The sequence below is a fragment of the Arvicola amphibius genome, chromosome 10, assembly GCF_903992535.2.
Source record: "Arvicola amphibius chromosome 10, mArvAmp1.2, whole genome shotgun sequence".
NCBI classification, from domain to species: domain Eukaryota; kingdom Metazoa; phylum Chordata; class Mammalia; order Rodentia; family Cricetidae; genus Arvicola; species Arvicola amphibius.
In genome coordinates, this window is record NC_052056.1 from 78,317,750 (window position 1) to 78,459,161 (window position 141,412).

The 141,412-nt window shown below is 47.4% G+C and overlaps 4 protein-coding genes across 17 annotated transcripts in view; 2 read left to right on the top strand and 2 right to left on the bottom strand.

Annotated features, from left to right (window-relative positions):
• The first annotated feature begins 18,724 nt into the window (after positions 1-18,724).
• Positions 18,725-104,274, top strand: Fbrsl1 (fibrosin like 1). 10 transcript variants are annotated; one of them, XM_038346069.1, is made up of 19 exons: positions 18,725-19,012; positions 31,266-31,466; positions 53,736-53,840; positions 55,666-55,701; positions 71,877-71,906; positions 85,369-85,414; positions 87,353-87,671; positions 87,769-88,007; positions 88,379-88,447; positions 88,618-88,835; positions 89,456-89,506; positions 90,335-90,403; positions 90,521-90,550; positions 90,725-90,796; positions 92,285-92,414; positions 94,188-94,319; positions 94,531-94,614; positions 94,781-94,979; positions 102,352-104,274. In XM_038346069.1, the coding sequence occupies exons 1-19, from the start codon at positions 18,725-18,727 to the stop codon at positions 103,196-103,198; spliced, it is 3,165 nt and encodes a 1,054-aa protein (XP_038201997.1). In that variant the 3' UTR covers positions 103,199-104,274. The 10 variants fall into 10 exon arrangements, with proteins under 10 accessions (XP_038201997.1, XP_038201998.1, XP_038202002.1 ...); XM_038346070.1 differs by having other exon boundaries at positions 94,242-94,319; XM_038346074.1 differs by lacking the exon at positions 94,188-94,319.
• Positions 104,275-115,159: 10,885 nt separating this feature from the next.
• Positions 115,160-117,107, bottom strand: Lrcol1 (leucine rich colipase like 1). The gene is made up of 4 exons (XM_038344446.2): positions 117,009-117,107; positions 115,770-115,895; positions 115,447-115,572; positions 115,160-115,354 (listed from the first exon to the last, which is right to left on the bottom strand). The coding sequence occupies exons 1-4, from the start codon at positions 117,105-117,107 to the stop codon at positions 115,160-115,162; spliced, it is 546 nt and encodes a 181-aa protein (XP_038200374.2).
• Positions 117,108-127,771: 10,664 nt separating this feature from the next.
• P2rx2 (purinergic receptor P2X 2) lies at positions 127,772-130,536 on the top strand. 5 transcript variants are annotated; one of them, XM_038346064.1, is made up of 12 exons: positions 127,772-127,947; positions 128,098-128,233; positions 128,329-128,400; positions 128,480-128,555; positions 128,648-128,744; positions 128,888-128,968; positions 129,081-129,219; positions 129,508-129,638; positions 129,790-129,880; positions 130,017-130,082; positions 130,162-130,239; positions 130,432-130,536. In XM_038346064.1, exons 1-12 carry the CDS (start codon positions 127,772-127,774, stop codon positions 130,534-130,536), a joined length of 1,248 nt encoding a protein of 415 aa, XP_038201992.1. The 5 variants fall into 5 exon arrangements, with proteins under 5 accessions (XP_038201992.1, XP_038201994.1, XP_038201989.1 ...); XM_038346066.1 differs by having other exon boundaries at positions 130,495-130,536; XM_038346063.1 differs by adding an exon at position 128,056 and having other exon boundaries at positions 127,811-127,947; positions 128,117-128,233; positions 130,162-130,536.
• A 2,497-nt stretch (positions 130,537-133,033) lies between these two features.
• Positions 133,034-141,412, bottom strand: part of Pole (DNA polymerase epsilon, catalytic subunit) — a 52,715-nt gene continuing 44,336 nt past the window's right edge. Inside the window, exons 41-49 of the mRNA XM_038346178.1 lie at positions 140,452-140,577; positions 139,173-139,305; positions 137,616-137,802; positions 136,284-136,415; positions 135,974-136,167; positions 134,563-134,763; positions 134,105-134,230; positions 133,438-133,527; positions 133,034-133,351 (exon numbers count right to left, since the gene is read on the bottom strand). Coding sequence (XP_038202106.1) covers positions 133,250-133,351; positions 133,438-133,527; positions 134,105-134,230; positions 134,563-134,763; positions 135,974-136,167; positions 136,284-136,415; positions 137,616-137,802; positions 139,173-139,305; positions 140,452-140,577 — 1,291 coding nt within the window. The 3' untranslated portion in view covers positions 133,034-133,249. The remainder of the gene's footprint in view (positions 133,352-133,437; positions 133,528-134,104; positions 134,231-134,562; positions 134,764-135,973; positions 136,168-136,283; positions 136,416-137,615; positions 137,803-139,172; positions 139,306-140,451; positions 140,578-141,412) is intronic.

Sequence of the window (141,412 nt, forward strand, 5' to 3'; positions counted from 1 at the left end):
GTAATGGCGGGCCATGCGGCCGGAAGACAGAGACATGGATAGACACGACTTGCAGAAAGGTTGAAGATTTATTCAGGGGGTTATGAAGGGAAGGGGGGAAGGCGGGGGAGGAAGGGAGGGAGGGAGGGAGGGGGGGGGGGGGGGGGGGGGGGGGGGAGAGAGAGAGAGAGAGAGAGAGAGAGAGAGAGAGAGGGAGAGAGAGAGGAAGAGGGAGGAGGGATCAGAGAAGTGGGGAGAGAGGCAGAAGCGAAGCTGCCTCTCTGAGAGGAAGATGGAAAAGAGAGCGAGAGCTCAGTCCGGAAGCTGAAGATCAGCCTGCCTCAGCAGATGGGGGAGGAGTGGGCATGGCTTGTGTCTTAAAGGGACCAGGGACCAAAACCATAACATGATTACTATAGTCCTTTCATGAGTCAGTAAAACTGAAAGTAGTTAGAACCATCCCTTCCTGGCATCAAGTCCTTTCCTGTCTCACGGGCCTGCAGGTGTCATCTGCTGTGCAGTCTACAGTGACCCCATGATCTGGAAAGACAAAGGTTCTTCTATAAATACAGTGACTGCTGGGATGGTTCCATATACCTGGTGCTCTGTGTGTGCATGCCTGTACACAGGCATGGTAAACATTGGGCTGCATGTACACATGTGTATTCCTGTGTGTCCATGTGTGTGGGGGGTGTGAAAGCAAATGTCCATGCATGTTCATCTGTAAGAACATGAGGGAAGTCTGTGTACATATGTGAATAGTGTGCATGTTCACATATGTATGCAGGGTATGTACATGTGTTGGCATGTGGGTGCATGTGTAAGCCTCATACTATGTGATCACAGCTCAAATACATCTCAAGAGACTATGCATGGCTGGATGTGGTGTTAGGGTTTCTAGCGGCTCAACTTCCCTTCTCACAGCTACGGGAGAGAGTGGGAGTGAGAAGCACTGAGCTGGCTTTGGCCAAGGCAGACAGAGGAGGACACTGCTGCCAGCTGCCCAAGCCCTGCTAGCCCAAGGCACAGGAAATGCAGGCCCCATGGTAGTCAGTGCAGTACTTTCTATAGGACTGGGGGAGGGGCACAGACAGGAGTCACAGAGATTAGTTAGCTGGCAGCCTTAACCTTGGGCCTTTTGGCTGGGCAAAGCACAGACTTCTTCATTTCATGAATATGTAAATATGCAATCAGCACTGGGAGGAGAAAGTTCCTGCACTCAGGAAGCCTGTGTGGTATGTAGTAAAGAGAAAGAGATCCAGAACTTGGAGATGAGCTCATCAAGGGAAGAGCCTCATAGATGACCTTCAGCAATCTTTTGCAGCCAGAATGAAAGGTTCCCTCCCCATATGGCACCTCTGTCTGTTCTCCAAGGCACATTGACAGGCTCCATTGCTTTCCCCACACTCCCCCTCCCTATGCAAACAAACCTTCATTAAACTCTTAAAATTATCAACACTGAAATGACCATCTGCTTCCTGCAAGGCTAGTGACTAACTCAGTATCTGTGTAGATGTTGCCAGACAGGAGCTGCATGACCTCCTGGGTGATCCAGGATGTTATAACCTCAGCTAAAGTCTCCTGTGTGTCTCTGGGGAAGGGAATGCTATATGGAGAGGGCTTTGTAGTGCCAAGGGGAGCATGTTTGGATTAAGGCTTCACCCCAGTCCCTGGCATCGCTATACCCAAAGTGTAATGGTAAAAGTAAACTGCTGCAGCAGGCAGCGGGCATGGTGGGCCATGAGACCATGCAGCAGGTCCCCAAGCAGGGGCAGGCAGAGGGCCCCAGAGCAGCCAGTCCCAGGCAGAGACAGCACAGTTCCCACGCCACAAGTCTCCGAAGGTGGGTAGATGGATAGGAATGCCATGCAGAATGAGGTTGGATATTTATTTAGTGGGTTATGGAGGGGGAAGGGAGAAGGGGAGAAGAGCAGAGAGGGAGAGAGAGAGAGAGAGAGAGAGAGAGAGAGAGAGAGAGAGAGGAGAAGGAGGAGGAAGGGGAGAAGTGGGGAGAGGCAGAAGCTGTCTCTTTGAGAGGGAGACAGAAAAGGAAGGGACTCAGGCTGGAAGCTGAAGATCAGCCTGCCTCAGCAGACTAGGGAGGGAGTGGGCGAGGCTTGTCTCTTAAAGAGACAGGACAGACCATTACACAAAGAGTCTGTAATATTTGGGTAGAAAGTTCCATCCTGAGCCCCCTCACCTGGGAGTTACCTCAGTCCAGACTCCACCTCTGAAAAAGCCCACCAAACAGTGACCCCATCCTCAGAGATGTTCAAGACCACTCCCACAAGGTATTTAAACTGCCCCCCCTCCAGAGAACGAATATGTGGTTTTCCTGTCTTCCTTCCCCATTTCCATCCCTGGGGGACTGGAAGGCCACCCGTGAGTGTTAGTATCCATTAAACCTGGGCTTTTTCTAATTCGGTTTGATTTGGATTATTGCATTGGCAGAGAGGTTTATTGGGCCGCAGAAACTTTTTAATAATGACTCCAGGTGTTCTGTTACCCCAGTATCAGAACTCCCTGCAGTCATTAGTCACAATGAAAGCCTGGGGCTTAGGGACAAAACATGGCTGGCCTTTCTCCTTACTCACATCTTGAGTTCCTCCCTGCCCTTGCTTGCAGGAACAGTTCCCTGAGCTGTCTGTCCACTACCCACCCCTTCATTCCATAAACCCATCACTCCCACACCCTTTACATGGTCCAGGCCTTGGCCTCATCCCCTGCTAAGCTGACCCAGGCTGGCACCCCAGTCCCCAGGAAGTAGCCTATAGGTACTTATATAGAATAAATTATGTTCTTAAACATGTTGGAGGGCTGGGGGCACAGTTCAATTGGGAGAGTGTTTGCCTAGCATGGTTTCTGCCTCCAGCAGCACATAAACTAGGTATGGTGGAACCTGCCTGTAATCTCACTTCTTGACAGGCAGAGGCCAGAAGATCAAAAGTTCGAGGTCATTTTCAGTTATATAGTATTGACTTCATCTGGGCTGTAAGATACCCTGCCTTAAAAAACAAACAAATTTTTTAAAATGTGTTGGAGTCTTCAGCCTTTGTTCTTTGAAATATGATCTTTCCTTTCAAATGTAGTTAAGATACGAACACTAGACAAAGATTGGCCCCACATCTAGGGGAGGTGTCCTTATAGGAGAGGAGACACATTAGGAAATTCAAATGAGCACAAGACAGGCTAGGTGAAAAGCTACGAGATAGGGTTCCTAGCAGGAAGATCACAAGTTGGAGCAACTTGTACTGCTTGGGTCAGGCCTCTGGCCCTAAGGGCAAGGACAAACAGGTCCCTGTGGTTTTAATCTTCTCCTTCAGGGCCCAGCCCAGGACACTCATGCAGTTTTTTTTTTTTTTTTCTAGGATTCAGGGCAGGCACTGGGCCACAACAGGCAGAGGACACATGCTGTGCTCTGAAGTTGCTTCGGGCAAGCCTGTGTAGTGCTGGCCGTGAGTCTGTAGCAAAGGCAGCAGGAGCAGAGAGGAAGAAGATTAAGCAAGGATTACTAAAGGAAGAAGATTAAATACTTGCAGCAACTCCAGAACAAGCAGGATCTGGAAGACTCTCCGTGTAGGGTAAAAGGGACAACTGGAGCAGGAAACCAACTAATCACCGAGCACCCTGAGTCTGAACCCAGAGCCAGTGAAAGAAACACACCCTGGATCTGAGACCCGAGCCAGGGAAAGAAACATCTTTATCCCCGAACCCAGGACCAAAGAAACATTCCCAGACTCTGAAACTAGTGTCAAAGAAACACACTTTGTCCCTAGAATCAGAACCAGTGAAAGAAATATGCCCTGGTCCTAAGATTAGAGTCAAAAGTCTAAAAAGGACCAGTGAAAGAAACACAGTTTGACCATGAAATCAGAGTCATCTGGGCTCCGCCAACTAAACTAACCAATCCCTCTTCTCTCTGGGAAAACTCCGCCCCTAAGAAGCCCTATATAAGCCTCTCTGCCTGTTCAGTTAGAGGACCCATTTATCCCTCCCTGGTAGAGGCAGCCACTCTCCTGGACTTCTTCTCAAACAAATCTTTCTCAAAAGAGTCTTGGGTAAGGATCTTCATTCCCTGGTGCAGAAAGGAAGAACCTGGCTAGGGTATCCCTCAGGGGGGCTGAGCAAGGCAGAGCAGAACAGAAGAAGCTCCCTAAAGGGGACTGAGCAAGGCTGAGCAGAAAAAGTAAGAAGAGGAGATTGCTACATTCTGCAGCAGAGTGTAAGGCCAGAGAAGATAGCTCTGCTTGGCCGTTCCCTCAAGGAAGCAGAACAGAGCTCAGCGGCAGCGACTCTCCAGGAAAAGAGCTATATCCTATGGGGAAATCATCCCCCACCGCACCCCAGCTTCAGGTAGCCTGGCTTCCCCAAAAGTCTCTGCAACTCCACAGCTGTAACACATTCCCCTACACTCTGGGATCATGGGTACCCAGGAATGGGTCCAGGATGGCAAACTGTGCGTGCCAACAGACACCCATCACATCCCTTCTGATTTTGTTTCTGCTTTCATTCAAGACCCACTGTGCACTCAGCACTGCTTCCAGGAAGACAGGAGAGCTCACAAGGCTGGCTATGATCCCAGAGAGTCAGAAAGTGCACAAAATTCATAGCTACATTGAATGGGTCCACTTTGTTTGCTGGTAAGAAGTGCTCAAGAGGGAGTTGAGGTTGGAGAAAGTGCCATGTAATCCAGGCACTATGGATGGGGTAACAAATGAAGAGGGGATACCATTGTCTTTAAACCCCAAGTTGTGAGAAGCAAAGGATGGATCCTCTTCTTGTAGGAAGCCAGAGCTATTGTGGGTTTAAATGGAGGCCCATCACAGGGAGCAGAATCAGTCCTTGTGGATCTCACCAGTGCTATTACTGCCCTGCTCAAGGGTAGCTCTGGACATAGGCATGGACCTGAGGAGCAAGATGCAAAGCTATGACCCTGGCTCAGCCCTCACAGCCTCTGTCCCAAGGAGCTACACTAAGGGAAGACCCTAGCAGGTCACTTTGACTGCCCCAGTTATCACCTGGTTGTGTGTACGCCCTGGGCCTCTTGGTTCCTCCCTAGGAACCCAGGAACCTTCCTGTTCAAGGTGTCCTAGGTGTCCACTCTGGGTCACTCTTGAGGAACAGGGCCATGGTTGCCAAGGGAACTAGACCTAGGTTTCCTACAGCTTATCTTGACCAAGGAACATCCAGAGACAGAACCCCAGGGCATCAGGAAAAATGGGGGCAAACATTTGAACTCTGGCTAGAGAGTAGCTAGCAGCCTTCATCCAGGACTGTATATCTCTTTAAAGGACAAGCAGGTCATCTGGAGGGATAATAAGGCTATTGCAGCAACACCCCCCCACCACTGTGTCTCAACCTTCCCAGAATAGGCTTACAAGCTCTGCCTGCTACCAGGCGGGGCCACTAGGTAGATGATAACGTAAGCTCCTACTGCACTAGGGTAGAACCCAGAGCAGGTGCTGGGAGGAGGCCCTTTCCACATGGTGCCAATCTCAGGATGTTCCGTTTTCATTGGAAATGAGAGCAAGCACTAACATCTGGGATTGAGTACTCTGCTGATCATCTTGGCTAGTGTATGGGACCGTGAGAGACCTAGTAATGATGATGGTTCTCTAGAGGAACAAAACCAATAGGCTGAATGTTATTATAAAGGAGGTTTACTGAATTGATTTACTCAGTTGGAGGCACAGGAGGCTCTGTATGAAACTTGGCAGTGAACCAATGGCTGGGAGGTCTCTTAAGGACCATCAGCAGGTCCCTCTAGGCTACAGTGGGAGGGCTTGCTGCTATCTTCAGATACTAGTCACTACTGCTGTCCTTAGGTGGGAGAGACATGATCAATTTTTGTTTTCTAGTTTTTGGAGCCTGTCATGGAACTAACTCTTGTAGACCAGGCTGGCCTTGAACTCACAGAGATCAGCCTGCCTCTGCCTCCTGAGTGCTGGGATTAAAAAACGTGTACCTCCACCACCCGGCACAAAGAAGTCTTATCCTAGGGAAATTGGGCAGGATGTCTACATATATTCCACTGAGATCTTCCTGGAGAGAGAAGGGCCTTTCTCTGGTTTTCCCCTTAACCTTTAAAAAAAGACTTACCTTTATTTATGTATATGTATGTGTATATGCCACATGAATACCTGCAGAGTTTAGAAGAGAGATTTGTCAGATCCCCTTGAACTGAGTTAGTCAGTTGTGACTTAGGTGCTAGACATTGAATTTAGGCCCTCTGGACAAGCAAAAACTCACTGTATCTCTAGCTCCTTTCCCCTTAACAGGATGGCGGCAGAAGCTCTGACCCAGGACCATCCCTGAGGGATATGGAGGCAGCCCATGCAGACACATTACACCAATCAGGAAAGCTCTGCTGTTTTCTGTAACAAGCAGCCCCTGTCTAGCCATTTGCATCAAAAGGTCACTCCTCACATTCCATGTCTTTTATGGTCACCAGGGCTCTGAGCCGTATCATCTTTGTACCTGGAACTAAGCCATTGCCTGTCTTGTCTCTTCTTGTCAGGGAATCAAGAATGCTCTGTGAACAATTCTCAGCCCTGGGACCTGATTGGTGGTTTCTATACCCTCAGTTCTTCTCTCAGCCATATCTGTTGCCCCAGGGAGGGACAATCAATGTTCGAGAACAGTGGCATGGTCTCCCACACAGAAGCAAAGAGATCAGTGCAGCTTGTTGGCCACAGTTTGCATCATAGCTATGCATAGAGAGAACTAGAATCCTATTGTTTTAGGCATTCAAAGCCAGAAGAGACTCAATGATCTCAGTGGAGACTTACTGCTCTGGGTTTTAGTCCCCAGCACTTGGTCGCTATTGTTATCCCCAGCTTCCAGGAGCAGTGAATATGAATAGTCAATGCTGCTAGAATTTCATCTCCTGAATAAGCCTGGAAATTGGGACCTTCAGTTTCTACATCCAGGAGCTAATTATACAACACTTGGGCCTAGAGGTTGGGCATTCTTGGCCTTTAAGGTTTGGCAGCTCCTTGGAACTCTTGTAAACATCTCTAGTTTCTCACAACTGTAAGTCCGAGTTTCTTATCTCCAATACTGCACAGGTTTTTTTTTTTTCTGTCTCCAATACCTCTGCTCCTGTCATTTCTGTTAGAACTCAGAGATCAGACTGCCCCTGCTCACAGGTGCTAGGATTGAAGGCATGGTGGTGCACATCTTTAATACCAGCATGGGAAGCAGAGGCAGGAGTATCTTTGTGAGTTGAGGCCAGCTCAGTTTATATAGTAGCAATTTCCAGGACAGCCAGGAGTATGTAGAGAGACCATGTCTCAAGAAAACAAAACAAACAGAACGTATGTGCCACCATACCTGGTCCACCACACTCAACTTTATACAGCGCTAGGGAGCAGCAAGTCCAGAGGCTTGTGCATGCCAGCTAAACACTCTGTTAACTGACCTAGATCCCTAGCCTCCAGTTTTCTTATTGTTTCTAACATAAAATGTGTTAAATTGTGTTTGAATGTTTTTGTTTCTTTCTTTTTTGTTTGTTTGTTTGTTTGAATACATTTTCTTCTGGCTCCTGGCCACTTTTACTTTGTGTCATACGGTACTATGGTGTCTCTATTCTGTCTGACTGTCTTACAAAGCTACCTTCTTTGGAGTTCAAGCCGAGCCTAGGCTATATGATAATCTGTCAAAAAAAAAAAAAAAAACCCAAGCAGCCTGGTGGTGGCATTGCCTTTAGTCCTAGCACTCAGGAGGCAGAGACAGGCAGATCTCTGTGAATTTGAAGACAACCTGGTCTACAGAGTGAGTTCCAGGGCAGCCAGGGCTACACAAAGAAACCCTGTCTCAAGAAACCAAAAACAACAATAATAACCAACACACACACACCAAACACCTGAGACAGGTTTTTCTGTGTAGTCCTTGTGTGTTCTTTTAAAAATGCTACGGAGTCCCAGGTGGCAGCTGTAGGCAAGCAGCAAATGCTATAAAGTCCGAAATGGTGGTAGCAGGCCATGTGGCGGCAGACAGCAGGCCCTGCGAGCAGCCAGTCCCAGGCAGAGAAGGCTGCCGGTCCCTGAGCAGTGGCTGGTCCCAGGCAGGGAGACACATGGCAGGCTGGCAGAAGGCAGAGACATGGTGAGGTTGAATATTTATTCAGGGGAGTTATGAAGGGGGAGGGAGAGAGAGAGACAGAGAGAGAGACAGAGAAGGGGAAGCAGAGAAGTGGGGAGAGAGGCAGAAGCGAAGCTGCCTCTCCGAGAGGAAGATGGAAAAGAGAGTGAGCTCAGGCCGGAAGCTGAAGATCAGCCTGCCTCAGCGGATGGGGAGGGAATGGGCGTGGCTTGTCTCTTAAAGGGACAGGGACCAAAACCATAACAGTCCTGGCTGTTCTGAAATTCACTCTAGACCATGCTGGAGATTTGCCAACCTCTGCCTCCTGAGTGCTGGAATAAAGGTGTGCACCCCCACGACCAGTCAGTTTTCTATCATTTTTAGTCATTCAGACCATTTCCCCAGGCTGTCCTCATTTTTACAAGCTATGTGCACAGGCCATACTAGGAGTTCAGGCTCAGGAAGCTGCAAGCGATGCCCGCAGTTTTGTTTTGTTTGTCATTCATGCAAAGCTCTGACATCTCCCACCCCTGCATCCAGAACTGGGCTCTTTCACAGAGCCAAGGGTTTTTCACAAGTTTATGAAGGTTTGCCCTCTGCTCTTAGTGAGCATAATGTTTGGTGATAAGCATCACTTCAGCTCCCTAACACCCCTTTATGCAAAAAGTCGGATTATTTGGCTGGGGCTTCACCCCAGCTCCTGGCATAAACCCCCCCCCCACCCCCCGGTAGTTGCCTCAGTCCAAACACCACCTCCAAGAAAGCCCACCAAATGGTGACCCCTCCCCAGGGAAGGTCAAGACCACTCCCACAGGCTATTTAAACTCCCCCCCCCCACCAGAGAATGAACGCATGGTCTCCGGGTTTCACACGTTCTCCCCTTCTCTCTCTTTTCCCTTCTCCATGTTTCCCCAGGACCACCCAGGAGCACTCCATTAAACATGGTCATCTTTAATTTGGTCTGATTGGTCTGATTGGAATTATTTGTGTCAGCAGAGAGGTTTGTTGGCCAAGAAAGAAAATACTTAATACTTGGGTCTGGTGACAAGAGGAAGCAGTGCTGCTGGGAGAAGGGCTATGTGGATGGTCTGGGAAGTGTAGTGATAGTTTGGTTGTGTTTTAACAAATAAAGCTTGCCTGAAGATCAGAGTGCAGAGTTAAGTCACTAGAGGCCAGGCGCTGGTGGCTCGCACCTTTAATCCTAGTATTTGGGAGTACCACACCTTTAATCCCAGCACTAGTGAGGTGGAGACAGGAAGGGATATAGCTGGGTGGAGAGAGTAATAAAGGTGGAAGGAGACAAGAGCTCAGATACAGCTTGAGAATGCAATCTAAGGACTCAATCTGAAGACAGGATCGCCCTTTTGGTCTGAGGATTTGGTAGAAGTAAAAGGTCTATTTGGTGGCTGGCTGCACTGCTTTCTGATCCTTCAGCTTTCATCCCCTAATATCTGACTCTGGGTTTTTCTTTTTAATACCTATTAGAATTCGTACTACAGGGAAATGACATCTGTTAGCCCCCTAGAGGACTTAGGCAGGAACCATTTGAGCTTCAGGATGGATAGGTACTGGGCTGTCCCTGCAAGAGGCTGCCTATACTGGTATCCATAGGCAATAGCTAGTGCTCAAGACAACATAGTGTGCATCTGTTCCTACTTCTACCTATGACAAAAGGAGGTCTACATGCTCATGGCCCAGAAGTCAGAATTAGAAATTGATTGTGATCAGATATCCCCATGAGCCTCTCTGGGCTATAAAATGAACTATTCCATTCCTCTTTCAGCTTTGCTGAGTGCACACAAATTGTTCAGGTGCCTGACACTGACCTATAGACACCAGGAACATCTTTCCTGTTCAACCAGGCCAATAGTCAACCTCTAAGCAACAGTGGTACTCTTGTGGAACTATACAAAGAGGGAGGCCTTCATGCCAAGGAGCCACAGACCTGAAACTGGAAGGTCATGCCTGGAAACTGGAAGGTGGAAAAGCTGAACAGGAGCCAGCAAGAGGGACCACTAAGGATGGCTGGACTGAGTTCCAGAGACAGGACAAATAACTAGCAGTCTGACCTCCTGAACTGACACACTGCAATCACGTCCAGTGCTGTACTTCCTCTTTCTACACTGCAGCTTTGCAGGACCAAGCTTGTCATTAGAGCACAAGGCCTTCAGGAGAGACCACATGAAAATCTAAAAGCATTGGCTCAACCAGGCTAAGCCCTCCCCTCCATATGTGTTCTGAAAAAAAATTACTCTCTGTTCACCAGTTAAAGTTCAGCCCCTCCAGGCAGCCTCCAGCCCAGTGAGCAAGGAAACAACAGCTGAAAGCCGGGTGTGGTAGCACATGCCTGTAATTCCAGCACTTAAGAAGCTGAGGCAGGAAGATTGCCAAGAGTTTTAAGTCAGCCTAGGTTACACTGTGAGACCCTGTCTCAAAAACAAACAACAGCTGAGCTGGGTGTGGTGGCTCACTCCCATATTCCCAGCACTAGGGAGTATAGACTGGACTATACTATATATAGTGAGTTCTAGGCCACCCTATCCCAAACAATGTAAAGTAGCAACCAACTGCTGGAGTATCAACCCTAAGCCTCCGGGCTGTGCTAGGGAGAGTGGGACCTCTGAGTTGGCCATATTGTTGACTGTCCATAGAAGCAAGCTACATGGAGTTGAAAAGGAGGTGATCTGATGCTTGAGGGCTGAGCTCACACTTGTCCATTTTGATTGGCTTTCAGAGTTTAGCACAAGAAGAGTGGGGCTCGATGACTGATGAGATCAGCCGATGAAGAGCCTGGAAGCAACCAGTACCCACACTGCCTATACAGGAACCAATCAGAGCTCCAGGGGGAGGACACTGCCACAGGCAGTGGTGGCTAGGAACAGCCTGGGCTGGACAATGGTCAAGTGCAGTCCTGGACTGATGGTGGAATAGGCAAGGGTCTGCGCTATTGTGAGAGAAGCAGGGTAGAAAGGCAAAGATAATTAAGGATTATGGGAACTTGGGTAGAAAAATAAGCTTCTTACTTCAAGGTCTGTTCAAAGCCTCTTGCCAGCTGCCAGCTGAGAATCAAGATAGATAGATAGATAGATAGATAGATAGATAGATAGATAGATAGATAGATGATAGATAGATAGATGATAGATAGATAGGTAGATAGATAGATAGATAGATAGATAGATAGATAGATAGATAGATAGATAGATGAATTCTAGCACCTTTAGGGACTTTAACCATGAGAGTTGTTGACATAATCAAGCAATCAAACAGGCTTAAGGCCTGGGTGTATATGACTTTGAAGCATGATTTTACTTCTTTTTCAGATATCTTATGGAAATCTCACAAACAACACTAAATCTTTGTTTAGAGTAAAAGTATCTAACTTACTCTGCATCCTTGTGATTTAGGCTTTTTCTTAGTAGCTGTGATTCCCAACCAGTAGACATCAGGAAGTGGCTTATGATCTCATTTAAGTGCATTAGTAATCATTTGAGACAGGATCTTTCTATGTAGAACAGGCTGGCTGTAGGGCCCTGTAATGATAAGCTTAAGAGAGGCCTGAGTCTCAGTAGTTTAACCTAAGGTAATATTTGGTTCCAAGAAAGACCACAAACTGAGAACACCTAGGCACTACCCAGGAACAGACCATCCAAAAGAAATTCCTAATGTTCCAACCATTGTAGATAGGATCACCTGCCAGTAAACACCCATCACTTTTCACTAGAACACCCCCACCCCAACCTCTGCTCTTATGAAAATCCCCACCCGACCTGTGCTTGGGATTCTCTGATCATGCCAATAAGTTAGAAACAGGGAGAGTCTGAATTTAAACTTGAATAAGAATAAAGGCTCTTTGTTTTTACTTGCAGGACTTGGTCTCCTAGTTGGTTTCCGAAAGACTCCATGATCTGGGCATAACTTGGCATCAAACTCAAAGACCTGCCCTGCCTTTGGAGTGATGGGATATTAAAGGCAGGCACTACTACATCTGGCCTTTTGCAATCTTTTGGAAAGTAATTTCATTTTTTATATCTAATTTTTTATTAATATTTATTGATCTCTACATTTTTCTCTGCTCCCCTCCCTGCCTCTCTCCTCCCCACTTCAATCCTTCTCCAAGGTCCCCATGCTCCCAATTTACTCAGGAGATCTTGTCTTTTTATACTTTCTACTTCCCATGTAGATTAGATCTATGTAAGTCTCTCTTAGTGTCCGCATTGTTGTCTAAATTCCCTGGGATTGTGGTTTGTAGGTTGGCTTTGTTTGCTTTATGTTTAAAAACCACCTATGAGTGAGTACATGTGATAATTGTCTTTCTGTGTCTGGGTTACCTCACTCAAAATAATGTTTTCTAGCTCCATCCATTTTCCTGCAAAATTCAAGTGGTTGTTATTTTTTTCTGCTGTGTAGAACTCCATTGTGTAAATATACCACATTTTTCTTAACCATTCTTTGATCGAGGGATATTTAAGTTATTTCTAGATTCTGGTTTTGACAAACAAAGCTGCTATGAACATAGTTGAGCACATGTCTCTGTGGCACAATTGAGCATCCTTTGGATATATACCCAAAAGTGGTATTACTGGATCTTGAGGAAGGTTGTTTCCTAATTTTCTGAGAAATGGCCACACTGACATCCAAAGGGGTTGTACCAGCTTGCATTCCCACCACCAATGCAGAAATGTTCCCTTTCCCCCACAACCTCTCCAGCATAAGTTGTCATCAGTGTTTTTGATCTTGGCCATTCTTCCAGGTGTAAGATGGAATCTCAGAGTTGTTTTGATTTGCATTTCTCTGCTAACTAAGGATGTTGAACATTTCCTCAAGTGTCTTTCAGCCATTTTAGATTTCTCTGTTGAAAGTTCTCTGTTTAGATCTGTACTCCATTTTTTTTTTATTGGATTATGTGATCTTTTGGTGACCAATTTCTTGAGTTCTTTGTATATTTTGGAGATCAGACCTCTGTCTGATGTGGGGTTAGTGAAGATCTTTTCCTCTTCTGTAGGCTGTCGTTTTTGTCTTGTTGACCATGTCCTTTGCTTTACAGAAGCTTTTCAGTTTCAGGAGGTCCCATTTATTAATTGTTTCTCTCAGTGTCTGTGCTGCTGGGTTCTATTTAGGAAGTGGTTCCCTGTGCCAATGTGTTCAAGCGTACTTCCCACTTTCTCTTCTATAAGGGTCAGTGTGGCTGTCTTTATGTTGAGGTCTTTGATCCATTTGGACTTGAGTTTTGTGCATTCTCCTTTCAAATTCTAAGAACGGCAATTGTGATATTTTACATTTCTATTTTTCCCTTTTTATTAAAAATAAGGTTTTTTTCTTCTCACAATATATGGTGATTACAGTTTCCCCTCCCTCTAGTCCTCCCAATTCCTCCCCACCTCCCCTCCCATCCAGATCCACTCCCTTTCTGTCTGTCATTAGAAAACAAGCAGGTGTCCTGGTGTGGTGGTGCGTACTTTTAATCCCAGGCAGAGGCTGGTGGACCTCTGTGAGTTCAAGGTCAGCCTGGTCCTCAGAGTTCCAGTACCACCAGGGCTGCACAGAGAAAAACAACAAAAAGAAAAGAAAAGAAAAGAAAGAAGGAAGGAAGGAAGGAAGGAAGGAAGGAAAGAAGGAAGAAAGAAAGGAAGAAAGAAGGAAGGAAGGAAGGAAGGAAGGAAGGAAGGAAGAAAGAAAGAAAGAAGAAAGAAAGAAAGAAAAGAAAACAAGCAGGCTTCTAAACCATAAAAATACTAAACTGTGCAGACCCGTGCAGGCCCTATGAATGCTGGCTCAGTCTCTGAATTCATATGACTTTGGTCATGTTATTTTAGAGGGCCTTGCTTTCTTGGTGTCCTCCATCCCCTTGGGTTCTCACACTGTTTTCACCTCCTCTTCCTTTGAATTCCTTGAGCACTGAAGGGAGGAATTTGATAGAAACATCCCATTTAGGACTAAGTGTTCCAAGGTCTCTAACTCTCTGCATAAAATCTGCCTGTGGGTCTGATTTGTTCTCAACTGCTGCAGGAGGAAGCAGCCACTCAAGCAGTGTCAAATATAGGTTCTATTTTGTGGAGGGGACCTTAAGTCAAATCAGGTATTGCAATAATATACCGGGAGACACAGCTTAGCACAGCTTAGCACAGCCATCAGCAGTTTGGGGCTTGGGCAGTTCTCTAAACTCATTAGAGACCTCCACTGATGTAAACCCCTAGCCTGCATGGGTCTGCACAGTTTAGTATTTTTATGGTTTAGAAACCTGTTTGTTTTCTTTTCTTTTCTATCTTTCTTCCTTTCTTTTCTTTCTTCAGGGATGGGAGCAGAGAAAAATGTAGAGATCAACAAATATCAATAAAATAAAATAAAATAAAAAGAATTTGAAAGGAGAGAGAACTGCCCTTCCAATTGCACCCGTCTTCAGATTTAAAACCATATGAAAGGGAGACAGGTGGAGGTAGCAGGGCTTTGTTGAAAGCCCTAGGGAAGCTGCTCCTGTCCAAACAGTGCGATTTTACAGATTTTATTCTCTTCAGTCTACAGTTACATTTCTTCTTCTGTTTTTGGTTTCACTATTTCTCTGTAGCTTTGGAGCCTGTCCTCGATTTGCTCTGTAGACCAGGCTGGCCTTGAACTCAGAGATCCGCCTGTGTCTGCCTCCTGAGTGCTGGAATGAAAGGCGTGCTCCCAGCTTCTTTTTCCTTCTTTCCTTCCTTCCTTCCTTCCTTGTTTTTTTTTTTTTATCATTTTATTTTGAGACAGGGTTTCTCTATGTAGTTCTAGCTATCCTGGAGTTCACTATGCAGACCAGGCTAGTCTTGAACTCACAGAAATCCGCTTGCCTCTGGCTCCTGAGTGCCTGTTAAATGATTTTTGTTCAAAAGAATAAAATCTGAGTTGTATCTTTTACTTTGGGTGAAAATGCACCATCCTAAACTGTCCAAAAGATTGTAAGATCACAATATTATATTATTGTGACCTCTCTTTATAGTTAATTCACAGTGAACACCAATAATCCTAGCACTCCTGGAGGTGGAGATGGGGGGGTGTCAGAAGTTCAAGATTATCCTAAGCTATAGTGAAGGTTATCTGGGGCTTGTGTGCTTCTGTCTCAAAATCAAATCCTTTTTTAATCATTTATTTTTATTTTTTTATGTGCATTGGTGTTTTGTATGTTTGTAGGAGGGTGTTGGATCCCCTAAAACTGAAGTCACAGACAGCTGTGACCTGCCAAGTGGGTGGTGGGAGTTGAACACCAGTCCTCTGGAAAAAGCAGTCAGTGCTCTTAACCACTGAGTCATTGCTCAGCTCCTCAGAATCAAATCTTTTAAGAGTTTATCAAAATGGGCCTGACAAGACCTTTACTGAAGGTAAAGAAGACCACTCCCTTAAGATACCAGAAGTCTCTTCCTGGATCTAGCTGGTTATAGATTCTCACTACTAAGCTTGCCCTCTTTTTGAAGTTCTCAACCTACAAAACCTAATGTTTTCTTTTTCCCTTTTTCATCTCTCTCTCTTCTTTTTTCAGGTAGTGGTCAAAAATCTAAGCCCATTTGTCTTGCTAGCCTAGGTATAGATTCTCACTCCAAAAGAAGACCCCCACCCAGTGTAGCTGCTTGTGTACTTACATTACTGAGCCACTGTCTTACTCGATTTTCTTATTCAGCTTCCTCTTTCTGGCTGCTTCTGAGATGTACAGCTCGCCTATTCTATTGCTTTGTTTTTTTTTTCTCTCAAATCCTAGTGAAAGCTTTCTCCTGAGCCTTTGTACATGCCTCCATCTACAAGACTAGGAACTCACAAAGTGACCTGTGTTCCCTTTTAACAGGGGGAACTTCTGATAGCCTCAACCTTGGGAGAATAGGTCAGGATCACAGCTTGGGGAAATGGACAAGGGCCTTGGATAGGCTTGGAAAACAGCTGTGTTTTGAACAGTCCTTGTGCTGTTGGTTTCCACCAGCAGAAGGATAAAATCATTACTTCCATGGGATGTGAAAAAAAAGGGGGAAGGCATGGTGGGACAGGACCTGAGGTGAGAGGCTGGAGAAGTCTCTCGGTTAACATAGGAATACTAGCTGGTGCTCATTGTTTAAACCCAGAGCTCCAGGCTAGGATATAACTCTGTGGTACAGTGTTTACCTAGCATATGCAAGCTCCTAAGCCCAGCAACCAACCAGTCCTGGTGGCATGGGGGAAGGTGGTTCCCAAAGTGTGGTCCCTAGATCAATGGCCCACAAATAATTCTCAAGTTTCATTCTCAAGCCTAAGGCTCAGGCACTCTGGATCAGGAGAGTGGTGAGTGTGAACGAGTGTGTGTGTGTGTGTGTGTGTGTGTGTGTGTGTTAACTCCCTCCCTACTGTGATACTAATGTGCTCAAGTTTGGACAAGCTGAGTCTGAACACATCACCAGAGCACAGAGGGAAATCCATTCCAGACTCCACAGAAGTCTGAGAGAAAAATGAGTGTGCACAAAGGCTAGTCAAAACCAGAGTGCAGCAGCTTGAACTGCACCAAGAAACTAGCTCTAGCTGGAGGCAAATGGGGCCCGTTCTAGTCCATCTTATCCCTGCCTCCCTCCTAGTTGTGTCCTGTGGGAGAAAATCAGTGCAGATGTCTCTCCACAGCCAGCCTTCCCTGAGGAACAACTGAGCTAGAACTCCATTCCCCTAGGGAGACTGTGCCTAGTCCCTAAATTGGAAACAAATTAAAGGAGATAAAGAAACTGGGAAGAAACCCAGGATGAAAGATCCCTAATCTGGTCTCTGGAGTCCCTGCCTTTCACTGAATCAATACATTTGAGAAAGTAGGAGACCTGAGAAGCAAGGAAACCTTTTATTCCTATTGAAAACTTCAAAAAGTGGGTCTCAGCAGTTGTTCTAGGAAAGGGTTGATATAGGGGAGAGAAACTCTATACAATGTGGAGGTGGGATGGCCTCAGGAGAGGTGTTAAAAGGAGAAAGAAGGGGGCAGGAGTGAGAGCTGCTTTGGTTCTACTGTCTTTCCAACTAGATTCTTAGCTGATTAGAAGCTAGCTGTTGAGAATTTTCATAATAAATCCTGGAATGACAGGAGGGAGACCCACCCACACCCCTGCCCTGGGATAGGCTGGCAGATGTGGTCCCAGGTTGGAAGTGAAAGAAGCGCTCTTGTGGATGGTAGGCTGTCTTCTCAGATGCCTCAAGGGACAGCGTTGCAGAGAGCCTGTGGCCTTCTCAGGAACCAGATGACAGGGCTTTCTCCATGTGTCTTCTTCCTGTCAGGGCCTCCAATGCTCAGGTGCAGACATGGCTCTATGTCACTTCTCACTCAATGCCTAAGCCAAGTTGTGACACCACCTGTTTCTTCATATCAACAGTTCCCACTTCTGAAAGAGTTATCAAGATACCTTAGAACAAGGTTTTTGGGTAATTGCTATATGAATCAGTGGCCTGCTCCATGTGCAACAGGACACTACTTGGGGAAGTTGTTTTCTGCTGAAGGAGGAAAACCACCATTTTGTCTAACTTTGAACTTCCTAGCGCCCATTCTACATGTCTCCCAAGAGCTGCAGTCTCCTGGTCCTTGACTAACGGGGAGAGGCAGGTCCCCAAGGGAAGCATGCTTGAGGCCAGAGTGCTTTGGTTTTCAGCAGAGAGCCACATAATTTAGCTTGGAGAGCAGGGTGGGACCTCTGGATTTGAGGGCTTGCAGGTGGAGAATGGCAAACACATTCCAGCACTGTGGGCCCCCAAACTGTCGGGCCCACAAGCTCACGTGCTTCCACTCAGTTTGCTGGAACCTGTTGTGGGTACAGAAACCCATCACCTCACACGTAAAGGGCGAGGGCGGAAGAGGCGGCGCTGACCGCCACAAACTCGCCGCAGGTGGCCAGATCTAGCAAGTGTGAGCTGGTCGCCGAATAGGCGTGGTCAACAAGGCGGGGCATGAAGGGGCGGGATCTGACCGGGACCTGGCTCACCACCCTGCCACAGGTGGAGCGGGACTGGAATGCAAGGGCGGGGCTTACGGGATGGAGAGAGCTTAGACTAGAGAGGTGGAGCCGGGAGGAAAGGGGCGTGATTCTGAAGAGACGTGCACAGACAGGTGTGACCTATTGCAGGGGTGGGGCAAAGGGAAAATTCTTCTCAGGGGCGGGGCTTAATGTGAAAGGGCGACCGGCAGCTTAGCGCAGAGCCGCCGAGTCCGGAAGGGCGGAGTCAGGGCGGGGCCAGGGTGGGGCGGAGTCGGCGGGTCAGCCTCCCCCCCTCCCAACCCCCGTCTTCTCCCCCCCCCCCCCCAACCCCACCTCCCCGCGCCCGCTTCCTCCGGCACTCCGGCCTGGCGGAAGTGCGTCAGTTGTTATCCGCTCCGGCCGCTGCCACTACTGTTTCTGCCTCACGATCTCGGTGCTCAGGACCTCCGCCACCCGCCGTCCTCGGCCGCCCGCCGCCGTTGCCCGCCGGTCGCCATGGGTTGCGTCCCTGGGGGCCCGGTGTAGGGCCGCTGAGCCCCGGCCGCCCTCCGATGCGCCGGGCCCAGACCCGGAGTACCAGCCCGCGCGGCGCCCGGCGCTGAGCGTCCGTGCCCGGCATGCCCGCCCCGGCCCCTAGCCCGCCCCGGCCCCGAGCCCGCGCGGCGCTTTCCCAGCCCGGCGGCGCGGCGTAGCAGGCGGGCGCGGGGCGCCAAGGTCATAGCCGCGGCGCCGCCATGGAGGCCAAGGTCCGGCCGAGCCGGCGTTCGCGCGCGCAGAGAGACCGCGGCCGGCGTCGGGAAGCCACCCGAGACGCCCGCGCGCAGAGCCCGTCGTCGGGTGACGAGCCGGAGCCCAGTCCTGGCAAGGAGAACGCGGGAGTCCGCGGCGCGCCGTCTCAGCGCCCTACGCCACTGCGCGCAGCGCGCCCCCCGCGGCGCCGGCGCCGCGAGTCCAGTTCACAGGAGGAGGAGGTTATTGACGGCTTTGCTATAGCCAGCTTCAGCACTCTGGAGGCCCTGGAGGTAGGTGGGCGCGAAGGTCGGACCGGGGACCAAGGAAACCTACCCGAACGCCACCTGCCAATGAGAGGACCCGGAGTGAGGGGTGTGTGGGAGGACTTAAATCACGCCGCCCAAGCCGATTTTGCAGCAGTTGTTACTTGTTGCCAAGTTACCGCTGTGTCCTGGACCAACTGGGGAGTTGGGCAGTTTTGGGCCTCGGGAGGCGGCGACGATAAGATGGACACTTGGATTCTTTCTGTTTGGTGTTTGCTTAAGGGTTGTTTGGAGGGAACAGGGAGTAAACTGGCAAACCCTTGGTGATGACTGATTATAGCTTGGGTAGAAGTAATAAGTCTACTAAAAATGCTGCCTATCTGACTGTGAGTTATCATGTACAGTATTTGCTGAGCACAGTATCCTTTCTACCTGAACTCATGTTAGTAGAGAAGGAAGCGAGACACTTCAAGAGAAATGGCCAGCCAGTGAGTGGGTGGGTCAGTGTCTCTGGAACTCAAGTAGTTGGAAATGCTGGTCAGGCCTTCAGGGGCACCAGCAGAACCTTCAAAGGCCTATTTGCTCCTAGGAATGCAGAGATCTCCATCTAGGTGAGCACTCCGGGAACCACTTCTCTGCTGGGCTGTGGTCCCAGGGATCACTCTGTAGCTCTTGTCACTTCTGCCCTGACTGACAATGGGGGATTTCCCAGTCTCCGGCAAAGCTTTGGGAAAGGGGTGTTTGTCATTGCAGGTCTCTAAAGAGAGTTCCCACCAAGCTCATATCCTAATTTTGGGGTCTGTAGAGAGCTGAGGGTCCCACAGTGATGGCTACTATGAGTTGCCCTGGGATGGGTTTGCCTCAGACGCCTGTAAATGTTTGTAGCCCAATCATACCTGAGCTCAGTCGTCTTCTGGGGAACATGAGATGAGTTCTGGACCCAAGTCAGGGATCCCAAGCTAGGTGATTTCATGGGGTGTAGTTGTATTGTGTCTGGTACTGATGTACAGGATTTTTCGCCTGATGTTAGGGTTTCTGTCTTAGTGGTGATAATGACACAGCCAAACACTGCACTAAAACCCCTACATTGCAGCCATAGTACCACATGCTTCAGATAGGTAATCTCATCTTCCACTTTGCCACACCTGTGTCTGCTGCCAGGCCCAGAAAGAGCCTCAACATCCATTTGGCCTTTCCCCCCATTTCTTCTCTAGCACTTAGGCCTCTTTTGGGTCTTAGGTTTTGCAGTCTTGGTTTAAGTGATCTGTCTACCTGTGTACTGTTTGCTGTTACAACTTAGTCCTGCTGTCTATTTAAGATCTCATCTGAAGTAGAGATTTCTTTTTTCAGGTCTCTAGTTTTGTAGGGATATTTTTTAACCCATGTCTTTCATTGTCCCTTTTGGTCTCACCTTTTCCCATACTTTAGAGACTGATTGGTGTGCCTGGGATTCTTCTCCTCCAAACTTGTCAGTGGGAGGATTGTACCCATGAGTTCCCAGTACCCAGAACAGAGCAACCAAGACTCAACAGTGGAGAGTGTCTTGTGAATGTCCTGTGTCAGGAAGTCCATAGTCGCTGCCTTAGGTCACACAGCACACTCATGAGAACAGCCAGTTTGTACCTAAGTGTTTTGCCTTTTGTTGGCTGCGGTTGTAGTCTCTGGCCTTCCCCACCTCTTCTAGGCCACATATAGAGGGTTGACTTGTACAGGCTCACCAATTTACCCCCTGAGAGATCATCCTGCCTCACCTTACACCTCAACAAAAACTTGATACCCTCATGGTAGTCTCTCTTATGACCTGAGTGTGGCTTTGGGAAGTACTTGGTTTCTGGGCAGATCACAAGGTCTAGATCGCCTCTAGAAGAGTTTTGCTGGGTCTCATTTGCCAGTAAACTGTTTTCTCCTTGAGATCAGATAATTTATAATCCCATCACCTCTAGTGATGACTAGTTCACTCTACCAGTTGCCTTTGCAGACACAAATTCATTTATCCCTTCAATGACAACCAGGCTGGGGTTGGCACAGTCTGGAAGTGTGTGTGGTCCCCCTGCTCTGCAGCCTCAAACTGGGGGGGAGATGACTAGCTACATTCTCAGGATTATCAGGACTCCAGCCCAGAGGTAGAGCTTGTCTGAACAGTAACTTCCTTAAGATCCCTATGTCATGACACTGTTGAGTATCAGAGAAGCCTGCATAATCCCAAAGGCAGTTCAGTGGATGTGAATGACTTGTGAGATGGATGGAAGAAGGTCCCATTACCTCATTTGAGGATGCCTGTGTAGGCTCCCTGTGCCAGGGCTGCCTCAGATATCTCTCTGCTTATCTTCCTTTGTTACTGTAGGGATTGGAGCCCTTGACTCCTTTCTGTCTGTGCTGCTTCCCCGAATGTCATGGTGGTGGCTGTTGGCAACAGGGTGTGGGGTAGCACTTAATGATCCACAGATTTAGACTAAGAGCCTCATGTTGGAACTGAAGGTATTCAGACTAGTCTTCTCTTAACAGGTTGGGGAGTGAAGGACAGGGATCCATAGAAGCCTGGGATTTGGACATTTAGGAAAAGTAGATCTTGCCCTTCTTGTGACCCCACACCCAGCAGTGAAAAGGTGGGGAACTGTTGTAGGGCCAGAAGTATTCCCTTCACCCAACACAGGTGCCCCAGGTCACTGAACAAGTTGTGCTGGTACCTGTATTACTAGGAAGTAGACTGAGTCCTGCATCCAGCCTCAGGAAGACAAGCACTTTCTAGCCGTAAGGCTAAGACTCTGGGGCCAGAGAACATTTTTACTACCATCACCAAGCAGAAACCAGAAACCACCTGTGGTTTCATGTCATGTGATTTCATTATTATTATTATTATTATTATTTTCCAAGACAGGGTTTTTCTGTAGCTTTGGAGCCTGTCCTGGAACTAGCTCTTATAGATCAGGCTGGACTCGAACTCACAAAGATCCACCTGCCTCTGCCTCCCGAGTGCTGGGATTAAAGGCATGCGCCACCATCGCCCGGCTCATTAATTTGTTTTAAGCAGCAAGTTGACTGAGGTGATTGGAAAGTCAAGCTCTTTAGAAGATGGGTGCTTCAGCTGCAGTGCTACATTCCACAGGTGTCTGCTGTTCTCTGGAGCCTCTGACAAGGGAAATAGCCCGGAACAGTTGTATCCCTACATGTGAAGGGAAGTGGTATTTTTTCACATTGGAGATACAGACAAGTAACAACTATGTCACCTGCACATAGAAAGTTCCTCATAGTGGCCACAAAGAGCTGTGTTATCTACACAGGGAAGGAGAGTGCTCATCACAGAAGACACAAAACTGGATACATAAGTGTCATTTATAGTGGGTGGGAGTTGTTCCTCACAATAGAGATGCAGCTAGGTATATGAATGGCTGTGCCATCTAAAAAGGAAGGAGGGGAATTCCCAGAGGAGGACACAGCTGGATACCAGTTGTCACATACATGGAGTTGAGGGAGGTTCTTCACAATGGAGACAGCTTGGTAGAAGCTATGCTGTTTACATAGGGAGGGAGTATTATTGTTCCTCACCTCTTGTGCATATGAACTGTACTTGGGACAAAAGTGGAAAGGAAAGTTGCCCCAAATGCTGTGTGCTGTGGTGCTTTTCTCTAACTCTTTTGTTTTTGCATTCTTTGGTCAGTAAATATGACTTATAATTCACAAAACATATTCATAAAACCACACTGTGTACAGAGCTGTGCTTAAGAAACTGTCAACCACTGGGCATGGTGGTGCATGCCTTCGATCCCAGAACTCCAGAAGCATGGGCAGGTGGATCTCTTTGAGTTCCAGGACAGCAAGGGCTATATAGAAAGACACTGTCTTAGCCGGGCGGTGGTGGCGCACGCCTTTAATCCCAGCACTCGGGAGGCAGAGGCAGGTGGATCTCTATGAGTTCGAGGCCAGCCTGGTCTACAAGAGCTAGTTCCAGGACAGGCTCCAAAGCCACAGAGAAACCCTGTCTCGAAAAATAAAAAAAAAAAAAAAGAAAAGAAAGACACTGTCTTAAAAAAAAAAAAAAGACAAAAACTTGTCAGCTTAGCTGACAGCCACCAGCCTGCACTGTGACTTTTGGGAATGGCATATCGTGGGACAGTTTGGGAAAGTCTTCACCCTGGCTGTATTCAGGGGATTATGCCCATACCCTGCCATGCTGATGTTTGTGCATAGCTGTGGGAACTGAAACACATAGACATTTAGGTGAGGAGAGGAGAGCTATGGCAGGAGGCATTTTCCATTCACCATCCGGTTCCCTTGGTTGATCCTGAATGAATAGAACTTTGTTTTTTTGTTGTGTTGTGTTTTGTTTACCCCCCCTTCGCCCCATCTTGTTCTGCTTCTGTGAGAAAGCCATTTTCCCAAAGCTGTCCCCATTTGCTCCTAGACAGTGCTCTTGAGTTCTCCTTTTTTTTTTTTCCTTTTTTTTTTTTTTTTGGTTTTTCGAGACAGGGTTTCTCTGCAGCTTTTTTAGAGCCTGTCCTGGAACTAGCTCTTGTAGACTAGGCTGGCCTCGAACTCACAGAGATCCGCCTGCCTCTGCCTCCCGAGTGCTGGGATTAAAGGCGTGCGCCACCACCGCTTGAGTTCATTGGGTCTTGAAGCACTTGACTCTGGTCATCTTGCTTTTATTTATAACGCTAATTTTACTATGCTGCCAGTTTATCATTTCATAGCATTCCCAAAGCCACAGATTGATGGTAGTCTTGGCATCTTTCCTTCCCTTCTGGGTGAGGTCCCTTTAGTTTTGGTTCTGACACGCATGCTGCGCTGGTCTTGAAGCACATTCCTATGCCTTGCTGACTATGTCTGGGTTTTGTTCTTAGGATCCAGTAACATTTCAGCTCTTAGCTCTTGGGTGTCTCTGGAACCCCATAGAGAACTTTTTATATAGAGTCCATTCTAGAATTAGCTATGAGTTTTGCTGCTGTCTTCCTGGTCTGTTGTTCTACCAGCTCTGCTGTTTGGATTGGGTGCTTTTCTCTTTTCCTGCACTCTGAGTAGCAGCTACTTCTTTTACTGGACAAAATTCTTTTACTGGACAAAATTCTTAGGTCACAGAATCCAACCTTGTTAACTGGTGACCAGTTGGTCAGCATTGTTTGTGGTAGGGCCTGGCTTTCATGTCAAGAAGCCTTTTCAGGAGGCCCACCTATAAGCAGAAGCCAAGACCTAGAGGAATGCATGGTATAGCAGTGCCCATCTGTTAAAGCCAGGGCATGCAGCCTGGTTATAGGGTTGGGTAGTGTGGGAGGGGCCTAGTCTACTCAAATCCCTTGCAAGCTGACCCCTCCATCTACACTCATCTTAGCACACCTCCATTCAGATTCCACAGTCACTTGACAACTTCCTTGTTCCCTTCTGTGACCTACCTGTTCCTGCCAAGATGATCCAGGCTTGAATCCAGGCCCAGTGTTAGCCTACAGCTCTTCCACCCACTGGATCCCCAACTGCTACTAGGTGTGTTAGAACTTCTGATACCGACATGTGTTTGGGTGTGGTTATGCTTCCAGCTTTGGATAGGGGTAGGAGGGATATGATGGAAACTGTGTATTGTGTATAGGGTAGAGTAGAAGATATGAAACTATTCAGAATATTATCAGTGGCGTGGCAGGTGCCTGGCATGTTCTACCTGAGTAGTTAAGAAAGGAAAGTGTACCAGCTAGGTACTAGTGTTCCTCATCACAACTTGAGCTGTTCTGTGTGGTTTCTACGGAGAGCTGGTATGGAGAGCTATTGGCTTTGTGGTTTCATGCTGTGTACAGAGCTTTCTAGCTTAGGCAGTTGTCTTGCCATTAGTTGGAGCATGTGTGGTGCATGCTGTTGTGTATTGGTGATTCCTGGTAGAAGTCTGGCTGTTGCCTGGCTTGGCAGCTCAGCTCTGATTCAGTCTTGAAACTACCACCTCAGGAGGAACAGCCACTTGTCCCTTAGATTTCTCAGGATGCCTCAGGTGGTGCCTGCATATCCTGTATTCACAAACCAGTCCCTCTTTCTGTAAGGAGCAGAGGAGTGTCAAAGTTTCTGTGATATAGCTGTTCCTCGAAGCCCTAGCCTTGTTGCTTAATGACAGAAAAAGGTCAGTGCTGTACTGTCTCCAGGGTGTAGGTGTGGTTGGAGGATTTTGTATGCTGAGCTTTCACTTCTGGTAGCATCTAAAGAGGCTGCAGTGTTGTTCCCATACTTATGGAGAAACTGAGGCACAGAGTAAAGCCAGAGTCCCCAGTGAGATTCAGACATAGATTCCTGGAGAGTGGCCAGCTTCCCCTGTTCTGTTTTCTTCCATTTTGCTAGGAGCTCTTGCCTTGACATCTATCTGTCTGACTAACCGACTCCCAGCTTCTATGTCCAGCTTTCTGCCCCCTGGCTGTCCTCCCCCTTCTCTGCAGTTTGTTCTCCAGTCTGACAGCTTTCTAATCTTCAAAAGGCCCAAGTTCCTCTCCCGTAAAAAGGCAGAGTTCTCACAGGGATCTTTCAGATCTGCTCTGGCCACCTGCCCCCTCAGACCCTGGCTCTTGGGATACTGCTCATACTGTAGAGCTTTGGTTGCCCCTTGACCAGATTCTGTTCTGTATGACCTTCCCTTCTCTTCATTCCATGATGTTGCCAGTACACTTAGAACTGGGGACTGAATGGCTCTAGACTCACAGGAAAGGAACACAGTGACTGCCCAGGGAGGAGTGGCTCCTGATGAGGTGATGTGGTGGAATCCTCAATATCCCTAGTTTTTCCCTTCATCTGAGGTAGGGATTAGTTGGGCAGAGTAGGAATAGGCTTACTTTTCAAGGCTCCAACCTCAGGGGCTTCCTGTGATTTAGGAATAAAACCCACATTTTCTTCTAGGGTCCCAGGAATACCAGTGAGTGTCTCAGGGCATCTACACATTCTCCAGCAGTGCAGCTGCTGTCTCCTAGCTCTCAGGAAGAGGCCCTAGGCTTCCTCTGCCCTCAGCCTTGCCAGCCAAACATTGCAGAAATATCTGTAAACTGCTTGGGAATACCTGCTTCCTCCTCTAGGTCTTAGTTCCTCATCTGCAGAAAGGGTAATGAGGCAACATGTGCTTGTTCTCCTTGCTACCCACTGGACACCAGGATGAGAGTCCTGTGGTGAGCATACTTAGGTCCCTGTGTCTTCCTTCAGTCTACTCCAGGCAGACCCTGCTGGACCTATATCCAGAACTGGACTACTTGCAGTGGTCTCCAATACAGAGAGGAAAAGCAGGCTCAGTTTGAATGCTTGCCTGTTGCCCCTCTCCACTCATTTAAACTTACCCAGATCGTTTCATGTCCCAGGCTTGTGGCATCAGAAATGTCCAGCCTGACTTCAGCTGACTCTGTGCTACAGAAGAGGCTTTGGAGACAGCCTGGATGACAGCTGAACAGAAGCTATGCTGAAGCTTTGACAGGCCTAGAGTGTGGCAGAATTCAGACCTGAGGTGTCTTCCAGAACTTGGAAGAGAAAGTGCTGTTTTAGACAGATGGGCTGTTGGCCTGCCTTGCTTTCTGGCTAAAGAGGATAGGCCAGGGGAAATGGCTTAGGGTAGACTATCTCTCGCAGGAGTACTGACCTCATGGGAGAGCACTGAGGATCCAGTGTATTGTGACTGGGGCAAGGGACTTGAAGGCTGCTACACCAAGGATAGCCTGGATCAGGCATCAGTCATGTTCAGGGACCTTGGCTCTGCCCTAGAGCCCCCAGACCTTCTCCCCTTTCCTGCCTTTAGCCACACAGCCTTTTCTCTGCCCTGGGACCTTCTTGTCCATCTGGGTTCCCACCTCTTTTTACTGTCTCCACTCAATCTAGATGATCTAATTTCTTGTCTTTTATGGCTGTGAGAAATTGTGTGTGTTGAGAGTACACAGAACCTATATCCTCACAAAGAGTGGCCCCAAACAGACAATGGGGTCAGAACTGAGATCCCATAAGGCCCTCCTACATGCTAACTTCTTCCTGGAAAACTGCTACCCTTAGGTCTTCCTCATTGACCCTGTCCTAGAGAAACCATGCCTTGCCCCACCCCCTAAAAAAAAAAGACATGGGATTAGAGAACAAGGCTACAGTCAGTCTGAATGGAGCTGGAAGGAAGGATTGTGGAGACTGATTTCAGAACCATTGCTCAGGCCAGCAATGTGGACATGATATAGTAGCTTGATGTAGACCCCAAGCAAGTGGCCTCCATGCTCCTCTGTCTAGCTCCAGCTCCTCCCTGGATAGTACTGCTAATGTCAGTGCTTCCTACCTTCTACACCTTGTTTAGCCATAGAGTAAGGCCTGCTGTTGTCTCCAAGTGACCCTCTGTCCTGCCAGTGTTGTGCTTGGTGCAGCTGCTTGACTAAGATCTGAAGGGATGAAGGTTCTTTGCCAGAACCCCTGGGGCGTGGAATGCTCAAAACCCTTTATTTAGTAATTGCAGGGTGGGTTATGGTCCTTGGACCCATTGGTGCTCTGGTCTCCCCAACTTTTCCTGAACCCCAGCACTGTAGCAGTAGTTGTGTAGCAGTGTGGTCTCTGCCTCCTTGTATCCTGTGGCAGCCTGCACTAATCACAGGAGTCTTGCCCTGTCCACCGAAGCCTGCTGTCATTGGTTGCTGGCAGCTGGGTAGCAGGTATGAAGGTAATATCCATGAACTTGGAGAATTCAGAGATGGGGCACAGTGGTCTATACTTCTGGAGCAGGTAAGAAGTCATGAGGACCTGTGGAGATCCTCTTGGGAACGTTTGACTCAGGTTCTATATGACTGAAACTCAGCAGCCAGTTGGGAGAGGCAAGCTGAAGAGAGAAAGATCTGGAAGGGACAGCCCTATTTCCACCTTAGCTGGAGAGGTAGTTAAGATGTCAGTAGGTTGGTGCTGCTCCAGGGATCAGAGGATTGCAAGGACTGGTTGGTTCATGGGAGTCCTACCTGGGTGGATACCTGAGTGGAGATCTTGAACTTGGGTAGACAGCAACCCAGAGAACAAGTAAACTGGTATATTCAGCATGAGGGGAAGTATAAGGAAGGCTGCTGAGATGTTTAAGTAGTTGGTAAGAAGGGAGCCTGGAGTACTGGAGCAGTATTTGTCTGTACAAGGTTCCAGACTCAGATTTTCCAGGAGCAGTACTGTCACATGGGTTAGGAAGCTAGGGACAAGGCTTCAGACAGGCTTGGGCCAGGCCTTCCTGCTTTGCCAAAGGGAACCTGCCTTAGGCTTGTTGATAATAGGGGTAAGAGTGAGCATATACTTTCTTGGCTAAAGGGGATGGGGCTGAGCCTTAGGGGATCATGATGGGAGTTAAGTAGCTTGGCCTCTAAAGAGAAACAAGTCTCCTTGTGGTTGGTTTAATGTACAATTAGAATTTAATTTTATTGGCATTGCATAGCAGTAACATGATGCGAACAGTCATGTAAAGTCAGCATTAGAAAATTGAATAGAGGTGGCAGGGAGAAACAAGCTGTGGAAACAAAGTGGTGGTACACACCTCTTTAATTCCAGCATTTGAGAGGCAGAGACAGGTGGATCTCTGAGTCTGAGGCTAACTTGGTATACCTAATGAGATAGTGAATTCCAGGGCTACACAGAGAAAAACCCTGTCTTGAAAAGCCAGAAAGAAAAAAGGGAAGAAAGGAAGAAAATTGAGTGGGCAATTTCCTTTACTAGGCATTCAGCTTGGTGTTCTTTTTGAGGTAGGGAACACAAGTTTGAAGCCTGGAATGATTGTAGGACTGTTACCACAAACAGCACCTTGTGTGTGTGGCTAACCCTGATGCACATGATAGTCAGATCTACTATGTACTCTGTCTTGCTGCCACAGGTCCTGGCAGGATGACTCCTTGGGCTCCCAGTGTTTGTCTTCTGCCAGACTCCTCAGACAGGAGCTGGCATTCCCTAGGGTGCTGGAGTAGGGGTTGTTTGTATAAGACTCTGGGTTACCAGAGACCAAGCTGTCTTTCTGGATGGCTTCTCTGAGCCTCTGGTGTCCGTCTTTGGTTTTAAGATACTCAGTACTGGTTGTATGTGGATCCATTGAATGTCTAACAGAATACCTAAGGCAGGGCTTACACTGGGTCATGAATACAGAACTTATCCATTAGTGTTTTGAGCCTTTCTTTTCTTGGTGTCCTAGCACCTTTGTGAGTGGCCACTTTCCCTGGAATTATTTTGGCTCACTTGAAGACATAGCCTAGAGCTCTGCTTTCTCTTAGACCTGGGGTATCTGAACCTGGTGCTACAGTCACCGTGCTCCAGTGCTGGCTGCTTGGGCCCTGACATATGGCTGTAAGTAAAACCTCTCTGAGCTTCAGTGCTCAGAGATAGATTGTAGAGCAGCAACTATGGGACACTGCTAAAGGCAACTCTGTGCTGTGTGTCATATCCCCTTGGTTATCTAAGTATAGGTAGGCTACTGAAGGCCCTTCCTTTACTGGTGGTCTAAAGGCAGGGCTTTTAGAGACGGGGTCTATTGGGCAGTGCTTAAGCTCCAAAAATGCCCAGACAGAATAACCCATTGTTCCCCAGATGCCTAGGTGATGCTTGAGCAATTTCTGTGCTCTCCTAATGTGCAAGGTGAAAGTTGGTTTACACCAACCGAGATTTCAGAATTGAGATTTGATGACAGCCTTGCTTACGTACCCCTTGAGTGAGTCACCTTTGTTTTCTCAGGCAGGTGTACACACAAGATTCATTCATGAAGGGAAATCTGAAGGTGTCTTCCTTTGGGGTAGGGGCTGGTTACTATCACTCACTAGCCAGCCCTCTCTAGGCTAAGTGGGGCAGATGACCAAGAAAAGAATTTTGTGTGCAGGATGAGACTAGAAAGTGGACTAACAGAATGGGAGGGGGCCAGTGGAGTCTTTGATCTTATAAAAAGCAAAGTACCAAATAGATACAGAGGATTCAAATTCCTAGTAGGGGCCTGGGCCTGGATCTGCACTAACTGTCAGTTTTCCTGTCTGATTACTTTTTCTTTCCTTCTGCTTTCTGATATTGGGGAAGTCCAGGCTTGCTCTCTCTCCCCCACCCCACCCAACCCTTTGGTGTCCTAGTCAGAGACTGTCATTGTTTAGTATCCATTAAAGTTGACCTCAGTTTATTTAGACTTTGGGTCTAAAACACCCTGCAAACAGCCCTGTCACAGCTATCACATCAGAGTGCCTATAAGTCTTTGCTTTTTTTTTCTTTTTTTTGTACATTTCAATCCTTAGCAGCAGGGTAGTCTTGATAGCCCAGGGCCCTTGTGGACAGATGACAAGACAGTCTGCAGTATGGGTTTAATGAGATCAGGACCGCCGGGCGGTGGTGGCGCACGCCTTTAATCCCAGCACTCGGGAGGCAGAGGCAGGCGGATCTCTGAGTTCGAGGCCAGCCTGGTCTACAAGAGCTAGCTCCAGGACAGGCTCTAGAAACTACAGGGAAACCCTGTCTCGAAAAACCATTAAAAAAAAAAAAATGAGATCAGGACCTTCAAAATACTTGTATATTGCGGAAGGTCATTATGTTCAGCCTTAACCTGTCCAAGGTAGAAAGGCAGGGCAGAAACTCAAATCTTCTGTCTCTGGAGTGGGGGTGGCTCTGCCTTTGAGGCCTTGGGATGTTCCCTTACATACAGATTTTCCTGTTTTCTGGGAGGTTTTGTTTTTCTGTAGACTTCACTGGCCACTGCTTTTGGGGAAGTCTAAGCTGCATGTGAGTGTTTGCCTCATTTCTGTGCCACCATTGATAACCAGTGCTGGTCATTGCTACAGAAGTGGGGGTCCCAGAACCTGGGGGTACAGATGACCACTGACAGGGCTAGCTGACGATAATGACTTTGAAGTCTGACAACATGACAGATAGTTGGCAAGGCTCTCTGCAGTCTCCTAGGTAGTGGTGCTTCCTGTGGAATGAAGTATGTCACTGGGAAGAACATACGAAATTAGGGCCACTGGGGGGCACTTCTGTGGAAAGTAGGGATCACCTGGGGTATTTCCTATTCTATATAGCATGTTACCAGGGGGCATTTCCTGTAGGTGTCACTTGGTGAAACTCGCAGGTATCCTTAGCCCCAGGCCAATATGTCACCTCAGAGAGTTCCCAAGTATGCCATGTATGAAGAATTCTACAATACTGTGTACTGGGCCCCTGGGAACTTGGGACTTTCCTACATATCCAGCTATCTGTTTCCCTTCAGACATGGCTTTACAGGTTGGAGGCTCCTTCCTGTGAGGAGTCACCACAGCCCGAGAACCTGCTTTATCTCCATAGGGTATTTCCACAGGTTGACATGTATTTCCTTCTTTCTCTGCAGAAGGACATGGCTCTGAAGCCACATGAGCGGAAGGAGAAATGGGATCAACGCCTCATCAAGAAGCCTCGAGAGTCAGAAAACTGCCCATCTGCTGAGCTGAGTGAGAACAGGCAGCCCCTGGAGGTGGGCAGTCCAGGGCAGAATGCAGAGCCCACTTGTGATGAAGGGACTAGGAAAGTCCCATTGCAGCCCTCCAAACAGGTAAGCATCCTGTGCCCTCCCTTACTCATGATCTCTGCAGTGGTGGGATCTGCACCAGTTCCATATGCACACCTGGACCCCACCCTTCGGCGTCTGGCCTGCCTGGCAATGCACCCCATCGTTGCTAGGCTTGGGGTATGGGATAGATAGGTAGGAGCCAGGCTGGTCACAGAGGTGCGGGGACCTGTCCGTCTGCCCAACTGAAAAGGCCTGCCTGGCCAGTGCTATTGCTTCTCCCCAGGAGTACAGGGGTGTGTGCTGGCCAGGATGGGTGACAGTGCCAAGCTGATAGGCCGGCCCCGCTTCCCACTGCGTCTGTCAGGTTCCGCCGACTAGGTGTTTGGAGACATCTAGAGTGTCTCTAAATGGATTTGGGGACAAGGCTCCTGCTAAGAGAGGGGAATGCTCAGCCAAAGGCTTCAGGTCCAGCAGTGAAAGGAGAAACCAAGAAAAAGGATGCCCTCCCTCCCCCAGGAGGACTGTTTCTGGCCATATGAGGTCTGTCAGAGCAGGTAGAAACTGGTCTGTGCTGCCTGAGCATGGGTCTGTCCTGAGTCATGGCTCAGTGCTGCAATTGCTTTCCTCCTGAGGACCCTAGGCCTGTGCCCTCTTTTTATAGAAAAAGGGCTTTTCTCAGCAGTTAAGACTGCTCTGAGCTCCCTTGGGAATTGGGCTTTGGAGAGGGAATAGCATGTCTTGGGCCTGGGCTGGATGGGGGATCCGCGGGCACACCTGCCCAGGTGGACACATACTCTTTCTTCCATGCAGGTGTGCTCCCCAGAAGGGGGGCCGCTCCCAGCCAGCCCCTGGCACCAGAACGGCCCGGCCCAGCACCAGCAGCAACAACAGCCCAGCCAGTCCAGCCAGCCCCAGGGGCCCCTCCCAGCCCCAGGGCAGCCCTGCCAGCCCCAGCGGCCACCCCTGGGTCAGCGTGATTGGCCCCATCGATCACTTGGCTTGAGACAGCCTTGCCAGCCCCGGCGCCCACTTCTGGGCCCTGGTCAGCAACACCGACCCCAGCATCTGCTTCCGGCCCCAGATCAGCTAAGCCAGACCCAGCGCTCACGCCTGGCTCAGTCCCGCAGGCCACTCTTGGCTCTTCCAGGCTCCAGGCAGCGCCTGCAGTCCATCCAGACTCCATGGCATCGCTACCCACTTCGGTCCCTGTTGACCTCGTGTCACCTCTGCCGGTCTCTACTGACCGTGTGGCACCGTTGCCGACCTTTGCAGTCATGGACCACACAGTGTTCCTGTGACCAGCCCTCTCGGGCTGCCTCAGGACAGCGCTGCCAGCCCCCTCGGACTCTCACCTTGCAGCCACACCATTGTCCCACCAGCCACCTTTCAGGCCAGTGCTGCTGCTCCTGGCAGGCACTGTTGGCCTTACGTCAGCAGAGCCAGCCCCATAGATCTCTCCTGGGCCAGTCTAGTTGCCCCCGACAGTCACTGGTGGGCCTCAAGCAGCCCCAGCAATTAGTTGAAGGCCCAGAGCAGAGTAGCCCTCCAAAGCCTGCCCTGCTGAGTCCTAGACAGTCACAACAGAAGTGTCCACGTCTTAGTCCAGAGCAATCTCACCTACCTAAACAGCCCCTCATGGGCCCAAAGAAACCCCTGCGGTCACTTCTGGGCCCAGACCAACTTCGCAAACCCCAACCATTACTTCCCCTACCCGATCGACCTTCACTACTGGGGCAGCCAGGCCTGGGCCCCCAGCCTCTTCTGAGGCCCCTTTGTCAACTGAGGCGGCAGTCCCTACTGGATCTGGTGCCAGCCCGTCAACCCCAGCCTTCGATCCTGGGCCATCCCTTCAGGCCCTTGAGGACACAGTGGACTCGAAACTCTGCCCCGGGGGTGGCCCGCCAAGCCCCATCTGTGAGTCCTGGAGCATGAGGCTTGTAGATAACTCGCTGGATGAATTTGTCACACTGCAGTTGAGCTGCACTAGTGAGAACCTTACTCTTTAGATGCTTCACAGACTGCCATGAGGCTGTTCCCAGACTGCTTGACTGATTGGGGCCTGAGGTCAAGGCAGGAGAGCCCCTGCTGTGCCGAGAGCAGGCCCAGGCTCATCGCATCAGAAGCATCAGAAGAGAGATGAACGCCAAGTCATTCCATCATCCTACTGTCCCTTCCATAGGTGTCAGGCCTTTTGGTGTTACTGTACCCATCACATACTTCATGTTGAACAACTTCTAGGAGAGGTTACACAGCCACCCGAGGACTTGGAGCCTGTTGGGACCCTTCAGCATCTTTTGGTGCCTCTAATTGCCAACAACGTTTTCGCATCTCCGAGTCTCTCATGCATGTGTGCAGGTGCAAGTGGTGTGTACATGTCTGCCTGTGTGTGACGGGCATGTGCAATGGAGTGCCAGCCTAGGCCTCACTTTCTGTCCCCCACTTCACACCCACTGTATTCCCCACCCTGAGCACAATGGCTTAAGCGACTCAGGGCCACAGCGTCCATTTGGTTGGCCAGGTTTCAGCTCACACCTTTTGGCTGTGGGATGATGTTAGTGTCTACTTGAAGATCCTCCATCTGCATAAGAGATGTGAAGGGGTGGTGAATCTATGGCTGCTTCCCCACCTCTCAGGGCTTTCTCCACTCCAGAGACACTGACAGGGCAGCTAGAAGCCTCTATCCGGACTCTTCATCCCCGTTACAACAGTGTTCAACCCTGATTCTGATGCCTATTACTACACCTTTGGGCCTGCACCTGTCCCTACTACCTGTGATCAGGGGTTGTTCAGCCTGCCAAAGTTCCATTTTAGGGTAGCCAGCCCCACACTGGATCCCCTGGAGTCCCGGTGGCTAGATTGAATCCATGAAGAGGAGGTGACCAGAGCAGAGAGAGGACCCCTGGGCTTGGAACTTCTACCTGGGGTTGTCTGGGCTGCATGGCTGGGCCCCAGTCACTGTCACTGTTCTTGTTCCTGTTGACACTGGACAACCCCTTTCTGATGCTTAGCTACGGCCTCTGAACTGAGAATTTGGAACTTATTTTTCTGATTATAAAAATAAAGTGCCATGCCATTTTTATGACAGTGTTTTATAATTTAAATATATGCCCTGTTTCCTGTGATTTATTCCATTGAGTGGTTTTGTATATCTAGCGTTGGTCTTCTGTTCACTAAGTACTAGACAGAGGAGACTTGGAGTCACATACTGTCCTGTGGGTCTGGGGAGGTGCTGTCCTTGTCATGGCCCTCATGGAGATGGCTGTAGTATCCAGGCATGAGCAGTAGAAGTTTGTGGTAGGTACTAAGGGTGGAGCTCTTGAGGGCATGATTCACACGCCGAACTGGGCCCATCCATGTCAGTGTTTTGAGGAGAGTTGGCTGCATGGGGGTGGCCCAAGGAACCTAGTGCCTGAGTTAGACTGCCCTGAACCTACTCTGCACATTAGCTTGTGGGAAGGGTTAGGGAAATCTTATTTTTGATGATGCACTGCACACATACTGGTCCTGTTTGGGGCCAGAAAGTGCATTGTAAAGTCCTGTTATTTTCTACTGCTCTGCTTAGCCTATTCCAGAGTTGAAAGGCTGGTTGGTTGTATCTGAGGGTATCTGTTGTATCAGGCCACTCTGGGTGTCCTTGGCTGCCTCTTAGTTGTGTATTTAAGAGGGGAAATAGAAAACTGACAGTGGTGGGCAGATTAGCACAGAAAGTTGAAGCCTCTAGAATGAGGTCTTGTAGACGCTTGCTTGCTAAGAAAGACTACTTGAACCTAGTGGGTCAGAGACATAGCTCAGCTCAGTGGGTAGAGAGGTGCTTATGAACAGGTCCCAATCCTCAGATGCCACAAGGTGGCAGGAGAGAACAGACTTTTGAACTTCTTAGACCTCCACACATAGACGCTGTACTCACACACATATACAATTGAAAAACAGACCACAGCCAGCCTTGGATGGGCAGCATTACCAGGACCCTGGTGGCTGGGTCACATGGGCCATGTTTGGGGACCTGTTTTGGAGCTGCTCTTGTGATATACTTAGAAAAGACGAGTTCACAAAGCTGACCTGTGGTGTTTCTGAGCAACTAGAGACCCAGGTTCCTCTGGATTTGGCAAATTCTAGTGTTGCTGACCTATCTGACCATATAGCTATATGGGCCTGCCAGGACAGGCAGCTGTGGGTGGAGACCCTGAGGTTGTTTGGAGCTTCCCTGGAAGCAGTCTTGGGTCCTGATGACTATGGGGTAGTGGGCTCATCCAAGTTGCAGTGGTGTGGTCTGGAGTCCAGAAGACCCTCTAATGGAGTCTGGAGATAGTGCCATCATTTGAGAGGCCATCAACATCTACTTATTTGCTGCTAGGGCCTCATACACTGTACCAGGTTCAGTGTAGCCCGCTTTACCATGGGCAAGGTATAGTAATATCTACCAGGAAGGGGAGGGGAGCATGAAGAAGCTGGTAAGCTCCCCCACTGAATCTCTCACAGGAAAGTGAAGCTTGTGTAGAGTTGAAGTATCTGGAGTAAATTCCCTGGGAAGCTGGGTGGCCCCTGTTGTAGGGCCTGGAACTAGAATGATCCTTGGGTTCTACCTTGGCTGAGTGAGTCAGAATGTGAATTGGGGTAACCTAGGAGGGAAAAATGCAAGCACAGTCTACCTTGAACACCAGTACCTGTCCAAGGCATTTGCATGTGTGCGTGTGTGCGTGTGTGTGTGTGTGTGTGTACGTGCAGTGCAGGCGTGTGTACGCGTCCTTGCCTCACCTTGCATGTATGCAAAGGTATGTCTGCATACATCCTGCTCTCCATGTTAACCTCACAGCCTATGAAATGGAGTTACCAGCCTTCCCAACCTGCTCACCAGTTTCATCCAGACACTAGTCCCAGCTTGCTGACGTTCCCCTCATGAAGCCTTTTCTAGTCAAAGTTCCAACTGATAACCCTTCAGGGGCTGCACCCTAGCAGTTTTAGAAGAAAGGCATATGGCAGAGGGAACAACTTATACCCTAGCTAAAGAAGTGAGGCCAGACCAGAAATAAAAAAGCAAGGTCTCAGGGCCTTGGAGCAGCTTATCCTGGTGAGATGAGGTGTTGTGCCTGACATGTGGCATGACCTGACCTGGGATCTCTGTGGCTACCTTTCAACCTTTCTAAATGGGCTTAGTGGCAGAGTGTGGCCCCTTCCCAGCTTGAAGCTGCAGTGACAGGTGACGATCCCCCACAGTTGGCAGATGTGGGAAAGTCCACAGGCTTCCTAGTTCTACAGGGCCTCCTGGGCAGTTTCTTGAGAAACAGATATGGATAGGTCCTGGACTCAGCAGCACTGTTGGTGGAAGTAACATGAGCCACAGCATTTGAAATGTCCTAGAAACCACACTAAAATAAACCCATAATGGATTGGGTTTTTTTTGTTGTTGTTGTTTTGTTTTGTTTTGTTTTTTGACAGGGTTTCTCTGTGTAACCCTGGCTGTCCTGGTTCTATAGAAAAGGCTTGCCTTGAATTTAGAGATCTACCTGCCTCTGCCTCCCAAGTGCTAAGATTAATAATAGATATCATTTAAATTTGTTGAAAGTGTTATTTTAACATGTAAAAAGTATGAAATTAATTAGTAATGAGCTAGTAGTACAAACTGCACACTGAGGAAGGATGACAAATTTGAGGTCAGCCTAAATACTTAAACCTTGTCCTTTTTTTTTTTTTTTTTGAGACAGGGTTTCTCTGTGGCTTTGGAGCCTGTCCTGGAACTAGCTCTTGTAGACCAGGCTGGCCTTGAACTCACAGAGATCCACCTGCCTCTGCCTCTCTAGTGCTCGGATTAAAGGCATGCACCACCTTTAATCTTGTCTTTAAAAATATCACTGGGGCGCGCGCGTGTGTGTGTGTGTGTGTGTGTGCACATGTGCACATGCGCGTGCTTAGTTTGTGTCTGTGTTTCTGCATTGAGTGTTAGAAATCTAGCACAAGGGCCTGAGGATACAAGAAACCCTGTTTCGGGAGTGGGAGTGGGAGGGGCTAGCAGAATTCACTTTTAGGGTCTCATATGCTAAATGAAAGCAGCTATGGGGAAAAAGGCTTCCTAGTAAATTTATGGCTTGCACTTTCTAGACAGTCCATCACTGAGGGGAGTCGGGAGAGGTCCATCATTGAGGGGAGTCAGGAGAGGAACTTGAGGCAAGAGCCTGGAGATAGGAACCATAGGAGAAGGCTGCTTGAGTTGATCCTGAGATTTGCAAGAGAAGAACCAGTTCCACAATTTTGAGCCAAATTTAAGGCAAGCTTTAATTAAATACTGACCAGGATGGACCTTGGTCAGAACCACTCTCTGGAATTCCCACAACTGGCAAGGAGATACATGTTGTAGGGGCTATTTAAAGACAAACCCATATGACTACCCAATTTCCCATTTGTATAAATCCCAATATTCCAGGAAGTTACCTGGTCCCTAGGTGGGTTAGGCTCACAGGTTAACTTTGGGTCCTATACTTGTTGGCTTGCTCTCTTATACTCAAATAGCTTTTTTTATACATCCCAGGGCTATCTGCCTATGGGGTGGTGTGGCCCACAGTAGGCTGGGGATGTCCACAATCAAGGCAATTCTTCAGTTGAGGGCCCTTCCTAGGGAATTCTACGTTGTGCAAATGGCCAATAGAAACTAGGAAAGGTAATAAAGCTGAGAAATCCCTTGCTAAATTAACCAAGGAAAAACAAAACAACACAGGCTGCCAGTTTTTAGCTGTCATAGACATGAAATAGATTTTATTCCAACTAATCCAGCAATTGGGTGAGATGGATAAATTCCTCAAAAAATGTAGTCACAAAAGATGATAGAAAGCTGGGTATGGTGGCACAAATTTATGATCCTCAGCAGTTGGGAAACAGCAGGAGGCTCTGCAGTCCCTTCATGCCTGCCTTAGTTCACCTTTGCCAGACAGACCACTTTCTCAGCAGGTTCCAAGGCTGTGGCTTCCCTATTCCTCAGGGATCTGGAAATGGCTGCCCTCCTGAGGACTGAATGATACTGTTATACCCCACCACTACCTCATGTGTGCGTGTATATGTGGGTAGAAGAGACTAACTTAAGCATCTTTAATGAAAGTTGTTTATAAGACACCTTCACTCCTGCATCTTCTCAACTGTTTCTTCCTTATATTTGTCCTTCTCCTTTCCTTCTTGTCGAGACTTCCCTTTCTAGTATCTATTTGCCATCTTTACCCAGCTTTAACCTAGTGACAGCACCGTGCTTGGGTGGATGCCCACATGGACAGTTGTGTCATTAGCCTTTCCTACTGCACTCATCTAACGTAGATTTGTGTTTCTTTCTGTACACGTGGACCACTTTGCCAATTAGCTGGCCTTTGTAGTGTCCTTGGACAACCTGAACTTCATCTCCTTCCAAGTGGGCATAGACTGAACATTATATTTCAGTCTCAGCTCTTTGGAAAGAGGGGAAGACCCAAGCCTCCTCCGAATGTGAGAAGGTGCTTTGCAATGCTCTTTGCAGTTTTTGCCTTGGTTAGAAGTCACAAGGGATTGAACTTCATTTTGGCAGCTGTGATCTAGCAATGGCCATGCTAGAGACTTAATTTTTAATATTTTTTTTTATTTTTGACTTCATGTATGTATGTATTCAATGTATTTTGGTCATATCCTCTGCACTGCCCTTTCCAGCTTGGCAGCCTTGTCAAGTAGCATCCTCTTTCTGGGACTCTGCCTCTATCCCTATAAAGTGAGAGTGTTCATAATAACACATAAGTCTTCAAGGTGTGGGAATAAGAGATCAAAAGTAAGTTACTAGGGTATAGTGACTGGACTTCACCTGCATACTAAGTTCAAGGCTGCTTGAAACCCTATCTTCAAAAACATCAAAAAGGTTCTAGCAGACTTGAATGTGCCCTGTTGTTTCCATGGTGGGTACTGTTCTCACTATAAATTCAGCAATTTCCTCATCTCATGCCACTTAGCTGGTTTGAGACCCAAACCCTGGATGCTCATCTTTGTCCTCATCTGCAGACCCAGTCCCCTTCTGTAACACTGCTGTGGCCAGGCTACAAGCAGGGGAACATTTGAATGGCTTTGATTATTGAAACCACTAGTATTCCATCATAGCCCCACATAAATTGGATCCCTCCCCTCCAGGGATAAAAGACCTGAGGACTGGTGTGGTTCTGGGCAACCAGGACCTTGTTCCCTGCAGCCTTGGACTAGCTGTGCTGGGCAATCATAGTAATCCTATCCCTCAGCTCTTGTACCCTCTCAGGAACTGGTTCTTTTGCATGAGCCACTATATTCAGGTCCTGGGATTCAGCAAGAAACAAGACTTTCTGTATGAAATTCAGTTCTGTCTGGAAGACATAGAGGAGCAGTGGTTCTCAACCTATGAGTCACAACCCCCTTGGGATTGCTCATATCAGATATCTTACATATCAGATTATTTACATTACAATTTATAACAGTAGCAAAATTACAACTCTAAAGTGCAACAAAATAGCTTTATGATTGGGGGTCACCACAGCATGAGGATCATCACAGCATTAGGAAGATTGAGAACCACTGCAGTAGAGTAGAGCAAGCGGGGGCTGAGTGTGACAGCTATATGGAGAAGCATCTTTGGGTTGGTATCAGGAAGGGACATACAGGACCCAGAGTGCAGGCTGGTGGGAGTGGTTCCACTGCAGATCTCTATGAAAATGAAAGAAGGCCATGTTGTGGTTTGGATCGGGGCACCCCTCAGAGCTCATATGCTAAAGGTGTCAGCCTTTGGCACTGCTGGGACGCAGTGGAAACTCTAGAGAGTGGGGCTTAGTAGGAGGAATTGAGGAATTAGGAGGATTAGTAGGATCATTGGAGGCATGCTCCTGAAGGGCACTGTGGGTCCCTGAAATCCTGCTAGTCTCTGTCTTGTTTCTCCCTCCTCATGCCCTTGCCATGTTGTGCTACCTCACCACAGAACTTAGTTATTTGAATCGTAGAAGGATGTAAAGAAGCTTGATGCATTTAACCCTAAACCTGAGCCATCTATCTCCCCATCCTGCACTAGGACAGTAGTAAACAACAATGACATCTGATGGGGAAAGGAGCAAATGGAGTGTCTTGGCAAGGAAGATCTGGGATGGGTCCCCTCCTGGTCAGGTGACGTGAAAGCTTAGTTCCGAAGAGAGGATTATATGGAATACCCCGGTCTGAAGCCACAGCTGGGTACCTGTGGAAGGGAAGTATGGGGTGGAGTCCACAATGGTCAGTGAGTGTTGTGGTCAGGGGTAGGAGACCATCAGGCCTGGAGACAACAAAACAGAAAAGCTGAGTTTTATTGTTGTGCTAATTGAGGTTCTTTACTGTATCAGCATTTGTTCTAGGAAGACAACGCGAAGCCAGGGCCCAGAACTGACAAATGAGTAGGGCCTATATAGGTCAGGGAGCAGAGACCATTAGAGAAAGTACAGCTCGGTCTCTTTCAGCATGGTCTTGTTCTGCTGAAGTGAATCAGGGTTACTGTGACTATAGACTCTTGGCATAGCTCACTACAGGAGGGCATTAGTTACTTGGGTAATTTGGGCCAGTGCCAAGCTTCTGAGATTTGCTATATCTAGGGAACCTTAAGAGTTCTTCAAATGACCATTGCCTATAGCAGGACCAGGGGTCAGTGACCTGAGGATGTGGGAGCAGGGGTCAACTCCCCAAGAAGAGTAGGCATAGAGTGGCTGCTGGAGGGCCAGCAGCATACATGGAATGTACTGTGTGTACAGGACACACTGTACGCGCCAAATGTACCGGCAAAGGTACCAGCGGTTATAGGGGTTAGGGAATAACCACGATAGTCCTTTATAATAAATCAGTTTTAATACAAGGGAAAATAAGGAAACTTACAGAACCAAGGGTCCAGCGGAGCAGAAGGTACGCAGGGGAGAACCAAACGGGGCTTCTTCCGGCGCCCCAATCCTATTTAAGGGGTATGCTACTCCGCTGGGGCAGCCACACCCCTGAACGCAGGGATTGGGCCAGCTGCCCCAACATCTCCCCCTTTTGTCTAAATAAGACAGATTCAGAAACCAAATACAACTATATACAATGGGAACAGATCATATAAAATTACAAGAAGTAAACAATATCAGGCGAGGAGTATATAACAAAAAAATTTTTCTAATCACTCTACTTTGGGAAGTCTAAATAATCTAGAAGGTAGCTACCATTATCTAATCTTCAACCCCATCAAAGATCTGAGAAGGAGAGTAAAATTACCAAAGCAACCAGGAAGCACAAACGAGAAACTTCCAAAATGTGCAACACAAGACAGAGACAATTGACTACCTGGGCAACCACACGAAGTCTTGAAAGCAATGTTGAGGCAACCAACTTTGGCTGAGGCCTGAAAAAACCTGACATACCATTATACAACGGCAAGGAACCTTTAATAGAACAATCCTATCCTGTCTTGGCAAGATAAGACAATTCTGTTTTATCCACTTATGGATATTTCGTAGTTTAGTCAGTAATGGAGGTATGGGCTTTTCTTTGCCCAAGGCCAGTTCTGCCAAGTAGAAGACAAACTCCCAGTGGAGTGTCTTTGGTGCTCAACGTTCTCTCCGGAGTAGAGCATTGTTGCTAGGAGTGATTGTGTCTCATAAATACAAAACTCTAGGTTAGATTAAAGGCCATGTTCTACAGCTCTTCAAAGAGGTTGAAGATTATGCTATCTATACTAAATACAACCTCTATGTGTCTAAAAAACCTGATTGTCCTAAATATAAATATGACCAACATATAATTCTCAACACTTATATAACTGTATGACTAATAGAATAGACAACTGTGCAATAAATGAAGACAATGATTTCCAAATGTGAACAGGGTCATTACATAAATAATATCTGAGGTAGAAATGTACATTGCAATATAGTAAACAATGTCATTACATAAATAGTATCAGAGGTAGAGATGTACATTGCAATATAGTAAACAATGTCAATATAACAATTGTTTCAAACAGAGGTAGTATCATACTCTCATACAATGTTCAATATATCAATATACAAGAATCAACACTCATATAGTTTTTTTTAAAAAACAATAACTCACAAAAATCAATTATTCCTTCAGATCACCAGTTAATCCCTCCCCCCCCCGTTTTTTTAATATATTTATATATATACATATATATATATATATATATACACATAATTTATACCCCTGAGTCCATATAAAGCCTTCCACAACCCGACCACCCTATACCAGCCACCAATTAGTGTCCCTAAATCTGAGGGTAAACTTTGTTGGGAGGGGGGGGCGTCGTCATCCAAGATTGCTTCCAGCTGACATAGGGGCGACTTTTCTTCCCAGGGGTTCCTGTGAAAGCAAATGATGGTAGAATACCCAGGGTAACATTTCATCTAGGAAAAATGTGTCCAGCCTCTGAATTTTTTTAGAAAATGAGGCCAGAATGTTGTCAAAAATGTGCACCATTCAAAAGTGTTCTGTGCAATTGGTACCAAAAAACAGGCCAAATATTAGCGCTACAAAAACATGACGTCATAATAACCAGTTGGAGTTGATGTCGCGGGGCCCCGTCTTCATCCTGGAAACTGCAAAGATTACTGAAGAAAAATTTTTGTCGTTTGTTGCGAGAGAGATAAGCATTATCTACAAAGACACATACAGGCGTATACGTGCATATCTTCAAAGAAAGGTGCATTAAAGACAACCATAGATGTGAATGAAGGCAAAGAAGGCAAATATATTGGTACCATTATCAACATTATTGTTATTAATATTCTGTCTCATAATTTGACTCCTAACCTGAGACAGAAACTCTGATAAATCTCTTATAAACAAGCTTGGAATTGGAGAGGGACTGGGCCAGAGTCCAACTCCAAGAAACCAGCTCTAAATATCTATGAAGAAATGCATATTGACACACATTCAAAAATTGTTTTTTATACTCACAGAGCTTACCCAATGTTAATGCTGATCCTTGTTGGGTTGCAATTGGTTCCAATTCATCAATATTCAAGGTATCCAGGGTCCCTCAGGTCCTTTGAAGGTGAGCTTCTTGCTGTGGGGATAAGAAAAGAACCCTGCCCCCGAACTATAGGTATCTTACCATCAGTATGTTCACCATCCTTGTGCATGAATTGTTATTTTTCTTTTCCAAGGGGCTTCTCCTCTTCAAACCGAACCTTTATTAACTTTGATGGTATCCACGATTTTTCTCCTCCTGTGGAGACAAGAGCAAAACCCCTTCCCCAAGGCAGCACATCCCCTGGCTTCCATTGTGAGGTTAGCACATCCTTGAAATAAACTGGTTGATTTAATTCAACAGACTTTTCCATTATCCAATGTCTTTCTGCAGCCGTTGTCCCCTTCTCATTAGCGTTGAGAAAATTCAAAGTTAGTAAAGCATTATGTAATCTATTTCTGGGGGTATTCTCCACCCCCTTTTGCTTGTTTAACATATCCTTTATAGTCCTATTTGATCTTTCAATGACTGCTTGACCTGTAGGATTGTAGGGTATGCCTGTAACATGCTTAATATTGTAATAGGCAAAAAACCGTTTCATTTTTCTAGAGACATAAGCTGGACCATTATCCGTCTTTATTTATGCAGGTATACCCATGATGGCCATGACTTCTAATAAGTGAGTGATTACTGAATCGGCCTTTTCTGAGCTTAAAGCAGTTGCCCATTGGAATCCTGAATAAGTGTCAATGGTATGGTGTACATATTTTAATTTTCCAAATTCTGCAAAATGGAACACATCCATCTGCCAGATTTCATTCCTTTTGGTGCCCTTTGGATTAGCCCCTGCAGGCAGTGGTGCTTGGTTATAGAAAGAGCAAGTAGGGCATTTCTTTACAATCTCCTTAGCTTGTTGCCATGTAATAGAAAACTCTTTCTTCAAGCCTTTGCTATTGACATGATGCTATTCATGAAATTCGGAAGCCTGCAGCACACTACCAATCAATAGCTGATCAATATCTGCATTGCCACGTGCTAAAGGACCTGGCAGACCCGTATGGGATCGGATGTGTGTTATATACATAGGGCAAAGTCTGTTCCTGATCATTTCTTGTACCTGGATAAACAATGAGGTTAGTTCAGTATCATCAGGTATGAATTCAGCAGTTTCAATATGTAAGATAACTCTTTCTGCATATTGTGAGTCAGTAATAATGTTAAGAGGTTCCTTAAAATCCCTTAGCACCATAAGAATGGCAAATAACTCTGCCTTTTGGACAGAATCGTAAGGACTTTGTTCCACCTTGCTCAAGTCTTCTGATTTGTAGCCTGCCTTCCCTGATTTATTAGCATCAGTATAAAACGTGCGGGCTCCAGTTATTGGAGCATCACGGACAATTCGAGGAAGAATCCAAGAAGTTCTCTTTATAAAGTTAAGCCTTTTGCTTTTTGGATAGTTGTTATTAATTTCTCCTAAAAAGTTAGCACAAGCTCTTTGCCATGGTTCATTATCTTCCCACAATTTTCGTATCTCATCAGCGGTGAAAGGCACTATGATTTCTGCTGGGTCTATGCCTGCTAGTTGGCGAAGTCTCAATTTGCCTTTTATGATTAGTTCAGAAACCTTTTCCACATAGGTTTTTAATTTCTTACTTGGCTTATGAGGTAGAAAGATCCACTCTAAGATAATATCATCTCTTTGCATTAAAATTCCTGTAGGAGAAATTTTTGAAGGCAATATAAGGAGAATACAACTGAGTTCTGGATTCACCCTATCCACATGTGCTTCTTGCAATCTTTCTTCAACCATTGTCAGTTCTTTTTCTGCTTCAGCTGTTAATTCTCTGGGACTGTTTAGGTCTCTTTCCCCATCTAAGGTTTTGTTTAAGTGAATTATCATATCAGGTGTTATCCCAACAGCCGGTCGAAGGCTGGAAATGTCTCCCAACAACCTTTGAAAGTCATTAAGAGTTTGCAGTTGATCTCTTCTAATTTGTGCCTTTTGTGTCTTAATTTTTTGTAAACCTATTCTATAACCTAGATAATCAACAGAATCTCCTCTCTGAATTTTTTTCGGGAGCAATCTGTAATCCCCATTTAAGTAGAACTATTTTTACCTCTTCAAACAGTCTCTCTAAGGTATCCATGTTTGAATCAGACAATAAGATGTCATCCACATAATGATAAACAATGGATTTGGGCAACATCTTGCGTATTATTTGTAATGGTTGATTCACAAAGTATTGGCATAGGGTAGGAGAGTTCAACATGCCCTGTGGGAGGACGGTCCACTGGTATCTCTTGGTAGGTTGAGAGTTATTATAAGTAGGCACTGTGAAGGCAAACTTTTCTCTATCTTTTTCTTGTAAAGGTATGGTGAAGAAACAGTCCTTCAAATCAATAACTATGAGAGGCCATCCTTTTGGTAATAAAGAAGGCAAAGGAAGTCCAGATTGCAGAGAGCCCATAGGTTGAATAATCCTGTTTATAGCTCTGAGATCCGTCACCATTCTCCATTTACCAGATTTTTTCTTAACCACAAATACAGGAGAATTCCAAGGGCTGGTAGATTCTTCTATATGTTGAGCATCCAATTGCTCTTGTACTAGCTGTTCTAAAGCTTGCAACTTTTCCTCAGATAAAGGCCATTGTTTTGTCCATATCGGTTTCTCAGTCAACCATTTTAGAGGTAGGGCCGTTGGTGATTCTGGAGGGGCATCCATTGGTTTGTGTTCTTGTACAGCCCGAATGGCTGGTTTTCGACATCTGTAATACCTTTTGATGTTTTCCTCAGAAATATATGCTCTAGAGGCAGCAGGAATGTTAATTTGAGTATTCCATTGCTGCAATAGGTCACGACCCCATAAATTTACTGCAATATTAGCTACATATGGCCTTAATTTTCCTATCTGTCCCTCAGGACCGATGCATTCGACCCATCTCGTGCTTTGCCTTACTCGAGATAGGGTCCCAATTCCCAAAAGTTGAACATTTACATCCTGTAGTGGCCAATACGGATGCCAAGATTCTGGAGTAATGATACTAACATCCGCTCCTGTGTCCAGCAGGCCAGTAATGAAAATGCCATTTACACACACTCTTAACTTTGGTCTTTGATCACTTATAGAAGTTTGCCAAAATACATGTAATTCATCTTTTGGGCTATTTTTGCTTCCAACAGCAGACATGGGGATTTCTAATTGTCCTGACAAGGCATGTTCTCCATTGTAACGGGAAATGACTGGACCACATTCGCCATGGGGGCCTGCGAGAGGCCCCCCATGGCGTTTCCCGCCTGCAGCGGATTTCCTTGCCTATCTCTTGATGATTTGCATTCGCTGTCCCAATGTCTACCTTTCCCACATCTCCTATATAACCCTGAAGGCTGAGGCCTTCTATTCCTGTTATTCCTGGAAAAGGCATTATTATTATTATTATTTCTGTAAGTCCTTTGTCTGCAATTCCGTTTCATATGTCCCATTCTGCCACAATTAAAACATTTGGTATTTTGATATCTCCTTCTACCGTTGGCAATGGCTTCTTCTACCCACGTATCGGCGTGAAGCTCATTCGATTCAATATTCATTGTATGTAAGACCCATTCCTCCAGGGGTGCTGATCTGATCTTTAGAGGCGTCAAAACCCTTTTGCACTCTACATTGGCATTCTCATAAGCCAAGGACTCAATTATTACCTGCCTTGCTTCTGGGTCAGATATTCCTATTTGTACAGCTTTAGTTAGTCTATGTAAAAAGTCAACAAATGGTTCTCTCGGGCCTTGTTTAACTCTGATATATGATTCCGTTCTCTGTCTTGGGTCTTGAACCCTGTCCCAAGCCTTCAAGGCTGCGGTAGTACATATGGATAGAGTGTGTTCAACATAATTAGCTTGTTCTAGAGGATCAGAATAAAGTCCTTCACCCATAATTTGATCTAGGGTGATGTCAACTCCCTTTGATCTTTCCTGCTGTTCTAAAAGCCTAGCCTCTTGTCTAAACATGCACCTCCAGCTCAACTGATGTCCGTTCTCTAAAACAGCTGAGACTAGGTCCAATCAGTCCCTAGGGGTGGGGTTAATTGTAAGGGACCAAGACTTTAGCATCTCCTTAACAAAGGAGCTATGCATCCCAAAATTCATAACAGCTTGTTTAATTTCTTTCAGATCATTCATACGGATGGGTTCCCATGTATACTCCTTGGTGATCTTAGGGTTTTTAGAACCAGTCACCTTTTCTGTAGTTATCACTGGGAAAATAGGTAGAGTTCTATTGAAGCTATCCCGGAGAGTTCTATTTATCGATGGGGTTGGGACTTTCTTTTGTACTATTTGCTCCTGTTCATGAGAGTCCATAATTTCCTCGATCTTTTCAAATCTATTTACCATTGCCTTCTGCAATGCCTCAATCTCTTGCCCACTATTATGTTCCAAGGCTTTCATAGAGGATTCAAGGGTATGAAGTTTGTCCAACACCGATAACGTCTCATCCTTGGACAGAATTTTCATGGCATGAATGGTGCCATCTTGTATTGAAATTCTGTCCAGCAATCTTTCATAGCTCTTTGATAAAGTCTTGTTAATACATTCAACGGTTCGAATCTTCTCAGATAATGTTTCAGTTTCTACCGACAGGGATTGTAACTTATGATTCAGATCCGCTGTTCCTGACTCCATACCTTGAATTTTCCTCTCAAGTGATAAAGCCATCTCAGAGAGAGATCTGTTATTCCTTTCCTCATGAAATTCAAACTTCTCCTCGAAAGTTCCAAATTTCTCAAGTAACAAAGCCATCTTAGAGGAAAGTCTATTATTCCTTTCCTCGAGAGCTGCAACCGTCTTTTCAAGCTGTTTATTAGTGTTTTCCAAACCAGTTATGTCCTTGTTTAGTTTTTTAGCTCCTGCCTGTAAGGACTCTATCTCCTTTTTATCTTCCAACCACGTTGTAATGAAACAAACAAAAATAAAGAAGATACCAAGCCCTGTAAATATCCAGCCAAAGGAAACCACATCTGTATCGCTCAAAAATTCAGTCATCGTGTAATTAAACAAATTATAGAATCCTTTAATAGTGATATTATCAGACATTTTCAATCTAAATGCTTGCTTTCGATCAAATGAAAAATTACCTGTAATTACCGTTGTCTGCCACTAGATGGCGCAGTGCACCGAGTTTCACGTGTTTTGGGAAACCAAAGATGGCGTCCCGCGCAGAGCACAGTAGCTGGGGAAGAGGCGGCGATGTTCAGGTAGCTTAAAATCAACGGTGAACCTCGGCAAAAGCTGCACAAACAGCTGGCGGGCGAGCGGGTAGCGATCTGCTAGCTTAATATCAGCTTCGGGTCCCTACAAGGGAATGGGGAAAGCGCGCTCGTGCGGGATTCCCAACGACAGGCGGCTGGTCGGGGGTCATGCGCTGCGCGGGCCGGAGCGAGCCACGATTTAGTCTGGGAGGGAGGGGGAACCGGCGGCTGGACGGCCTCACGCGCCTCGGGGCCGGAGCAAGCCGCGGTTTTGTCTGGTCCCTCGGTGCGGAGCGGTACGTAAGGTTTTTAAGTGGATTTAGTCACCACGTTGGAGCGCCAAATGTACGCGCCAAATGTACCGGCAAAGGTACCAGCGGTTATAGGGGTTAGGGAATAACCACAATAGTCCTTTATAATAAATCAGTTTTAATACAAGGGAAAATAAGGAAACTTACAGAACCAAGGGTCCAGCGGAGCAGAAGGTACGCAGGGGAGAACCAAACGGGGCTCCTTCCAGCGCCCCGATCCTATTTAAGGGGTATGCTACTCCGCTGGGGCAGCCACGCCCCTGAACGCAGGGATTGGGCCAGCTGCCCCAACAACACACCATGCACATATGGTACATTCTGTCTATAGAATGCACTGTATACACAGGATATACTATGCTCATGGATGCCATGTATTCAAAATGTACCTATGGCATACAGGAAGAACCATACATGCACGGTGTGTACTTTAGACATTTTGTGTATACAGGACGTACTGAATGTATAGGAGGGCAGTGCTACAGAGTGTCTTACGTTGGTTGGCTTTTCACGTTATATGGAACCTAACCACTCTTCCACCTCTGGCCTTTTCTGGGTCTGTGATGCCTGAGAGAGCTGCTGCCCCTTGCAAGGATTTCCCAGGGCTTACAACAGAAAGCAGCCAGGCAGCCTTACTCCTCATCCTCAATCCAGGAAGTGAACTGTCCCACCCTTGTCTCCATCTTGCAAGTGCAGAGGTTATGTGGACTATTGGGACCATAAGTTAAGCATTTGTCTAAGCATGCAACAGTTTGAGGTGTTGTGCATGTCTCCCTAGAAATATCTCAGCTTGTGTGTGACTCATCAGACTTTCATGTACACCATCCAGGTCATGCCCTGCACTTCCTCAGGGTCACTGTTCCTACTGTCTTGTGTGTCTTCTCAGCCTGAAAATGGGATTCTGGGGTCCAGTGGGCCTTGATGCCCCTTTGAAGTGCTCTAGAACATGATGGTGTCTGAGGAGCAGGTGAGGTGTGTACACTGGGTAGTACATATACATTTCATAGATAACCTGGGTCATGTACATGTAGCATGTGTGTCCATGTGTGCTTCTTTCTGGGTCAGAGTCTTGGTAGACTTTCTAACTCCTGCAAGTGAGAGAGGACACTCTAGGCCCTTCATCTTCAATGATAAGTGGCTCAGGGCCCAACCCATGGTCAGGCCAGCTCTGTTCCCTGAGCACCAGGATAAAGCACATGTTTCCTGCCTGGGAGAGCAGTGTACATGGCTACCAGTCCTCAAAACAGTCACTTCCATGTGCAGCCTGCAGCTGAGTAGGGGAAGGTGTATGTATGTGTGAGTATGTGAGCTTTCAGGTGCTGTCCAGAGATGCCTTGGGCTCATGTTGCTGTCTGGCAAATACATAGCTAAGAACAATTAAAACCTGGCACAAGAGAGGGTGGTTCAGTGGTAAGAGCAGTGACTGCTCTTCCAGAGGACTCTTGGATTCAGTTCCCAGCACTCAGATGGTTGTTCACAAACATCTGTGATTCCAGGTCCAGAGATCTGATGACCTCTTCTGGTCTCCGTGGGCACTCTAGCACATGGTACACAGACATATATGTAGGCAAAATACTTATACACAAAATAAATCTAAAAAATTATAAATTATCAAATCTACTCAGCTAGAGAGGTAGCTCAGTGGATAAAGGCACTTGCTGCCAAGCCTGATAACCTGTGTTCAAATTCCTGGGACCCCCTTGGTGAAAGAAAAGAAGTGATCCCCACAAGTTGTCCTCTAACTTCTGCATGTGCACTATGGCTTGCATACTCACACATACATACACAAGATAATGTATACATTAAGTTCCTATAGGAGGCTGGATAAAAGAACTGTGATTTCAAGAGGTGACCTCAGAACCCACAAGGGGCCATGAGGAAGAGAGAGAGAGACTGAATGTGGTTGTGCCCAGCTGGGGCGAATGTGCAGTTGCATAGACTCCACACCTAAGCCCAAGAGAACAGCTGCTCAGAAGTTTCAGCCTGTGGCTGTACAAGAGAGCTATGTGAGGAGGTACCGTATCTGTGCTTCCTCCTTGGGGCTTGGCCTCTAACCATTCCCTGTAGACCTCCTGGGCTGCTGAGGTTGCACAGAAACATGTAGGCCATAGTTACCTAGACTGTTGCCGGAGCAAACTTTAAATGATTGGACTAGCTTTGACCTCCGTTCCATGTCTGTAGCCTCCCAAACTGGAGCATACATCTAGCCTAACTCTGTCCATCAAATGGTTGTGTTACAGAACAAAGGAAACACTGCCCAGCGTAAGCAGTGGGCCTGCCTGCCTTTCTGGTGATCCTCTCTTGCTCTCTGCAGTTTGCCTCCCCTGCGGCTGTCTTTCTTCCGTTTTCTCCCCTTACATTTACTGGAAGTCATGTGCTTTTGAAGGCTCCATAAGAGGAGGGTATATGTCTACATGTCCATTGTTCAAAAGAGCCCAATGTATAAGAACTTACCCAGGGAATGCTGACTTGTTGGTTGGTTAATGGTTTATTAGTTAGTTGGTTTGTTGGTTGGCTGACTGATTAGCTGAAGAGTTGGATGGATTGATGGGTGGATGAGTGAACTAGCAGATAAGTGTATAGGTTGGTGTCTGGTCTACAAAGTCCAGAGGTGGTTGTAAGTACAGGTACTCTCATCTGCCCTCCTGGAGCAAGCAGGTCATCTTCTGGCTTCAGGCATATACAGAGGTCCAGGTATACTGATCTCATTCTTCCACATGTCGGGCAGTGGTGGCGCAGCACTCGGGAGGCAGAGACAAAAGGATCTCTGTGAGTTCGAGACCAGCCTGGTCTACAGAGCAAGTTCCAGGACAGGCTCCAAAAGCTACAGAGAAACCCTGTCTCGAAAAACCAAAAAAAAAAAAAAAAAAAAAAAAGACAAAATAATAGTTCACCTCCTCCTTTCACACAAAGATGGAGATGGAAGCATGGCATCTCCCAGCCTCTGGCATAGCTAATAGACTCTCAAAGTGGGGAAGAAGCAGGAAAGATCAAAGGGCAAACAGATTGGGCTGTTTTGGATGACCTGGTTTTAGAAGTAGGTGGCAACTGTCTGTGTGTCTGTGGTTACAGTGGTTTCCACAGTACAGGACTCAGTCAGCTCTGTAAAACTGTAGGGAATGGGGCTCTCAACCCTGAAGACAGGATAACAGATACCAGCCCACCCCACCTACAGGGTTCTATCATGGAATCATAGGGTACATCACTCACTCTAGTGTCTGACTCAGAAAGGATGACTTCTGCATGTATGTGTCAAGCAGAAAGCATGCTCTGTGTACTCATAGTTCAACTACATAGGTGTGTATTTCAGCCCTCATGAGTTGGCAGTGAGTCTTTGTCCACTCATTGTAGGTCAGAAGAGAGAGTACCCTCAAAGCAATCAAACCGATGACATAGATACCAGTAGATTCTCCATGGGTCCAGTGATGAAAAGTCCCAATGGGGGAATTCAGTCAGTGACTATGATCACCTTCAGCTCCTCAGGCTAGTTCATCTGCACACTACCTAGACTCTGCCCCTAAGACATGACCTTCACTTCACTAGGGCCTTATACATTTTCCTGGGTGAGAGGGCCCCCATTTAGCTATCTGGTCATGAACTAACATCCATTTAGTGTCTCAGCCTTGGTACCCTGTTAGCTCTGGGGGGAGGAAAGGGGTTTGGATTACTGGAAGTCTGGGGCTTGCGGGAGGTTGGCAGATTCGGAAGCTTAGCCAGTTCCAGGCTCTAAACTAGTTCCAGGGCTGGCACATGCTTTGGTGAAATGACTGGCTGGATTCTAAGGACTTTAGCCAAAACTATATCAGTGGCTCTAGAATGTGAGACCAGGGGAGGTGAAAGAGGTAGAAGCAGGACAAATGGTTACATGCAATCACATAGCCCCTCAGCATCTCGTGCTGGCTGAATGAACACTGCACCCAGTTTGTTCATGAGGAGACCCAGCTCATCCATTGTAAGATGTGGGAATGATCTCCCATTAAACAGATCGCAGACCTATACCAGGCAGAAGTGTGAGGTCATCATGCCTGGACAGTTGTGTTTGTGTCTGGGGCCAGAAGGTGGCCTTTGCACAAGTAGTCCCAGGATGCTATGAACCCAGCTGTGTAACTGGCTGCTCCTGTTGGTGCTGGTATCTAATGCCAAGGCCAGTGATATTTGTCAGCATGCCTCAGCCTGTTTTCTTTTTCTGAGCTGAGAGTGAAATGGGTTGTCCTAAGGGCTGTTCCAAATAGCCAGCAGTCTCAGAACGTGCTAAGCACTAAGGATAACCAGTGTCAGCTGGCCCCTGAGATGTTTGTGTGTGCCTACGGCTTTGCCCTGCAAACGGCAAAAGGCAAACCCAAGGCATCCAGGAGCTAAGTAGCTCAAGGTCACATGCATAAGGAGTGAGTGTGCCTACTGAAGGAGGCACTGTGGGTGCATGGGTGTAATGTCTTGATGTAGTAGGGAAGGGCAGGGAGAGCAGGCCTGGTTTGTAGCCGCTCAGTCCCCTGCAGTACCTTCAGAGTCAATGACTGGAAGAATCAAGGACAGAGCCAGTGATGGTGTAGCTTCTTGATGCATTTTTTTCCTGTTCTATCTGGTGATGAATTTGTAAGTACTCAGTCAGGTGGGTTCCTGGTCCTACCTCTCTTTGTTCTTTCTTCTGTCTCCCAACAAACCCATGTCCCCCAGTTAAAGGGAAATGTCCTCCTGCCACATTTGGCACATCCAGCCCTGGAATGAGCCTACTCCCAGTGGCTTTTGTGGGGAGGGTGTGACCCTGGTCAGGGTGTCTTATTGGTAAGTGCATGTTTGCCTGAGACTTTTTCTCCCTGTCCCCAGATGAAGGTCACCATGGCCAGAGGGGGTGACCAGAACAGTGACGATGACAGTATCCTTGAAGCGTCCAGTTCTCAGCATAGCAACTCCCGGGACCAGCTGAGCGATGTGAGTACCCATTACTGACATCCTGGTGGCTCCTGCAGGTGTCTCATGGCTTTGACCATGCCTGGCAGTTTACATGGAGGCCATTCATGAGCAATTAGCAGTTTGCCTTCTCTAAAGCAGTTGTTCACAAATTGAGACCTCACCAGTAGGAGGGGTTTAAGTGAAGGACAGCAGTTAGGAGCTGGCAGGAGCCCATCTGGAATATTAAGTATCTCATAGTGCACAGCGTAGCAGCCTGAGATCTGGCTCTGGAACCCTAAGGTGGACATCCTTGTGTCCTAGAGCAGATGCTATACCAGCATCCTGCAGTGAAATGCCTGGGTAGAAATGACTCCACAAATGTGTCTGAATCCATAGGTGTCAGACCATGTCTTGCCATGGGTCCTGAGGTACCTTGGGCTGGTGATGCAGGGTAGGGGTGCACATGCAATGATCAGAATTGGGGCTATATCAGTGTCCCTAAGAAAGGCCCCTGGGTACCAGGTCTCTGGGATAGTCAGCCACAAAGCCAGGTGGAAGGGGTCTGGAGCCTGTCACAGGGCTAGCCTACTGGGTCAACCAAAATGAAGCATAGGGACTACAAGAACTGGGGTAGAAGCAGAGGGATTACCCACTGGGTTGGTGGCTCAGGACGTGGCCACTGACACCAACCCTGCCCAGCTCCTGAAGTGGCCTCAGGGTAATACATTTTTTTTTTTGAAGGACTAAATTGAATGAGTCGTGTCTCATTATCATTTAAATAGGGGACTGGGGGTGCAGCCTGCTGTCTCAGAGGGAGGCTTAATTGCCAAGCTCCTGATCTTGTTGCTACAAGATGGGAAAATAGGCTGGTAATTGTCTGGGGCCGCAGGGCTGCCCTAGTTAGCACTCTAATTGCAGCCCAGGATAAATGAAGCTGCATTCTAAACACAGCTTTACATGAAGCTGAGAATTCACCAAGTATGTCCCACCCCAACCCCATCAGCTGCCTTTGGTTGGCAGGTGGGATCCAACCAGGGGTAGGATTGGGGGAGCTCCACCCTCCAAGCAGTGACCTAGCCCTATTAGTAGTTCAAAGAAAAGGATGTCGAGGATTGCTTTGAATGAAGGGAGGATTGCAGTTTGACATACTGGCTCCCATTTCCCTTTGCTGACTCTCGGTTGTGCGCTCTATCCAGTCTCTATTCTCCTGTCTTATTGTCACAAGTCATCATGTAGTTTTCACCTGCCTCACAGCCCCCACTATGCACTTTGCAGTAGCCTAGCTCTTTGCACCCCTCCCTGCCACAGCTTCTGCTTCATGTGCACATACACGTGCTCAATCCTGGTTTATGGCCCATCTTTGGGCTATGGAATCCCTAGTAGCTTGAGATACAGCTGTCTCTGTTCTGGTGTTCTTAAGCCAGATAGAAGGAAGCTTCCTAGTGCCCCAGGCTCTCAGGCTAGCCTCCACCATAGTTGTTGGCTAACCTTCAAGCAACCTATGCTATCACCCTCCTCCAGAAGGGTCTTCCTGCTACACTTTGGGGAGTGGCTTTAGCATCCTAGTCCTGAAGGAGCTGTGGATAGTCTAAGGGCACCTCTGTGGGGCTCCCTCTATTAGGTAGGGCTCATCTCCTGGGCTAGCCCAGAGGTATTGAAATAACTGCTGACATGGCTAAACCAGAGGAGAGACCACTGCTTGAAAGAAGGCTCCAGAAGCTCTCTGGTGCAGAAGACTACGCTCAGCCCTGTTTTCCACTTTCCAGTGAAGCCCTACTGCCCCTAGGGTCTGCTGGCCTGTTTGCTGGGGGCAGTTGGCTGTGGCTTAGCCTGTCACTGACTGTCTTCGTACTTTTTCCCACAGAGCTCTGCACAGGCGGTTTCCGGGAGAGGCTACTCAGTAAGTCTCCAGCCCCTCCTCCCCTGCTGTCTTTGTCCTTGCCTCTGGGCCATCCCTCAACTGCAGCTGTTTCACAGCTGCTGTGCCTAGAGGGCCCCACCACCCTGGACCACCCCTTTAGAATCCTGTTGGTTCTGACTTCAACAGCTGCTGGGCAGGCAAAGGGTGGCCATGCCCCTGAACTGAGACTCATGGAAAGCTTGATGCTCAGGGACACACATAAGACAGGGTCTCCAGGATTTTGGCCAGGAACCTGAGGTGGGTTTTTGTGTAGGTAAGCAGGGTGCCAGGAAGTGGGGAGCCAAGCTGCTGCTAATAGGTTGAACAGGCTGCTGCCTCTTGGGTCTGGTTAGGGACCAAGGGTCTTTGGTGTTAAAGAAGCCTGTGATTTGAGCAGCCCTACTCCAGCTCACAGCTCCATCTTTGTACTGAAGTGACTTGGGCTTAGACTGGACCGGGAGAAGTCCAGAGCTACTCCTGTGTGGAAAGATTGTGGGGATGAATGTGTGCCCAAACAGTGGACTCTTGGCCCATGGAGAGCCCCGTTGGGGCAAGACGGCAGTCAGTAAACTACATAAATCCCTAGGTGGGCAGGCATATCCAGGTCAACTGGTTGGGGCGGGGGCTTGATGCCAGCTTGCCAGTCCACTAGGGGCATGACCTCAGGTGCAGGCAATTCCCTCATCTACCTGAGTTTGTGGAATGGCCTGGCACCAACCAGAGCAGTTCTTGCACCTCCTCGTGACTTACTTTATTTTCCCTTCAGTATCAAGAGAAACATTAACGGCATCATAAAACCCAGAGCTTCATAAAAGCCATTTCTGTAGATTTACTGCTGTTTTGGCTCCTTGGAGGGCTAGGGCTGGGACTCCACCTGTCTCATCCCTGATTTACTGCCAGTTAGGGCCTGCTTGGCTCACTCTCTAAATTGCAGTGGCTTTTTATGGGGTATGCAATTAACCCATTAGTTACCCAGTGGGGCCTACTGGGGCAGCTCCTCTGACCCTGGTATCTACCCTAGAATTCCTGGGTACTGAAAAGAAAGCAAGGAAGGAATTGGAATGGGTCAGCAGCTCAGGCTCAGTGGACCTTTCAGAGGCCAGAGCACGGGTGGGGATACCTGCCTTGGCTGAAGGAGGGACCTAGTGTCTTCTCACTCCATCTGCACTCCTCATTCCCCTAACCCCACCTCTTCCATTGTGTACCTGAGGATGTAAAGGCCAAGGCTCATCAGACCTTGCTCCATTTTGAGCTTGGGTTTGGCTGAAAAAGTCTAGTGTTTGGGCCTTTGTTCTTAGGGTCTGTGGACATCGTGGAGAGGTGATTCCTGCATGTGGTCACCTAAGGAGACCTTTGACAGGGAGACTTGTACCGTTCTTTGCAGCCTTGTTCACATCTGATCACTGAGAACAGCAGCCCTTGAGAGTTGTTGTAGATACCCCAGGTATGACAGACCTGCCTTCTCTGTTGCCCTCCCCTGTACCTGATGCTTCTGAGAATGGCACTGTGCCCAGGGCTGTGTCGGACACTGAGGAGTAAGCTGCTAAGAACCCTGACCCAAGCCTATTACGCAGAGGGCTCCAGTAGCCCCAGCAGATGCTGCTGGCAGTGCTAGAAACTGGGGGGGGGGTGCTCAAACAGCCAGAACTGGACTCAAGACACTCATATCTGAGCCAGCACTTAGGCAGAGGAATAAATCCAAGCCCCATCTCTGTCATCTAAATTTCCAGGGGTCTGAAGCATCCCATGGGAAGGAAGAATACTACATCTTGGAGCAGACTCCTGATGCTGTGGCTTTGTGTTACACTAAAGTATTAGGCAGAGGTTCTCCAGCTACTCTAAGTTAGATAACAGGTAATCTCTGACCTACCTATGGTGAAGTAGACAGACCTGAGACCCATGGAGTGTCTGCAGCACCACTACTCTGAGCTACCAGGCCCCTTTTGTGCTTCTAAGTCCACAATCATCATACAATCGTTCTCCCCAGACTTTGATTTTCTAACGTTTTCTTAAAAAGCCTACAACTAACTTGCCAGATGCTTGTAGCTTAGTCCCCTGTGGCAGCCACATAGAAGTGACAGACGGTGCCAGGAAAGGAGCCAAACTAGTCCACAATATGACTGGCTGTAGGGTTCTTTCTGAGCCAAAGACCCAGGGGGGCCTGGAGCCTGCACATAGATCCTAGGCTTACACAGACAGGCAGGTGTATTAGAACTGACTTGTACTGAGAGAACGTTAGGGTCCTCCTGTGTAGAATTTCCTGCTTCAGAGTGCCATGTGAGTCCTGACACCTGCAAGCTATTTCCACAAGGGACAGACCTCATTTGTCCTATGGGTTCAGGTGGGAGCCGAACTCCAGGCAGAGAGCAAGAGACAATGCCCAGTCTTGTCAGCAGGTGTGTATGTCTGGATATCTGTTGCATGTGTCTATGGATGTGGGTGGCTTTTATGTATAGTGGGGTACTGTACCTGTTGTTCTCTTTATATTCTGTGGTTTATGCATTCCTGAATATCTGTAGACATTACTCTTGTGCCTCTCTAGCTTCTCAGGGGATCCTTAGTGCTCATTGCATTTGTGTGCACCTCTGGCTTTGTAGCACTAGTGTGTGTGTGTGTGTGTGTGTGTGTGTGTGTGTGTGTGTGTGTGAGAGAGAGAGAGAGAGAGAGAGAGAGAGAGAGAGAGAGAGAGAGAATGCCCCCCCACCTGAACATGTCCTCTTCTTGCCCCACAGTATCATCATGCTCGGTGACATCACTATGTATCTCTAACCTTGCTTTGTTTTGTTTTGAGATAAGGTCTCTCTATGTAGCCCTCACTTTCCTGGAACCCACTTATATAGACTGGCCTTGAATTTACAGAGATTAACCTGCCTCCCCAGTGGTGTGATTAAAGGCATGCTCCACTATACCTGGCTGAAGCAGGCTTTCATGGACTGCCAGCACCAGAGACTTGTTATTAATTATAACTGCTCGGCCTTAGCTTAGGCTTGTTTCTTAGCCCATTTCTATTAATCTGTGTGCTGCCCCGAGGCTCCTTGGCCTCATCTTCTTCATGTCCGTCCTGCTTTCCTGCTTCCTCCTTGTCTTGCTTGCTCACCCCTGCTGGGTGGCTCTTCTCTTCTCTCTGCTTGCAGGCCTTACCTATTCCTCCTCTGCCTAGCTACTGGCCATTCAGCTTTTTATTATTTATTTATTTTCAGGTGCCTTAAGCAGGCAAGGTGAAATAGCAACACACCTTTTAGACAAATGAAACACATCTTTACATAGTTAAACAATTATTCTGGAGTACAAACAAATGCAGCAATCATCTTTATATATTTAAACAAAGAGTCTGTTCCACAACACCTGGCTTCAGGTTGCACTTTTTTAAAAATTAATTTTATAGTACTAGGAATTGAATTCAGGGCTTTGTACTTGCTAGGCTGCATTCCTCCACTAAACTACACACCCCAGACTGCAAACTGTATTTTTGGTTATTGTTTGTTTGTTGGCTTGTTTTTATTGAGCTATACATTTTTCTCTGCTGCCCTTCCTGCCTCCCCTTCAACCCTCACCGATGGTTCCCATGCTCCCAGTTTACTCAGGAGATCTCTGCAAACTGTATTTAAAGTAGGTGAATTTTGCTAAGATTTATCCTCAGAAAATTCCCTAGTCATTGCTCATCCTTAAAGCTTTCATCCAAAATGCTAGACACTGCCTTCCCAATACACCATCAAATGTTTGTTAATGCCATAAAATTAGTCAGAGAGTGATTTTCTTAATTTGGTTTGCTTACAGCCCAGAGTGTGAGCTGTCTCCTGCAAAGCAGGACTGAGTGGCTTCTTTTGTAAAAAAGAAATGAGAACAGTTTCTATATATAAAAACACCAGTCGGCCTCCTTACACTCAGGATTAAGAATGTTCTGGAAGTGCCCATGCCCAGCAAGTGCAGACATTAGGAGCAGGAGCAGAGGAGGGTTGTAGCCATAGAGGAGCTGAGATGGCCAGTGCTGGGGCCAGTGCATACTGGAGGCCTAGCTAGTCTGGAAGGTGGAGTTGGATTTCTCATATTACCCCTGCTCTCCAGATGGGGTCTCAAGGCTCAAAGAAGCTACAGAAGCTGCCTGCAAGGCTCTGGCTTCAGAAGAGTAAGCTGGGTCCAAGACCTTTGTCTCCCTCCTATCCCTCAGACACACACAACCCAGGGTCCTCCGTGGGCCAGTTTGGCCCAAAGTTCCCCAAGTATCTTGTCAGTGTTAGAAAAGGACCTGTTGCTGGCCTGGCAGTGGTGGTCAACACTCAGGAGGCCATGAGTTCTAGGACAGCCAGGCAGTGAGGACTGTTACACAGAGAAATATTGTTCCTTGTCTGAGTGTCTTGCCTAGACCCTCTACCTTGGTATCTGGAGCACCTTCAGGAGCCCTGGTAGCCCCCAGACAGCCTTCTCTGTGGCCTCCATTGTTCTGCAGTCTTTCCCATCGTAGGAACCTAGCTACAGAGATGAGAAAGGAATTACTCATTTCTTTACTCCTCTTCCTCCTCCAATAAGCGTTCAGTGAGTATCTCCTGTGTGTCAGAGTCCTACTGACAACAAATGCATGGCTGACCTAGCGACTCTCATCTCACAGGCTAGATAAGCCTCCAGCCTCCATCACACTGCTCCTGTCAACTCAGGTGCTAGGCAGCTTCCACACCTGCTGGGCATGGGCACTTCCAGAACATTCTGAGTACTGCATGTAGAGAGGCTCATTATGAGTAGTGAATGAGAGAAGAAGCAGAAGGTCCAGGCAGGTATAGTCTTGTTTACATAGTATGGCAGGAGCAGGCATGTGTAAACCATGCCTAAAGGTGGCCATAGGAAGGCCTTGGAGTAGAAGCCTAGGTTTGCTTGAGGACCCACAGGCAGGTGAAGTCTGATGAGAAAGCTGTGGAGGTAAGGTTCCACCGGGGCAGTGGAACCCAGAGGAAGATCTGGCTGTGACGCACTGTAAGAGAGCCATTGAGGGTTTATAAGAGAATAGGATGTAATGAGGAGAAAATAGCACTGTCTTCTTCCAATCTTGACAGCTACAGTAGACTGAAGATGCTTTTGTTGAAGGGCAGGCCTCAAGGTCAGGTACAGAAGCGCTTAGGATCCTACCAGGAAGCAGTACCTGCCAGAAAAGTCCCCTTGGTACCTTGCACAGGGTATAATTAGCTGATTATTATGATGCTTGTCTTTGAGCAATTTAAAAAGAGTTTTATTTATATTCATTTTTTAAATTTTTATTTTTTTAGTGTGTGTGTGTGTGTGTGTGTATGCTTGTGTGAGTTTATGTGTACCATGTACTTCTAGGTGCCTGCAGAAGAGGGCTTTGGATCCCCTAGAGCTGGAGTGACAGGTGGATTTGAGCCATACAATGTAAGTGCTATGAACCAAACCCAGGTTCTCTGCAAGAGGAGGAGCCAGGAAGGTAATCCAGCATCCTAGATAGCTCCAGAGTAGGTCGACAGCTGGGGAATGGAGGGGCATCTAGGTGTGTGTAGCGTGGGGTGGAACTTAAGCAACATTGTCACAGTTTGTGCAATACCCTTTACTGTATGTTGGGAACACAAAGATCATCAACGCAATTAAAAATCAACAACACAATTAAAATGAAAGTGTGTACCCTTGAGAAATGAATGGAAAACAGGAAGGAAGCTCCAAGCAAAATCACATAGAATCCTTTGTGTGGTGAATGCCAGGCTGAGTCTGAAAGGCAGAACTAGCATGTGTCCCAGACACATGACCCTAGGGAGCAGACAGATAAGGAGTGTCTGTGGTACAGTTCTAGCACAGTGTTCTTTGCTTTCCCAGAGGGTGACCCCACAGAGAATATATAGGGAACTCTTGTCTAGCTTTTCCTTGCAGTTATGTAAACACAATCTGAGAAAACTAGTAACATTTCTCAGAACAGAGTTGGTTTCGAGCATAAATTCACAGGTTTTCAGCTCTGTGAAAATTGTTGGAACATTCCAGAATGATGTAAGGTGCTGAGCAAGTACCCTTTCTAGGGCCCTCCAACTTCTTTACAGAGTAAGGAAGAGCACTCTGCAGACAAATCTCTGGTGCTCAGGCCATCATCCTCTGGCTTGTTCACCTTGTTAGACTGACTTCATGATAGAATTGTCTCAATGAGAGGCAGATGACGTTATTGCTGAGCCACCAGAGCCATGAGCATTTGCTAAATGAGCTGGAGCCTAGATCTCACAGCTAAGGAAGGGGGTTCACAGTGCTGAGCCTGGTTATAGAAGAAGCCAGACTGGTAGGGAGTCAACTTGTTCTGGATCCCTAGTCTATGGATGGGGCTGAGGCAGGGTAGAGGTTACTAGGTTCTCTCTAGGTTGACTTGGCCAGTCCTCTTCCCCAGGCTGTCCCTCAAAGATACTGCTCCATGTCTCACTGATATGCCAGATGATAGTCAAGGCTCCTGAACAGGCTGACAGAACAGGCTGCACCTTTGGCAGGAGGCAGGATGCCAGTGTGGGTGGCCATTGTCCTCATTGCCCTCCTGTACTGAAGTCTCAGGCTACAGAGGAAACTGGTAGAGGGTTGGGTGCATACCCAGAGATCATAGCTTCATGAGTGGTCAAATGGTCCCACAATTGGTTTGCCTATATGGGCTATAACTTAATTGACTGTTAATTGTGTAGTTAGTGCTTTGTTTGGTTTTAAAGCCTAAACACTCAGAAAGTGAATGAGCGGAGTAGACAGAAATGGAGTTTTCAGGCTTGCTGACTACTACATAATTAATCAGGCTGATTTTGATGGCCTCATGCAGAGGATTGACTAGGCAAAGGGCCTAACTTAAATCTAGGACTCAACTACCCCTAGTTGTGCTTGGGGATTAACCCCATCCCTATAGGCCTCGGTTTCCACATTAGTGACCATGTATATGATGGTACCTGAATGAGGCATGTCATTCCCATCTGGGTTGTACCAGTGACTGCCAGAGATTCAGCTAGGGAAAGAAGGGAAAAGGAAGATCAGGTAGACTGTACATGCTAACCTGTGCAGAAGTCCTACTGACCCAACCCTATGGCCCTGTCCTGTCCTTTCCCAGCCAACGCCATCTTGGAAGTTGACTGTATATAGACATATAGACCATATATATATGTCTCTTTCCACCCACCCCCCAGGTACTGGGTCCTGCTGTGTCCATGTCTCTCATGTGTCTACATCTAGTCTGTCAAGTCATATTGGTCCATTTCAAAGTACACTGCATCAGCCTGAATCTAGCAGAGCTACCTTGATCTCAGCTCAATCTGTTACCTGTGGCTCCATCATGCCCATCATATTATCACTGGTCTTCAATCTTGGCCACCTCCCACCCTTCTCACCTTTCTATAGCCTCCCCAGGTCTTTCCCTTTGCCTGTTGTTGACAGAGGTTTCTATCCTGCCTGGTCCTGCAGCCATTCAGTCCCAAAGAAACACACGTAGGTCTATATTAATTAAATTGATTGGCCTATTAGCTCAGGCTTTTTATTAATTCTTACATCTTAAATTAACCCATAATTCTTGTCTGTGTTAGCCACGTGGCTAATCTTTTATCAGTGAGGCATTCTCATCTTGCTTTCTCTGTGTCTGGCCGACTGAGCCTTTCCTCTTCCCAGAATTCTCCTGTTCTGGTTTGTCCCGCCTATACTTCCTGCCTGGCTACTGGACAATTAGCATTTTATTAAACCAATACAACTGACAATTCTTTACAGTGTGCAAGACCATTGTCCCACAGCAGCCTGTCTCTACTCCTTTCAGCAGTACATGCTCAGTCTCCCATGACTAACCTTCCCTCTGAGGTTGGGTCTGTTGTGTGCATCACAAGACCTTCCATTGCAACCACTGAATGGAGGCCCAAGAGACAGCTATCTTCTATAGTCTGGAGTACAGGGAAATCATTTGGGCAGGGATGTTCAGCCTATCACCTCCTGATCTCTGATTGGCCATCACCTTGGCTGTAGCATGTGGGAACTGTATAGCAATGCTTGGATTGCCTGGCTTTACCCTAAACTAACTGTTACCAGTCCTATATGTGCTTCTACTGGATTGAACCTAGAACCTGGTTCTGGGCCCCGAACTATCTTCCCAGCCTCTGCTAGCTGACTAGCCACAGCAGGTCCTTTACTTTTCAGTGCTGAGGTCAACATGTGACTTCCTCACTAGTCACCCAGAGTCCTATAAGGGCAGTCCACATTAACTCATGGCTCCTTATTTTAGCTGGATTGCTAATTAGAACATACACAGATGGAGCTGAGCCTCTTCCTACTCCATACCTGCAAAGGCAATGCATTTCCTAGACGGGGCTGTGTAGTCTTCATTCCCTTGCCTGATTCTTTTCAGGCTGCTCCTTCTAAACCTGTATGAGAGCTGGAATTCAAATGCTGGAGGCCCAGGACATGGCACTTGATCACCCTCAAAGGATCCAGAGAGGAGTTGAGGAGAGAAGCAGAGTGCCAAGAATTGTGTGTGAAGTCTAGCTTCAGCAGCTACTGCGGTACACTCAGGCATACAGCACTAATGCTAAGATACATATGCATATATCCGAGGGTTCATGCCTACCATAAAGTAGCCACATGCACTAAATATACCAGGTCAGCAGGAGCCAGTGGAACACCTGTATGTTATGCTACCTGTACATGCCTCAGGCAACCTCTATACAGCTGAGTGGTACCTTTGGTACTCAATATCCTTGTAGCTGAGACCTTACCCCATTCTTGAGCCAGGCTCAATAGACTATCCTGAGACTTTCTTGTGCACACTATGGCCATTAAACCTGCATCTTCTAATGCTCTGGTTTCTTTATTCTGCTTCATTTGTATCTCCTTGGGCCTCTGCAGGTAGCCATTGGAGCATCTTTCAGCTGGTCAGCAGGACCAGGCCTCCTTATCCCAAACAGCCCTGAAGTAATATCTTACAGCAGCTCTTGCATGGTAACTGGGCAGAAACCCAATCTACACTTGGCACTGTCTAAGCCTCTTGCAGCCCTGCTTTGGCTCAGGTATGGTGACCTGTGGGAATTTGGGGAGGCCTGCCTCCTGTTCCTTTCTGTCCCTCCTTCTTGCTCAACATGGTAAAGTAACTCTGGCTATAAGATCCTCATGAATTTTCATTCTTTTTAGTGGTGAGACAGTGGTACTGCTCTGAATATTGTTGTAAGAGTAACGTTCACACAGAAAGGACAGTGCTGCTCCTGCCTTAACCATGCTGACTTGTGTCTCTGTGACAAGTAGTTCCCACCACAGCAGGTAGGAGTGTAGGAAAACTGTCAGGTCAGTCCATGTAGGGAATGGCTGCAAAGGTGAGTAGATAACAGGAAGGGAAGGAGCTTCAATAGGTAAAATACCTAGCACATTCAACTTAAAGAAGGATTTATTTGTGAGTGGTACTGCACACCTTTAACCCCAGTGCTTAGGAGGCAGAGGCAAGTAGATCTCTGTGAGTTTGAGGCCAGCCTGGTCTACATAGTGAGTTACAGGACAACCAGGGCTATTTAGAGAGGCCATGTCTTTAAAAAAAAAAAAGCCAGGAAGTGGTGGCACATGACTTTAATCCCAGAACTCGGGAGGTAGAGGCAGGTGGATCTCTTGAGCTCAAGTCAAGCCTGGTCTATAGTTCCTGGTCTAGTTCCAAACAACCAAGGCTACCCAAAGAAACCCTGTCTCGACTCCCACTCCAAAAACAAAGTAATAAATAAAACAAAATCATGGGATTATGCTGCTCAAATTCAGGGAGGAAAACCCACTCTAAAGTATATCACCTAGGCAGTTCTGAATCCCGTTAGGTTAACTTTAATTATCTTGCTCTCATTCCATATGAACTTGAAACCCAAACTGAGCATTCTACTCTTGGTCTCTAAAGTGGCATGTTTATTCAATGCAAAATGCATTTAGTCCATCTCAAAAGTTGCTCAAGATTCGTTGATTAGGCTAGACTGGCTCCCCCACATCCCCAGTGCTGATTATAAGCACATGCCACCATGCTTGGCTTTTCACTCAACCTTTAAGTCTTTATGTTTGTGTGGCAAGTAATTTACTGACTTCACCATCTCCTCATTAAGGAAGTTTCTTCTTAGTGATACTAGTCTCTTAAAAAATATTACAGCTTTTTCTCTATGCTTCCTGATCTGCAACTTTTTCTTTAAAGATTTTTTTTTATTATGTATACAGTGTTCTGTCTGCATATATGCCTACTTGCCAGAGAGGGCACCAGATCTCATTACAGATGGTTGTGAGCCACCATGTGGTTGCTGGGAATTGAACTCAGGACCTCAGGAAGAGCAGTCAATGCTCTTAACCTCTGAGCTATCTCTCCAGCCCCCCTGACCTGCAACTTTAAATGGGTTCAAACACCTTCCTAGCCAAACTTTTGGACAGAATCATAAGGGCTTTGTTCCACTTCACTTAAATTCTCTGATTTGTAACTTGCCTTTCCTGAGTTATTTGCATCAGTATAGAATGTAGGGGCTCCAAATATTGGTGTGTCCTGTACATTGTGATGAATGATCCAGTTAGCTCTCTTTGTAAGTTCATTTCTCTCATTTTTTGGGATACTTCTTGTTAATCTCTCCCCCAAAATATTGCAAGTTCTTTGCCAGGGTTCGCTTTCTGCCCTTAACTTGTCAATTCCATCATGGTTAAAAGATAATATAATTTTTGCTGAGTCTTTCCTGTTAACTGACAAAGTCTCAATTTTCCTCTTAGAGACCTTTTCCAGCCGGGCGGTGGTGGCGCACGCCTTTAATCCCAGCACGCCTTTAATCCCAGGCAGAGGCAGGCGGATCTCTGTGAGTTCGAGGCCAGCCTGGTCTACAAGAGCTAGTTCCAGGACAGGCTCTAAAAAAGCTTCAGAGAAACCCTGTCTCGAAAAACCAAAAAAAAAAAAAAAAAGAGACCTTTTCCACATAAGTTTGTTTTTGTTTTTTTTTTTTTATTTTTTCACTCTGTTTAAATGGTTAAAAATCTATTCTAAGGCCAGGCAGTGGTGGTGCACACCTTTAATCCCAAAACTTGGGAGGCAGAGGCAGGCAGATCTCTGTGAGTTCGAGGTCAACCTGGTCTACAAGAGCTAGTTCCAGGACAAGCTACAGAGAAACCCTGTCTCAAAGAGAGAGAGAGAGAGAGAGAGAGAGAGAGAGAGAGAGAGAGAGAGAGAGAGAGAGAGAGGTTTATTCTAAGATAATATCTTCCCTGTATATTACAATTCCTGTAGGTGAATATTTGGAGGATAATATGACCCGAATGTAGTTAAGATTCAGATCCACATGATCCACATGTGCCTTCTGTAATTTCTCTTCGATCAAAGTCAATTCTATCTCAGCTTCAGCTGATAATTCCCCGGAACTACTTAAATCTTTGTCACATCTGAGGTTTTACTTAAATTAATAAGGTCATCAGGACCTATCCTAGTAGTGGGCCATAGATGGGAAATGTCTCCTAGCAATGCTTAGAAATCATTAAGAATCTGCAATCAATCTCTCCTAATTTGCACCCTTTGGGATCTAATTTTTTGTAAACCTATTTTATAGCCTAAATAATTAATAGAATCTCCTCTTTGTATTTTTTCAGGAGCAATTTGTAACCCCCAATACATCAAAATTATTTGTACTTCTTTAAACATTTAAAAAGTATATACATTTGGGGCTGGAGAGATGGCTCAGAGGTTAAGAGCATTGCCTGCTCTTCCAAAGGTCCTGAGTTCAGTTCCCAGCAACCATATGGTGGCTTACAACCATCTGTAATGGGGTCTGGTACCCTCTTCTGGCTTGCAGGCATACATGGAAGAAATGCTGTATACATAATAAATTAATAAATATTTTTTAAAAAATATTTTTTAAAAAGTATATACATTTGAGGGCTGGAGAGATGGCTCAGAGGTTAAGAGCATTGCCTGCTCTTCCAAAGGTCCTGAGTTCAATTTCCAGCAACCACATGGTGGCTCATAACCATCTGTAATGGGGTCTGGTGCCCTTTTCTGGCCTGCAGGCATACATGCAGACAGAATATTGTATACATAATAAATAAATAAATAAGTATATACATTTGAATCAGATAGCAAAGTGTCATCCATGTAATAGTAAGTTATAGATTTAAGAAATTCCTTACATATCATTTCCAGTGGTTGACTTACAAGATATTGACATTCCCCTTTTAACATTCCCTGTGGAAGAACCTTCTATTGATATCTTTTAGCAGGCTGAAGGCTGAGAATTATTAGAAGTAGGCACTATAAAGGCAAATTTCTCTGTCTTTTTCTTGGAAAGGTTAATGAAGAAACAACCTTTTAAATCAATAACTGTAAGAGGCTGTCACTTAGGCAATAGGGAAGGCAGAGGAATTCCAGACTGCAGAGAGCCTATTGGCTGACTAACCTCATTAACAGCTCTTTTTTTTATTTTTCAAGACAGGGTTTCTCTGTGGCTTTGGAGCCTGTCCTAGAACTAGCTCTGTAGACCAGGCTGACTTCGAACTCAAAGAGATCTGCCTGCCTCTGCCTCCCGAGTGCTGGGGTTAAAGGCATGCACCACCACTGCCCGACTGTTCCTCTATAGTCTTATAATGCAATGCTGAAATTAGCTCTCCATTAAATTCTTCTGTGATCTGTTTTATTAGGTTTTTCTAAGGCCTGTATCTTAGCACTCAGATTAACCAGCTTTTTTAGTGACAAGACAAAAATGATGTTTACAATTGACATTACGTAAATCTCACTTAAATTAGATATCCTCTCATTTAATCATTACATTTTCAAACTGTCTAACATATTATTATATAGAGACCCAAATCCCTCCATTATATTTTCTTTTCATTTTTTAATGTGGGAAAAACTCTCTTTTTGAACTAATTCCTCCCTTTAAGAATTCCCAATTGTCTTACCAAATCTACTGACGATGTTGATGAAGACGTGAGGCTGATTGCTGCTGTGTAGAACAGTAAACGCCTGACTGGATTTTTAGGCAGCTCCTAGTTTGGCAGCAGCCCGAGAAGGGTGTTCAGGGAGAGTCTGCCACCCACAGTGGAGAGAGAGCCAGCTGTCTGAAAAACACACAGGGGCTTGTTCAGAAAAAGCATGTGTGTTGGAGGCGGTCTGAAGGCTACAACAATAAAATCCCAAACTAGATCAGAGGCTGGGGGAAGGGAGCCTAGCCAGGTGGGGCTGGAGCCCCATGTGCAGCTCTGGCCTATACAACTCCTCTGAAATTCACGAACTTTTGAGAATTCATACCCCAAATGTTGAGTGCTAAATGTAGCACAAATCATAAAAACCCAGAGACAGATATTGGGGTTCAACCTGAAGATCAGAAAAGCAAAGCAGCGAAGCCACTAGAGAGCTCTTACCTTTAAGAAATAAGTCCTCAGACTGAAAGAGAGCGAGTTCTTGTCTCATCCCACCTTAGTTGCTAGCCCGGTTTCTAGTAAAGGCCTGTTGTTCTATGAATGAGCCTAGCTTTTACTAAGCTAAGCTTTTTTTTTTTCTATTGGCATTCTAGTCTTCCAGACTCCTACCAAAATGGCCCATTAAGTTCTGGTTAAACCATTCTATGCCTTCTCTAGCCTATAGCTTCAGACTCTTGTACAACCCTTCCACAAACCTATTCTAAAGGCCTATTACCGCATGGGCATGTCACAGCAATAGTCCCACTTCTTGGTTCCAGTTTTTTTAGTTATTTTGTTGTAACCTATGACAACATATTTGGCAAAAGCAAATTACAAAAGAATTTATTTGAGCTCACAATTAAGAGGAAACAGTCCATCATCATTCAGAAAGTAGCAAGAAGCAGAGAGAAGAATGCTGGTATTTAGCTCAGTTTTTCCTTTTCTCTTAGTCTAGTACCCTAGATAAAGATAAAAGTCACCTGTATTGAGGGTGAATTTTACCACCTTGATGAAATCTCTTTGGAAATACCCTCAGAGACATGCTTGGAAGTATGTTTCTTAGGTAATTCCAAATCCTGTCAAGTTCACAGGATTAACCATCAGAGTGGTAATGGGGATGGGAGAAGTAGTAATTATTGTGATGGTATTATTACTATACCGTCACACATATATCATACCAGGTGTCCAGCACCGTCCTAGTGTTGTGTGTCCATGCTAACTCCAGGGCCTCTGTTCCAGCCCCTGAACATGGCTTAGGCCGCTTTCAGAAGGTGGATATATCTCTTTTCCCCACCTTGCCCTGATTAAATTCTAACTCCATTGCAGTTAAATGTTAAGTCGGTGGTACTTAATCACATGACTGTGTTTATGGTGCTGTTTACATATGGCTGATGATATAGCACTGTCTAACAATTATAAGATCCGGGAGCCTCTCCTGTATCTTCTGGAGGGTCCTCTCACTTGGCAGGCACCATAAGCTGCCCTACTTCGTCAGGCTCTACTGCTCAGCCCTGCTGGTCTGGCTTCAGATCTGAAAGCCATGGGACAGTCTGTGACCAGTCTAGGTCTGTGAATTGCTGTTCTGGCCATAGGTCTGGTGCAGGTGGGCTCTGGTGCTGAAGAAGGAGCAGAGGGTAATGCTGCTCACAGATGATTCAATTGTCATCCGGCTGCCCCACTGACAAACATGCCACTCAGGGCTCTGACCTACTGCACTGACAGTTTTAACAACGAGGTTTGATGGTAAGAGACCTGATCATAGGCCCTGGCAGCCCAGGCAGCAAGGTAAGAGGGAAGGACTGTCAGGTCCCGTCCCACCTCCACTCTACCTGCACACACCTGTCTCAGTGCTCAGTGACCTGGCAGAAGACTACCTTGAAGGGCTGCTCATGGCATTTGCACTGTTCTATTCCAGAGACACTAGAATGTTCTGGCATATTCAGGTTCCACTCAGCTCCATGACTCTGCTTAGCATGCAGAGTCTTGGTCCCTGCTCACCCTGGCCATGCATGACCCACACTGCATGAGTGAATGGAAGGATCCATGAGCTGCAGGGGTGAAGCCCATCCGCCTCAGAAAACCCCCACATGCCTATCCCAGCTGTCTGGCCTGTTGTCCTTGAGCTGGAGTAGAGCTCCAGCTGCAGTGAGCGACTGGTGAACACATTTTAATTTAACTCTAAACTTTGTCATTGAAGACATTATGGCCTTCAATTAGGGCAGTGGAAGGCAGTATAATTTGATGATGTGTAGTAATCAAGTCGAGTACAACTTATAAAGCTAGTACCACAAATGTCTGACTATAGCCCACTCTCCATCTCTTGTGTCTCAGAGGAGATTTATTTTCAGCCATATAATTCATTTGATGTGAATGTATCATAATTGCAGTTGCTAGCAAGTTTTCCCCCTTTCTATCTCAGAGGAAACGGCATTGTTCTCTAGCAGTGATTCCTTTTCAAATCTGCTTCCTGAAAACAGGAAATAAAGATTTGTTTTCTTGATTGTCACAATCCTGAGTTAACTCCCAAATGGATGGATCTCTTACAGACTGCCCTGAGCTCCACCCTGGGTTTCCCAGGCAGGTCCAAACTGAAGGCCACTCACTTCCTTTACCCCTTACATTCCCACCAAGAGAAGCTGTTGTCCCTTCTTTGCAGAAGCATGGACTGAGGCACTGAGAGGTTAAGGGACTTGTCAAGGCTACACAGCTTAAGTATGCTCTTCTCCACAGGCCAGAGCAGCTGGGTGGGATGCTGCCATCTCCAGTTAAATTTCTGTGTTCATACCAGGAGAAGGAGCATTGTGTCACTATCGCTGCGTCATGGGCTTTTGTGGTACCACTTGTCTCTTCTATACCCCATCTCATCTGGGTGTAGAACACTGGCGGCTGTTGCCTGGCAGTGAGAGTGTGGCGGAGGAGGGTAGGGGAGATGCTCCTCCTCACGAAACTCAACATGGGGTGAGGCCCTTGGGATTTTCTGAGATCGTTGAGTTCATCTGGACTGGGAAAAGCTCCCTGAACATTACCCAAATCACCTGGCATTCAGAAGCTCCAGAGTCTGGCCTGGCCCTAGGGAATTGGAATCTGCCTACCCTGAGGCAAGCCAGCTTTGTTATACCTTTCACCTGTCCCTCTTCCTTCCCATTGCTCCTCCTGGCTGAGACATAGCTGGGAATGTACACATGGACCCTGCAGCCTTGTGACTCTGGTAGTATGGAAGGCGCTGACTCCTCTCTCTCTCTCTCTCTCTCTCTCTCTCTCTCTCTCTCTCTCTCTCTCTCTCTCTCTCTCTCTCTCTCTCTCTCCCACAGTGCGACAGTGAGAGTGGCGTGGATGACAAGGTGAGCCTGGCTTCTCCTCCCTTTCTTATGGACTGACCTGGGATACCCACTCCACCAACCTTCCCTAAAGCAGGGCAGGCCCTGAAAGCTAGGAAGACTTCTCTCTATTAGATAGGCAGTGTAGGAAGCTTCTCCCTGGCTGGGTGTGCCTGCCATGACAGTGACTTAGGCATCCCAACAGTAGACCTCAAATGGGCAGCCATTGTTGAAACACTGATGGAGGTCACCCTAGGCACTGGCTGGCCTCAAGGAGGATAGCAAGGCTTTTGCTGAGCAGCTGCAGGTACCTCCAGGGAGGTGAGGTGGGGGCTGTTGGTCACTATTGCCTTCTACTCTTAGAACAGAGCATCCCCATTAATCCAGGGTCTGTGCTCCTCAGCGCTGAGTGTTGGAGTAACTTGCTACCACCACCACTGCTCAGGGCCTCCCTGGGTTCTGGAGTCCTCCAGGTAGCACTTTATCACAGATGGTTAAGGGATCTCAGGACATAGGAGGGAAGGGACTTAGCAGAAGTCACACTTATCAAGTGGGTAGGGGCAGCAGGTTCAGGGTCCTGTCTTACTCAGAGGAGCAAATAAAGGCCTAGCCAAGAGAACTGGGATGCATGTAGCCTGAGTTGGATATGGCAATCCCAAATATAGAGGAGAGGACACAGAGGGAGGTGTGTTCCAGATACAGGGCGTGGGAGGGGATAGAAGTTACGCTTGGACTTTGGTTTGAGGCAAGTTTTTGTGAAAGGGCTTTATATATGTGGATCTTAAGGGTGCATTGAGGGTGTTTGGTGCCTGTTAATGCATACTTTATTTGTAGTGCAGAGCTCTATGGAGCCATGTATGTCCGACCTCTTGGTAGGTTTCAGCAGGTTCAACTCAACTGACCCCAGATGGTCAAAGGTACATTAACAGGACCCAGGATCAGGCCATTCTGGCTCTGGCGGCTACATGCCTGTATTATGAGGTTTCAAGTCCCTGTGCTGCCTCCACTGTGTCCTTCTGCAGTGCAGGCTCTCCTCACAGGTCCCTTGAACAAAACTTGTCAGGAAAAAAAGCCCTGGAGATCAGTAAGTCCACAAGGAGCCACTGGGGCTCAGGGTGGGAGACTTATGGGAAAGATAAGAGTTGTGCCCCTCCCGTCTAGAGCTGCTGCCTCCTTCACTGACAGAAGCCTTATACAGACATTAGGCAAGCACCTGGGAAAGTGCTGAGCCTGCAGGTCCCTTGGTATAAAGCTAACTTTAGGAAAAAGTTCTTTCTGTAATCCAGAGCTGCTCAGAGCATATGGGATAGGAGGAAAACAGGAAGGGGTTTCAAGCTCCTGTTCCTTCATCCTGGAGGGGTGAAGTGGGGCCCTGGGGAGGGGCAGTTGCCAAGGAGAGTGGAAGAGCACACCTGTCACCTTCTCTCGCATCCCTCTGAACAAGAGGAATAAACCAGGGTCCCAAGGGTAGCCAGGGTAGCACCTGTCCCATTCCACAGTATCTCTGTTTTGCCACTGTAGTTGGTCTTAGTGGAATTGAACTGGCATATATAAGGGACACAGAAGCCAGCAGAGTGAGTGACCTGCTGCTATGGGGATTTTTTTAAGGGAGCAATGGGTCCTTGTGACAGGTTACACATCTGCTTTGTTAACTCAGATTGCTCTTTCCATGAGCGTCTCTCTGTGATGGCTACATGGGTTTACTGTCCTGGCACCTTCTACAGAAAGGCCCGGAGGTATAACAGTGATGTATCTGTCATCCCTCAGGTGGAAGCCAGGGAAAGCTTCACTCCTGGCAGTAATTTAGGTCCCAGGAGCCAATGGAGTGGGAGAGCATAGGCCAGGAAAAGAGTGAGCGCTGTTGGAGAAACTTGGGTTTATGGGAAACTGACACCCCGACCTGAGGTTCCTTCTAGGGACCTTATCTATTTACACACCTAAACTACAGCAAAGTCGCTATCCTGTAGCAATCATGATTGCCATTTCTTGTCACTCCTGAGGCTACCATCCCCAATGGCTCAGTGTATAGCAAAGGGCTTCTCATGGGAGCTGTATCCTCCCAAGTACCCCCAATACCACAGGTACAGATCATAGCCCAGACCTCTCAACTCCTGCCACAAGAAAGATGCTGACTTCCTGGATGCTGAGATCCTGAGTTTAAGGGCTATGAATCGGGGTCCAGACCTGTACTTCCTTCCTCACAATGCTAAGTCTCAGGTGACCAGATCCTGTCTCCCTCTTGAGCATAGCTTTGCCAAAGCCAAGTTCCCTACTGAGGTGTTTCTGAGGTGGTGATGTCTCTATCTTTTCAATGCAGCAAGAACTTGGGAGGGAGAGAGCCTGCCAGCAGCCATATTCACAGAGATCTCTGTGCTTTTCACAGCACAGACTCACATTTCCTGGAACATGTGGCCTGGAAGCAGTGAACAGGGTCGCTGACAAATGGTGGCTAAACCCTCATTAGGGCAGAGGCAGACAGATGTGTGAGTTTGAGCCCATCCTGGTATGGTCTGCATAGTGTGTTCCAGGACAGCCAGGGTCACAGAGAGACCCTGGAGTGAGGTGGCTGGGGGTGGGGTGGGGGCGGTACACAATAAGTTCGTTGTATAAGAGCCTTGGCAATGACTCAGATAGGCTTAGCCCTGTAGTAACAGGAAGGAGAGCCTGGGCATGCTGGTGGAGCTGGACAATTCACACAGATAGGGTGGTCCTGTAGACAGGACCTGAGCCTAGTACTCTGGTACTCAGTGTCCCTCCCCAAGGGACAAGCCTGGAGCTCTACTGTAGGTCAGGATGCAGACACTAGACAAATTCTTTCTTATAGATGTTTTCCTTCTCTGTCTCCTGAAGCTCAGAATTCCACAGGCTCTACTGGCCCTGCACAGACAGCTGTGCACCTCCACCCACCAGGGCTATACTCTACTATGGCAGCTGGCAGTGCAGGGAGTTCTAGCTGTAGGCTCAGGAGTGGGCAGACAGATGGCTCCTTCTCAGGGCTGTGACTAGTATCTAACTGCTTTTTTTATTGGAAAAATATCGGTGAACAATTGTGTAGTGGCTCATAAGACAGCCCATTAGATCCTGGATGGCTGCCAACTCTGCCCAAATGGCCCTAGCTATCAGCCTTCTGGCCAAGACTCCTCCCGAGAATGTGTGACCTCAGCCCTGTGGCTAGTCAGCCTCTGGGACTGTCTGCAGCCCATTTTTAGGTGTCCACTAGGAGACTCTTCTTACACTCTGGCCACCAAGAACATCCTTCCAGGGTAAAGAGACCCTGTGTGGGTCATCTTGTAAGGAACAGCACAGGTTAAGCACAGCAGTGGAGACTGAGTCCCTCCGGGGGTGATATCCCCTCTAGAGTAAAGTCTGCAGACCTCTGCTACACTGTGTATGTCTTAGGTTTCTATTGCTATGATAAAATATTATTTAGTTATAGGAAGCCAAGGCAGGAACGCAGAGAGCACAGAGGAGTGCTGTTCACTGGCTTGTTCCCCATGACTTACTCAGCCTGCTTTCTAAGGAATGCTACTCTGGACTATTTTCCTAGGGATGGCACTCCCACACTTGGCTGGGCCCTCCCACATCAATCATTGATCAAGAAAATGTCCCACAGGCCATTTTTTGTTTTGATGGAAACATTTTCTCAAATGAGGTTTCCTCTTTCCAGACAATGCTAGCTTGTATTAAGTTGGCAAAAAATCCAACCAGCACAGTGTACCTTGGGCTTTGGTGATTGGTCCCTAAGTTGGACACCTCTGGATTCCAGCTGCCTGGCATCCTGTTCACCTCTGCATGGCCACCTTTTGTTGGATTGATATCCAGGAGTTCCATTAGGCAGGGGACAAGGGGTCCAAGGGCATCTACCACTATGTGGCAGGTATTTCCTGGGCTCCAGACAACCCCAAGATACCCCTGACTTGCCAGCTTTGTTAGAAGGCAAGGCCTCTAAAGGTCACAACCTTCCTACTGTGAGTGGGGCCCAGTGAGGAGATATGACTAGTAGAGAGGAGAGGGAGGTCAAGAGTTCTGGATAGCAAGTGGCAGGTGACAGCTTAGGTGGGCTAGATGCAGGACGTGTGTGGAAAGGGGATGTGGGCATTTCTGTTCTGGGTGCCTTGTCCCTACCTCAGAGCTTAGCAATAGAGCCAGCATGGAGTGAGGGTGTCCTGAGAGGGGCACAGGCACAATTTCCGGACCCCATGGGTATTATAGGATCCCACTGTGCATCACCTATGCACAGCAGGAGGCTGTGGCCCAGAGTCACTACCAACTGTACTCATGTACAGTTGACCTCTGACTCCTGGTTGGGTCTGTTGAGTGCCCTGGCTTGGGCAGGTCAGAAAAGAAAGGGCTGTACCTGATGGATGCCCCAGTGAGTGACAGCTGTGTATCCTCTTTCAAAGCTTGCTGTGCAGATGTTGGTTGCCAAGTTAAGTAGCCCCTTTGGCCACCCTTACCCCTCCAGGCAGGTGTCTAATTTCTAGTGGTGGCTTGGGCAGGATCCACTTCATTTCTGTATATGGAGAACTACCACTGGCTGCAGATACCCACAGACCCTCTGCTTGCTGACTTTAGGATCTCTCTAAGCACTTGAATGGAGGCCAATAGGATGGTCCCTACTTCAGGGAAGGAGAGGAATGAGTCCAGCCAGCTTCAGGTAGCATCTCCAGGCTACAGGACAGAAAGGGATTGGGCAGAAGCTTCAGAACCAACTAATGAGACATCAAACCTCAGCCCAAGCCAGTGTTGCCTTGCTTTATATATGAGACTCCAAGATACATTCCAAGAATCAAATGATGGAGAAAAGATGTGGAATGAGCTCAGAGCCCACAACTACTTCAGGGTACCCTGGGGTGCCCACAGGCTTTGTGTGTTGACTGAGTTTTCTGTCCTGCCCAGTTCCTGCAGTCGTTATGTCCCAAAGAAATCACACAGAGGTCTACATTAGTTATAAACTGATTGGCCCATTAGCTCAGGCTTCTTATTAACTCTTACAACTTACATTAGCCCATTATTCTTATCTGTGTTAGCCACGTGGCTAAGTGTCTTATTTGGAGGGGCAGTCACATCTTGCTTCTTCTGTGGCCGGGACAGGACTGCAGAAAGCAGAATCCTCTTCCCAGAATTTTCCTGTTCTTATTGACCTGCCTCTACTTCCTGCCTGGTTGTCGCCTATACTTCCTGCCTGGCTACTGGCCAATCAGCATTTATTTAAAATATAATTGACAGTGTACAGACCATTGTCCCACACCTTTTGTGTCTGGTATTTGTTGGGTTTTCTTGTTTCTGACTGTCACCAGCTTTGGGAAGTGCCATGGCTGTTTTTGTTTTTGTTTTTGTTTTTGTTTTTGGTGGGCTTGATGAGAGAAGAGAGTCATGGATGGAAAGATTCCCCATACATGCACATATAGGCATGCTAATACATTTTCACTTCCTGATATAAGGAGGCATCTTGATTCCCCTCAGGAGCTACAATAAACACCCTTAGGTATGACGTGACACAGGATTCTTTGCTAGGTTCCACCCTGGAGAGGTAAGTAGTTCTGGCAAGAATGTGTAGGTGGAGACTGCTTGTTCATTCCTGGCCACCCAGACCCGAAATAATCATACAGAAACTATATTAATTGCAACACTACTTGGCCAATGACTCTAGTGTATTCCTAGCTAGCTCTTACATCTTAAATTAACACATATCTATTATTCTGTGTATTGCCACAAGGTTGTGACTTACCAGGTAAAGTTCTGGCGTATGTCTCCTTCGACAGCTACATGGCGTCTCCCTGATTCTGCCTACTGTCTCTCTGCATCTCTGTTCAGATTTTCTGCTTAGTTTTATTCTGTTAAGTCATTAACCTAAAGTAGCTTCTTTATTTTTTTTGTAGTAGGAGGCTGCTTGTTTGTTTCCCCGGCCACCCAGATCTGAAATAATCACACAGAAACTGTATTAATTACAACACTGTTTGGCTAATAACTTATACATATTTCTAGCTAATTCTTACACCTTAAATTAACCCATTTCTATTATTTTGTTTTACCACGAGGCTCATAGTTTACCTGTAAGGTTCTCCTGTGACTATCTCTTTTGGCAGCTACGTGGCATCTCTCTGACTTTGCTTTCTTTTCTCCTTTATCTCTGCTTGGAATTTCCGCCTTGCCATATTCTGTACTGCCATAGGCCCAAAGCAGTTTCTTTATTAACCAATGATAATAAAACATATTCACAGCATACAGAGAGGAATTCCACATCAAGAATGGGTATCAGAAATTGGTAGAGTGAAGATAGGCATGGTACTTGTATTCTCAGCATTTGTGTGACTGAGGTAGAAATAGGCCAGGTTGGGCTACATAGTAATGTCCTGTCTTAAAAAGAAGAAGAAGAAGGGGAGGGGGAGGGGAAGGGGAAGGAAGAGGAGGAGGAGGAAGAGGAGGAGGACGAGGAGGAGGAGGAGGACGAGGAGGAGAAGGAGAAGGAGAAGGAGAAGGAGAAGGAGAAGGAGAAGGAGAAGGAGGAGAAGAAGAAGAAGAAGAAGAAGAAGAAGAAGAAGAAGAAGAAGAAGAAGAAGAAGAAGAAGAAGAAGAAGAAGAAGAAGAAGAAAGATGATGATGATATGATTCAGGTGGTAGTGGCGCATGCCTTTAGTCCCAGCACTTGGGAGACAGGTGGATTTTTGTGCGTTCAGGGGCAGCCTGGTCTATGAAGCAAGTTACAGCTTGGGTTGTTCTACAGAAAAACCCCAAATAGGACAGAACAGGTGAGAGGCATGTTCATGTAATTTGCATGTGGTCATATGAATGCAGGTTAGCAGAGTCAGAGTCAGTTGCTAAACATTCTGCAGGAGTTTTCTTTCCTGCATGTACCCGCCCCCACCCCAGCCCATACACAAACGGTGGTTCTTGCCTTCAGCCCCCACCAGGGATGACTATGGGCTACAGAGACCTCAGGCTTCCAGTGACTCTCCAATCCTGTGTCCTTGCCTGAAAAATGGAAATAATGGCACAGCCGTGAGGCAAAATACCTATATTGACTTGCCAGAGGTCACGCCTCTTTCTAGCTCTGTTTCCCCTAATGTAAGCAGAGCATCAGTTGTCTGTAACTTATTTTTAAGGTGAACGTGGAATCAAGCCCACGGGCATTTCTTGCGGTTGATGTACGCCGAGCCTGGGGTACCGGGACAGATCAGACAGCCAGGATAAAGCCAGCCGCCCAGCTAGGGCAGATCCATGCCTCGGGGTTGGATTAGTTGGGCCTGCCCGCCCCCCCCCCCCACACACACACACACATAGCCCCGCCTGCCCGCGCCACCGCCACCCTGCTCGCCAGATGGCTCCTGGCAGCTGCTCCCAGAGAGCCCGTAGCGCTCAAAGAAGGTGCTGGGGCTTGTGTGCCCCGCGCGTCCGAGGTCCGGCTGAGCAGGACATGCAGAAAGAGGCTACCTGGATAGCAGGCCTGCAGGAGTTTCTCTGCCACTCATGCGCCTAGGGCTCAGACCTTCGAGGAACGCTCCGGAGCGCGCGCGATCTGTGGGTGCCCCCTAGGTCAGTGTGCATTGTGGGCTCCGAAGAGCAAAGCGGGTCTTCGAGCTTCGCGGGTGGGGAAGCACCGAGCCCTTTGAAGAAAGGGCAACAGGACGACCCTGAGAGCCCCGCTCATGTATGCATCCTCTGCTGGAGCAGGTCGCTCAGAATACCCATGTTCTCGAAGCTGCACCCGGGGCGCACGAGGTGGCAAGCGGTAGGGGTGTTGTCTGGCGAGGGTTCTGCCCGTTGGACTTGCGGTATAGGCAGGCGGGGCACGGTGGGGGGGGCGCCTTTGTCTGCACCCCTGTGCGCAGTGGGCTACCGCTACCAGCTGCGTGGTGCCTTGCTCACCTGACTGGAGTTGAATTCTTTGTCTGGGGCGGGGTGCGGCCGCAGCCTGCGCTTCCTGTCTGATCTGAGGGTGCCCCTAGGGTCCAGTAGTCTAAAACAAAGCAAGGGGTGACCCTAGCCCCATTGGAGGATTAGTGGTGTCTTCCTACCAGGCATGCCTTTTGCATGGAACCACGAGCCTGCAACCTAGGGATTTCCCACATGCTCCTTGGCATGAAGTGACTGTATTCTTTTATTCTGCACTCTGGCTGCACACCAAGATTGGAGAAGAACTGCATGCCTGAGTCATGTCCCTGTAGATAATGCCCAGAAAGTTATTAACACAGGATTGGAAACCCGGTGAGACACTTCACCCGTCTTGGCCTAACTAGTCAGTTCTGAAGTTTGGCAGAAAGGAAAAGGCTGAAGGGACATCTCTGTGCTTGCAGCTCAAACTTGTGCCACTGACACCACTGGTTTCCCCGGAGATCCTGGAAACTGGAGTCTTCTGGGTCAGAGTTTTTGGGAACAGGGATAACCATCCTGGCCATGTGTTCAAAACCCTAAAAAGCACTAGAATTCCTGCCTGCACCCATGGTCTTCCTGAGCAGATTTGCCTGTGGAGGGAGAGAACTGGCTGTGGCCATGCCATGTCTATCCTGTGATGGGAAAAATATGCCACCTCTGCTTTCCCCCCTCTGCTCCCCAGCCCTACACTACTCCCTTTGGCTCCCCAGGATATTCTTTTTTTTTTTTTAAAGATTTATTTATTTATTATGTATACAACATTCTGTCTCTATGTATGCCCGCATGCCAGAGGAGGGCGCCAGATTTCAGTACAGATGGGTTGTGAGCCACCATGTGGTTGCTGGGAATTGAACTCAGGACCTCCGGAAGAGCAGCCAGTGCTCTTAACCTCTGAGCCATCTCTCCAGCCCTCCCCAGGATATTCTTAACGAGTCATTAGGTCTCAATTAGAGGCAGGTAGAGCAGGGGTCACCCTGCCCTCGCTCTCCTCACTTAAACTCAGGTCCTTTCATTGCTGCTTACTGTTTGTGCTGAGGAGCAGGGTCTTATGTCTTGGGATTTGGAAGTTACCTTTTGGGTTGGATCTGGAATTGCAGGTCTTGAGCTTGATGGCTTGTTTCATCGTCCTGCCTGAGAGGTCGGGGTTCTTCCTTTTTGGCTTACAGGAGGTCGCTTAGGCTCCAGGCTCACTTGGAGCAGAGAGGTCCAGATGGACTTGCTGAAATTTCCTGCACTAAGAACTTGGTGGCACCCACAGGGCCTGTAGTGAAAACCCCAGGGCAGCCTCTTCAGAGGGAGACTGGTTGCCGTCTCCTGGTGGCTTGTGGGGCTGGTTATGTAGGTTCCTAGAGCTGGTACACATAAGGAGGCTGTAGACACAGGACAGATGCTGACAGAACTCTAGAGGGGCTTCATGAGATGCCAAGAGAGATTAATGGGGACCATGACAGCCCTGTGTGCAGAAGAATAGGATAGGAGGGGGGTCTGGGGGTTCTACACAATTCCACCACAGCCATAGAGAAGTTAGGGATCTGGTCTGGGGAGAGCCTAAAATTTTCACCACTGGGAGCCACTTGTTCTTATTTGGTTTGTTGTAAAGAACTTTAAAAGTTAAGCTAGCCAGAATGGCACAGGAACTGATGACCAAGTGACCTGCCTTAGCTCTGATAGGATGATGACAGGTAATGACACCTCCTGGGACCCTGGGTGTCCTGGTAGACAGAGCAAGGCAGTAAGAGCAATGCCCAGTCATTTCTAAAACCCTGCTGTTCCTGTGTGCAGACAGCAGTGATAAGTAACACTGAATCTAACTCCACAAGGTCCTCTTTACCTGCTCAGCAGGTTCCTGGCTTTTCCTATCCACTGACTGAACCACTGTTCCTTATGGCTCTGAGCCCCATGCAGGGCAGACCCTACAGTGGTCAGTCCTCTCAGCAATCCAGCAGCAGAATTAGGAAGAACAGCCCCAACCTTTAGAAACCTTGGCTTGTCTTGTCATCTCCTCTACCAAACTAGCTTGTGGTGGTTGTAGGAAGGGCAGAGTTGAGAAAGCCCCAGCCACAAAGTATGGCATGGGGCAAAAAGGCTGAGCTGGGCAGAGTGTTCTTAGCATTCTGGTGATTTGGGGGATCCTGGGCCTCACTGGCATTGTAAAGACCTCTGATCAGGCCCGAACTGTATGCTGACTTGTGTTTGAAGCTACTCTGCTCCACCTTCGAGGACACACCAGTACACACCACACTTGGAGCTACAGGTTGGGTTGTAGCCTCTCTTCCTACCCAGTCCTGGCACCTCCTTCACCTCCAGGGAATTGAGAACATCACTGGTTCCGTAACATGTGTGTGACATAGCACAGAGGCTTATAGACTGCAGAAGTTCACAGTCACCATTGAGACTGGAAGTCCAAGATCAGAACACTGAAAACTCTGGTATTGAGGTCGAGGTGGCCTGCTCTGTGCTTCAGCACTGCTCTGTGCACTATAGTCACCCAGTTTGTAGTAAGTATCCCAGCATCCCAGCCTGTCACCAGGAGAGAGCAAAGCTGGGTGGTCAGAGTAGCCTATGGATAGGGCCCTGCCTCCTTGCTCACTACCTCTCTGTCCAGTCCTATGAGTTCTGTCTCTCACTGTCCTGGGGTATTCTTTTTTAACTAGAAAAAAGAAAAATAAAATTTGGGGGTGGTGGTGCACACCTTTAATCTTAGCACCCAGAAGGCAAAGGCAGGTGGGTATATCTCTGAGTTCAAGGTCAACTTGGTATACACAGTGAGTTCCAAGCCTGCCAAGGCTACAAAATGCAACTGTGTCTCAAACAAACAAACAAAAAAATTGAAAGGGCCTATATGCAGGTACATTGTACAATATGTGCCAAAGAGGCCAGAAAAAATCTTTGGGACTGGAGTTATAGATGATTGTGAACCACCATGTGGTTGCTGGGAATTGAACCCTGGTCTTCTGGAAGAACAGCCAGTGCTCTTAAACACTGAGTCATCTCTGCCCAGCTCCAGTGTTCTGGGGTTTTTCTTACCTTTACCAATCAGAAAGAAGGAAAATGGATCCTTGTTAAGCATGTTCATGATCAGTGCAATTCAAGGGTGGTTTACTGACCTGGCCTTTACTAGAGCCCTGGGGTACAGGTAGGGATGTCAAAGGCTTGAATCTGTTGCCTCTTCTGTGGCATGAACTCTTAAGGTGTGGGTAGGAAAGGCCCTATTTTCATACTCATGATGGCTTTATATGTTCCAGTCTTTCTTACATTCCTGTCTGAGGTCTGTCTGGAATTTTTTTTGACATAGAAAACAGTGAGATCCAGCTCTGCTCTCCCAAGTGGGAGTGCCTCCCGTCGACATGCTTGGGTACTCCCCTGGGCCTCCAAGCTTCAGCACCACATCTTGTTGATGTGGGGGTTGTAGGTTATGGCCAATAAAATGCACCTAAACAAACCAGTTTGATGAATTCTGATAGCACCCACCACGTCGTAGCGACTTCTGGCTGCCTTTCACTTTCCTGAATGCAGATGGCATCTTGCAGCAAGCATGTGCTCTTTGGGCACTTGAGGTTCATCATATTGCCTGTGTCCACAGCTCTCCCTGGTTGTGCTGAGGTAGACGCTATGTCCAATTCGTTGCCTGTTGATAGACCCTGGGTATCCTCACTCCAGGCCTTGGGCTAGGCCACTTAGAGACTCTGTGGACAGTAAGGGCATTCTGATGTTCTGTTGGATTTGAGCTGGGGAAGTTGTAGTTAGATCTGCAATGTAGTATGCCAAGTCTCCATGTATGGCCTCTTGGGATGAGGCCTCTTCCAAGCAGTCTTTCCCATGAATTCCCTTGGGACAAGCCTGTCCTTCCTCTCCCTGCAGAAGCTATGCCATTACTTTCAGTGATAAATGAATTCCTTCTTTGTAAAATCATAAAATAGGAGAGTTTGAGCCAGGGACATGACCCAGATCCACTGAACTCCACCAATCTCCAGTGGACACGTGTCCCCCCCAGACTTCCTGAGGCCTTTCTGACATAATCATACTCTCTCTCTCTCTCTCTCTCTCTCTCTCTCTCTCTCTCTCTCTCTCTCTCTCACACACACACACACACACACACACACTCATTGTGTATGCCAGTATATGTAAACATGTTAAACATGTACACTAGTAATGTGTCTACCCATATACTTGCTTACACATGATCAACCATATGCCTATACAGTACAGGCATCCAAAATTTGTGCACATGTGCAGAATATATACACAGGCACCTTGTGTACACATGTCTATGGTTGATGCATGACATCTCATAATTGCTCCTTTTTTGAAGCAGTGTCTGAGGTCTGTTCAAGAGGCACACTGCACTAGGTGGGTACAGTGGTCTTGATGAACCCCATGCAGTATGACAGCATTTGCATGCAGGTACAGAACAGGGAGAAGCAGAGACAGTCTTGGAGCTTCAGGTGAAAACTAGAAACCCAAGGCCTCATTTTTGTAGATGAAAGGTTTTGTGCTTGGTTGTAGGGAAAGCACTGCTCCATGGAGACTCTCCCCCAACCCACCCACATGTGTGGCATAGCATAGTTATAAAGAGCAGAATTTCACAGCTCACTGCTGAGACTGGTACTCTAAGATCAGGTGGGCACAGGATAATCTGGTATCTGGTGGATAATGCTTCCCATTCACAGAGGGCACACTCAGTGTCCTTCCGTGGTGGGATGTCAGGGAGTTCCCCAGGGCCTCCATCATGAGGGCACACTGATCCCATTCACCAGAGCTTCACACATTTCTTCGGTGCCTACAGATCAACTTGCTTGTGCCATCACTTTAAGAGTTTCAGCATGATTTTTTGAGAACATATTCAGGAAGTGATTTAAGAAGACAGAAAAATCCTCTTTACCAAGTGTTTTCAAACTTCAAAGTCCTTCAGAGTATGGTCCCCTTTGTTCATTTTCCATGGCCACATTCTCCTCCTACTTGCATAGCTGTGAATGCCTGCTCAGTTCAACATACACAAGCGTGTTTTTATAGGAGAAATGGAAAAGAGAGAACAGCAGATTCCCTCAGAGTGATCACATGCTTGGACTATGTGAGCCCTGACTTGGCCAGTCCCAGACGTTGAGAATGATGTTGTACCACAGCATGTGAATGGCACATCTCCCACCTGGTACCTAGTAGAACCAACTATAACCTACAGCTGAATGTATCCCAAGATCAATGCAGCCTGCACATTTGTAAATGACAGTATTCATCTACCTTTCTCAGTGTTGACACTGTGCCCTGGGCAGGACAAGAGGGATATGCAGTAAAGACCCTCCTCCCTTCTCTGCCTTCAGCCTGTGCCTGAGACCCAACAGAGTCCTGAGCACAGAGATGGGCTACCTGCCAGGCTGGTGGCATTCTCAGATCATTCCACCATAAGACCATCACATGCCCCATTTTGATGAAGTCCATTGCTCTAAGTAGAAAGGAGCCTTCTGAACATTATAAAAATGTGTGCTCACTTCCAAGTCCAGGACTAAATGTGTGTCTTCCTCAGAAATGTGTAGTACACCAGGGATTGGGTTCTCCTGGGGCGATGGGGAAGTCACTCTCAGCTCCAGCCTGTTAGCCTCTTCTCTCTCCTCAGGCATCTGTAGACTCTGAGAAGCTCTTTGCCCTGGCATCTGACAGAGGTGAGTGTATCCCAAGCCCAGCTCCTGGGTCTCAGGTTGTAGAGACTCAAGAATAGTAGGAAATTTGGGAGGGTCTGTTTATCCCATCGGGTAGGGATGGTGGTCAAGAAACAGTGGGACAAAGGGAAGCAGTCTTAGTGTAAGGGACAGCTTCCCCTGAACACTGCAGAAAGAGGTAGGCATCGATGCATGCATGTGTGGCTGCATGAGTGTATGTTAATGAATGCTGTAGCCAAGGGAGTAAGTAGTGGTTGGACAAGTGTCAACCCTAGGACAAGTCCTTGTAGAACCTTAATCTTTTCTACACAATGGAGTCATGAGAGCTGAGCCTCATGGCACAGGACTGTCTTCTCAACTACTTGGGAGGCTGAGGTAGGAGGATTAAAATGTAATGCCCATTGTGGGCTGTAGAGTGAATTCAGGACCATCTTGTGTGACTTAAAGCAACCCTATCTAAAAATAAAAAGTCAAAGAGGGGTAAAGAGATAACCCAGTGGTAGAGCACGTGCTTAGAATGTTCAAGACTTGTCTCCCAACACCAAAAGCAAGAGCTAGTGAGATAGTTCAGTGATTAGGGTGCTGCCGAGCCTGAAGACCTGAAACTACATGACAGGAGAGAGCAGACTACCACAAGCTGTCCTCTGATTCCCACATGTGGACCATGGCATATGCACACACAAACTCATGGACACAGTGTGAAGGAAAATATTTAAAACAAGGGAGCTGGACATAGTAGCAAATGCCTTTAGTCCTAGCCCTTGGGAGGCGGGTGCAGGGAATAGCTTGTGTTGAGGCCAGCCTGGTCTACAGAGCAAGCTCCAAAGCAACCAGGACTATATAGAGAGAGGAGAGGTGAGGCTGGAGAAATGGCTCAGTGGTTAAGAAATTATACTGCCCAATCAGAGGACTGGAGTTCGAGTTTCAGCACCCACTTCAGGCAGCTCACAAATGCCTGTAACTCCAGCGCCAAGGGATCATGCCTCTTCTCTCCCTCAGACACTTGCACTCACGTATATCCATACAAAGACACACACCTTAAAAACACATCATTAAAAAAATATTTATTTTAAAATAAAAAGAAGGGGCTGGAGAGATTAAGAGCACTGATTATTCTTCCAAAGGACCAGGGTTTGATTCTCAACACCCACATGGTGGCTTCCAACCATCTGCAACTCTAGTTCCAGGTGATCTGATGCCCAGTTGTGGTCTCCACAAGCACCAGGCAATCTGGTGGTGTACAGGTATACATGCAACCAAACACTTGTACACATAAAGATAAGGAAGAAAAAAAAAGCAAACCTCACAACAACTTTAAAAATGGGTTATTGGGCTGGAGTGATGGCTTAGAGGTTAAAAGTACTAGCTGCTCTTCCAGAGGTCCTGAGTTCAGTTCCCAGCACCCACATGGTGGCTCACAACCATATGCAATGAGATCTGGCACCCTTTTCTAGCCTGCAGGCAGAACGCTGCATAATAAATAGATCTTTAAAAGCTGACCATGGTGGCTCACGTCTTTAATCCCAGCACTCAGGAGGCAGAGGCAGGCAATCTCTGAGTTTGAGGCCAGCCTGATCTACAGAGCAAGTTTCAGGACAGCAAAGGCTATGCAGAGACCCTGTATCAAAAACCAAAAGAAAGGGGGAGGGGGGCATTAACAGCTTTGTAACCTGTCCTTTGGAGCCTAGAATTCTGGAGTTATGAAAAGGACCCGGGTTGAGCACCAGGGCAGAGGCTGGCACACAGCTGAGCTCACCTATGTTCATTACCTGAGGTCACATGACTTATCTCTGTTCATGTTTCCCCGTTGGTTATAGAGGTCATTATCAGACCTTTGAAACTGTCAGGAGCAGTGGCAGGGTCTAGACATTCTGGCTACTGGTGGGTGGTATTTGGACACATAGGACCAGGTCCAACAGCACACCCACCCTTTCTCTGCAGGCTCTGGGAAAGGTGAGAAGTCAGAGGCCAAGGCTGGGGCAGTGCCCAAGGTGTCAGGCCTGGAGCGCAGCCGTGAGCTCAGCACCGAGTCTTTACTGCCTGACACAGCACCGGCGCCCTCAGGACCTCTGCCAGGAGCTCAGGACAGCCCTCTGGTGAAGAGGGAAGCCCCCCTAGTACCTCACCACGTCTCGCAGCCACAGCTCACCCCGCAGCATCGTGGCTCACTCCCAACACACGTGCCTCTGTCCTTGGGCGCCTTCGTGGGCCCTGGCTCTGGCCAGGTGGCACCCAACAGCCTGCACCTGCATAGCCTCAGGTGGGGAGTGGGTGAGACCATGTCCTAGGGTGGGGGTGTGGCTACGGGACAACCAGGTTCTGAGAGAAAGGATACCATTGAACCCTGTGTCCTGCAGCAGGAGCAGCAGTACAGTCAGCGGCACCCCTCTGGGCCTGGCGAAGCACGTGACACTGTCACAGCACGTGACACTGTCGCCACATGGCCCTGGCCCCCACCTGTCTACCTCACACCTGGCGCTCAGGTCCCAGGCGCAGCACCAGCACCACGCTGCAGCAATGTTTGCTGCCCCCCCAACACTGCCCCCGCCCCCAGCATTGCCCGCCAGCAGTCTGGTCATCCCAGGACACCCTGCCGGTAGGTATTACACCCAGTGGTGCCCTTAACCTTGATGGGGCCCTGGGGCAAGACGGAAGTGGTGAAGATCCCAGGAGGTTCGTGGGCTGACCATTTCCCGGGGGTTGGGTCTTAGAAGACTCACCGGTCATGTACAGGCAGCTCCTACCTACCCTGCGTTTGCGCTCCCAACCTCCAGAAGATCCCGAGTGTGCACAAGTGCCCCCTCCCCCTGGCTGGAACTTTTACTAATTTTTAATCTCTGGAGGATTTTTGAATGAAAGAAGCCAGCCATCTTACAAGGGACAGAACCTCTGCCTAGAGGCAGGTATCCCGGCCCTGGCAGTGGGCCACATGGGACAGGGCTCACCGACTTCTTTCCTTGCCTCTAGATGCCAGCCTGTTGATCTCATTCAACCAGCCAATCATGTATTGCCAGCCTCATTCGGGGATTCTGATTGGTACTTGGTCACAGGCTCTTCTCTTATCTCCACCCCTGGGCCCGCACATTGCTAGTGGCCATCACGGTTTGGCCTGCCGACCCCGGGAGTGCCAGGTGACTATCCGCCTCGCCCCACTGGGAGCCCGCAGCCGACGTGCCTCTCTGTCTCTCTCTCTTTTTCTCTTGTAGATCACGAACTGCTCAGGCAAGAGCTGAACACGCGGTTTCTGGTGCAGAACACCGAGCGGCCTGGCGCCTCCCTGGGCCCGGGGGCTCTGCTGCGGGCCGAATTCCACCAGCACACGCATCAGCACACGCACCAGCACACACACCAGCACCAACACACATTTGCCCCCTTCGCTGGCCTGCCCCCGACGCCGCTCATGCCACCCAGTGCACCCTCGCCGGTGCGTAGGCCCGAGTGCTGGCTGCTGGTGGGGCGGGCTGGGTGGGACAGGCAGCTATACTTAGAGACGCATACTCATTCCTGTGCACATAGGCCCTGAGCAGGCAGTCCCAATGTCTCCTGCCTGTGTGTATGTAGACCCCATTCGATTGCCATGCTGGATGCTGGGCTAAGAGCCTGGGCTGGCTGCGACTGTGTTGGGTCCTAAGCCTGACACCAAGTCTGGAGCCTAGACAGGACTGGGCTGCAAGAACCAGCCCATTATAGCCCCCTTGTGTGTCCCTTAGTCCATTTCCACATGGTTGAGTGCAGCCATTTCCTCTCTCTGAGCAGCTCCGGTCGTTCAAAGCTTTTCCACCTTGCCTCCGCAGCCAGGGTTTCATGCCTACACCCCTACCAAGAGCCCCAGCTGGGTCCACACAAACCTCTCTAAACCAGGAGCCTGGGCCCCACAGGGCCAGAGACCAGTGCTCTCTAGGAGCCAGGTGACACCAGGCTACCTGCTTCAGAAAAGGCAGTACCATCCTGGTCACTAACCAACCCAGCCGTGGGTGGGTTCTGGGTCACTGGAGGACATCAGGCCTGTACAGGAAGGCTTCCCTTTGCTTTCTTCCCTTGCAGTTTGACAAGTTCTCTCTCAAGCTGGACAGCCCCTACTTCCGACATTCCAACGTGAGTCCCCGTGCTCAAGTTCACCTTATTGTCTGCTTGGGATGTGGGGAATTACAGATTTTTCTGTGTTTCCTTCTGGATGCTGAGGGAGACACTGTGCTCAAGGGCTCTCCACCATGTGGGGCCCACAGCCCAGAACTCTGTCTCTCTCTTGCAGCCCTTCCCTCTCACAATCCCTGGGCTGCCCGCCCTGCTTGAGCACCCTGGCCCCTTTGGGTCCCTGCAGGGTGCTTTTCAGCCTGATTTCAGCTGTTCTTGGCTGGGAGGTGACTGGCTGGTGGGTGGGTCTGGGGCATGGGGCAGGGCTACAGAGTAGCTTCAGTTTTTATTGAAAGCGGCCCCTGCTGGTCGGGGCCGTTTGCAGTCAGAAAGGCTGCTGCTGAGCAGTGCTGCAGTTGTCCACCTGACATGACATCTGAACCAGTCACCTTTCACAGGAGGGAAGGAGTGGAAGAGCCAGGAGCTGAACAGGAGACATTTCATGGCCTCTCTCTCCAAATAGGGAGTGTGGGCCCCATCTCACAAACCCACCTATGTTTATGAAGCAGCTCCCCAAATCTCCAGGGTTAAGGACTGGGCTGGCTGCCTTCCCCTAAGTACTGTCTTATCCGTGGTATGTAGGTGCTTATCACAGTGAGGCAGTTCATTCTCCCTAGTGATGTCATAAGCCTTGGTGTGCTATGATGAGGTGGTAACAGTATACAGGGTCCAACCAGCAGTCCAAAGCATGGTCCATCCCCAAACTTGGGGCTCCAAGAGGCTTCCTGCTTCCTTCCTCAGTATATGGGTTCACTCATGCTCTCTCTCCCTCTCCGCCTGTACCTTCAGACTTCAAACTCAATCGAGATAACAGGCCGGGCCAGTGCGGTTCACACTTTCCTGCAGAAAGCCCCTGGGGTAGGTGTTGGCATTCACTATGTAGTTGGCAACATACACTCAGGTGCTGTCTCTCCCAACCCTGGTCCTGTGCTCCCAAAGAGCCTGGACATGACTCATCTCTCCTGTTCATCATAGGTGCCTGATCCGTACCGGACAGCAGTCAGGGTGAGTGAGTGCATGTTGGGAAGAGGAGTTGGAAGCACACCCAGGGCTGTGGCTGGGAAGGACTCCGGTTCTCTCCTGGGTGGCCTTTGGGTGGTCCTGATGGTAGGAATTTGGGGAAGATGAGACCTGGGAAGAGGCGCTGGGCTCTCTGAGCACATCCCGGTCCTGCCACAGAAACCAGGGAAGTGGTGTGCGGTACACGTGCAGATCGCCTGGCAGATCTACCACCAGCAGCAGAAGATGAAGGTGAGGCCGGGCCAGGCGGGTGCACTGCTGGGGCCTCCCTGGTGGGGCCATTTGGGAGGACTGTAGGGTGTGTAAGGAGAGGCTCTGACCAGCTCCAAGGTTGCAGTGAGGAGAACTCATGGAATGGCTCGGGAGGAACCTAGGTAGGGAAAACAATGCAGAGACCAGGGATGAGGGCCACATGCATGTGCACAGGTGTCTAATGGGCAGTGATGGGTGGGCTGGGAGTAGGAGAGGTTCTTTGCGATCAGGACAATCTAATACAGATGTTACCCAGGATGCACAGCACCTTTTGTGCAGTTGTCAAAATCATTATCTCCTAAAAGACCTTAAAGAAGTCAACAGAAAGGGACTCCTGAGAGAGTGCTGTTCATATTCCAGTGCACACGCTTAGGTGGGGGTGGAGAGGTGCTGGCAGTGTGGATTTCCAGGAGTGGTAAAATTTAAGGTGTGACTACAGTGATTCCTGAGTGATCCCTGGTGATCCTTTGGAGAATAAGGGCTTGGTTCTCACTTGCTGAGATTAATTTGTGACCCTAGTTGGATAGGCATCTATAGACATAAGGACTACATACTTCCCACTTGCCGCTCTAGCACAGGGCACTCCCATGGTAATGTGCAAACACCACCCTCACACACCTTCAGTAACATACTTTATGAAATGGGAGAAACGTGAGCCCCCAAATGCTGGCTGTAGCAAGGTGTGGCAGGGCAGGTCATACAGGCAAGGGGAGAAGGACAGTGACTTTGTCCTTGTGATCTTCAGAGCCACACTCAGTGTAGCCTCTGGCCACAGAGCCCTGAAGGGATGGCCAGCCCAAAGGAGGATAGGTACCTCAGGTCTATATAATTTAGTTACGGTTTGGGGGTTTTGTATATTTTTATGTGTGTGTGTACACATGTGTGCATCTGCACATGCAATACATGTGTGCCATGGCATGCATGTGGAGGTCAGGGGACAACATGTAGGAGTTGGATCTTTCTATCTACCATGTAGGTCCTAAAGTTTGAACTCTGGTGCTCAGCCTTGGTAGCAGGAAGGAGCCTTTACCTGCTAAACCATCTTACTACTCTAGATTTCTGTTGTTAAACATAAAGTACACTGTTGGAAACCAAACATGCTTGGAACAACTTTGGCCTCTGGATATGCTTTTCCAACTGAATTTTGTGAATTCTAAATAAAGATATTTTCTGTGATATGATATATGCAAATATGCTGTTATATAAGGGTACGACGATTGAAAGCTCAGATATAAAAGTGGAGTATGTCGTTGTGACTCCATGCATTGCATACTATAGGAAGGTTTTAGTTTTTCTATACCAGATGAAACCCCCACTAAAACTACCTTTCCTTCCCCTTACCTCCTGTTCCTCAGGAGGTACCTCCAGTGAAGTCCCTGTTTAGTCCAAGTTATCAGTTGAGGCTTTACCTTGAGCAATATCCAAGCCCTTGCACACAGCCTTGGTACATCCTCTGTTCCCTTGCAGATGCAGCTGGACCCCCACAAGCTGGAGGTTGGCACAAAGCTGGACCTTTTCAGCCGGCCCCCTGCCCCAGGCATGTTCTCTGGGTTCCACTACCCACAGGACCTGGCCCGGCCCCTCTTCTCCAGCACAGGTAAGACCAAAGGTAGCTGGGATCAGGGGTCTGAGTAGGCCCAAAACATTTGTCTTCTCCTGTGTTGGAGTAAGAGAACTCTCCAGGGCCCTTGCACAGTGTTCTTTATATCTACCTCTGGTCCCAGGCCCAAGTCCCCAAACTTCCCAAAGCCAGCTCATGTACTGTGGGACCCTGGTGCTAGTTCCTGAAGGCCCTAGCCAGTGTGTATCCACTGGGCCTCTATCCCACATAACTTAAGGCTTGGTGATCTGGTTCCTCCTCATCCTGGCATCCCTCATCATATGGCCCTATCTTCTCTAAACTCAACATACCTAGGACAGTATCTGGTTTGTCTCCACATGCAGGGAACTGTTCCCAAAAACCCATGTCCCAGCCTTCCCTAAGTACATGGCAGTGTGGAGTTATATGCTTTCAGTCCTCAATGCCCAGGGTCTTTTGGGGACATCTGCCTGACATGTAACCAAATCCCTAGTCTCCAGGAAGAAAAAGAGAGTCAGCAAGAGGCTATATGGACAAAGTCTGGATACAAGTGCAGGCTGCCCTTCAGTTACAGGCATAAAAGGAATGTCTCAGACTCAAAATCTGCACCCAGATATTGGTAGAGACAAGGGTCAGTATCAATTTCAGGCTTCTTTAAGAATGTTATTCAGCCTGTGTATATGCACACATGTGTACATAAACATGTGAATGCTGTCTGCATTTCTCTCTGCAGGATCCCTCTTCTTCCACAAGCAGGTCTCAGGTCTGTCACCTCAGAGCCCCTGCTTCCCTAGTCCTTTTCTTCCTTTTTATTTATTCATTCAGTCATTCTTTTATTTTTGTGGTTTTTCAAAACAGTTTCTCTGTGTAATAGTTTTGTTATTTGCTTTGTAGACCAGGCTGGCCTCAAACTCACAGAGATCCGCCTGCCTCTGCCTCCCAAGTGCTGGGATCAAAGGCGTGCGCTACCACTTCCCGGCTTACCTTAGGCCTTTTCATCGTCTTCCCACTTGGTGCCCACCTGTAGGTGAATGAGAGCAAGCATGTTTTTACCTTTGTTAGCATGATAGGCTGACAGAGCTGACCAAGCCCAGAACATACCTTAGCCATGTTCTTTAGCTTGTTTCCATCCTTCGGTCACTACCTTCTCCCCACTTCTCAAAGTTCTCTGTTTCTTTTTTAATCTTTTTTAAATTGTTTTTATTGAGCTATATTTTTTCTCTGATTGCCTAAGTTCTCTGTTTCTTAAACCTGCCTAGTATCTACCGAACAGCTGATATTTTTTTTTTTAACTGGGATTGAGTTGAGACGACAGAGGAAAGGGAATTCATTCCTTTCTGGTATCATCTTCTAATCCCCCAACAAGGTGTTTAGGAGTTAGAGAAGAATTCCTGGGTGTTTTGTTTCTTACTCATTTAAAAATTTCATTTAGCTAGAAAATAGAGGGCATACCCAAGGCCGTGGACCCAAGACCAGCTGCCTCCCTTGGCTTAGCCAGGATCTTTTTTTGCTCCAGTTTTAAGCCCTGGGGTAACTACCTTGGGGATCCGACTCATTATGGCTCACTTCTTAGGCCTTCCCTCTCCATTTTTATCCACATCTTGGCGTCTTTCTCAGGGAGCTTCACTACAGTGAGCCTGTGCATACCTTGGGGCCCCAGACCTGGGGACTAGACTGAATTCCAATCTCATAATCTAACCATACACCTGTACAGTGATGTAGAGGTGAGAGAGTGGAAGATAGGGGGTCCCAATGTAAAACTGGGGTTCTCTACCTGTGACCCAACACTAGAGGCAGGAGGTCCCAGGTCTGGAAGCTCTTGTCAGCTTGGCTACCCCCACCTAGGTGTCACTCATCCAACCGCCAACCCATTTGGACCCTCAGCTCATCATGGCAGCTTCCTGCCCACTAGTCATCTAACAGGTAGGTGATCTAGAAGCCTGGGTGGCATCTTCCACACACTTCACAGCTAGAGGGATGTGAATGGGTGGGAAGGAGGTCCCACGACCTCTCAGATTGATATAGGTGGCACCTGCCCAGACTAAGGTGTTCCTGGGCCACCTTTTCTGTCTGGGGGCAGGGTGGAAGCCTTGCAGATTTCTGACTCCTTGTTGCCCTTCCCTCACCCCTACAGACCCCTTCAGCAGATCCAGCACCTTTGGAGGCCTGGGGAGCCTGGGCAGCCATGCTTTTGGAGGTCTGGGCAGCCATGCATTGAGTGAGTGACTCGCCACATCCATTCCACTGCCCCTCACCCTCCTGTCTGTCCTGCACACTGACCTCCCCTAGGCTAAGGCTCCTCACAACCTGTTAGGGTTACAGTGTTGGCATCTTGCCTAGCTCACACTCCTGGTCCTCTGTCCTTATCTCCTGCTTCACACCAGGGGGCAGCATCTTTGCCTCCAAGGAGGGCACAGCTTTGCTTGGCCTGCCCAGTCCTCATGATTCCTGGAACCGGCTGCACCGGGCACCGTCTTCTTTTCCTACCCCGCCCCCATGGCCCAAGCCAATGGATACGGAGCGCTTCTCAGCCCTGACCAACCACGACCGAGAGCCTGACAAAGGCCAGGAAGAGCATGAGCGGTGAGTTCATCTGGCACGAGACCCCTCTACCTGGCTTGGTTTCTCACTGTTTCTTCTGTTAGATTGGGATTGATCAAAGAAATGGCATGAAAATAAAAGGAGACCTCTATAGAAGGAACTTGTCCTTAAGTCTCCATGGGAGTGGAGACTGCACACAGGCATAGCGAACTTGGAGGTTTTACAGGGCAGAATAGGGAACTTCTGGGGTGGAAGATTCCATCTGCAGATCTATTCCCTTTCGGTCTTAAAGCGGTAAATACTAACAAAGGTGGGTCTGTTGACCTCGTACTGGGCTTCCAGCTCCTTACTGCCTGCAGATGTTCTCAGTATGTCCACTTACCTTCTGGAGCCTCTCAGCTTATCTAAGACTTTTAGGTCCATTAACCCTTCATTCCAAACCCCAGAAACAAATACTGAGGGGGTGGGGTAGACAACAAATCCTCTTTAATTTTGGTAGCCAAAGAAACTAGTTAGTCCTGAAGGATATTAAGCTGATCTGAAATTTCTTTAAGGTTTTATGAGAGCTGGCCAGACAGAGAGGTTAATTCAATCCAGCTATTTTAGTTTTGAGTTCTGAAAGGAAAAAAAAAAATGCCCAGAGTGGCAAGAAGAATGAGTTGGGGCCCAGCACTCGGGAGACAGAGGCAGGCAGAGCTATATAAGTTTGAGGCCAGCCTGGTCTACAGAGCAAGTGCCAGGGCAGACTCCAAGAAGAGAAGCCCTGTCTCAAGAAAAACAAAATAAACAAAAAAGAATGAGTTGGATGGCCCATCAGTCCTTTTTTAGGGGTTATCTGACTGCTGTTAGGGGTTTTGGTGCACAGCTCACCTAATTGCTTCATAGCTGGCAAAGGGGTCAATATAAAAGAGACAGCAGTTAGCGTGTCTCAGAGGAGGGTCAATCTAATGAGCCACAATAAAATTTAACAGGCGGGAAAGGTCCAGAGCATAAAACAGCCGTTTGGTGACAGCATGCATCCTTGGACTGTGTTATATGAATGAGGTAGAATCTGTAACCTTCACAGCTTCATCCAATAGCCTCTCTGGGTCTCCAAGCAGGGACACTCCTGACATGTGCCTGGCTTAGCAGCTTTCCCATGGAAGGAGATTCCACAACTCCTTTCTCGTATCCTTGACTCTAACGCCAGAACCACGTGGCCAAAGCTACCAGCTTCTGCTGCTTGCTAGGGCTGGAATATGGCCCCCCTTCAGTTACATCTGCATCAGCTTCTGTTTTCAGTGGTTTCCTTCACTGCTTAAGCTGTCATCTTTCCTTTTCAGCAGCTGGCAGCTTAGCTATATGGGGCTTTCTGTGAGGTCATAGCTCCCGTTATCTCATTTAGCATCAGGCTTTTTAAACTTTATCTCCTTGAGCACTAGACTTGGCTCTGTTACACTTCCGATTGCTCCTTTTCTCCTCACATTGTATATTTTGTATTTCTTTTTGTCCAGCTTGCATAAGAGTAATCGCTAATGGCCACATGACAATACTAGGCTGTCTTGAATTCTCTGCCAGTATCATTAATTAACAGTTGAGCCTCAGGCAGATTTTTAGGACAAGGGCAAAAAGAAGCATCTCAGGGCCACTTATTAATATTCTTCCCCTCTGAAACATCTTGAGCTGAGCCATGGCAGTTCATATCACCCTCAGTACTGATGTCTGTGCTCCTACCAGGATGGCCCCACTAGAGCATTCAACCACTCTCTAGTCTAAAATCCCAAAGTCTTTTATACTACTCCCAACAAACAGCATGGTTGGGCCTGTCACAGTAATACCCTAATCCTTGTACCAACTTCTGTCTTAGCCACTGTTCTATTGCTGTGAGGAGACACCATGACTGCAATTCTTATACAAGGAAGTAGTTGATTGAGGGCTTGTTTACAATTTCAGAGAATGAGCCATTATCATCCTGGCAGCAGGCGCAGTGCTGGAATGGTGGCTGAGAGCCACATCCTGACCCAAAAGCAAAGGAAAGGAAGAGACTGAGAAACAGTCTGGGCCTGGCATGGAATTTTGAAACCTTAAAGCCTATCCCAATAACAATTTCTCCAACAAAGTCATACCTATATGACCCTATGGGGGTCATTCTTATTCAGATCACCACACTGTCATAAACAAAACATTAAAATTATGGATACACATATTCCTTCTTAGATATCTGATGTTGTTACTGGGGTTTTTGTTGTTGTTGTTTTGTTTGTTTGGTTTTGTCTTTTGAGACTGATATTACTGGTTTTTTGTTGTTTGTTTGTCAAGACAGGGTTTCTCTGTGTAGCCTTGGCTGTCATGGATCTTGCTCTGTAGATCAGGTTGGCCTCAAACTCACAGGGACCCACCTGCATCTGTCCCCCAAGTGCTGGCATTAAGGGAATAGATCACCACCACCTAGCTTAAATAATTAAATAAAGCAAACTTTTTTTTTTATTTGCATACACAGACTGCCTCTCTAAGGCGAGGTTCAAGAGGTCAGCATTGGATATAGGCAAAGATAAGGCTTTTTATAGCTCTGGGGAAGGGATTTTCCAGATGGAATTTGGCAGGCAAATGCAGGGGTTATAGAAGCAGAAAATAACAAGGTGGTCATAACAACCATTTGAAACAAAGACATGGTTGCTGTCTCCTGGAGCAGGAAGTACAGAACCATTTGTAGTTAATGTTATAGATGGGGCATAGCCCAATCTTTAAGAAACTGAAATTTGGCCAGGCAGTGGTGGCATATGCCTTTAATCCTAGCACTTGGGAGGCAGAAGCAGGCGGATCTCTGTGAGTTCGAGGCCAGCCTGGTCTACAAGAGCAAGTTTCAGGACAGGCTCCAAAAGCTACAGAAAAACCCTGTCTCGAAAAACCAAGGGAAAAAAAAAAGAAAGAAAGAAACTGAAATTTGATCATAAGCAGGAAGGAGCCTAGTTTGTCTTTTTCTATTTTATTTATTTTTTTATTGTATCTTCCTTTGATGTTTTGTTTTTTATTTTTACATTTTGACAAATATTTATCCTCCTTCTTCTCCACCCAGCCCCTCCCTTATACCTTCCCACCTCTATCCACTCCTCCTCCTCCTCCTCCTCCATTTCTCTTCACTTCAGAAAGGGGCAGGCCTCCCATGGATATCAACCAGCCATGGCATATCAAGGTGCATTGAGACTAGGCACCTTCTCTTCTATTAAAACTGGATGAAACAACCCAGGAGGAGGAAAGGATCCCAAAAGCAGGCAATAAAGTCAGAGACAGACCCTGTTAGGGGCCCCACAAGAAGACCAAGTTAGACAACTGGAATATATGTGTGATGTGGGAGGGTCTTCTGTTTTAATAAAGAAACTGCCTTGGCCAGCCCTTAGGTGGGTGGAGTAGACAGAACAGGAAGAAGGAAGTGAGGTAGATGGCTCAGTCAGATGCCATGCCTCTCCTCTCTGGGACAGATGCGATGAAACTCCGGCCCAAGATGGACATACACTAGAATCTTCCCGGTAAGGCACCACTCGTGGTGTTACACAGATTATTAGATATGGGTTAATCAAGATGTGAGTAAGAGGCTGAAAATAATGGGCCAGGCAGTATTTAAAAGAATACAATTTGTGTGGTGTTATTTCGGGGCATAAGCTAGCCGGTGGCCGGGAGCAGAGCAGCGGGAACGCAGCCCACCGCAGATAATTACTACAATATGTGCACAGGGCATAGGCCAGTCCCACGCAGGCTCCCTGGTTGTTGATTTGGTCTCTGTGAACCCTTATGAGTCCAGGTTAGTGGATTTTCTTATGATGTCCTTGACCACTCTGGCTCCTACAATCTCTCTCTCGTCCACCAAATTTTCCAAGCTCTGCTTAATATTTGGTTGTGGGTCTCTGCATCTGTTTCTATCAGTTGCTGCTAGATGAAGGCTCTCTGATGACCATTGGGCTAGGCAACAATCTATGAGTATAGGAGAATATCATTTAGGAATCATTTCATTGACTTTTCTTTTTTTTAAAGATGGCTTTCAAGCCCAAGATGGGGCTGGTTCATCAATTAGCATCAATTAGGTAGAGCCAGGTGGATCTTAGTTAATATGGATGGATACAGAAGGAGATGGTACCTGTGGCAGGCCCAAAATAGTAAAATAAACAGGAAAATGTCATAGTTTCAGCTTGAGGAAGTGGGGTCCTTGGGTAGCTGATAGAGTAGCTGATAGATCACAGCATGATTTCTCACTCAGGGTTGTAGAATAGACAAGAGAAGGAAAAGAATGAAAATGCTTGTTTTTTGTTTGTTTAAAAAAAAAAGATTTATCTCCAGGTAAAGAGTAACTTCTGAATCTCCCTTAGGAATATTACCAGTTTCAGGATGGGGGAGGGGTACCAGCAGTTCCTGTTTGGCACCAAAGAGTCTATTGTGGCACATGGCACACGTAGGATAAATTAAACCTTCAACAATCATATGGACCAGAACTCTTTTTGTTCTGAGCAGGATTTATGGGATCCCTTGGGAGGGAAGAGGTCCCAGATCTTTTTTGTTTGGTTTTTTTTTTTTTTTTTTTTTTTGAGACAGGATTCCTTTGTGAAGCAGTCTTGCCTGTACTGGAACTCACTCTGTAGATCCGCCTGCCTCTGCCTCCTGAGTGCTGGGATTAAAGGTGTGCACCGCCACCACCCTGCTTGAGGTCCCAGATCTTAATTGAACCTTTTGTATCAAGAAAAAGAAATCTGTTCCCCAGTTCATCCCTGTGGCATAGGGGCAGAGTAGGAGAAAAGCCTGAGAGGGGAGAGCAATCCCAGCACTTGGGGGCAGAGGCAGGCGGATCTCTGTGATTTGAGGTCAGCAAGTTCCAGGACAGCCAGAGCTACAAACAGAAACCCTGTCTCAAAGGGAAAAAAAGTGTGAGCTAGTAACACCTGATATCCAGAAATGAAGAAATAAAGGGAATGGCGGGAGTAAAGGAAGACAAGAGACTTGCAGAACTGTTGCTAAGATTCGTGGCGGTGCAACCCTGGCAGGTCCCCTGGCCGTGGGAGACAGACAGATACGCCATGCAGAGAGAGCTTGGGTATAGAGTTTATTTAATGGGGAAGGGGATTATGGAGTGAAGAGATACATAGAGAGGGGAAGGTAAGGGCAGGAGGCAGTAGTTACCGCCTCAGAAGCTCTCTCTCTCCCTCTCTCTCTCTCTCTCTCTCTCTCTCTCTCTCTCTCTCTCTCTCTCCCTCCCCCTCTCCCTCTCCCTCTCCCTCTCCCTCTCCCTCTCCCTCTCTCTCTCTCTCTCTCTCTCTCTCTCTCTGTCCTTTCTTTCTTTTTGAGACAGAGTTTCTTTGTGGCTTTGGAGCCTGTCCTGGAACTAGCTCTTGTAGACCAGGGTGGCCTCGAACTCACAGAGATCCGCCTGCCTCTGCCTCCCGAGTGCTGGGATTAAAGGCGTGCATGCACCACCACCACTGCCTGCCAGATCTTGTTTCTTAAAGGGACAAGGTACCCAGGTGACAGGGAAGGTCAGCAAAATAATAGTTGCCCTTCTGTTTTATGAAGTTTTCTGAGTCAGTGAGACTTTGAAAGTGAAAAGGATTACCCAATTTGTGTTGGGTCCACAGTTCAGTCAACAGGCTTACTGATGTCTTCAGGCTTAAGACAAGCGAAAGTGTGTAGAATGGAAATCTTGTACACTATTTTAGGCTAGATGAGTATGAAGCTTGTTTCTGGTAATACGTGGTCACCTAACAAGCATCCCCAATTACAGTGACCTGGCAGGCAAAGCCAGAGGCAGGAAGCTGGAGGACCTCAGTGAGTCAGTTGAAGGCGCTTGTAAACTTAACCCAGATTTTACCTTAATGTGTGGATGTTTGATGGATTGGTGTTCTGCTCTAGAGATTGGTAGTTAGAGAGGGAGGGAAGGTGGGCAGGTGAGGAAGACTCAGTTGAGTTTATATGACATTCCAATAAAACCTCAGAATGTTATTTGTACTGCATATGAAGACAAAGGCTGCAAAGAACCAGAGGTTTCAGATGGTAAGCAGGTGAGCAGCTCTGGGTAAGAGATGTCAGCAAAGGTAGATGGGTAAGAGGCGAGAGGAAAGATTACTCAGAAGAAGGGGTGTAGGTCACCAAAACTGCCCCCTGGGTCTTGACACCAAGTGTTAAGCTCTAGATTGGTCAAGGCAATGTGAAAATGAGAGGAGACTGACTTCTGCAGACACAGTTTGCCCTTCAACCAGAACATGAAAAGCAGCATTCTTGATGGGAGTGGAGGGTATATGCCCAGGTCCAAAGCTTGGGGGCTTTATGAGGCAGGAAGGGGAACTTTGGGGGTGGGAAGGTTCCGTCTGCAGATGAATTCCCATGCAGTCTCAAAGCTGGAGATGCTAAGGCAGGTCGTTCTTATCAGGCCCTCCTGGGCCATCATGCCAGCCTGCCTGCAGCCGGCACAACCTTCCTTAGGGTGCTCTCTGAGGCCTCTCCCTGGTCAGGCTCTGGAGGCTCTTTCCTGTCCCCAGACCAAAGGAGCAGGGTCCTTTGCCTGGTGAGAGCAGAATTGGCCAGTATGAGAGACTCAACTAGGTGAGAACAGAGCCCGGGGCCCGCCCTAGACTTCCCCACACTATGAGCAAATGTGGGAGAAGCTGGGCTGTGGTGGTGCACACTTTTAATCCCAGAACTCAGAAGGCAAAGACAGGTGGATCTCTGAGTTTGAAGGCAGCTTGGTCTTTAGAGTTCCAGGACAGGCTCCAAAGCTAAACAGAGAAACCCTGTCTCAAAACCAAACAAACAAAACAAAATGTGGGAAAAGAACCTGCTTGTAGGCCTAGCTGGGGACCCTACCAGAAAAGTGAGTGTAGCGTGTTTTCAGGATCCTCCCCTGGCCCTTTGATAAGAACAGCAAGAACCCCAGGGCAAGTGGCTCAGGCTAACCTTGAACTGTATAGCTGGTCTTGAACCTTTTAGTCCTCCAGTCAAAGCCTCTCAGCTGGAATTACAGGCCTGCATTATTAAGCTGGTGCTGAGGGAATTTAAAACAGACAGCATCTGTAGTTAAACTACTAGAAAGCAACTGCATACCCCTAAACCTGAGAATGCTTAAATTTTGAGCAGGGAATTCCATCCAGGGTTGGGGGAGCGATGTTGCCTTGCCTCCCCAGCCCCCAAGTGGTAGAACTCCGAGCAGTTTTTCGTGCTGCAGCCACCCAGGACAACATAGAGAACTGTATCTAATAACCAGGGAAGGAATGTTAGAGAGCTTCCTATTGTCCACAACCAGTGTGTTCAGTTAGGGCACTTCTAACACTGGACCAGCCCCGGAGCCCAGGTTACAGAGGCTCCACACAGCAGGAATATTGAGGTCACAGGAACTTGACAAACACCTTTCTAGGAGCTATAGATGCTCTAGGTGATGGCTCTACCCTGTTGTCTCCAGGGACCTCCTGGAGAAGACGCACCTGCTGAGCCACAACTCGCCTGCAGCACCAGTGAGCCACCCCATCAGCAGCCTCCTGCAGCGGGGCCCCGGTGAGCTGGGCCTCCCTAGAATCCTCACAGAGAGCGAGGCTGAGCCTCGGGTCAAGGAGAGCCACTCATCAAGCAAAGAGGATGCTGCCAAACAAGGTGCACAACCTCCATCGCCCTACTGCAAGGCAGCCCTGGATGACTGCCTGCGCCTGGCAGGCCTGTTGGGTCGGGAGTCAGGGAAGCAGACGCCTGAGCAGCCCCAGGGCGATGTGAAGGTAAAGGAGGAGCACAGGGAAGACGAGACACCGGAGCTCACGGGCATCAGCGTGCACTCTACAGCCACACATTTGGGCCTGGGCACGTCGGGCTTCGTGTGGGACCTGCCGCGCGACACCTACCGGGGCCTAGAACTGCCACGCCGCACTTTTCCCGCCCCGCCGCCCGCTGCGGGCCCCGCTGCCTTTGAGCTCTCAGAGCGTACCTACCGCGACCGCGAGCCTCACGACTACAGCCCGGATTGCCTGCGGGAGGTGCGCCGGGAAGAGCTGGAGCGCACGTGCGCACCCGCCTCGGGCACCGCGCTCTTGCCGGCACTGCATTACCCGCGCCTGGCTCCTGGCGCGCTACACAGCACGCTCCTGGCCCGGACCCCGCCGGCCACCGCTGCACTCGGGGCGCCTCCTCCACTGGTGGCTGCAAGCGGGGTGTCTACGCCACCAGCGCGCTCTAGGACGACGCCGCTGCAGCTTGGGCCTGGCGAGGCGCGCGACTACTCACCAGCTGCGTGCAACCCGCCTGAGGTGGAGGCTCGGTAGTCCCAGCATAGCAGACTGACTCACTTAAATACCTGGGATCTGAGCACAGTTCCTCTGGTCCAGGAGCAGCGCCGCTCGCTCCACGCTGGGGCTTGCATAGTCCAGGACTTTACTCTTTTCTGGGGGTAACTTCATTTTCCAAGGTTGCAGTTAGGACACTGGGAAAAATTTAGCTTTGTAACCGCCCCCCTCAACAGGTGACAAGCATTTTTAATGGTTTTGTATTTTTCTTAATTTTGTGCTCTAACATTTTAAAGAACCAAAAAAAGAAAAAAAGAAATTTTATTTGGGATTTACAGTTTCACGTCTCAGATTCCGTTTGAGCCCCAGAGTTTGTCTTATTTATGGAAAGAAACAGTCTTTCTGTCTAGCGCACTGTGAGGCTCCACACTCAGGCCCGGCTCTGGCCTTCCCTTGGTACTTGGAACCGAAGTTACAGATATATATTAAAATAATAATAATAATAATAATAATAATAATAATAATGTACAAAACTTTGGGTTTTCTGCCTTATGCATAGGTGTAAGACGATTTCTTTGGTTTGATTTTTTTTAGAGAAAAACATGTAAATATTCTGTTGATATAATTATAAAACTTATTAAATTCTTAACCTGGACAGTCTATAACAAGTTTCTAGAAATCCCTCTGGTTATTTGTGTACGTGGTCACAAAAACCCACTTGGCTGTCAGTTGTGAACACACTCAGCAGAGTATCTGCAGCGACTATCCTTCAGCTATGCAAGCCTCTGAGGCAAGACAGGATGTTTAGGGGGGAGAAAGTACCTGAGCCTCCTATCAGAGTGGTTGGGCCTCCCAGAGAGCCACACTTATGGGCATCTCCTTAGACTAACTGTGGACTTCAGGAGTGACCCTAGTTACAAGGACAAACCCGTGCCCATGTGCTAATCCTAGTGTTGCGTTGTCTGGATCTTGGAAGTTGGTTCCGAGAAAAAGATAAGTTTCTTCCTAGCACCTGTCTGGGTGTTGCCCTCCCCACCCCCACTATCACCACTAAACCAAACAGTCTGTTTTCTTGTCAATCAACAGTGATAAATACAGCCTTGATTTGGATAAAATGTGGTCCAGTGTCTTGTGTGGCTCTGAGGTAGGTATCTCACTGTCTCTATCCTTCCCTGGGATATGAGGCTCTGGGCTTCAAAGTGCCTTGAGGGCATTCTGAGACAGTGTGGGGGCTGGCAGTCCATGCTGCTTGCTACAGCCTTTATTTCCCTTGGGGCTGTCCTTTTGTGGGCAGCACTTCTGCTGCACTACCCCCTCCCTATATGCATGACTGACTTTGCAGGTTGGCCCAAGTGACATGAACCCTAACCATCCTGGCCACAGCAGTCCATATTACCAGAGATGCCAGGTTTTCTACATGGAACCCATTCTTCAAGTTCTCACTTTTGGTGCATGGGGCTTGCAGCTCTTGAGAACATGTTGCCACATGTGGGTGTATCTGACCTGCCTGTTTGCACCACATAGAACCAGGTTAACCCTTTGCCCAGTAAATGAAAACTTAGAATGTCTGGGGTAAGACATAGCCAGTGACCCTCTTTCATATGTGTGCAGGATAGTGCCGCCTGCCCATAGAGATGATGCTCCAGACCCACCTGTACATCTGACTTGGTGTAGCTGTCACTGTGTCCTGTCTGGGCTTGGAAGTAAAGTTCTAATCAGGTCACCTTGTCAAGTGGAAAGCCTGGGTGATAGAAAACCAGTGACAAACCAAGCAGGGTTCTGCAGAGTGCTTGGACTTTCTTACAGAATAAGGAGTGCCTTAAAGCAGCTGCATCACCAGAAAATCTTAACATGAATGAGAACCCAAAAGACAACTTAGAGCTGCAAGATGGGCCACCCATCTTCCCCAGCTTCTATACCCCAGCGCCTTCCTAAGTCACTAGGCCTTGTTCAACTAGGGCTAATTACATACAAATGGCGAAGGGGTACAAGAGGGAGCACCTAGAATAGAAGGCCAATGCCCCTCCCCCTCCTTCTATGAGGAAATATCAGTAATGAACAAACCAGATCTTGGAGGGCTTGCAAACAGTAATGGTTGCTCTGACAATAACTATATTATTACATTAGTGCTCTATAGCCATATGGCTGCCCAAGCCCCAGAATGAAAGCATTATGAACACAGTGATGCTATGGATTGGGTAGCAGAAGGGAATGGCCCCTGTATCCCAGCAAGTCGTGATCCAGATAGGTCTTTCAGCTACGAGTCTCCTCCCAGGGTACCTGGGTCAGACGCGACTTCACTCACCCTTCCTCATCTTCTGTTTTTTGTTTTGGGGACTCTATATAGACCAGGCTGTCCTGGAACTTAATTATGTAGGCCAGGTTGTCCTCAAACTCAGAGATTTATCTGCTTTCCTTATCAGAGTGATTCCAATATCTGGGCATGAAGAACAATTCATTGAGAAAGCCAGAGGCCTGCCCTCTGGGTGCTGAGAAGATGGGAGAGAAAGTGGAGTGGTGAGGTGGAGCTGCAGACTTCACAGCAGGGAGGAACAGGCCCGTGTGAGAGGACTGCTCTGCCACTTGAGCCCATGGTGCTATCGAGGGCCTGTGCTGCTGCCGTGCCTGGGCCCATGGCCTTACTGCAGCCAGGGTCTCTGTGGTCTGGGTTGCCACCTGAAGCCATGTTGATGTCTGAGGACCATGATGAACTGGCCCTGTCCCTCTGCGACCACAGCAAGGGAAAAGTACTAGTGTGGCAGAGCCAGGGAGGGTGGAGGGGGATGGGCTGTCCAGCCCAGGCATCACCCAGGCCCAGATCCAGGCCTCTGAATTGGCCCACCCCCAACACCTACCCCGTCTGTGAGCTGCTGGAGCATGTGAAGGGCTGGTCCTACGGAGGAACCATAGCCTCAGGATCACCATGACTTTGGGCAACAGCAAGATATCCAAGAGGAGTTTCAGTGAGGGGTGGTGATATTTTGTTCATGTCTTAACAAATGAAGCCTGCCTGAAGATCAGAGTGCAGAGCTAAGCCACTAGATGCCAGGCATTGGTAGAACACTCCTTCAATTCCAGGACTCAGGAGACAGATCTGTTAGTTCAAGGCAGATCAGGCAAAGAGATCTATTAGTTCAAGGCCACCCTGGGCTACACAAGATTGAATCTGTTTAAAAGAGAAACAGAGCTCACACATAGGTGATCCCAGCACTTGGAATCCCATGCCTTTAATCCCAGCAGTAGGGAGCTGGAGACAGGAGTGATATGGCTGGGTGGAGAGAGGAACATAAGGCGGGAGGAGAGGGCTGCAGTCACCTGGTGGAGACAGATGCAATGGAGAGATGCAGTCTGGTGGACAGGATCGCCCCTTTGGTCTGAGCATTGCTAGAGGTAAAACAACTCTCTAAGGGCTGGCTGCTCTGCTTCGCTGATTTTCAGCATTAACATATCTGACTCTGGGTTTTTATTATTAACACCAATTAGAATTCGTGCTAAGTGATGGTCCAGTATTGATAGTTTAGCAGAAGCCAAGAGGTCTTGAACCAGACCAATGAATGACTCATTGCAATAAACATTTGCAAGTAAAGCTGTTTGGGCAAAAGGGTGACACACTGCAGCTCCCAGTGCCACTACGACAAATGAGTACATGATGGAGGACAGGAAAGACAGACAAGCAGAGAGGTACATGTGTAGTAGAGCTGGAAAGCAACAGCTGCGATGGGTGTAAGAGAAGGCTACAGTTGATAGAGGAGCAGGTCACTGCCCAGAGGGGTCGGCATGATGTTTTTGTTTTTGTTTAGTTTTTAATTTTAATTTTTTACTTTCTTTTGTGGGAGGTTACAAGGATAGGGAAGGACTGGGAAATGAGTGGGATTTTAAAAAAAAGAAAGAAGAAAGAAAAGAAAGAAAGAAAGAAAGAAAGAAAGAAAGAAAGAAAGAAAGAATACTTTGTCACCCAGGTGGGATCACACATTCCTTCAATCCCATCAGAGGCAGAGAAAGGTGGATTTCTGTGAGAACATAGCATGTTTCAGCCAGGGCTACACAGTGACACCCTGTCTTTTTTTTTAAGGACTTTGTTTTTATACTTTCTGCTAGAGCCCTGACTAGAGTGGGTTTGGAGGCCACTCACAGGGCCCTGTTCAGATGTCAGCCTTGCAGAACCACTTCAAGAGGCCATAGAACTCACCATTAGGTGTGAGCAACAGGTGTCCTTTAGCTAAGATCATCCCTGTGTCTAGGGATTCATGTAGATGAGTACTGAGTGACAGCCAAGGTACACATTTCCTCAAGGCCTGAGCAAAGAAAGTGAAATTACCTGGCACGAGTGAAAAGGAAACATGCAACAAACCCACTTAGGAGTTTATGTGGGGGGGAGGTGCAGGCCTGGTGAAGGAGGTCAGTGTGCAGAGAGAGAGAGAGAGAGAGAGAGAGAGAGAGAGAGAGAGAGAGAGAGAGAGAGAGAGAGAGAGAGAGAGCTTGAAGATAGCACGTCCAGCTTTTAAAGGCTGCCTAGCACATGAGCACAGGGGGATGATGTGGCTGCATCATACACAGATGACGGAGCTCACGCATGTGTGCAAGGGCTCACGCAGCTGCATCATACGTAGATAATGTAAACATGCTGCATGTGGGTCACACAGGGTCCTTTAAGATTCCCGGGGCCATTAGGCACTTCTGCCTGAGGGCTTGTCTGCATGTGCGTGGGTGGCCCTGGAACCCAGAAGTGTCAGCCGTGTTGTGTGGCTGAATCATTACAGAAAGGACGGCTCCAAGCTTATGCAAGGTCCTCATGGGTCCTTACCTAATACTGGCACCTCATTAGTGTGGTTGTAGGAGCCAGCCATGATAAGCTAAATATGAACAGATCACCCAAAGGAAGTTCTTTACTTCCAAACATTATCATCTGCCAGTGTAGGACTCAGCCATCGGTAAGTTTCATGGAAGCCTGAGTCTCAGTAGTTTACCCTGAAGCAATACCTGGTTGCAGAAAGGACCATAAACTAAGATTACCCAAGCACCACCCAAGACCGGACCATCCAAAGGAAATGCCTAATGTTCCAACCACTGTAGCTATCTACACTCACCAGCACACAGTCGCCAGCACACACTCACCAGGACACCCCTAGACAAATGTCAGCCAATCAGGGGTCCTGAACCTCAGAAACCCCTCACCCCCACCTTTACTACTATAAAAACCCAACTCTGAATTTGGGGCTCTCCGTTTATTCCAAAACATTGGACATGTGGAGAGACTGAGTTTGCAACTTTTGTAAAATAAAGGCTCTTTGCTTTTATATACAAGATTCAGGGGGCTGGAGAGATGGCTCAGAGGTTAAGAGCATTGCCTGCTCTTCCAAAGGTCCTGAGTTCAATTCCCAGCAACCACATGGTGGCTCACAACCATCTGTAATGGGGTCTGGTACCCTCTTCTGGCCTGCAAGCATACACACAGACAGAATATTGTATACATAATAAATAAATAAATATTTTTAAAAAAGATTCGGTCTCCTTGTTGGCTTTTGGGGGACTTTGCAGATTTGGGCATAATGTGGTATGGACATTCCTTTCTAGAGTAGATTGTCACTTTTGTGGATGATTGCCTTGGATGGGCAACATTCAGGGTACTGTCTGCTACTTGGGCATCTCTGTGAAAACCTGGGCCCAGAGAGCGTCCTTGCAATGAGGACACGACACAGCTGGCGATGACCCTTGACAAAGAGTACATCATTAACTCACTGGATTTGACAATAGAACTCTAATTCAAGGCAAGTCTGAACATGCCCAGTCAGCCTCATGAGAAACAAGAAAGCAGAACTGGCCCGTTAGATTCCATAGCCACCCATACCGTGTGGGACTCTCAGCTTTCACTGACCTGCCTGCAGCTGGCCTCCAGCCAATAGCCTCCTCCGCAGCTGCCAGACACCAGCTTCAGTGAAAACAAAGGAGCCATGGGGCTGGACTAGGGCAAGATGAAATGTCACTGGGAGAGGACATCTTAGATCCAGTGGGCAGCAACAAAAGCACGAGACCGCTGAAAGAAACTGCAGTCTGTATGAAGAAATTGGTGCTGGAGCAGAAACCTGCTCCCTTAGAAGTGGAGGTGCAAGCTATATCTATCAGTTCTCCTCCAGTGCTGCAACTGCATGAAACTGTTATGTCCAGATCCGTGAAGTCTCCCAAAGCCAACAAGGAGACTGAGTCCTGTTTGGAAAAGCAATGATGTAATGGTCTGCTCTGTCCCTTTAAGAGACAGCAACGCCTACTCCTTCCCCTGTAGCTGATCTTCAGCTTCCAGCCTGAGTCCTTTCCTTTTCCATCTCCCTCTCAAAGAGGCAGCTTCTCTCTCCCCACTTCTTCCCTTCCCTTCCCTTCCCTTCCCTTCCCTTCCCTTCCCTTCCCTTCCCTTCCCTTCCCTTCCCTTCCCTTCCCTTCCCTTCCCTTCCCCTCTTCTCTCTCTCTCTCTCTCTCTCTCTCTCTCTCTCTCTCTCTCTCTCTCTCTCTCTCTCTCTCTCTCTCTCTCTTCTCTGCCTCTCTCTGCTCTTCTTCCCTTTCCCCTCCATAACCCACTAAATATAACTCTGCATGGTGCGCCTATCCATGTCTCTGTCTCTAGCCCACCACAAGGCTCTGCTGCCCGGGACCAGCCGCCTTCAGAGACCTGTGGCATGGTCTCGTGGTGTGCCCATCTGTCTGTCTTTCCTCATGGAACTGACTGCCCCATCAAGGTCTTTTGCCCACCATGTGGCTCCCTGCCTGGGACCCAGCTGTCTCCGTGGCCTGCCGTGATCTCAGGACCTGCCTGCACCTGCTTCCCACTGCCTGCCACTGCTCAGGGACCTGGGGCGTGGTCTCATGGCCCTCAGCCCACTGCTGCCACTCAGGGACTTGCAGCATTTTACTCTTTACTTAAATCATTACAAATGAGCCTTTATTTTATGCAAGTTTGCAAACTCCGTGTATCCAGCGTATTGGAATAATCGGAGAGCCCCGAGCTCAGTTAGAGTTGGGTTTTATAGTAGTAAAGTTGGGGGTAAGGGGTTTCTAAGGTTCAGGACCCCTGATTGGCTGACATTTATCTAGAGATGTCCTGGTGAAAAGTGATGGGTGTGTGCTGGCAAATGGTCCTATCTACAATGGTTGGAACTATAGGAATTTCCTTTGGATGGTCTGTTCTTGGGTAGTACCTGGGTAGTCTCAGTTTGTGGTCCTTTCTGCAACCAGGTATTGCGTTGGGGTAAACTATTGAAACTCAGGCCTCCATTAAGTTTGTCATGGCTGAGTCCTACATAAATCACCCCAAACAACATCCATTTTACTTCTAGATGCTGTGAGTGAAGACAAAGCCCCCCCCCCCCCCATCTATGCCCAGCTATAAAGTTCCCCAAGTTTGATGTGCCTCTGGAGTGGACTGGGACTCCCAGACCCGACTCACCCCTAAGGTACTGTCAAAGCTCTGAGTAACTTCCCCTTTGCCTTTCAGCAACTCGTTTTGTTTTGTTTTGTTTTGTTTTTCAAGACTCTGTAGCTTTGGAGCCTGTCCTGGAACTGGCTCTTGTAGACCAGGTTGGCCTCGAACTCACAGAGTTCTCTGCCTCCCAAGTGCTGGAGTTAAAGGCTTGTGCCACCACCACCCAGCCTTTCAGTAACTGTTGCCTCAAGCATCTGCTTCCTGCACCTGATAAACACATTTGCTCTTTTTCATTGTTTGTGTAGTTCACTGCTTCCTGGGGCCTCTCCTCACTCAATAAATAGACTTTCCATCCTCAGTTCCACGTTCACAGTAGGCTCTAAACTTCTAGCAAGAGGAGCAGCCCCTGGTTGCCTCCAAGACCAGGTGCTCTTCCTGCAGCCTCACCAGCCTTGCCATCCTGTGACCTGGCAGCTTGTGTTCTTGAGGTAACACTACAGGACAAGCCAATGGCTCTGCTAAGCTATGGTCTGTGATGGTAATTGTAGACTTCAGTCTTTCCTGACATGAATAAAAACGTACTGAGCAACAGCCACCTCATTTTCCACCACCATAGTATTAAAGCCATAAAGCACTTCTGAGGTGCCACTGCCCTGGAAAGTCTCTCCAGGAACCAACAACACCCAGCCTGCTGCACCTTGAATCAGCCCGTCAGCTTTTTACTTTCCATGGACCAAGTTTCTGTCTCAACCCTAGGAAGCACTTCCCCAGCCAACCCTGATCGCTGACTCCAGAGATTCAATGCCCGTGGTGACTTGGTCCTTAAAGGTTTCCAGCCTGGGGTTTCGCAGAGCTGTGATCCCCTTCTTCCTTGTGTTTGTTTTACAATCCACTTGGCTCAAGCTGGAACTATTCATCAGGAAAAAGAAGTGTTACAGAGCAGATCTTCACAGCGCAGCTTGGGCACCACGGCAGTCTGTTCCACCACTGCCTGTGGTTTTTGTTTTCTGAATCAGATGCTTTCCTGCCAAGGTGTTTCTGCCCTACCAAGGTCGCAGCACCACCTGGTGGCTATTTTTGGAACAGCACAGGGCCTTGAACTGGTTAACATTAACTAGAAATGATTTCTAAAGAATGAAGGAACAAAACAAACTCCATTTTGAAAAAAAGCTCCATTTTAGACAGGACCCTAACTAGGGGGCTGAATGCAGTCCAGCAAAATCATAAACATTCATAAGAAACTGTCTGCCCTGGTCAAAGTGACCACGATACCCACCAGGGTACGCAAACAACATCTGCTTCAAACGTCCTGGTTAACCACTGTTTTGCCCCTGCGGTTAGCACAGGGTCAGCAGATGTCTGGAGGACGTAACCAGGGGCCTGTTGTTATCCCCCTTAGATACTAATAGCCTGTCAGGAGCTAACAGCTGAGCTTTACCTCACCTTTAGCCAATGGTGATATAGGGTAAGTAATGTTGTATTTTGAGACTGTAACCTTGCGATTGCTTTGTGGTTTTTAGCTTTATAAGCCCCTTGCAAAGGTCCTTCTCCCTCCATCTGCTGTGTCAGACTGTGAGGCAGAGGACCCATGCTAGCTCGTACTTAATGAACAAAACCTTGCTTTTGCATTCGGAAGTGTGGCTCCGAGGTGGTCTTCTTGGGGGTCCTTGGACTCAGGCATCACAAAGAAAACATCAAAAACCTGTGACTCAAGGCTCCTTCATGCCTTACTCCTGTGTCTTCTTCACTCTCAGGTCACGGTTTTCATTGTGTATCCCTGTGACCTTGCTTTAAAAAAATAGACTGGGTAGTGGTGGTGAACACCTTTAATCCCAGCACTCAGGAAGCAGAGGCAGGCAGATGTCTGTGAGTTTGAAGCCAGTCTGGTCTACAGAGTGAGTTCCAGGACAGCCCAGGGCAATACAGAGAAACCCTGTCTTGAAAAACCAAAACCAACCAAACAAAAAACCTTCTCACAGGTTTGTCATTTGTGTTTTGATTCCTGATGTGTCAAGTTGACAACCAAGAGGAACCATCACAGAGTCCTCGTGGTAACTACTGAGTCCCAAGTTATGTATTTTGAGAAACATCCATCGGGGAGTGAGGTTACCTCAGTCTTTTCAGTGGAAAGACTCATCTAATTTTCTTTTCTTTCATTAGTAGACATCACAAAATGATATTTTATTCGTTTAGGCTTGCATTTATTTCATTAGGAAGAAGGCGTGGCCCCATCTCTCTCTCTCTCTCTCTCTCTCTCTCTCTCTCTCTCTCTCTGTGTGTGTGTGTGTGTGTGTGTGTATGTGTGTGTGTGTGTAGATCAGATGGCAGTTTGTAGATCCCAGGGATAGCACTCAAGTTGTCAGCCTTGGTAGAAAGTGCCTTTACTCACTAAACCATCTTGTTGGCCCCAAAATACTGTTTTGTAAGTATGGTTAAAGATAATGTTGAAGCCAAAAGGTTGGAAATAAAATGTCCTAGAAATGTCAGCAATTATTAAAAATTGCATATTACCACTTTGAACTTATACGTGTATATAGTATGTCTTATAGTTGATGTAATAAATACTTTAATATTAAGTTAGTAACCAAAAGGCATCTTCTTTTGTGGTGTTGGGGTTTAAACTTACAGCCTTGAGCAGACCAGGCTGGGCCACATCTTTAAAGAAAGACACCAACATCTCAAACTCTTTTGGTGATTCCAACCGCAGCTTTGTTCATAGTATCACCTTCACATTCCTCCGCAATGCTCAGGGAAAGACAGGGATGGCACAAGACACTGATGACACAGGAAGACCAGAGACTGTGGTATTCCCCTTCAAACACCCAGCAGTCTAAGTGAAGCCTGGCAAAGGTCCAGGGCCCTGGCCATGAGGAGTCTAGGAAAATATAAAGCAGGTGTTGGACTCATAAGCCAAATGGAACTGAAGGACCCCCTTCTACAGAGGGCTCATCAGGAAGGGAGGAAGAAGAAAGGGAGCTTAACAGGGACAAATTCAGCTAGCCCAGCATGGGCAAGTGTGGACAACAAAGGTGGACCTGGGTCAAAGTTGGAGAGTAAGGGGAACCTCAGCAGCTCACACTGGAGAAACTGCCAAAGAAACGCAGCCTGTATGAAATGGTACTGCAGTTGAGAGCACTGGTTCCTGTTCCGGAGTCCCGAGTTCAATTCCCAGCAACCACATGCTGGCTCACAGCCGTCTGTACTGAGGTCTGGCGCCCTCTGCTGGCCTGCAGGACTACATGCAGGCAGAACACTATCCATATTAAATAAGAGAGAGAGAGAGAGAGAGAGAGAGAGAGAGAGAGAGAGAGAGAGAGAGAGAGAGAGAGAGAGAGAGAGAGAGAGAGAGAGAGAGAGAGCACTATGGATTGCACAGATACTTTATCACCAATCAGTAGTTTTTATTTCTGTGTAGTAATTGATCAGCAATTCTATAATTTGTTCTTAGAAGCTGTGAGACTCAAGTTCATATTAACAACAAGCAACAGACATCTCTAATTTCTACAGATTTTTAGAAATAAGGGAACAGCATGGATGCGAACAGAGCACTCTCTGCTCTCTGAAGTCCAGTTTTAGTTCTGTGGTTGCAAGCTCTTGTTCATTCACTAAAGGACAGCAAAGATCAGAGAGAAAAATCACATGAGTTGATCCTAAGCACTAACCACAGTACCCTTGTTTGGGTCCAGACGCTATGACTACCTGACTCTTTCCTTCATTTAAACTGTGCCAGGATGTCCCTAGAGGTAATCAAGCTAAAGCAGATCCAACAGGAGGGGGGCTCTTCTGGCAGGTGCCATATTCTTTTAGGTTATTGGAGATAGGGTTTCCTCTGTAGCCTTGGAGCCTGTCCTGGAACTCACTTTGTAGACCAGGCTGGCCCCGAACTCACAGAGCTCTACCTGCCTCTGCCTCCCGAATGCTGGGATTTAAGGCATGTGCCACCACCACCCAGCAGGTACCATATTCTTAACCTTAGGAGCCATAGACCCCTGTGTACAGGTTGGTAATATGATGTCAAACAGAAAAATATGTATTTAACTCCACATGGCACCCATGGCATACACAGCCCATGCATACAGTCTTGCTGCTGATTCCCACAGCGTTCATTCTCCATAGTCCTCCCTTGTCCTCTGGCTCCACTAAGAACCAGTAGAAAGTAAAGGAGATGGGAAGGAGAGAAGTTGGGAGACATTTCTACTTGGTAGTTGTAATGATACCTTTACTTGATAGATACCACAAACAGACAGACACACAGATACGGAGAGACAGATAGAGGGACAGAGACAGACAGAGACAGAGCTATGACAGAGAGAGACAGAACATACAGATATAATACACATGTACAGATATAGACACACTCCTGTAGGCCTGGAGACTGGTTCTGCCCCATCTCCTGGTACTTTCAACACCAGCTTCCTGGCTTGTGAAAGCTTCTGGTCCCTCCAGGTGGGATCAACAGACCTTTATCTGGGTGTAACTTCACACCCAGAGGGCTCAGTGCCTGGTTCAGGAACTGTCACCTCACCCCCCAGCCTGCTCCACCTGTCTCCTCCACTTTAGCAACTGCACAGGGACACAACTACAAGCAGTCACTGTGCCCTTTGTTGGTGGGATCTGCCCTCTGCAGCTTGAGTAGGTGGGGGTTGGGGTGGGTGACTTACCACTGGCAGGCACAAGGCCAAGAGCCCAGTTCTCTTTGTGCAGAGGGGAGAGCTGTTCTCGCTCAGTGGGAGGCAACATAAGCTCCAGCACTCTGAGTGGCTTTGGCATTTGTCCCCTTCTTGCTGGAGAGAGATGGTCAGATATCATCCAGTCCCAGTGAGGTCGTTCTTTCCCTTTTCTCACCAGGTGGCCTGTTCCCTTGCTCCATGCTCACCTTGCGCCAAGACACGCACTGCAAGAAGATGGACTTTGCTGAGCAGAACCTGTTAGAGCTGTCGCCAGTCCTGATGCAGCAGTTGCTGTAGCATTCTGAGTGTTCTTCACAGAAGTGTCCATTTGGCTGTGAGTGAGCAGGAGACCAGCATTTTTTGCTGCCAGGGACTCCCTTCCCTCTACCACCCTTGGGGACCCCCTTATATCCCGCCCCCCATAGGGGCCACTTCCTTTAGCTCATCCAAAAACAGGTAGAAGTGGGGCCAGAAGGTGTCCCCTGCTGGTTGCTTTCCCTCCCTGGGTGTTACTAGGGGCCCCAGTCACCTTCTTCCAGGGCACACATTGCAAGAACACGGTCTGGGGTGTGCAGAACTTCTGTGGGTTCAAGCTGTTGGTGACACAGCAGTCACTCTGACATTCAGAATTGTGTTCACACAGCTCTCCAATCACCTGAAACATTCCAATTCTGTTTACCTGCCCCAGGGCAGTTCAGCAGACTCAGTCCCCAGAAGGGCTTCTCCGTTCAGACACCGCCACCACCCATTTTGGCTTCTTTAAATCAACCACCCTTCAATTCAAGATGAGCTGTCTGACCTGGAAAGGAGAAGACAGAAAAGGTAGATGGCAACAGGGGAAGGATGAGGAGTGGGGAGAGAGCATAAGAACATCTTAGCAGAGCCGAGTGGCACACACCTTTGATCCCAGCACTTGAGAGGCAGAGGCAGGCAAATCTCTGAGTTCAAGGGTAACCTGGTCTAGAGTGCATGCCGGGGCAGCCAGGGCTACACAGAGAAACCTGGTCTCAAAAAAAAAAACAAAACCCAGCCCCTCCACCCCCAAAAGTGTCTGTTTTTATAGGCCAGGTGCACAGAAGGCAAGCTGAGATAGAAGGTAGGACTAAGCGGCAGAGCAATAGGGCATGGGCAGGAAGCACTACAGACAAATCCTGCGCTGTCTGGCTCACCTCTGATACCAGATGAAGAAACTGATGCTCAGAGACAATCACTTTCCCAGGGTCACACAGTTAGCTCAGTCAGGAGCTAGCAAAGGAAGACCAGGGGGCTTCACCCACATCGCTTTTGTCTTGCTTTTTAAAACAAAAACAGCACGTTGGCTGTAGGTTAACTGCTAAGGAGACCGCAGCCAGAGGTCAGCGAGGAGCCACACCAGGGCACACAGGAGAGAAGGCAGAGGAAAAGAGAGCACAGAGCAATAGGACACAGCACTGGGTGATTTGGGGGTGTGTGCAAAGGCACAGAAAGGAATCATGGGAGATCCTCAGAGAGTCCTTTTCCCCTGACTTCTGGAGCTTTCTCCAATCTGCTGTGTCTTCGGGGCTCCATTGGCAGATGGGGTTGCAGGAGGGTTAGGTGCAGCAGTAGGGTGTATCCTCAGACACTTTACAATCGTGCGACTTAGGGTCTGTGTTCTCAAGTCCCTCCCCACTGGGCTTGCCCAGACCATCCAGGCCCTGGCTTCCCCACCCTGCCACAGGCCTCTGTGAACTAGATTCCAGCCTACTACCTAATAAGCATACAGTGGGAAGACATAGTCTGAGCTCACCTTATAGGCTAAAATAACCTTTGTCTTCCTATCCTGGAACGTGGGTACAGCCTGGAGCAGCAGCAGCAGCAGCAGCAGCTTCCACACCATGACAGACATCACACATTAGGCCTGCTAAGGTATTATGGAGTAGGCTCTGCCCTTGGCATCCAGCAAAATATCCCCTTCCTTCCCCAGTGCTTTCTCTTATAAAATAGCTTTTATAAATATTCAAATGTATTTTTATGAGCAATTTTGGGTTTACAGAAAAAATGCACATAAGGCCCACGACTATGTTTCAGTCAATGGACTGATTGCCTAGCATATACATTGCCCTCAGTTTGATCCCAGCCGTGCATAAATTTGACTAAACTCTCAGCACTGGGAAGTAGAGGCATGATAATCATAAGTTCAGGATTATTTTTACCCACATAGCAACTTTGAAACTCTCTTTCAAAAGAAAAAAAAAAAAAAAAAAAAAAAAAAAAAAAAAAAAAAAACCTAGCTGGGTGGTGGTGGCGCACGCCTTTAATCCCAGCACTCAGGAGGCAGATGCAGGTGGATCTTAATAAATTTGAGGCCAGGGGCTGGAGAGATGGCTCAGAGGTTAAGAGCACTGGCTGTTCTTACAGAAGTCCTGTGAGTTCAATTCCCAGCAACCACATGGTGGCTCACAACCATCTGTACTGAGATCTGACACCCTCCTCTGGCATGCAGGCATACATCAAGACAGAATGTTGTAAACATAATACATAAATAAATAAATAAATAAATAAATAAATAAATAAATAAATCTTTTTTAAAAAATAAATAAATAAATTTGAGGCCAGCCTGGTCTACAGAGCGACTTCCAGGGCAGCCAGGACTACACAGAGAAACCCTGTCTCAAAAAGCCTAAATAAATAAACAAATGTAAAATCAAGACAAAACAAACCCAAAATTGTGAAGAAAATTGGTTTCCAGTTATCACATACCCACTTTCTTCCTCAGTCCCCTTTTGTCTGCAGTAATGTGTCACACCAGTTAGGGTGAGCTGATCACACCAGTGAATACAGAGACACACACACTACTGCCCAGATCCGAGGTTGACACTGGGCTTCACACTTGTTAGTCACATGTTTCAGATTTGGACGAATGGAGAATGACGTGGCCACTATCAGCACATCACACAGAGAATTGCCTGCCGTTCCTGCTCATCCTCCCCTCTGCCCACCAAGGCTATTGCTGGTTTTTCTCTTTTCCTGTTTTTCTGTAGCTCAGCATTTTCCAGAAGGCTCAGAATGGAACCATGGTCTGTGGCTTCTCAGAATGATTTATTTAATTTAGGTTAAGGATCCTCTGTGTCTTTTTCTTTCCTTTCCTTTTTTTGTTTGTTTTTCAAGACAGGGTTTTTCTGTGTAGCCATGGCTGTCCTGAGACTCAATCTGTAGGCCAAGCTGTAGACTCACAGAGGTCTGCCTGCCTCTGCCTCTGCCTCTGCCTCTTTGCCTCTGCTGGGACTAAAGGCGTGTGCCACCACTGCCCAGCCAGTCAGATCATTTCCTCTTTTTTTGTTGTTGTTGTTGTTTTGTTTTGTTTTTTTTCGAGACAGGGTTTCTCTGTAGTTTTGGGGTCTGTCTTGGAACTAGCTCTTGTAGACAAGGCTGGCCTCAAACTCACAGAGATCTGCCTGTCTCTGCTTTCTGAGTGCTGGGATTAAAGGTCTGTGCCACCACTGTTCAGCCAGCTCACTTCCTTTTAACACTGAATAAAAGTTTGATTGTATTTTGAAAGAGTTGTTTGTTTGTTTGTTTTGTGTGTGGGTGTGGGTATCTGTGGGCAGATGTCAGAAGTCTATTTTGGTTCTCAGCAACCTTGCTTTTTGAGACAGGATCTCTCACTGAAACCTGGGCTCTCTCTGCCTCCATAGCACGGGAATTATAAGAGAATGCTACCACATTGAGCTTTTTTTTAATTGGTTTTTTTTCGAGACAAGGTTTCTCTGGAGCTTTGGTGCCTGTCCTGGAACTCACTCTGTAGACCAGGCTGGCATTGAACTTACAGAGATCTGCCTGCCTCTGCCTCCCAAGTGCTGGAATTAAAGGCGTGCACCACCACCACCCAGCCTACATTGAGTAGTTATATGTGGGTTGTAGGGATAGTACCAACTCAGGTCCTTGTGTTTGTACATCAAATGTTTTATTGATGAGGATGTATCTTCAACTTGGCCCTGGACTTTAAACAACCTTTCCTCCCATTGAAGGGTTATTCCAAACATTAATTTATTTTTTTAAAAAGATTTATTTAATGAGGATGTGTGTTTTTCTTGCATGCATGTGTGTATATTACATATATGCGTGGTATCTGTGGAGCCCCAGAAAAAGGCATATTACTCTCTGGAATTGGAGTTAGGATGGTTATGAGTCACTGTAGGTGTTGGGAACCATCGAGAGCCATCTCTTCAGCCCATTATTCTTGTTTTTTAAAACAGACTCTCAATGTGTAACTCAGGCTGGCTTTGAATGTATGATCATTCTGTCTCAGCCTCTCAAGTGCTGAGATTATAGTTCTGTGCCACCAGGAGTGGCTATGGTCATTAATTTAAGCAAGTATCTACTGCTAAAATAGCAAGTGTGCCTGTAAGTCTGGATACATTGGTCTTTAAGCTCCAGTTGGCTTTCTCCCAAACTCCCATTTGGCCTCCCTCAGAGGAACCTTTTGTAATTGGCCATGTAAAAATCCTGTTTGCAGTACATGTTTTTTTTTTTTTTTTTGCTTTTGTTTTTGTTTTTACCGTAAGGGATCCAACACCTTGGTTTGTGTGCATATCTAGCTCCCCTTAGAGCTCATTCCGTAGAACTAAGCCTTGTCACTCTGTCTGGCATGCTCCTGACACTCAGATGTTCACTCAGCATATGACCATTGTCTCTTCCTGGCATCCCTGTCTTCTCCACAGACAGATGAGCCTGCTTTGTCGGGGATGACTGGTCATGGCTTGGGAAAAGGCCAGAACCCAGACAGTGGCCATCAAGAAGCAACACAGGACTTTTAAAATAAAATTATGAGAAAGAGGTCGTATTTCTCCTCTTGTTAGAATGTTAATGGAGAAATTTAATAGACAACAGAGTATTAGAAGCAATAAGGACTTACAACGCACGTTAGTTATTAATAATCATAGAAACCAGGACATCCCTAGTATCACTAGATAACTGAGAGTTATTTAAGGTGAGGAAAGATGACAGTGCTCAAATCTTCATGAATAACGATGTCAAGTCCTGGCCTCTGATCCCTTTCCACATGGGGTTTGTGCAGAACATTCCCTGCTGCAGTGTGCACACTATGGAAAAAGCCCCACTGGGGTCAGGCAAATCTCTCCTCACTGTAGGCCTGGGTTTGCAGTAGACACAAACACCAGAACTACAACCTTAGGAAGAGAGTTGGTGATGTGCGGAGTAAAACTACAGCCAACGGCCCGAACCCTGTCTGTGTTTCCAGGTTGTAATAATGGTCATCAAGGGAGAACAGAGGTTTTCACAAGTAATTCAGGAACTGGGCCCAGTGGCTCAGCTCTGTCTTCCCAGCTGTAAGCAAGCCTAAGGCAGGAAAATTACAAATTCAAGGACAGCCTAGGCAACTTAAAAAAAATAAAATAAAAAGAGGGCTGGAAATGTAGCTTAGTGGTTAAAGTTCTTGTTAACATGTGTGAGAAACTGGGAAAAAGGTGATCTAAGAGGCTGGTCATAATGAAAGGCAGACTCTTGAGAGCTAGCAGTGACCTGTACTGCAACCCCATAGTTTCAGGATAGCTTGGATCATGCAGTAAGATCCTGTTTATACAAAAAAGAGGCAGGAGCAGGTGGCTTAAGTAGTTAAGAGGGAATTTACTGCTTTTGCAGAGGACCCAGTTTTTGTTTTCAGAACCCATGTAACTGTTTACAAATGTCTGTAACTCCAGTTCCAAAGGATCTGATGCCTTCTTCTGGCCAGGTGTGCAGACAGTGCACAGACATACATGCAGGCAAAACACTTGCACACATACAATAAATATTTTTTTAAAGAGGCCAATTCTAAATGGATTAGATTAACTATGAAAGGCAAAGCCAGGAAAAAAAGAGGCCAATGAAGGAGGGTAAAGTCAGAAGAGTGTACCATCTGTCTCCTCCCTTTATGGCCTCCACACAGGTTCCAAGAGCTTCACAGCTCTGACCTTGAGTGCAGCAGCTGCTATGGGAGTCTCTCCTGACCTGTTTCTGCTCATCCTGTTCTTGGCATGGCTTCCATTTCTTTGTATGTTTTTATTTTGGTGCCCTAAGTGTTGGATGATGTGATGTTAATGGCCTGGGTTCCTTTGTCTTTAAGAACAGTGTCAGCTCATCTCAGCAGGCAGCTGACAGGCCTGCACTTGTTCAAATCTGACTCTGTATGTATGGCATAAGTGGTGAACTCAAGTGCAATGGTGACCAAATATTCTGGCAGAGCTTGTGCAGAGTTCTGGGACTTTGGGGTATGCCTCTTCCCCTCCTCTGTCCCTCTCACATCTGGCTACTGTGCACTTGAGAAGTGTAACATGTGGCAGCTGCCCTGCTCTCAGACAACAGAACACAGTGCTTCCCTCTCTGTCCACAAGCAGGTTCTTTCCTCTTCACCTCTGAATCTCCAGAGTCACTTCTGTGCTGTCAATCACTGCTGTTTGTGAGAGGCTTGTTCTCATGCCAGAGGTAACTCGGAGCTCACAAAGCATGGTGTGCTGGTGGGACAAGCCATCTTTCTTATCTTCTCAATGATGTGAGCAGAATGGAACAATTCTACCCTCATTACAATCTAACAGAAGATAAGAAGTGTACTAAGTGTGACTACTTGCAATGCCATACTATGAATATTCAAGAGAAAGAGTCTCCCTGAGGGTCTCACTTTGTGGTTAGGCCAGAGTACTGACCCTTGAGCACTGCTTGTGAGCAACCAGGTCCCAGATCATGTCATGCCAAGGTGGTGTCAGTCTCAGATCTCTTGAGAGTGTTTAGTGAGTGGGTGCTTATCAAAGGGGCAAATTGGAATCCATTTTTCTCAGGCTACATTCTCAAACAACAAGAGTCATAGCACATTGTGAACCATTTAAAGTGCATTGCTCCATGGATCTTGAACTTGGCATAGACAACACCTATGGTAGGTCTGAAGCATCTACCATGCCAGAGGAAACCCCACTATGGAACTGGAGCCAGCTTTCCCCATGCTTGATGTCCTATGGCTCAGAGCTCTGTTGGGAGGGTCCTTGGGCCCCTGACTCCAATATAGACAAGACTCTCCAAACACTACAGTGCAGCAATGCAAACCCCTCAAAGCCCCGATGTGCCCAAGTCTGTACAATCGATCAGGTGAGTTCTTAAAGCTGCTCCTGAGGTTGTCACCCCTAAACTGACCTCCAGCCCAACTCCCATTTCACCTGGAACCCTCCCACTTCACACCTGTTCTAAAATCTCCTGGACACTAGTTTTCACTTCAGCCCTTCCAGGCATGCTAGCCTTGGGGTTGAGGTGACCACACTTAGCCTTAGATAGGACACAACACTATCTGGGCTCCAATCTAGTCTTAGCCATCAGGGACTTCCAGGGACACTGAGGAAATCAAAAAGCCTTTTGTGAATTTGGTCATCTCCCTTATGAAGTCAGATGTCCTGGTTAGTTTTTGTCAATTTGATACAAACTAGAGACTCCTGGCAAGAAGGAACATCAATTGAGGAATTCCTTCCATTAGATTGGCCTTTAGGCATGTCTATGATGTGAGCAGAATGAAAATTCTACCCTCATTACAATCTAGCGGAAGATAAGAAGTGTACTCAGTGTGACTACCTGCAATGCCATACTATGAATATTCAAGAGAAGGAGCCTCCCTGAGGGTCTCACTTTGTGGGAACTGCTTCAGTTCCCACCTCCAGATTCCTGCTTGCATTCCTACCCTGATTTCCCTCAGTGATGAATTGTGATGTGGAAGTTTAAGCCAAATAAACACTTTCTTTCCAGGTGCTGTTTTGTCATGGCAGCAGAAGGCAGACTAGAACACAAGTTCCATCTAAGCCTCCGGTTTTCAGAGGATTTCCACAGAGGTCTTGTTTGTTTTCCTGTGTTCTTCATGAGAAATTTCTGTGTTGCAATGTAGGGTTGGATAGGATTTGTGTGTGTGTGTGTGTGTTGTTGTTGGTTTTTTTTGTTTTGTTTTTTGTTTTTTGTTTTTACCTCCCAGACTGCTTGAAGGCACAAGCAAGGAATCCTGCTGGAAGGAGAAGTTGAAGACCATATATTGTTCTTTAGCTAGATCCCCCATCCTGTTGCATGTTTGGATTGACCCTGATGGGGTGCTGGGACTACAGGATGGAAGAAATGAGCCTAAAACAGACACAGACTGGAGCAGGAGGAGTGGGAACCCATACTCTGAGGCTCATGGAGAAGTGGGAATTTTCTTAGCACAGTTATGTTGGCCCACGAGCATTCTCTCCTTCCTCTTTGACTCCTAAACTGGGGACAGGAAGAGGGACTGAAGACTGAAGACACTGGGAAACAGGATCAGGACTGGGAAGTCACAGGGGCTCTGGTTTCCTCCAGCACTCTGTTCCATGCCACAAGCGTGGCTTTTCCACTGAGCACCTGTTATATGAGTTATATAAAATCTACTCTGCCCCAAATGATATCCCAAAGTCACCTTTCTGCCCACTGAGTGCTTCCCTGAGGAAGACATCAACCATGAAAGACACCTCAACAAAGAGTTCCCTCAACAAAGCGGAAGGACACATGGCATTTTAGTATGAGTTCCCTCAACAAAGCAGAATACATGGTTTAAGTTTTGGGTTCCAAAACATCAGTTACAGAAATCTACAATAAGCCACAGCTCACTGCATTGGAACATTGTATTCAGGAGTCTGGTTCATTGGTTTCGGAAGAGTACATTGTAGTCTGAAGGCAGAGTCCTGTTTTGATCTGCACTAAAAAAGAAAGAAGAAAAAAAATGGAGGAGATGAAGGAGAAAGAAAAAAAGGAAGAAAAAAGACAAAGACCCAGTGATAGAAAGGCTTACTAAGAAAGGTTTACTAAACCGGGCGGTGGTGGCACACGCCTTTAATCCCAGCACTCAGGAGGCAGAGGCAGAGGGATCTCTGTGAGTTCGAGGCCAGCCTGGTCTACAAGAGCTAGTTCCAGGACAGGCTCCAAAGCCACAGAGAAACTCTGTCTCGAAAAACCAAAAAAAAAAAAAAAAAGAAGAAACAAAAAAATAAGAAAGGCTTACTAAAAGGACTGACCACTCTCTCTTCTAAATCCACTTTGAAAAGAGCACTTCCCCAGCACTTGGGAAGCAGAGGCAAGCAGATCTCTGTGAGTTTGAGGCCAGCCTGGTCTACAGAGTGAGTTCCAGGACAGGCAAAGATACACAGAGAAACACTGTCTCAAAAAAACAAAACAAAAAAGAGCACATCACTATACCTTTTGTGTGACAGAGGTTTGAAGTACTTTGTGGCCCCTGTGCAAAGCACAGCAGATTAAGTGAACCTGGATTTACTTGTGAGCCTTTCATTTCTTGCTGCTCAACCATCAGCCTTCATGGTTCTGCATGCTACTCAACCCTGAGCCACTTTTTGCTCCAATAAACTCTGCCATGTTCATTTATCTCAAGGTTTTCTCTTTTGGGGTGGGTGTTGAAATAGAGGCTCTCTATGTAGACCAGGCTGGTGTCAAACTCATGCTCTTCCTGTGAAGAGTTGCGATTAGAGGTATGTGCTACCCTGCCCCGCCTCAAAGTTCTCTTTTGATATGAGGTTGCTAAGTATCTTCACATTGAAAACCAAGAAATACTTTTTATTTTTTGGCTTGGAACAATGGGAATTTATTCTCTGACTGTTCTGGAGCTAGAAGCCCATATGCAAGCAAGGCATATGTCCAGCCTGGTCTACAGAGTGAGTTCCAGGACAGGTTCCAAAGCTACAGAGAAACTCTGTCCCGAAAACAAAGTAAAAGAAAATGATAAATGGATGTGGTCTATACATACACACCAAGACACAGAACACAATACTGAATAAACCAAGTAGCTACAGAAAGGCAAATACTGTATGACTCCACTTCTATGAAGGCCTGGAGTCATCAACTCTATTGAGACAGAAGATGGAGTGCTGCCAGGGTCTAGACAGACACTGTTTAATGCAAAGAGAATAAATCAGATTACACCCTACTCTAAGTTATTCTATATTGTACAAAATGGGTTTTTCCGGCTGTGCATTGCCCTAAAAGAAATCATTTTACAATTTACTTTTCACTCTGTTTTGAGGGAAAGAGATGATTGCAGCCGCTGGGTAGAGCAGAAACTACACTATCTACTCTTTCCTGTCACGCTCCACCCATCTAGGACAGACTAATAAGACATATTCCTGGAGGGAGAAAGGAGTCTCAGTACTGCTGAGTACCTGGTGGTCCTACCTCCTTGCCTCAGATCTGCTCGCTCCTCTGTGCAGAGTGAGACCAGCCAAATTGCAGTTTCCAGAACAGACGTCAGCCTTGAAGCAGAGGTTACAGGTTAGACAAGGAGATAGTGCTCTGGTCTTTGAGCTGTAACTCCACGTGCCTGTTTCCTGCTTCCTGCCCCACCCTCAGCACAGGACCTCTAGACATGAACTTGGTCTACCACCACAGTTCACCTCCTTTTGGCCTCTGTTCCAGGTCAGGACTAACCAATAATAGTCAAACACGCCTCTGGTGGGTGGCGTGGCGTAGGACACTGGCTCCTTGTGGGTCACTCCTCCCCAGGACAACAACTCCTTAGGCACCTCCTTGCTCAACTCCCAGGATTCTACAGTCAGGTACCTGTGTCTGGTGCTGACTCCACCTCTGAATAATAGTCTTAGGGTGTTCTCATTTATCAATGCTTAAGTCTGGTCTAGAATGTGTGGGCAGTTCACTCACTTGAGGTTTTTTTTGCATTTGTGTGTGTGTGTGTGTGTGTGTGTGTGTGTGAAGCTGTTTGTTCCTGGCAGTTAAGACCTGAAATAATCACACAGAAATCTGTATTAATTGCAATACCATTTGGCCAATAGCTTAAGTATATTTCTGGCTAACTCTTATATCTTAAATTAACCCATTTCTATTATTTTATATTTTACCACGAGTCTCATGGCCTACTGGCAAAGCTCTGACTGGTGGCTTGTGTCTTTCTCCTCTGGCAGCTACATGGCATCTCCTTGACTCCACCTACTCCCTCTCTCTATATATATAACTCTTCCAGCCTGGCTATAGTCTGTTAAGCCATTGGCCAAATGCAACTTCTTTATCAACCAATAAAAGCAATACATATACAGAAGGACTTCCCACACCATGTGTGTATGTGGTTTTGGGGACTGAACCCAGGGACTCACAAACATTAGGCAAGTGCCCCACTACTAAGCTACCCTGAGGTACTCCAGCACTCCTTGTTACTTCTTTATGATTGACTATGTATACTTAATGTGTACATAAAATGTACTTAAGAGGGGCTGGCGAGATGGCTCAGTGGTTAAGAGCATTGCCTGCTCTTCCGAAGGTCCTGAGTTCAATTCCCAGTAACCACATGGTGGCTCACAACCATCTATAATGAGATCTGGTGCCCTCTTCTGGCCTGCAGGCATATATGCAGACAGAATATTGTATACTTAATAAATATTAAAAAAAGAAAAATGTACTTATGATGTTCAGCCTTAGGCAAATTAAATCAGGCTTTAGTTGAGAAAGGATAACTCACAAATCATGGCATCAAGATCAGTGGAGGTCCTTGGTGGAAAACAGGAGGGATGTAACCAGCTTGATTTCAGGTGGTAAGGGATCTGGGCAATTAATGGTCTGAGATAGGCTAAGATCCAGCCTTTTGTTATAAAACATTCTCTAAAATTATGCACTCAGTTGTTTGTTCTACACTGAGTTTCCTTTGCTACTTAGGCACTGGTCAGATTTAACCAAATGGTTCAAATATGCACATTTCCTCAACTGTACTATTAACAATAGCAAAGAGACGATGGCAACCTACATATTCAGTTCTACCAATGGGATGGAATTATTTCTGGTCTCACTCTGAAGTACTAGCACATGATAAAATTAGACATAAGTATTGTATCTCATAGAAAAACCCATTGAGACATGAAGACTAGTATGGGTCAGAGTTTAGGATGGGGAGCAGAATAGCTGCTTCATAGATAGGGTTTTATTTTGAGGCAGAGAGCATTTTGTTGTCTAGTGAAGAGCCTGCACCACATTCAGCATGTGCACTGGGTTGTTTATATACGAAGTGCAACTTATTTCCATGAAAGAAAGTGGCTTAAAATCATCTTTTTGTGACTGACATACTAAGATGTTTGGTATTTGCTTCAAATAACCTGGGCACAGAGGAGATCTAATCAGGTGGGAAACGGAATTATAGTACAATGATACGTCGTCAGCCCTCCGCCCCCGGGTGGGGTCCTGTCTTGAGCTTTAAATGTGGAGCTGGAGAGATAGGGCTACGCTCTCTTAGGCGCCCACCCCGGGCTCTCCTGGCTGGCCTGAGCTCTCCACTCTCCTTGGCACCAAATTGGAGTTCCGATCCACCATCCTCCAGAATGCACTCTAAGCCGCACCAGGCCGCACCTGCAGCTTTCAGGGAAACGGGTATACACATACACAACTCCATCAAGCTTTGAAAAAGGACTGGACTGCTACTGTCACTGGGCGGGGCACGAGGCCACACCCCCGGACCGCCCAGGAGAGCACCAAGGGTGCGAGGCCCTCAGGCAGCTCTCTCTGGTGAACCGAGTTCTTTGGACCATGGCCGCTGCACAGCCCCAGCTTCCCGCGGGGGCGGCCATGGTCTGGCGCTTGGCCCGGAGCTGCTGGTCAGCGTTCTGGGACTACGAGACGCCCAAGGTGATCGTGGTGCGGAACCGGCGCCTGGGGTTCGTGCACCGCATGGTGCAGCTGCTCATCCTGCTTTACTTCGTGTGGTGCGCTGGCTGGGGCATGGTGGGCAATCGGGTGGAAGGGGATCCTTAGCTGGGGGCATGCGCGGGAGCCCTTAGGGCCCCAGGAGAGGGACGCCCTGCTCTCTTCAGGGTTGCCTCAGGAGCCGGAGCCGGCACCGCCCTGTCCTGCAGGTACGTGTTCATCGTCCAGAAAAGCTACCAGGATAGCGAGACGGGTCCGGAGAGCTCCATCATCACCAAAGTCAAGGGGATCACCATATCGGAGCACAAAGTGTGGGACGTTGAGGAATATGTAAAGCCCCCGGAGGTGCGGTGCTTCCTGCCCCAGGCCCGAAACTCCTCAGCGGTATGACTAGTCTGAGTGAGCTGACCTGCCCACCGCACTTTTATTTCTGCACCCAGGGGGGCAGTGTGGTCAGCATCATCACCAGGATGGAGGTGACACCTTCCCAGACCCCGGGAATATGCCCAGAGGTGAGGCGGGTACAGGGTGGTCTGGGAAACCCTAGGCCACTTACAGAGTCTACACTCTGACCTGCAGTCTCAACTCTAGAGCATGAGGGTTCACAGTTCCACCTGCCATTCAGATGACGACTGCGTTGCCGGGCAGCTGGACATGCAAGGCAATGGTCAGTATGCACCAGGGACAGTGGAAAAGGTGGCAGAGTGGAGGGGAGTGTTTGCACTGACATCAGCTGCTTAACCAGTGTTTGCCCTGTAGGGATTCGGACAGGACGCTGTGTACCCTATTACCATGGGGACTCCAAGACCTGCGAGGTGTCAGCCTGGTGCCCGGTTGAGGATGGAACTTCTGACAAGTATGCAGGGTTCACGGACCCCACTACTAGTTTCCTTTGTCCTTACTGATGAAGATCAGAAGAGCTGGAAGGGAGGAGAGAGACAGCGTGTCCTCCTCTCCTGGGCTTTGGGGCGAGACGAGACCCTGTCTGTACCTTTGCAGCCAATTTCTGGGTAAAATGGCACCAAATTTCACCATCCTCATCAAGAACAACATCCACTACCCCAAGTTCAAGTTCTCTAAGTGAGTCTGAGGGGCAGAGTAACATCAAATACAGTGCCTGGGTAGTGTGGAGGCATGTGTTGGGAACCAGATGTTTAGAGTACAGGTCTGTGTTTTTTTTGCCATTCCTTAGGGGCAACATTGCAAGCCAGAAGAATGACTACCTGAAGCACTGCACGTTTGATCAGGATTTTGACCCGTACTGCCCCATCTTCAGGCTAGGCTTCATTGTAGAGCAGGCAGGGGAGAACTTCACAGAACTGGCACACAAGGTGAGGAAGGGTGTGTGGACAGGGAGGCTGGGTGTCAGCATCTGCTACCCAGGAAAGGTTTTACCTTCTCTGTCTTGGCCAGCCTTGGCTCTGTTTTAGGCAGAGGGGAGAAATGTGACCATGGCCTGTGAATGCACCTGCTCAATTACTGTCCCATGGTCAGTGCCAGTACCTCATTACGCCTTCAAAGTCGGATAGTCACTTGTTCCCTGGACCTTTGTCTCTGAGCTGAACCTGAGGGTTTTCTGCTCTAAGTCCCTCAATGCTTCTTGGCTCATTTTTCTGCAGGGTGGTGTTATTGGAGTCATCATCAACTGGGACTGTGACCTGGACTTATCTGAATCAGAGTGCAACCCCAAATACTCTTTCCGGAGGCTTGACCCCAAGTATGAGTCTGCCTCCTCAGGCTATAACTTCAGGTACTTTTTTTCTGTGACTGCCTGGGTTCATGATATACAGTAGTGTCTGCTTTGACTACAGTTCTAACAAAAGCGGTCCTAAAGAGAGGAAGATGATTGGGCACATTCAGTCTGACAGCTTGGACACTGCTTTTGGTTTACTTAACCTTAGGTTTGCCAAGCATTACAAGATAAATACCACCACCACCCGAACTCTCATCAAAGCCTATGGGATTCGAATTGATGTTATCGTGCACGGGCAGGTATGCACAGCTGAAGGGTTTCACCTAGGCCTGCGCTTGCCCAGCACCATGTCCCTTACAGCACCTCACCCTCAAGCTCCACTTCTGCCACAGCAGCCTATGATGGTCTAACTAAATGCAAGCCTGTTCTCTACAGGCAGGGAAATTCAGTCTCATTCCTACCATCATCAATCTGGCCACTGCTCTGACCTCCATTGGGGTGGTAAGAAATTCACTTGGGAGCCAGGGTGGGTTAGGGGGTGTCTGATATGCCCTTACCCAGTGGTGTCTGCTGACTTCAGGGCTCCTTTCTGTGTGACTGGATTTTGTTAACATTCATGAACAAAAACAAGCTCTATAGCCATAAGAAGTTCGACAAGGTGCGTACTCCAAGGCATACCTCAAGTAGCTGGCCTGTGACCCTTGCCCTTGTCTTGGGTCAGGTCCCTCCCCCACCTAGTCACTACTCCCAGGATCCATCAGGTGGAGGGCCAACTTTTGGAGAAGGGGCAGAGCTACCGCTGGCTGTCCATCCTCCTAGGCCTTGTTCCATCTCTGCTCTGACTGAGCAGGGGGTGGACACTCTTGACCAGCACATGGGACAAAGGCTTCCTGTCCCTGAGCTTTCCCAACAGGATTCCACATCCACGGACCCCAAAGGTTTGGCTCAACTCTGATCTCATCTTCACTAAGCTGCAGACCTGGATCTGGGAGGGCTGAGACAGCCTCAGCTGCTTTGGCAGCCTTAGTGAGAACCTGTACTCTGCAGTAGCCAAGCCATGTGACTGAGAAACGACACACCTATGCAAGAGAACAGAACCTTCTTCTGGTTCAAGCTTACACTCTTCTACTTCCTAAGACTTATGGGAAGAACTGGGTTCTTTCCATCTCCTTTCCCAACCAAATTCCTCATAGAACCCCTTATCCCTTCCCTGACCATACTTTTGCACAGCCTTCTGGGACCCAAAATCAGAGCTAAGTCCTCTTGTTTTATAGTTCTAAGCCCTCCTTTAGAAGTCGTAGCATGCTGAGCCCAATAAAAATGATGAGAAGTTTTCTGGCCTCAATTTTTTGAGAGTAGCTGTGGACTTAGGAATATAAGGGTTAGTTCCCTACCAGGGTCCCTGCATTCTGAGTTTGCCTGCATTCTTAGGTTGGTTAACCAGCTTGGGTTTAGAGTATAGACACACCTGTCTAGGGAACCAAGGCTATATTCAGAATCCCTGGAATGGGATGGGGACAGTGAGCAGGCTGACAAAGCCAACACTATCATCAGGGCCAGGGGTAATTTAGTTACTGTATCTTTTGCTATTAGGGGAGTAATTGGCTAGGCAAAGCCTGTATCTTGGTTCCTTGGTGGCTATGTCTATGTTCAATGCCACCAGAAGGTATCCTAGCTCAGACCAGCACATCAAGTGCCAGAATGGCCAAAGACCTAGCAAAGAGACCCTTCAGTTTCTGCTCACATTACCTGAAGATAGTACACTTGTGTGTGCCTCTAGCTGTCATACCAAGTGTTTATAGGATGTTCTCAGTACCCTCAGAGCCTTCCATACCTTCCCTTCCTTGTTCAGGGATTCCACAGTCCACCAAATATGTTTAACTTCCTCCATGTTTGGCTTATAAGATATCCAGTTTTAGTTTGAGACAAACTGCCCTTTCCAGTTGAGTCTTTAGCTACAGCTTAACATCCGGGGTCAGAGATGCAGTCTTCTATTTCAGAATTCCTAAACTGACCTCCAAGTGAACCTAGGCTGGGTGGTGTCTATGGTGGCACTGACCTACTCTGTAATGCTATAGGATGGCTCTGCTGGGAAACAAGCCAATGCCTCTTAGGCCCAGAGACCAGGAAGCATAGTTAACCATCTCCCTAATTTGATTTGACTTCCATTCAGAACGTCCCAGCACTGCCAACTCAGTCCACATCCCAAACAAGGAGGATCAAGTAGATATCAGGTTTCTCCCTACAGACAATCCGAGCTCATAAAGGTTTAGATAAGTTCCTGATGGACAGATGCTAGATTTTAAACTTTCCTTTCAGAGACTGAGGCTCCCTGTGCAAATACAAAACAGTAAGCTAAGAAGTGGCAACTATAGGAGGCTGGAGAGGTGGCTAAGCAGCTAGGATAACTTGCTGCTCTTTCAGAGGCTAGAATTTGGTTCTAAGCACCCACATAGTGGCTCAATACCATCTATAACTTTAGTTCCAGGGGGAACCAATGCTTTTTTTTTTTTTTTGACCTCTGTGGGTGCCAGGAATACACATGGTACATATAAATATTCAATCATATAAGTTCAGTAAGGTTTCTCATCTCCCTGCTGGGCTTCTATTATTTTGGGTTTCTGAGTTTGACACTCTAGCTATTGCCCTGGTAAACTGGCCTGGACAAGAAAGAAGCAGTAGACCAAGGCTGCATTCAGCAGTGGGATGCATGAGTTCTCTAATTTCCTGAAACTAATGAAAGGCTCTGCTCATCCAGCAGATGGGTCAGCGTCAGTATAGAATAGGAGCTACTTATTCTACCACTTTGCAGTGCTGAGAGCATTATATTCTTAAAAAGGTTAGAGATTAAGCTTCCCCTTTAAGGGTGCCAGCTTCAGTGTTGCGGGTCTCTGATGTCCTGAGGGGCAAGTGGTGACTGAGTACAAGTTCTGAACAGATTTCTCTGAAACCTCATGACTGTTTCCTCTCATTTTCCTTGTTTCCTCAACAGTTAAGCCTAAAATGTGAGAAGGCATTTTTCTAAAATCTATGTCTTAAACAGGGTGTTCAAGTTTATGATAAATGATGTTTAAAAACCCTTGTGGGCCTTAGGCTTATGAGGTACTTGCTGTAGTCCACACAGACTAGGTAGTTCAGAGATGTTCTACCTTTCAGGCCCATCTTAGCCCATCTCAAGACAGAGCCCCAGGTCTTACTCAAGACACTGAGTGACAACCCTCTTCAGACTCTGCTCTGAAGCAAAATTCCTGGGTCTCCACATGTTTAGAACCTGGACTTCTCAGAAAGTAGCTCAAATTCTACTCTCATGAAGCCGAGGGAAAGGCCCATTTGTCTGAAAATGCACAAGACTGTTGGTCTGCATCCTCCCTGTCTACACCCCTACCACATCTCAGAACCTATCTTAGGTTCAGGCCAGGAGGCAGAAGAAAGGGCTGGTATGGGAGCAGAAAGCAGAAGCTTCAAAACATGTTTATTTAGAAGGCAACCACTGAGGACAGAGGCACTCCGTGCTCATGCTTGTTTATGACACCTTGAGACTTTTTGGAAGTCTGGTCTTCCCAGACTGTGGTCATGAGATTGGAAAAATCAGGTGGTCAGTGGTTCAGGCATCTGGAGCAGGCATTAAGATACCTGTTATGGGATAACAAGGTGTTTTAAGCCTAGGCTTAAGGACTTGTTTGGAGCAGCCATTCTATGGTCTCCTGGAGGTATGACATATTGTAGTGCTTGGCAATGTTCCTGAAAATTCTAATCTGTTCCATGAAGACCTGTAGGGACAAAGAGACACAATGACTCTGGGTCCTACTCAGACGGGAGGGGCAAATGACCCAGTGTGTCTGTGAGGATGGCCCACCTCAGTGTGGATGGTAAGAACAAAGTCTCCTGCACAGCTGCAGTACACAGGCATATGGGTCTCTTTCATACCTCGGCACTTCAGGCATACCTGAAACAAGGAAGCAGGACCACTGATCATGGCTAAAATCATCATTACATTGGATCCTATCTGCAGCTTTTTAGCCTTATTGAGGAAGGATGCCTCATGGAAACATTGGCAAGTTTATTTCCCTTCTGCAGTCACATCAGGACTCAGTGCCTTGATGAAATGCAAGGAATAATCTTGCCAGCTCCTTCCTCTTTGCTGTGGGTATCCCCAACCTGGATTACCAAGGTCTGGGGGTGTCCCATGTCCCAGCCTTTTCTGTCCCAACAGTTGCCCAGAGATATAGCCACGGACTTTGCTCAGGTGCTCATAAGGTGCTGCCAAAGCTTTCTTTACTCTGCTCTTGTACTCTACCACTGACAGAGTTTTCTGTCTATTGTCTATCTCCTTCCATCGGATGGAAGAAAGTGCCCTTAGAAGGTACCAATAGATGTGGACAGAATCCGTGGGCTAGTTGCATGGATGAAGACTGACTCCTGGAGCAGTGCCTTGGAGGCAAGACTCAGGACCCAAGTATGCTTTTATTTTCTCTGAAATGTTGATACTGTCTGGAAACTCCGGGGTAGACTGGGGAACTCACCAGGTCCTGCAGGGTGAAGGCCATCAGTTTCCTCTGGAGGGCTTCCACCAAGGCTGACTCAATGGCAGCTGAGTCGTAGGGGGCCTGACAATTGGAGCAGAGCCACCGAGGCAGGATGGCCCCATCCTGGGAGAGTGGGGAGGAAGACTGAGAAGTCAGTGTGAGTGGTAGCCATGGCCCACCTGGGCAATAGCACATCGGGCTGCTGTAAAGTGAAGATGTCAGTGGAGTGGTGGGGCAAACATAACCATCACTGCTCTTGGCTGCCTGAGCCTTTTATTTGTGATGATCAGACCTTTTAAAGGCAATTTTCTAGCATGCTGTGGTGGGATGGCTTGGGGTTGGCGTGTTTTAATCCATAAGTGAGTCTTTGGGCAGTAGGTTGGCTACTACAGGCTAGGCTACATGTCCCAAACCACTTTGGACATTTAGAGGTTCTGATCACCAGCTGAGCTCACCTGAGAGAAGGAGGAATCTTTGCATAGGTCCAGGTCTCGGCAGAAATTACAGCTGTAACAAATCACCTCAGGGAGCACATAGGAGTGGCAGGGATTCCTGAACTGTGCCTCCTCAGAGAATTCACCAACGTCTATCAGGCGTAGTAGGTCTCGGTTCAGCTTATTCACCTGATTTGTGATGTTTGTGTCCAGAGACAATACCTATGGCGACCACAGCCCATTAGGAAGTAGTTCCCAGGCCTTTCTGCTACTCTGGCTAGACCAAACACCTCTTTTAAGCTCATTTCCAAGTATCATCTTAGCCCTTCCTCTTCCCATCTGGAAGCCTCAGGAAGAGCAGATTCTCTATAGTGGCAACTTTCTGACAGTGAGTGGAGACTTCACTGATGAATATATTAAACACTTCAGGTAAGAAACATTGATTCTATACAATACCTTAACCAGAAACCAAAGGGGGAGGACACCGTAACCTATATTAGGAGGTCAGCATCACTCCAATACTGAAATCAGACAAACCACCATGAGAAAGAACACAAAAACCCCTCTGCATGTACTAGCAGATGAACACAACAATATGGAAAAAATACAGAATCCAAAAATAAAGCAGATAAAATAAAGCCAATTAAGTTTTTTTGTTATTCATTTTTTCCTTAAAGACAAGAGTTTTACTCTACAGCCCTTTGAAGATACAGGCTGTCCTTAAACTATGATCTTCCTATGTGTCTCAGTCTTCTCTTGGGCTGGGAATGAAGAGGTGAGCCATCATACCCAGCCTAATAAAGATTCCAAAAAGGAGTAAACATTTCTCAGTGGAAAAAGGTTCTGGAACTGGATATCCTCATGTTCAGACAGGAAACTTGTGCAGAAATGAGCTAAAAAGGACTACAGATTGCAAAATGCAGTTCATCCCAGCTTGTTTTCTGGGAAAGGTGGGTCAGTGACTGTCCAAAGTGTATTTGTAGAGAAGAAACATTCCTAGCTCACTATCTTAAACCCTAAGGTGTAGTCATTTGATATTCAGTGTTCAGCCTCAGAGTGAAGCACTGGGACGCTCAGATGGCACAATGAACAGTAAGTGCTTTGAGTAATGACCCCACATGGTCACTGGTGATATCATCTCACTATGCTGGCCTGCCTTTCCCAGAAAACAAGCTGTCACCTCATTTGGTCTCAGAGGTCTGTTCTGGCTCATCAGGCCCACTGGTGGCAGGTGATCCATAAACTTCTACTTCCACCTGCTATAACTTTCCCAGCACACCAGCTTTCCTACTCTAGAGCCTCTTTGCCTGGTTCCAGGTCCAGACCTATCAGTGGGGCTTCTCCTGAGCCCAAATGCTTCAACAATGGTTGCATGTGATAGGTAACCAGCAAATCCTGATGGAATGACTGAAGGATTTATATCTGCCCTCACCTTGCACACATATTTGATGAACTCCAGAGCAGGATTATTGAGCAGTAAGTGTGACCCAGGGAGGACAGGGAACATCTCTGAGGGCTCAGTGGAGCTCCGAGAACCTGTGACTTTCTTCTGAATTTTCTGAGTGATGGTGAAGAAGCTCTGAGTGAGCTCATTTGCCACATAATCTTGAGAGAAGGTGATCATTCCTAGGAAAGAAAGAGTGCTAAGGGGCAGATTCAGCTGGCAATGGGTATCTCCTACCCATTTGCCTATATCATCTGAGGCACACAGCATGGTTCTTCCGTGACCAGAGACTGCTCACCAGGAAGGGCTCCAGCTGCCACGTTAGCCTCTTGGGAGAACTGGCTAGCCCTCTTCCTCTTCATAGGGGTACTACTCGGAACACTGTGTCTCAACTCATTCTTCATGCTATGGTACACAGCCACGATGTATGCTGCAGAGAGAGGCAGAATTAGGTCACAGGGCCTGAGAGTCAGTGATGTGCTGAAAAATACCTCAGAATTTGAAGGAGCCCTGTGGCTGGCCAGATGGTTAGATATCTGAAATACCATTGCTAGTGATAACTTTCAAGGAGAGAACTGGAAAATTGGATATAAGAAAGGAACTTGTAGTCAGGCAGTGCCCAGTACTTGGGAGACAGACTCTGAGATTAAGGCCTAGTCTATAGAGCAAGCTCCAGGACAGCAAGGGCTATACTGAGAAACCTTGTCTCAAAACAAACCAAAACACCCCCCCCCCAAACCAAACCAAAACAAACAAACAAAAAACTGATGTAGATGAATTCAGGGAATAAATAGAATAACAAGTGTGTGAAAATAGATCCTTAACAGCAAATGCTGACAGTACTCCTAAAATCTGAACGTACATACCTGGACTATTTCTTCCTTCTTCTTTTTTTTTAAAGGTTTTTTTTTTTTTTTTTTTTTTTTTTTTTGGAGGCAGGGTTGTTTCTCTGTATATCTCTGGCTGTCCTAGAACTTGCTCTGTAGACCAAGACTGGCCTCTCAAACTCAGAGATCCACCTGCTTCTGTCTCCCTGAGTATTGGGATTAAAGGCATTATGTCACTACTACCTGGCTAACCTGGAGTATTTCTTGAGACAACTTGCAAAGGTGAAGACTCAAAAGAAGTAGACAAGGACATAAGCAATGACAACAAAACCACCTGTTGGTGCAGACCTGTGGTGTGTATGAGAAGTCCTATCTACGCCAACAATTTAATGAGCATGTTCACCCTCAGTTTTTCTGTTTTTATGAGTGGCAGTGAATTATAAAAACACTCTAAGTTGTATGATTACTGAACATGATAACCATGTCTACAAATACTTTCAAGGTATAAGAGATTTCTAGTTAGTGAAGTCCCAGAGGCCAGCTTTATTACTGCATATGCATGCACATGTTCCCAGGGATGTTAGAAATAGAACTGGAAACACCTTAGGGGCAGCTGCTTAAAAGGTCTAGAGAGAAGACAGAGAGCCCTTTTATCATCTGTCCTCAGTTCCTAATGCTGGAACAGGTAAAGAAAACAGCAATTCCACCAAATTGAAATTTCCAACAATTTTCCTCTCCACAACAAAGAGCCAGAACCATTTTTAATATAACTCAGCTGGTTGTCCAGCTCCAGCTTGACTCACCTGAGACAATCATGAGGAAGTAGCTCTGGCAAGAGGCCGCCTGTGGCAAAAACTGCAAAATGTTCCAATTGTTCTCCAGTAGGTCTTCAACCTCAGATTCCTCCATCCCCTCTTCCTCATTCTCATCCTCTTCCTCATTCTCATCCTCATCCTCATCCTTGGTTTCCTCTCTTTCCTGGGAGTCTTGCTGTAATAGAAAGATAACCCCTATTTCCAACATGGTAATAATATAGAGCAACAAGACAGAGACAGAACTCCTCCAGCCTGAGTCTCCTGGATTCTGACATTGTAAGACCAGTGTTCCATGGAGCATGTCTAGCTCACTTGGGTGACTGGGAACTGTGATTTTCATTTATGCTTTAGAAGACATGTCAAAATTATCAAACTCTCCCTTTCAATAGGGCTAACCAACAAGAACTCCCTGGTGACCAGCTTCTTCTTCTGAACTTACCAATTTCTTCTTTAGCTGGGGGTGGTACCTCGAATCTGTGGCCATACTCAGGATGCTACTGGAGATGAGGGTTTCAAGGCCAGCCTAAGCTACACAGTTGGAACCCATCTCACAAAGTAGAACTTCTTGATTTGGTGACTATTACCCACAGACCCAACTTGACTAGATGCCTGTATTCCTGCCAGGGTGAATTCACTACATGCAGAAACTACATTAACACTCTGTCACTATCCTGATGGCCACATTTCCTTTCTTTCCTCAGTGAGGTCTATCTTCTAAACCCATCTCTTCTAAGTAGAACTGCTCCTGTCCAGGCCTTGGGAGTCATGGAACCTAAGGAAGCCTTGGCCTTGTCCCCCCAGATTCGCTGATTATGGAGACCCCAGCTTCTAGTCTTCCTGTGGGCCAGAGCTTCCCCTTTTGGTTATCTGTGAATACCCCATGGAGAGCAAAGGTCTGCTGTCTCAGCCTACTCCCTGGGTACTATTCTACCATGAGATGATTACCCATATTTCCATTTCACAAATGCCATAGCCTGTCCCCCACATGGCTCCTTGCTGCAACCTCTATTCACCACAGGTATGGCTCACATCTGTGCATCTCCACCTGCTAGCTTCTGGACCTCATCTTTTCACAACTATGCATCCCTTGAACTGATACCACATGCTTTTTCCCGATGGTAAGTTGTTCTCAGAATGGGCAAGTAGATGCCAGAATTTCCATCTTCACTAACCCTGAATCCCATCCTGTGTAAAGTGGGCACTGTTGACTCTCTGTGAGCACCTGAAACTACTGCCCAGACACCCATCTACTTGAGCTGTTTCAGCTCCCAAGGTGTCTGCTCTTGCACCTTTGGCTTTGTCACTGTCTCCACAGCTCCCCCTCCTCCCACTTTTCCACAAATTTTGCCAATTTTTGTCTCATGGAAAGCTCTTTGCCCTTACTAGGACTAATTCTATGCTTTCAACTTTTTCTATAAGCTGATGAACTGGGTGGAGTCAGTTCTTTGCTACCATTGACTGAGGCCCCAGGAAAGCATTACTTGTCACATGAGTATGAATGTGGCCCCATACATATGTGGAACCAGCCCTACCTAGCTCTCTTACCTGTCCACAATGAATACTAGATGGAACTTTTCCTTTGATTCCACCATAGTTGGATGGATCCATCCAGAGAAGAAATTCCCAGCATCGAGAGAAAGAGATTGTCAGGGAATGGAAGATCTCTTTAGAATGGATGCTGCAAGAAGCCAGAAAGTACTAAAGTGACATAACAGCTTTCCTTATTTTTTCTTTTCCTTTGTAGCCATGTACCCTCTTTTTTTTTTTTTTTTAACTTACATATAAACATCATTCAGACAGTCCCTCAAACTTTCTATGATACTGAAGAAGCTGCCTGGGAATGAAGGTGACCCAGAAGGAAGCCAGGGCAGGGCCCAGGGTCCACTGTCTCTATCTTAGCATTGCTTCCTGTTTTCCAGCACCTACAAGTTTTCTTCATCCTTTTTTTTAGATTTATTATTTATTATGTATGCAGTTTTCTGTCTGCAGAACAGAAGAGGGTACTAGGTCTCATTACAGATGGTTGTGAGCCACCATGTGGTTGCTAGGAATTGAAGTCAGGACCTCTGGAAGAGCAGTCAGTGCTCTTAACCTCTGAGCCATCTCTCCAGCCCTCAGTTTTCTTCATCCTTAACACCGCTAGCCAAGTTGGCCTCTATTACTTATCCCATACATGGTACCTACCAGTAAGGAAGTCTTAAACATACTCCGCCTCTTCTCTCTCTCTCTTTTTAAGATTTATCTTGATGTACATGAGTATTTGCTGTAAATGTTTACTGTTCTATCAGAATTGGAGTTCAGATTGGGCAGCTCACAAAGTCCTGTAACTATAGCTCCATGGATCTGACTGATAACCTCTTTTGCTCTGGTCACACATCCCACCCCTCCCCAAGTCTCTCAAAATAAAATCTAAAAGAAAAGCTCAAGACTTCATATTGTTTACATTGGAGCCTCTGAGCCCAAACAGATTTGTGAATATGATTCATTAAGGCAGGAATCACTGCCTGAAGCCAAAGGTACAACATGGAGTCCAGCAATTGAGAGCTCCATATGACTGAATGCCTGGAATCAGAACACTCCCATGTGCTCATGCCCACATCTGTGAAAAGTTTATGCAACAGCACTTTACAGAACCTTCTTAAAAATAGCAGGTATTTCCTGAGTATTTCAGACTTGAATGTTTTATATCTGAGTTGTCCATGCAGGTAAACATGAGTAACCACTTTTTCATGCTGCTATGCTTGACCGTTGGTGTGTGCTGTACCCTTCAAGTATCTCTCCAAAGCCACGGCAGCTGCATCACCAAGATGCCCCCGACACTAACCTGTTTGTGATATATTCCACATAGGCAAGGGCATCCTCTATCCAGCGTTTCTTTGTACAGAGGATGATGCGATTGAAGTTGGCATAGATGACTGATGATCCCAGTCGCTTGAACTCAGCAATGAGCCTGAGGAGTAAGTTCATAATTAAAGAGGTACCCTGGTATAAAATGAAGTCAGGGAATATGAAGAGAAACTATGAAGAAGACCATGTGATATTGAAACAACAAGTATCCTAACTATACTTAGAATGAGCACAAGGGCAAAAAGGAAGAGATTTCTTTCTTTTTTCCCCCCTTTCTTTTTTTTAAATTCATTTTTTTAAAAAAACTATCTTTTCTTATTTTACATGCCAAATTCATTTCCCATTCCCTCTCTTCCTCTCTTTCTGGCTTTTAAGATGAGGTTTGGGGGCTGGAGAAATGGCTAAATGGTTAAGAATTTTGGCTGCTCTTCCAGAGGACCCAGGTTTGATTCCCAGCAGCATCCTAGCAGGGATGGTCACAATCATCTATAACTACAGTTCTGGGGGATCCATTACATTTTTTCTGGCCTCTCTGGATACCAGAGACAAACATGGTACATATACACAGGAAAGCAAAACACTCATGCAAGTTGGGATAATCTTTTAGTACACTGTGTGAAGATGTGTTTCCTCACCTGCATAAGGCACCTTCTGATTGGTTTAATAAAGAGCTGAATGGCCAATAGCTAGGCAGGGAGGATAGGTGGGATTTCTGGGGGAAGATAGGAAATCTGGGAAAGAATTTGAGGTGACAGCTGGGCAGTGGTGGTGGATGCCTTTAATCCCAGCACTTGGGAGGCAGAGGCAGGTGAATCTTTGTGAGTTCGAGGCCAGCCTGGTCTACAAGATCTAGTTCCAGGACATGCTCCAAAGCTACAGAGAAACCCTGTCTCAAAACAAAACAAAACAAAACAAAACAAAACAAAACAAAACAAAAC

Coding starts and splice junctions, on each gene's coding strand:
- Fbrsl1 (XM_038346069.1), top strand. CDS start 18,725: ATGGAGGCCAAGGTCCGGCCGAGCCGGCGTTCGCGCGCGCAGAGAGAC. Junction 31,467..53,735: donor CATTGCAGCCCTCCAAACAG/GTAAGCATCCTG, acceptor CCCTGTCCCCAG/ATGAAGGTCACCATGGCCAG. Junction 94,980..102,351: donor GGCCAGGAAGAGCATGAGCG/GTGAGTTCATCT, acceptor TGTTGTCTCCAG/GGACCTCCTGGAGAAGACGC.
- Lrcol1 (XM_038344446.2), bottom strand. CDS start 117,107: ATGTCTGTCATGGTGTGGAAGCTGCTGCTGCTGCTGCTGCTGCTCCAG. Junction 115,896..117,008: donor AGGTTATTTTAGCCTATAAG/GTGAGCTCAGAC, acceptor GGAATGTTTCAG/GTGATTGGAGAGCTGTGTGA. Junction 115,573..115,769: donor AATGTGTGCCCTGGAAGAAG/GTGACTGGGGCC, acceptor GCTCACTCACAG/CCAAATGGACACTTCTGTGA.
- P2rx2 (XM_038346061.1), top strand. CDS start 127,772: ATGGCCGCTGCACAGCCCCAGCTTCCCGCGGGGGCGGCCATGGTCTGG. Junction 128,745..128,887: donor GAGGATGGAACTTCTGACAA/GTATGCAGGGTT, acceptor GTACCTTTGCAG/CCAATTTCTGGGTAAAATGG. Junction 129,220..129,507: donor TCACAGAACTGGCACACAAG/GTGAGGAAGGGT, acceptor ATTTTTCTGCAG/GGTGGTGTTATTGGAGTCAT.